The following is a 144,179-nucleotide window of genomic DNA, read 5'->3' on the forward strand; positions in this document are numbered from 1 at the left end:
TTGGGAGACTCTCTATGACTCTCCAGCAATGCCAGTTAAATCAAAGGCTAAATTTACTATTTGTATTTCCTGGTAACAAGACGGATGGCTTGTGTGAGGCTCTTATTCCCTCACGTGTTGCATTTGGCGTCCCACAATTTAGGGAAACCCAGGCTTCACAAAACATCTTGTACCTACTATGCCTCCCCCCATCCACCCCTGCCAAAAGAAGAGGACAAAAATGATTCACCTGTGCCTTTGTTCATACAGTCTCCTATGCCTCAAATATGCTCTTCCTGCCCCACCATCTTTGCCTGATGACCTCTTTCAAGGTCCAGCTCCCTAAATCAATACAGAAAGAAGTAACCTCTTTCTCCTCAAATCTCTCCTACCATCCTGAGTATGATTTCTTGTGCATTCCTAATATTCCATCTGTATTAGAATTGTATCCTCGAGAACATGATACAGCTTGGCACTGTGGAAAGTGTGCTTGATTTGACACTGGCCTATGTGGCCTCAAGTCCTAGGCCCTATAATTCATTACTTATGCCACCACCAGCAAATTACGTAACCTTAAGTCTCAAGTTCCTTATTAGTAAAATGGGGACGAGAATAATCATACCATTCTCTACACAGGGGTTGTTGTAAGCATCAAATGTGAATGCACCGAAGGTACTATTCCAGCGTAAGCTATCATCTTTATATTACACAGTACCTAGGACAGTGTCTTATACAGAAAATACTTCATATATGTTGAATTTAACCCACAGGTTCTTGACTTAAAAAAAAAAAGGCCAGAAATCTGCTCACAGTTAAATAAAATACAACTTCCCTTTCTTCTGCATTTCCTCCGACGTTGCACAGACAGTTCTCTGAATTTTGGTCAAGTCTGGATCCTCTGCCAAAAAAACAATCAAACTCAGCTACCCTAATGAAAGTATGTTGAGAGAGCATGAAGATGAGAATGTCAAGAATATTCTTCTTGACTTTATATTAATTTTTAAAATCACTTTTATTACCCTCTTGAGAAGGAACTTGTACAAATATCACACAGTGGTTTTAAATATCAGTTTATACACAGTAGGTTTATCATTGGTTAGAAACAAAGTCCCTAGCAGTTCAAGGCAGTTTCACTCCATCTGCCCTTCTGACGGTTGTCATTCACTTTTCTTTCAGTTTTCAACAATGATTACAATTGTGATGCTATGACTCGAACATTCTTTTTTAAAAGAGAAAAATAATGATATTATGGCCCTACATAGGACTGGGGATAACTGGACAACCTGAGCAAGTCACATCCTTCTGAGAAGAGAGACCCAAGGTTACTTTACTATTATATTAAATTTATTATTATATTAACATAGTAACTTTCAAAAATTAAAAGTACACTTGCCATTTGTTAATTACAAAGTTTTTACACAATTAAAGGTCAAGAATAGTGAACTGATAATAAATGGTGCACTTTTGTCAGGGAATTAGAAATAAGGCTGCAACCAGCCACATTTTCTATTTATTTCTTCTTGGAATATAATTTATCTTCAAAAGGAACAGGAATAATGCCTTCACACTCTTTCACTGGGAGGGTTTGTGGGTGTTTCACAATATTCGGTCTGACCACATCAACATCTCTGGATAAGTGGTCCATTATGCTCGTAACAGCTGTTGTCGGTGCATAAAAATCCACCAAGAAATACCTGCAATGACATAACCAAAGTTTCAATTCAGTCATTCATTCAACTAGTATTTATTTAATACTTACTATGTGCTAGGCTTTGGATATGAGAAGTTTAGCTCCAAAACTCTTTTGTTAGATTTTATTACTTTGGCAAATTCCTTCCCTTTAATCTCCAGAGACAAATGTCTTTACCATTCTTTTCCCCACAAAAGAAACTGATGACCCTAGAAATCATCAAAGGGTGTCCATAATCAGAGGATTTTTGCCTTAAAAAAAACCAAAACTCATAGGTTTTCAGACCCTGCATTCTATTATCTTTTTCCAACAAAAATTATATGGAAATGTTTCCAAGTGAACATTCACACATATGAACACTAGCACTGTGTAATAGAAATGGTTCTGGATTTAGAGTCAGGAGACTTATTCTACCTTCTTTACATGGCTATTGTGAGGAAAGCACTTTGCAAACCTTTTTTCTGTTTTTCTTCTCCTTGGCGTCTGTCATAGTATCTGATTTTGGGGACAACCCCCTCCTTGATATCCTTGATTCCTATTATCATTGCTGATTTGGAATTTAAGGGACCCTATAGGTCATCTTGTCCATATTCTTTGAAGCCCAGAGAGGTTAAATGGCTAGGATTATGTCAAAGTCAAAGAGGTACCAAGGTGCAGGGCTGTAACTCCCAACCAACTCCTCCAATTCCAAATTCAAAAACCATTACACCATGCTGCTGCCTCCCTTAGTTTCTATGATGCTTCCCTTTCATGGTTCTATCTCTGGGATTGCTGTTTGACTTTCTGGCTGGCTCTGCATTCTCTGTCCACTCCTTTCATGTAGGGGTGCCTTAAAAGTCTCTCTTTATTCCTCTTCCCTCTCTCCCCTTTCTCTTTTGTGGATTTTATCTACTCCCAGGGCTTCAAGAATCACCTGAATGAAAATGATTACCAAATCTCTAGTTCCAATCTCAGGCTTTCCCCAGAATAGTTATCTCCTCTTGAACACTCTGCCAGCACCTTAAATTCATGTCTAAAACTGAATATGTAATGGCATCAACCTTTCCCCTACAATTTTTTGGAGTCATTTTTTAAGGTATCCCACTCCCAGTATACAATCTCTTTCGAACCCTGCTCATCTCCACTCCCACTGCAAGTTCAAATGTTTAAGTTCTTATTTCTTCTTGTAGTTGTCTGTAGATCTTTTCAATTGCTTACAGCTAGCAGCAAAAAGCTGGCATTCCCAATATATGTAATTTATTCCTAAATTTTAAATATATACCTATATACACATGTGTGTATAAATCTATACATTCATATACTAATACATACATATATAGGCATGTATATGTGTATGTATAAATGTATCTACGCATGCTACCTAAGCAGAGAGTACAGGGAGATCCTGTCACCTACCACCAGGCTTCTCTCTCAGGCCCCATAGACTTCTTTGCACAGGTACTCCAAGGGACAATCCTGAAGAGTCTATTCACCTACATTCCCCAAAGGACCTCTTTCCAAACTCTGACACTCTGGCTAAATTCAGTCCTCAAGATGTAGTTTCCCCTTACCCTCCTTTATGTTCCCTAAGCCAATGATTCTGAATCTTCCACTGCCAAAGTACAAATCCAGATCTCCATCTCCTTTGCTCAGTCTTTTATTGCTATTCCTTCCTCAACCCAGTAAGGTTCTGCACTAGATCTATATGCCCTTCCACTTCTGGAATGCTTACTCCAAATTAACAAATTTCCTTTCATCTTAAACCTCTTCCTTTCTTACTCTTTCCATCTTCTGACACACTCTGAGACCTGGCTCCCTTTGGAAGACATGGTTTTCCTCACCACCCTTTCCAGGAATGGCTTGTACTTCCTCTCATCCCCCTGACTCACAAACTGTGGGAGAAGAATCAGAAAATGCTGTTTGCTCCAAACTCTCCCTCTATCACTAACACTCAGCAACCAATTCTTTTTTGAGACTCACACTATCCAAACATCACCCCATCCAGATCCTGGGGAATATCTATTGACCCTTAGGACATTTGCCTTCTTTCCTCAGTAACTTCAACATACACACTGACATCCCTTCAAATATCCTAACTTTTCAGTTTTTCAATCCACTCAACTCAACATATTCCTCCTCTACTTTAACTTACCACAAAGACAGTCACAACACTCTCGATCTTGCCATACTCTTCAGAAGTATTCTTCTTCCATGTTTGTGAATGCTGAAATTCTTTTATCTGATGTTTTACCAATCCATCTTTCCTTACACCTTACAACCCTTAAGCCTATTATACCTACTCACCATAACTTCCATTTCCTCCAGCCCTTCGTTCTTTCCTCACCCATACATTGGCTACACTATTTTCTCTTCCCTATGTTGATGTCTTGATGAACCAGTTCAACTCTACACTAACCTCTACTATCAAATGCCTCGCCAAATTGATTATATCACTGTTTGTCTCCTTGGTTGCTAAATGGAGTTGGTGAAAATCATAAAACTATGTTGACTGGGTTCACCACAAATTTATATCCTCTCCTTTGAATGGGCCTTTATTGCAGCAAAGTAATCAATGCACTTAATCAATGTGCTACCTTGCTCTTCACGGAAGTCTGTGGTGGATAAAGCTCTAATAGACCTTCCTCAAGCTCAAGACACTTACTAGCTAAGATCAATTCTTGGTGAAGGCACTAATTAGTAGCTATGTGATCCTGCGCAAGTCACTTAATCTCTATCTGCCTCAGTTTCCACATCTGCAAAACAGAGAAAAAGCACTTGCCTCACAGTATTGTGGGGAAGATTCAATGAGAGAAAAGATGTAAAGCACTCTGTAAACCTTAACATACTATATAAATGTTAGTTAGCTATTAATATTCTTCTAAATCTCTTCTCTCCTTAAGCCTCCCATAGCACCCCTCCTACCACCTTCTCTGCTGAGAAACTCACAGAAAAAAAAACAACCCGAAAACTATTGGCTTCTTTTTTTTCCTCAGTCACATTTTTTATGACATCATTCCCTACTAACTGCTTCACTCCAATCTTGCAGGAAGAGGTTATACTTCTTGCCAAGGGGACTGTAACTCCTTTATATATTTAAATTGATAGTTTCTCCAAGTTGGGCCAAAACAAAACAAAATAAAAACTCAAATCATCTTGCGGTCAAACTGATAAGAAGTCTAAAGGACTTAACTAGGCTGGGTCCTTGAATGTGAAGACTTACATCACTGGACCTATACAGAAGCCTCTTTAGCTTTTGCTCCACTCGTATAGCCTTCAAGAACACAGGATTACTTTCCCACAAGGAGGAGGTTTCAGGAGGCTTTCTAGGATTATTTCGTTGCCTTGAAAAAACAATTCATTTTCACATCTTGTTAAGTGTTGCTGGGGAAAAGGAGGTAGGTAGGCAGGGGGTGTTCTGATTCATGTACTCCAGGTGGTGATGGTAGAAAGGCTGAGAAAGCAGTTTAGAGTGGAGGGTTTGGTCTACAACCCTTGTCCATAAAAGGCCAGAAGCTCCCAATAGTTCTGGAATTAGCCCAATCTCTGGGCCCCCAAAGAACTTAAACATGGTTTGGGGCCAAGCTTCATGAAAAAGTTCCAGACCAAAGCAGACTCTCTCTTATAAGGGCCTGGAGTTGATCTCCAGGTCATCCATAAAGGCAGTGAGGTGGTTACAGTGTAGAGAGTGCGGAACTGGATTCAGGGAGAACCAGGTTCAAATTCAGTCTCAGACACTTACTAGCTATATGACCATGGGGGCAAATCACCTAACCTTTGTTTGCCTCAGTTTCCTCAACTGTGAAATAGGCATAATTAGCACCTACTTCACAAGGCTATGTGAGAATCAAATGAGATCATTTTTATAAAAGTGCTTAGCACACAGTAGGTGCTGTACAAATTCCCTCATCACAGGTAAGGACTGCAAATGACTTAGCATGTCTGTAACTAGAGTTCAGAATAGTGGCAAAATCCATGGCTGGAATATGTATAAGCTTGGTCCTATCTGCCATGGATAATAACAGTATTTCAGCCAGACTAAAATGTGGGTTCTCAGCAACCTAGACCATTGCCTAAAATAAGCCTGTGCCCACAACCAAAACTTATTAAAGTCATTCAGTGTTTATCATCCAGTTGATCTTAATCTGGGTCTCCTCTGGGCAAAAACTTCTTGATTCTTTTTTACAACTCTGTGGAAATTTCCAAAAGGAGTGGGGTTAGTGCCAAGAAAGAGATTGCATTGCACTCACCGCTCTGGCTAAAAGCAGAACCTCCCCTCATTGTGGGTAGAAGGGAACTGGGGAGAGAAGAGACAGTCAATAACAAGCTATGACTGGAGGAGGCCCAGGGAGGGGTTGGCATCATTCCAGCACATGATCGTGTTCAACAGTTACTAGACTTATTAATCAGGGTCCACAGAATCCAATCTATCCTATTTGGATAAAGTATTTAACAATCCACTATAGCATCTCCTTAGCTCTTTATTTCTTGGGGATAAACTTATCCATGAATGAATGAATCAATCAATCAATATTTATTCAGCCCTTACTGGTATACATGCAAACAATATGCAAGGCACCAAACCAGGTGCTTTTGTGAGGTCTAGGAACTATGAGATATAGAAAGGCATAAGAAATGGACTCTCATTTCAGTGAATTTATAAGCTTTTGGGAAACACATAAATTTTTTTTTAAAAATTAAAAATAGCAAGAAGAAGATAATCTTGGAAATTCTGAACATAATACTCTAGAATAGAAGTAAATGAACAGCTATCTACTTGTATCCCCCAAAGAATGCAAGTTCCTTGAGAGTAGGGATTGTTTCATGCTTTGATTTTGTATCGCTAAAGAATAACGTAGTGCCTGGTATATAGTAAATGCTTAATATCTGTGGACTGACTGATTAAAAATTATCTAACTGGAAAAAGAGAATGACAGTGAGAGCCAATAAATACTCATGAAGTGCCTACTATGTGCTAGGCACTGTACTAAGCATTGGGGACATAAAGAAAGGCATAAAACTTGTCTTAAATCTTTTCCTTGGCCTGCAAACCCTCTAGAATAAAATACAAACTCTTCCACTTCATGACTAGAGTCCTTCACAATCTGGTTTCATCCTACCTTTCCTGACTTAAACATAACTCCCTTCATGCACTCCCTTCTCATTACAGCTCTGCCATACTGTTGCCCACACACAACATCCCATCTCCTGTCTCTTGGCTTTGCCCCTCTCTTCCAGGTGGAATGCACTGCCTCCATCTGCTTTGGTAAACGTCTAGCATCCCTCAAAGTTCATTTCAAATCTCACGTGAGGTCTTTCCTCATGTCCTGGCTGCTAATATCTCTTCTCTGAAATTATACTGTGCTTACCTTATATTTATTTTATTTTTTATGTAAACAAGTTATTTTTAAACAGCATTTTATTTTTTCCAATTACATAAAGACAATTTTTAGCATTCATTTTTACTTTTCAGTTCCAAATTTTTCTCCCTCCCCTCCCCTCTTCCTAAAATGATAAGCAATTTGATATAGGTGATATATGTACAATTGTGTAAAACATATTTCTATATTAGTCATATCTGTGAAAGAAGAAACAAATCAAAAGTAAAAACAAACTAACAAAAAACCAAATAAATGAAACAAGTATGCTTCCATCCACATTCAGAGTCCATCAGTTTCCTATCTGGATGTGGATAGCATCATACATCATAAGACCTTTATCTTGGATCACTGTGTTGCTGAGAAGAGCTGAGTCATTCAGTTGATCAGCTTTTACTCTGTACAATGTTTTCCTGGTTCTGCTCACTTCACTTTGCATCAGTTTGTACAAGTCTTTCCAGTTTTCCTAAAATGTGCCTGCTCATCATTTCTTACTGCACAATAGTATCCCATTACATTCCTATACCACAGCTTATTCAATCATTCCCCACACTACATTTATTTTACATCTATGTATGTTCTTTCTAGAGAGATAATGGAACTTCCTTCAGGGAAGACTGCTTTATTTTTTTCTTTGTATTCCCTGCAAGAATAAAGTACCTGCTACAAAGCAGGTGCTGAATGAATGTTTTTTGATTGATTGATTGATTTGGAACAGGAAGAGGGCCTTAGAGGCCAACTAGTACAAATGAAGAAACTAAGCACCAGAGAAGTAAGTTGCCCCAGGTCACAATGAGATTAAGTGGCCGAAACAAAATTAGAAATCAGGCCCTCTAATTCCATTCTAGGGCTTTCTTCCACCCATCCACCAGTTGGAGATGCCAGAGTTGACATCCAATTAGAGACAAGTAGGCAAAAGCTGTTGATACAGAACTGGACTTCTAGAGAAAAATGAGAATCAGTGATATAATGGTGACAATCATCTGCTGTGTAGGCTAGGCTAGTTGTTGTTCCACCAACACCAAGGACAAGGAAGATGTCCCTGAAACTTGATTGGTCCAGGAGGTTAAGGGCATAAAAGAGACCCAGTCAGAAGTCAGTGCCCCTCAGATTTAGTAGATATCCCATACCTGTGCAGGTCATTACTTCCTACATGACAGGACTTGTTTCTATATGTAGAAATGGGAGGAGAGGCAATATCCTTGTTTAATATTCTTTCTATACTATAGCTAAATAAACTTCCTTTTGTTAGCTGGTCTTGAGTGCCTCATGTAATTCCAATCTCAAACCTGAATTACTTGAGAAGCTTGAGTCAGTCCTGGCATACAACATATGCAAAGAGCTGATAACTAAACCCTTGGGAATGGTAGAGAACATCAACTGAGAGAATATACAGAGGGAAGAAAAGGCACAGACCCTTGAGGTAGATGATGTTTCATGAAAGAATGTGAAGGATGTGGTCCCACAAATATGAGAACTCAAAAAAAGCAGTTTCAATCAAGCAGAGGGACAGGAGCATCCAAGAAGAAGGGGTAGTCAACAGTGTGGGAAATACTACAGAGATGTAAAGGAGAATAAGGCCTGAGAAGGCCATGAGATGTGACAATTAAAAGACCACTAATGATCTTTGAGAGTACAATTTCAGTAGAGTACTGAGGTCAGAAGTACGTGATGGGGAAGTGAAGGTTAGGAGTTACAGGACAATTCAAGGAGTCTGGCAATGAAAAAGAAGATACCTTAAAAGGGAGGCAGTCACAGCAAAGTTATCAAGGAGAGTAGGGAAATATGTATATTTGTCTACTGGATCAAAGAAAGATGCAATGGGCAGGGAGAGATGTAAGACTAAAGAGAATGATGGATGGGAAAGTTAAGAAGGGACAGGATTGTGGAGACAAGAAGAGGGGTTGGATTTAGCAACAAAATGGACCACATCTTCATTAGAGGCTAAAGAAAAAGATGGATGAAGGTATAAGGAAGTATTTTGAAGTATATATTTGAAGAAGAGGAAGCTTACAATGCATGGTCTCAATTTTCACAGTAGAGTAGGAGGCAGGCATATCCTATGCAATTTGAGAACACAGTATGGTAGGACATAGGGAGAATAAGGTGTGAAGAGAAAATCTAGAACAGATTCTGTTAGGGCAGGGTGAAGATAGAGGGTCAATTAGAGAAGAAAAAAGTAGTCATGTGGCCATGAGGGCACAGATTGAAATAAGACAACACAAATTTGTAGTGACCTCAATTGGTTGCATAACTATAAGAAGTGGAGGATAGTAGGTCAGACAGTTCTGTGGAAATGCTGAGAATGCTAGAATTAAGGCTTTGTTTAAAAAAAAACACAACCCAAATTCCTCCAATTAGTATTTTAATCAAATACTGTTTTAATGGATGTTTGGGGGTAGGGGGAGACTACTGATTTTGGAAAAAATTTAGTTTCAAAACTAAAATCCAAATATCTTTTTATACATTTTGAATTCTAAGAGTACCCTGAGAAATTACAACATGATTCTGACTTTGTAAGGCAAAATTAAATTGTCGATTTGGATAGTGATTATTAGCAGCAACCTCATCTTGGAACAGAATATGGAGAATCATTCAAAAGATTCAAATTATGAGTTTTCACTCATAACTCCCTAAAGCCAGGTAACAGTGAGATAAGTCATTTCATCTCTCTTGGGCTCAGTACCTTCATTTGCATAATGGAGGGTTTGGGTTCAAGGATCTTCAAGGTTCTTTCCAATTCTAAATTCTATGATTTTATACATACTTTGTAATGGTGTCTCAACAGGAGTGGTCATTAGCTACACATACTTAATTCTCTACAAAGATCTGCTTTCTTCTCTTTTGTTTAATTCACCATTTTGTAATCTATCAAGGTCCCCAAGCCAACTGAAATCTGTACGAAGACAGTGGGAGAGTGCCTTGTTCATGAATGTGGCCACTTGTATAACTCCTGGTCCTATTACATTAATATATTTTCTTTCACAAATCCCAGTATTCACAATAATTTTTTTTAAATCCCAATTTTCCAGTGACAAGGAGAGAGAAAATGAATTTCCAGGCAGAAACTCAGCATACAAATTTCTCAGGAAGAACAGTTATTTATATTTCTAAACACACAACCCCCTCTACAAGCCTTGTCACTAGAAAGACCACTGCATCATATGGCACTTGAAGTCACAGCATCCCAAGGATAAAGTCCCAGGTAAATAACAAAAATCTACACAGCAACCTAAATGTAGGAAAATCACAGCACCAAATAAAGTAAGCTCAGTTCTCAAGCCATGTTCCTCTGGTGAAGAGTGGGGGAGGAAATTTTCTTTAAAGCATTTTCTTTAAAAACAAGGAAAAAGGAATATTTGCTTTCTCTTCTACTCCTCTGGGGACATGATCAGCATATGCATAAACTTAATTAACACTATGCAATATCTATGCAAAAACACATAATTAACTCGTAGGAAAAACATGAAGGATATCAACAACATATAAACATATTTGTGTATGTATGTGTGTGCATGTAGATGTCATTTTACGTACACTTTTAATGGCTTCACTTCATACAAATTCTGTATTCACCATTCAGTGATACTATATGCAAAGCACTGTTGTAACAGCCAGTCCATGAGAAAGGGCCAGTCTGAATTTCCACGTTTCTGTCAGCCTCCCTAGCTCTGCCCTTGAGCAGACAGTGGAAATTTCCACTGATAACACTTAGTCATGGGGGAAGGGCTGCTGAGAAGGATGTACTGCGTTGGAGCACCTTCGAGCCCTTCCCTGGAACAGTATCTTTTTCTTACTTGTTACTAGAGAAACAGAATAGCTTGAACTCTACAATTCTTACACTGTATCAGTTGGCCTTTTCTTGTCATATATTTCAGAGACAGTGATTATCCTGATTTTCAAACTGGAGGAACAAATGGCACCAAAACATCCATATCCCAAGTGCTGCTTCAGTTGTTTTCAAAATGACTACAGATTTGTAATGAGGTTGTACCACTGATCATTACAGATAAATTTACTCATGTACAATTACCATGCATTGGGCAAAGGCTGGACTAATAATCGCTGGTATTTATACAGCATTTTAATGTTTGTAAAAGACATTATATATATATATATGAACATCCTAACATCTCTGTGAGGTAAGTACTACAGACATTACTATCCCCGTTTTGCAGACAAGGAAACGGACATGGTTAAGTGAGTCACCCACAGTAACACAATTAATGAAGTATCAGAGGCAGGCTGTGAAATCTACTTCTCTCCTGACCCTTTCCCTTACACTATGAAGCTCCCTTCACAATCTGAAAACAAAGCAATGGAGAAAGACCATGATACTGGTCCTTCTGCTGAGGAAATAATTGGAAATATTAACTAATTAGAAAAATAGAAATGAGAATCAATTTCCTTTGTTAAGTATAGCTAAAATCCTCTGTGCCAACTCTCCTAGAGCAAGCAGACCCATCAGGGGATGTAATGCAGTAAAATTCCACTTATTTCCTAGAGTATCATTTCTATTTGCATTTCTCCCTCACCATGAATAAAATAGCAATTTAAATACAAGATGGCAGGCCCTTTTTATGTCTACTTATCAAAACTGTTTTTAACAGAGGGAGAAGTAGAAGGCAGAAGACGTTTAAAGCCCTTTTGCAGAACATGTATGTATGCACGGGAACCATGGAAATACAGACTTAAATTACCATGGTCATCTGTACCTAAGCAAATTAAATGTCACCCTCTCAGTAAATCAACTGAATGAGAAAACAAATAGTGGGATCTTTTAACACAAGAACAGACATTGCTCTAATGGATTGTGGTGTTTCCACTGGAGTGTGGCAGGGAGCAATACGGTATGAAGCCTCACTTCGGTCCTATCAATCAACATTTATTAAGGACCTACTATGTTCCAGACACTGATAATACCAAGACAAAAGCAAAATATTCCCTATCCTTGAGGAGGTGACATTCCTATGGGGAAGACAATATGCAAGTATATCAATTTGTAGGTACACACACACATAGACACAAAATGACCTTGGTATTAGCAGGTGGAGGAGGAGACCATGAAAGATCTCCTGAAGGTGAGTACTAAAGGAAATAACGACGTCTAAGACTCAGAGAGGAGAGTGTGGAAGGCAGTCTGGGCTAAGGAGAGTCAGTGCAAAAGTACAGAGATGTGAGATGATGAGGAACAGCAACCAGACCAGTATAACTAGACAGCAGAGAACATCAGGTCATTTGAATGCCAGGAGTCTATTGAGATGACATGGTCAGAACTACATTTCAGGAAAAATCACTGGCATCTATATGAAGGATGGATTGCAGTAGGGAGACCTGATGCAGGCACGCCGAAACTGAAGTGCCAAGAGACTAAAGAATTTTCATTGATTGTATATATAGCTAATTAATCAAGCAAGTTCTAAGGGTAAGATTTTAATTTAGATCTCTTCTGATTCCATGTGCATTCCTTTCTTTTTGTCTATTATACTGCCTCTCAAAGAAATTAAGCTTGTTTACAAAACTTAGGCTTTTTATAAAGAAGGTCTAAATATTAGTACTGCTTGCATCACGATGCCCCTTTCTTGGTATACAATGCTTCACTTTAAATCAAGAAATTGTAAAAAAAAAAAAAAAAAACCAGCTCTCTTGGTTATTATACAAATAATCTTCAGTGGGTACCGCTAAGCAGACAGGTAGGCCAAGCAATGACAATACTTTGTGGGCAGAGACTCGAGAGTCCAAAACTGTGAAGTAAGATCACAGAAGCATAAATGGAGCGTTGGGCTTCTGACTCTCATCCTCTGGGGTTCTACTGCAAGAACTACAAAATAAATATGTGGACTACTGGTACTCACATTGCTCCAGGAAACTTGCAGCTGATCTCTCATAGTATATGGAGGCAGTTAGGTGGCAAAGTACAAAGAGTGCCGGGTCTGGAGTCAGGAAGACTTAACTTCCTGTGTTCAAATCCGGCCTTAAATACTTACTAGCTATGTGACCCAGGGCAAGTCACTTAACCCTGTTTTCCAGTTATCTGCAAAATGAGCTGTAAAAGGAAATGGCAAACTACTCTAGTATCTTTGCCAAAACAAACAAAACAGAACAAAACAAAAACACAAGTGGGGTCACAAAGATTCAGACACAACTGAAAAGGAATGAACAACAAAAACTCATGTTTGTATAGGAATCAGCAGGTAGCTGTGCCTGTCTATGGAGTCCTATCTCACACTATGGCAAACTGCCCTTAGTTTTCAGAATGCTTGAGGAGCTGCCTAGTTCTAAGTAAATAGGACAGATCCTTTCTTGTATGCAAGAGTAGAGTACTAACATGTTATTTAGACTTAAGAATATTTATCTTATCACTTCCTTGCTGAGGAAACTGCTTCTTCCATGGTCACACTGAAAGCTAGAGCGTAATGAAATCGGGTTCTTGATGTTAAAGCATAGAAACCTAATAAGCACTCATTTCCCCATAAAAGGAGGTTAGGAATTTTTTGAAATAGTACTATTTCATAGGCAAAAAGTAAGCTCCTTGAGGGCAAGGAATTTTTTTTATTCCCCAGATCCTAGCAGTTTTTTGATACATAGTAGGTGTTTAATAAAGTATCATTGTGGGTCTAAACTATGAATTAAATGGGATTCCCTCCACACCCCCATTACAGCCCAGAAAAGGAGGTATCCCAAGGGCCAGTGACCCTTCAACACCACTCCCATGGGGACTGTCTTGCATTTCATGTGCCAACCATTAACACTCCTCTTGTGTGCCAATCACGTAGGATAAGCACCAACTTTGATATTTCTTTCTGTGATAATAAAGGTCATGCATGTATGCTTCTACTGATACTATGTTTGATATCAAAATGTTTGATCTTAACCAGAAGAAAATGGATTGAATTGGTTTTCCCACCTTCAGTAAATTGTCAGCTGAGTATTGCTATTTCCCTTTTCTCCTGACTTTTTGAACTTTTACATTTCTTTTCCAACTGCCTTCTCACTCTTGAAGATATTTCAGCCTCTGTGATTCCTCTTCCAATTGAAGAATTCCTATCTAGAATTTCCACTGGAGAAAATGCCTAGGCAAACCATACTTATTTTTCTCTCATTTCTGCTCTTGACTCTCCTGACTCTCATATCTTAGAGTCACAAAGATCTCTCCTTCACCTCCACTCCCAATTTTGACTCTTTTTTTTTTTTTAATGTGTTGCCTCCCCTCACCTACCTTACTACTTGCACTTGTACTCTCAGAGCTTTAGCACCGTTCTTGGCTCAAAGAAAGCAAGAGCTTCTAACTTCACATGCTATTTCACCACTCTTTGGTTGCTCTGTTTAATGATTTTTAAGAATGGAGATGACTCCAAGGAAACATGTAAAAGTTGCAGCTCTTAAAAAGAACACTTCAGTTTATATGAACTGATGCAAAGTGAAGTGAGGAGAACTAGGAGAACAATGTATACAAGCAAGACCACAGTTGCCAAGCAACTGTGAATGTTTTCACTACTCTGATCCACACAATGATCCAGGACAATTCCAAAGAACTCAAGATGAAAAATGCTATCCACCTCCAGAGAGAGAACTAATGAACTCTAAATGCAAAGTGAAGCACATTTTTTCTCTACTTTTCTCAGAACATGGCTAATGTGGAAATATGTTGTGCATGCCTTCATACATATAATGAATATGATATGTAAGATATACATCACACATAAGAATGGGGAGGGGTAGAAGGACAGATAATTTGGAAATTATACCAAAAACGATCATTTTAAAAATTCTGTGTTTCAATATTACAGCAATTGATGATTGAGGAAGGCAAGAATTTGAAAAATCATTTTTTCTTCAATGAAAATGAATCCTGTAACAAAGTGCAACTGGAAATGAAAACTATCTCTAAGATATGACAAACTACTGCTGCAAAGCAGTTGAATTAATCCTCAGAAAATAAGAAAATACTTTCAGAGAAACCTGGCAGCTGGAAGAATTGTTAACAATTCCTCTACATTGTGACAAACGCTTCTTTAAATTGGAAAACCATTGCTATGAAGGAAAAAATGCTTGCTATGGATGGGACAATACAAAAACTGGAGCACTGAAGATTAGAAAAAGTTAATTTTCACTGATGAAACTTATTTCACTTAAGGTCATATATCAGAACTGTTGCCATAAGAGGTACAAGTGAACTAGTAATATCTGTATCTTCATTAATCTGTAAAAAAAAAAAAAAAAATCCATCAAACATGTTTCAGGGAGTTTATTTCCAGTGAGTCTCGAAGTCTTTTACCCATGATGGGATAATGAACTCTGATATGCATACTGACAGAACAAGAGGTAGAATTTAAACTACAAAGAAAACCTATAAGCTATAATCAAATCTAGACATGGAAAAAAAGAGCTATTTATCAATGATACCCTTAACATAGAATGTTTTTTTAAAAGTGTAATTTCATGATAAATTAAGGAATGTCTGTCAAAATAGTATAAAAAAATTAGTAAAATAAGAGATTGCAGCAAAAAAGAAAGCATAACATGTCAAAAATATTTTAAAGATGTAAACAATCATGAGGTTTGTTTTACATCCCAATTAATTAAGTTACTTTAGCCCAAGTAATTCACATACCCGTGCACAGGTCATGAAAGCAGCTAGCACTTATACAGTGCTTTGAAGTATAAATATTTTATAAATATTTGTTTTATCCTCACAACAGCACTGGAAGGTAGGTATTATTATTATCTCCATTTTATAGATGAGAAAACTGAGGCAGATGTTCAGTGATTTGCCCAGAATGACAAAGCTAGTAAATGCCTGAGACAGGCTAGAATTGGGTAGACCTTCCTGACACCAGGTCTAGCACTCTATTGATTACACCACTTAGCTAACTCCATATTTCTTTATTTACTTAATCACTGGCTGCTTAGGAGTAATCTGTCTCCAAATCTCAGTTCCACTTTCTTGCATCCTTACCCCACTCACATATCACTCCAATTCTGCCTCCTCCCCCTTCCCCCCCCCCACCCCTGCTGTGCCCTCTGAAATTCCTGTTTCATAATGAACAAACTTCTTTTCGTTTTGGATCTTGTACTCCAATATTCCTTGTATCTACTTGCATTGAAGACCCAACTACCCCTAGATGACACTGCCCTCCTGGTCATTCTCTCTGGCACTAACTGTACCTATTCTCCCACACCCCCATTCACTGGTTCTAGAGAAAAAATCAGACTACTCCTTTTTCACCCCCCCATGGACACTTTCAGAGTCTTCCTTTGCAGTCACTGCTCAGCAACCCCTCCTTCTTTGAGGTGCAGTCTTATTTTTCCTCTCTGGCATTCCTGTTCTTACACTAGGGAATTTCAACATTCATTTTGGTGACCAAACATCCTCACCACCCAGTTCTTCTACCTCTTCAAATGCTATGGAATTCAAGTCTCTCCTCTCCAATCAATCCTCTACAGCTGCTAAAATGATTTTTCCTGAACGCTGATCAGACCAGATCACTAAACTACGGTGTCTCCCTAGTTGATTTAAGATCAACTATAAACTCCTCTGTTTGGCATGTAAACTTCTTCACATCTGGTCTCAGCTTATCTTTCCAGCCTCAAAGTACATGACTCTCCTTCCTGCACTCTACAGTCCAGCCAAACTGACCATTCCTCGTCCCTGGCACGCACTCTCTCTTCAGCCCCATCTCACAGAATCCCTCTCTTCCTTCAATGATGCAGCGTAAACACAACCTTCCTCATAAAGTCTTTCCTGACTGCCCTAATTTTAGTGTCTCCCTTCAAAAAATACCTCATATTGAACTATACTGTCTGCATATACTTATAGAAGGACATCCCTTCACTCTATTCTACTGCGAAAGAATGAAAACAAGGCAATGTTAGCTTCTCCAAAATTAGGCTTGCTGCACTTCTGAATTCTCAGCACCTAACACAGTGCCTGTTATGCAGCAGGTGATTAACAAATGTTTGTTGACTGAATGGGCAAGCCTGACAACAAAATCATCATATACACATTTTTAATACGAAAAAGTGAATTTTGAGTTTCAGACAACTGGTTTATAAACACATTTCTGCTATAAAAAATTTATTTGTAATGTGGAAATCATCTGTAGTACTGTATAAAATGTGATGATGCCAACATGTTTATTTTAGACATAAATCAATCACTTATTACATTTAATAAACACCAGTGACCACCTGATTGAAGGCAGAGTAGATAGAAGAAGGAACTCAGTCAAGAAGACCAAGGTTGGAAGCCCAGCTCTGATACCGATTATCTGTGTGGCCCTAGGCAAGACACCTACCTTCCCTAAACCTTGGTGTTCTCAATCATAAAAAGGAGGGGGTGGATTAGATGGGATCTGATGTTCTTGATCTAACACTCTTCACAACTCTAAATCTATGATCCTATGATGTCTCATCCCAATACGTTCCAAAGGTCAAAGAATAAAAACCAAGAGTCTAACATTCTTCCGTAAGGAGAGTAATGTTTTTTACAAACAAGAATTGGAGATCCATTTAACAAAGACAAATCTCTGCCTCTCCTTCTTCCTCTCTGCCCCTATTTTTCTCTCTCTCCCTGCATCTGTCACACACACACACACACACACACACACACACTTACTTTATGCTACATTTGGTTTCTCATTTTGCAACTGTCTGGCCTCAGCAGGTAACACCATTTTATGGAAATAAAATGCTCGCTTAAGAATTCTTCTCCCTTATGAATGAGCCTTCTAAACCTAAATTATTTTGGAAAAGGAAATAAAGTTGCTGAATGTACCTTCTCTGGGTCTCTATGTAAAATGGAGGGTAATATCTTCCACTATGTAGTACAACACAGAGGAATGCTGTAAGAATAAAACGAGATGACAGTCAGAAAGGGCTTCAAAAAAAGGCATGAAGCCTTACAAATGTTAGTAATGAGATCTATTCTGAACCTCCTGGATTTGGAAGAAAGTTTTTAGTAAACAGATATCCCAGTAAAAAACCTTCCTCTTCTACCCCACTGCCTCCAGACCTAGAAAACACAGGCTTTCAAAGCAGTACTAAGTACAAGGCAATATACACAAAATGGGGGCCTATCTATCACCTCCATCTAGTTTTTCATCTCAGACCCTGGCAGGAATATGAAACGAGAATAATCTCTGAAGAAATTTGGTCCTTATAGTAATACGAGCCCACATTAACATGAAGATTTCCAAGTGTCTCAGATAGGACTTCTTTATGACAGAATGGATCCACCAGCAAGGGATGAAGCTAATTCTTATATGAGGTAAGTAAGCATCATGCCATGATATTTAACATGTGCGGCATCCATGAGGGCACTCAATCCGCATTATCTGAGAATGATGGAAATAAGGTTGTCCCTACTTTAAACACAACAGGGGTGGATTCAGGCAGAGATTGGTTAATGATTCTGTGATCCAACATTTGGGAATATTTGTCTTTGCTTTAAGATCAATGGTAAAAAAACAAACAAACAAAAAAAGATTTACATCCTTGCTATTAAAAACAATCCTGGTTTTTGGTTTTTTAACAGAAACAAAAAAAACCCCTTTATTGTTGTTTTGACTGTCACAAGATGGGACAGCCTCTGTGCATTACAAGTTGCCTAGCAACATCTCTCAGACCTTTCTAAGCACCAGCATTCATTTCAGAGTTGCTTGAGGAGCTGAACATTAGCTTTTTTACTGTTTAACAAGGTTAAACTACCAGAAGATGGAATTTACAGTACCTTCCTATGACTGAGGGTTTACACACAATACAAAAACTCAATGCAGTGCCTCATTCTGTATCATCAAGTCTCCAGCTTTCCTTTTGGAAAGGATCATCTTTTCCACACTTTGGCACATGAAAGAAGGAAAATATCTCATGCATTATACACAACCCCATTCCCACAGGAAGAACAGCATGGTATAACATGCCACAGGCAGTCCTAACATCTGACTTCTATATTATCTCCTATGTTTCCACTGCCCTACCCCCCACTCACAGAATATCCAGGTTTATCCTCAGATGACTAAGAACGGGGTGTATGAAAAAGGAGCAGAATTCTACCAGATGTGGCATAATTTACAGAAACATTAAGACAGTAATTTAGCCATAATGTATTCCTGCTAAGAGACTCAACACTGTAGCATCAAATCTTCAAGATTTGCTTCAGAAAAGTGCTAAATGAACTGATGCAGAGCAAAGTGGGCAGAATCATGAGAACTTATTTACAATTACTTTGCAAAAACAAACAGCTCTGAAAGACTTCAGAACTCTGATGCACGCAATGGGCACCCACAAAGACTGGCTGGTCTGATGATGAAGCGCAATACATCTCCTAATATAGAAGTGATGTACTCAGAGTGCAGAATGAGACATATATTCTCAGAAAGTGGTCAATATAGGAATCTGTTTTGCTCAACTAGACAGATAGATAATAGAGATATAAAGATATATTTATTACAGGAAATAGGAGAAAAAACAGACTTTTGTTCATTGAAAAAATGTAATTTTTAAAAAAAAGGAAGTTGGTATATGTTGCTGGGAGGCAAGTAGTAAACTGAATTAGGTGATGGCTATTTTCTATTATGTGGCTAAGCTCTACACATTATTCAGTTACTCTTAGACAGTACTTGCAGTAAATACTGCAGCCCATACATTTAGAAAGGATGCAGCCAGTATACTGACAACACATTGTTACTGGAAATGTTCAAAAGGCAAGAGAAAAGAGTGAAGTTCTTAGATTATTTTTTAAAAAAAAAAGGATTTTGCTGTTACTTTTCATTAAGAAAGAAGAACAGATCCCTGGATTGGGCAGCAGCATCTCAGAACTAGAAGGCACCTTGGAAATCATTTGGTACAAGCCACACCTAAGCAATAAACAACAAATATGTGACCTTGCCATGTCATCTCTCTAAGTCTCAGTTCCTTCATCTCTAAAATGAGAATTAGACTAAGTGACCTCAAAGGTTCCTGTCAGCTCTAAATCTTAAAAAGGGGGGAAGGGGAGAAGAAATTTAAATGATAACCTTAAAAGAAAAGGCAAGTTGGATGTAACAGATTTGCAGTTTAAGGTGCAATCTTTTTATTATTAATATCATTATACTGTGTTATAGAAACACAGTTTAAGGTATAACCCTTTTCTTCTAATTATACTATGTTATAGAAATGTATTTTATCCCATAAATTTAAAAATAAAATAAATTACAATTTAAAAAGCTCTAAATCCTATGGTTCTACATAATTTCAACCCCCAACACAACCTATTTTTGTACTTTGAGAGGCAATGTGACATGATGGACACGGAGACAGTGAAATATGGATTACTATAAATCCTCCTCCCTCTCTACCCTGCCCCTTTTGACACACACACAGACTACATGACCCTGGACTTCTACACTTCTCAGCGCTCCCATGCAACTTTTTAAGACTTTAAATTGCACAGCAGCACCTATCAGTGATAGTAAACGAACTTCCTCATCGGGAATTCCCTATATCAATGAAATTATTTGGCTGCAAAAAAAATAACAACATCCTCCTTGCAACACAATATTGCTACAGGAAGTAAATACACCTATACAGTCATGTGAAAACACACTCCAGACAGCAGCTGCATTGGAGCTCGTTATACCAATAAAATCACGTTATTATAATTAATTCATTATAATGCATACAATGACAGGAAGCTCTAGTTTGAACTTAACAGTACTATCTATTAATCTAGCTTATATTAAAGATGTTTTACAGGCGATAAAGGCAGAACCTACCCTCCTCTGTGATGGAGTTGGTTATGTATGGAGATCTTATATGGAAGTGCCCTTTCACCCAGGTTTTCCAAATTTCTCACTATTGCGCCTTTATCCATTAGGGCTTGTATGGTGCGCTTCAGGGCAGTGGCCGTCTCTTGCTGTTAAGTTTTAGAAGGAAAGAGAAACACGGTTTACTGATTCAATCAGAAGTAACACCAGAAACTACTTAAACACTGACATACTCATCCCAATAGATTCATATACCAATGCACATACCTCCCAATGTAACAACACAAGGCTTTGAGTTATGTTAAAATAAAATGACTCAGAATATGAAGAAACTGTTCTCAAATCTCCCTAATGCAATTCGTATATATATGTTATCAAAGAAAAATGATTCATCTGAACATTTGAAATCTTTCTTTCCACAAATCCTAATGAAAAACTGCTAATGTGTTCAGCAAATATGTTGAGTTCTGAGACGTGTAATAAGAACAAAAAGATTATTTTTTATTATATGTTTTAACAAACTGGCAACTTTTAAAAATGCCCACATAATGTATCATTTTTGATAGATCATGGTGTAATTCCAAATTTATTACTTTTATAACAGAAAACATGCATATTATATATATATGTATATTTGTGTATATATACATATGTTTATGTGTATGTATATATATATACATATATACACACACACATACATATACATATGTATATCAGGGATGATTAGATTAATAAGACAATAATTTTGGTTGACCATACCCCTTGGATTGGTAGCCATACCATACATTTTGGTTTTAGTTTTGTCTAACTATTTCTCTATGGCAATTCTAACTGAAGCATTTTTAGCCAGAAACTTGAATATTCTTTGTAAAATACTAGGATTTTAAAAAAAAACTTTCATTTTTATCTAGATCTATCTATAATCCTATGATCTCATATGAAAAAGGAGAAATAAGATACTAAATAGCACTAAGAATAAGGAAAAGATCAAAACATATTTTCTTGTTTTATTTGCTAAATATAAAGGTTAATTCAAGGATTACTGCACTTGCATGGCACAATTGGTATCTTGAGATTTCAGGTTACCCAAACAGTATAAACAGAAAACCCTTGTAAAGAGATTTTTAAAAATATATATATTAGGGCAACTCATTACGCTTAGACCAAAAAAAATGAAAAGAAAAAAACAGTGTAAGATTTATGACAACTTTGAAATGTTAAACAGGCACACCATATGGTCAACGCCAAGATGGTAGATAATGACCTGCCAATTAAAAGGGAAGAAAAAGAACTGATAAAAAGAATGTGTTGTTGAAAAACAAACACTCAAAATATGCTACAAGAGCAATGTCCTATGTACAGAGAGAAAACTCACATTTATGTAAGGCAATCCTATACAGTAGATAGCACAAGTACTATTACTTCCATTTTATAAAGGAACTGAGCCTTGAGAAGTGAAATGATCTAATAGAAAAGCCAGAAAATTGCTCGAGCCAATATTTGAGCCTATTAAAGTCTAGTGCAAAGTTCTACTATACCTCAATAACTTTCATTAAAATTATTTTGATTGAATCTGGAGAGCAATTTGGAGCTATACCCAAAGGGCTAGAAAACTGAGTATACCCTTTGATCCTGCAATACCATTACTAGGTCTATAGCCCAAAGAGATTTTTTTTAAAAAGGACAGGGGAAGGGCCTACTTGTACAAAAACATCTATAACAGCTCTTTTTGTAGTTGCTAAGAATTAGAAATAGAGGGGATGCCCATCAATTTAGAAGTGGCTGAACAAATTATAGTTGGTATATGGATTGATTGTGATGGAATACTACCATGCTCTCTTAACAAGCAGGATGATTTCAGAAAAACCTACAAAGACTTACAGGAACTGATGCAAAGTGAAGTGAACAGAAGGAGGAAAACATTGTACATGGTAACAGTAATACTGTATGATGAAGAACTATGAATGACTTAGCTATTCTCAGCAATACGATGATCCAAGACAATCCCAAAGAACTCATGATAAAACATGCTATCCACCTCCAGAGAAAGAACTGATATTATTTGAATACAGACTGAAGCATACTCTTGTTCTCTTTCTTTCTTTCATTCTTTTTTTTTTTGAGTCTTCTCGTACAAAATGAGAAATGTTTTACATGATTGAATATAACCTATACTGGATTACTTACTGTCTTAGGATGGCATGAGGGTGGGAGGGGAAGGAAGGAAGGAAGGATAGAATTTGGAGCTCAAAACTTAAAAAAAAAAAAAAACCCAAATGTTAAAAATTGTTTTTAACATGTAAGTGGGGGGAAAATAAAATATTATTAACACGTTTTAAAACTTATTTAGGTTGACAGTCTTGGGGCTAACAATTTCTTTGCAATCAAACCATAAGAGGATTGGTTGAAAGAACTGGCAATATTTAGCATAGAAGACTGGGGCAAGAGGGAATGAGGAATATGATAGCTAACTTTAAGAATGTGAGATGTAAGACTAAGAATAATAGATATAAATTGTACAGAGGCATTTTTAGGCTTGATTTAAGCTCACAATGAAAGCTAGCCAAAAACGGAATCAGATACTTCGGGTGGTAGTGGGGTCCCTGCACTGGAATTTTTCAATCAAAGGCTGACTAATCACTTGTCAGGCATGTCTTAAGAGGGGATTCTTGCTCAGATAGGGATCAAAATAAATGGTGCCTCAGATTCCATGACCATATTCTTCACTAGTTTATTGTTTTGGGAGTGCAATAGAGCATGTCGGCAACTAAGGAAAAATCCATTTACATGGTGGTACCTGACAAGATATATGAAAGGGGCAGGTTGTGTGGAAGAAATGAATTGGCATTTCCTCATTTCCCACCTGGCTGCACCTGTCTGGCCTTTCTCTGAACTTGCCCTCACTTTTGGCATTTCCCCACCCACCCCCTGCCCCTTTTCAGCCTCCTCACATGTGCTGTCTTCTTCCATTGCAATGTAAGGTCCCTGAGAGCAAAGGGCTTTCTTCTTTTCAATCTGTATCCATAGCACTTAGCACAGGGCCTGGCATACTGTAGGCACTTAATAAATGTTGACTGATTATAGACTACTGAATTGGACTGCGAATTCCTGACACCATGCCTCCATAAATACATAATTTTGTGCATCAACCCATTCTGGCTAATTCTTCAAAGTTTTAAATTGCCAAATTTGGCAACAATCTAGAACACACCACCAACCACCAGTCTCTTAAACATCTCATTGGCTATACATCTCCATGTAACAACACTACATAGGGTTTTGAGATCCAAAGAAGTTGCTTATGGAAGAAAAGGATTATGTAGTGAAAAAGAATTTCAGCTCCCATATTTAATTACTTATGAAAGCTTGGGCAAGTAAATAGACTTTACTTCTCTCATCTATGAAAATGAGGAATTGCAGTAGTTGACTTTTAAGATCCATTCAAGCTCTAAATCTATGATCTTACAATCCTAATACTTCTATTTGCCATTATCTAGGCCACAGTTCTTAACCTGGAGTCTGTTTTTTTTTCTTTAATAATAACTGTATTTCAGTTATTCAGTTACATATTTCACTTTATTAATTTAAAAGCATTGTTCTGAAAAGGGATTCACAGGCTTCACCAGAATGTCAAAGGGGTTCATGACACAAAAAAGATTAAACTCCCTGGTCTATACTTCTAGGGCTGTATCCTAAAGAGATCATAAAAATGGGAAAAGGACTCACATGTAGAAAAATATTTGTAGCAGCTCTTTTTGTGGCGGCCAAGAACTGGAAACCGAGGGAATGCCCATCAATTGGGGAATGACTGAACAAGGTGCTCTATTTTTGTGCTCTATGAAATGATGAGCAGGTAGACCAGGAAAACCTGGAAAAACTTATCTGAACTGATGCTGAGTGAAGTGAGTAGAACCAGGAGAACATTATACATAGTAACAGCCACAGATGACTGACTTAGACAGACATAGTTCTTCTCTGCAATGCAAGGACCTAAAACAACACCAAAAGATTCATGATGGAAAATGTCATCCACATCCAGAGAAAGAAACATGGATTCTGAGTGCAGGTCAAAGCATACTCTTTGCTCTCTTTTTAAAAATTTTTTTCGTTTTGTTTCTTCTTTCTCATGGTTCCTCCCACTTGTTCTAATTCTTCTATACAACACAACTAATGTGAAAATATGTTTTAAAAAACCCAATAATATCAAAAGTCAGAAAAGGTGTGGGTTTTGGAGAAAGGATAAATAATGAAATCTCTACTGAATATCACAACTCATTTATTTCTGCTCATCCTGTAAGATTCTAATAGGGTTCATCTTTTAACATTGATTGTTTTCCAGAAATAAGCAATAAATAACTTACGTAAGTTTAAAAAAAAAACAAACCCTGGTCTAGATATCACCCTAGAACGTTTACTCATATTTTCCTTAGCTGATATCTAATGAGGGTGCAAATTCCTGCCTCATAGTTTTCTGATTCCTGTGATTCAGAATCTTGCCACTGTTGTATATTCATATATTCCTCACTTATATCAAGGAAACTTCTAGCCTCACTCAACAGCCTTTCATATTTCCAGGCTCATTCCACCTGTCTAGATGCTTATAGTCACCCACTGGTTCCTAGCTTATTCCTCCTTTTTTCTCAGTAAGTTCAGTATCTGTTTCCCAGTGTTCTTTTCATCTCAACTCCCATCTCATAGGAGCTAAAATACTCATTGTAAAGATGAGAAAACTAAGGCCCATGAAGGTTAAGTGATTTGCCCAAGGTCACAGCTGGGATTCAGACCCTAGACTCAAATCCCCAAAGTTCTCACTCCAAATCAAACACTCCTTTCACTATGTCTTACTGCCTATCAGGGTGGTAAAATGCAACTTGGGATTTGAACCTGATCATCTCTAAGATCTCTGTGTAACAGAATTTCCCAGTTCTAAGGTCCTATCTATCTCTAAATCTATGCTCCTATACCTTATAAGGTACCCAAAAAAAGGAGAGGAGGGGGAAGGGATTTAACAACTGCTTTTCTTGGAATTTTTTTTAATGCCCACTTCGGCATCAGGCACTACTTAAGAATTTGGATGACAGATTAAAGAAAGCAGCCAATTAGAGTGTCAACTCACTTGAGAATTAAAGAATAGGGGAAAAAAAGATGCTTGCCCAATTGGAGAAGCAATAATTAGCCAAGGAGAATAAGCCTCAGTTGGGACGTGACAAAAAAAGTTTATGGAAGAAATAAAGATAAGCAATCATGTCTGAACATGTGTTTGAGTATCTGAAAAGGCATTATGCTCTCTGTCTTAAGTGCTGCTAAGTATCTAAGAAGGTACCCAACCTGCAGATCCTTTTTGAATGGCAGCAGCAGAGAGCTTTGTCTGAGCTGAACTTTCTATATGGGCATGGAATGCTGTATATTCACTCTACACGATTGCTTTGTCAAGTCAGTTTTGCTTAACTGTTTTTCTTTGTTATGAGGAATGGTTTCAAATAGGAGGAGTGTATTGGGAAATGACATAAAAAAAGGGAGCAATAAAACTTAAAAAAAAACACCGCAATGCTCTGCTATAGTTAGGGGATTATTTACCCCACAATGGAAATACCAACTAAACTGGTAGATATTATACACACACACACACACACACACACACACACACACACACAGAGTAATATGTACAATATATTGAGGAAAAGGTTAATACAGCAAAGAGGGTTTTTATTAGAGCCTTTTTATTGTATACTTTGAAAATCTAAGAAATCCTTTTTAAAAAAAAAATCACCTTTTTTAAAAAAAAAGAATAAAGACGGACTATACAGTTGATTGATAGGTCAGATTTCTGAAGTGGCCATTTCATTTTCTTAAACAGAGGCCAAAGTAATATTAACTGAAATAGGATAAATCATTTCTACAATCCTGAATAAAAATAATTTTGTAAAAACTCCTCTAAATACTTCCCCAGGAATCATTTTCTTCTTTTTGGCATAAAGAGTTGTAACTTTTAATATAGTTACCACTGAAGCAAAGAGAGAAGAATTATATAAACAACCTCTTCAATTATTATTTAAGCTCTGATACTGAGCATCTTCAGTGTTAAATCCTAAAACTAGAGATACCTCCCTTCTTACTTCATCTTATTTTCAAAACAAAGATTTTAGGTTTGAAATGGAAGAGATCTTACTTATCCTCTCATTTTATAAATGAAGAAATAGACTCATAAAGGTGAAAACTTGCCCAAGGTCGCACAGGGTAGTATATAGCAGAAAAGGGTTTCACACTCATGTCCTGACATCAAATCTAGTACTAAACTTCCCCGGTGCCACTGTTTTAAATAGTGTGTATGTGTGTGGGGAAGAGGAGACAACACATAGTATCGAACTATCAAATGCCCGATTTTCTTGACATTACTTCTAATGATAGTGCATGAAACAGAGGTAAAGATGGTGTACCCTTTCTCCAAGTTGGCAATGCTGCATACATTTGGAAAGAATCTGTAACTGCCTTCCAGCGAAAGTATCCATTACTGCCAGTGTTAGCACTGCTCCAAGCTAGGAATAATTTGCCCTATAATCTTAGCAAATACTCCAGATGTTCTCTTCTATTTCCTATTGATTTTACTGCTTCCACCCTTGGTTCTGATTTGTCTCCATTCTAATATCTCAATCCAATTTATGAATTACTGTATCTGCCCACTTTCAGATTATTTTGGACACAGACAAGCTCCTAGATCCCATCTCTCCCTCAATTATCTGTCAATAGGTACCTGTGTGCCATTGATACGATGCATCTGATACCTTAGAAAATTCAACATTGTCCCTGCCACTAGATAGGATGAAGTTGGATAAGACAACTTCCCCAACCCTTCCAATACTTCAAATGGCCAAAAGTAATGTCATGATGACATCTCTAATTTGTAAACACTTAAGAACAGGAACTATATCCTACATCTCATCTTTCCATCCCAAGCGACGTCATTGTATAACCAGGAAAGAAAGAATAAAGGAAAACCAATGAACAACCCACTGTGATGTTAGGTTTCCACAAGACGGTGCAGTTTCAAGGCAGTATAAGATAATAAGCACAACTGACCTATCAGTTTTCAGGGGAAGAAGCTAATCTAACCACAAAGTTCTTGATAAAGGGGGCCAGGCTCAAAACTAGCCTAAACTGGCTTTGGTCAGAGACCTGGAGAAAACTTTTCTTCACTGAGCTTGTTTAATGAGTTCACTGCATATGAACTCCACCCCATGGGTGGAGATGACTGCCATTTTTGAGCACAGATGCATGATGAGGGAGGGGGAACATATGGGAACATATCAAGGGGCAACATGGGATGGTTGGTTCAGGAAGACTGTAACCAGTCGGGGTTCGGACCAATCTGGGCTCTGGAAGGAAGTGATACAACAGACTCATGGTAAAAAGCTTGCTTTTGCTTCTGTATCAGTGCACTTCACTCATGGAAGGGGATGTGCCTGATTCTTGCAAGAACCATAATAAAATATTCTTCTTTCACTCTGGACTTTAGTTGTGTTATCAGGCCCAGGTATGAGCCTTGCTCTAGATGGGGAGGGGGGTCAGGGAGGACTCTATTTATATCACCATCTATTCAGCTAGTAGCCACACAACATAAAATAAGAAATAAGATATAAAGGTATGGATGGATTGTGATATGTACCGCTAGAGAGAATATCCACTTAGAAAAAATTCATGTATCCACTGAAGTATCAAAGTAGTAATCCTTCAATGTGCCTAGCACAAAGCCTTGTATAAAAATAAGGACTTCAAAAATGCTCACTGAATTACTGAAACAAATTGTTGAATTGCTTAATGCCTATAGGTTGGAGGACCTCATTTGGATAAGAGTTTAGAAAGGAATTTTGGCAACCACCATAAAAGCTTTATTCTCTTGTATTATCCCTCAGTATTAAATTACCTTAACAAAAATATATAAAAATTTATATCGTGATCCCAGCAGGTTACAAGCAGGTGATGTTACTGCACTCACTAGAAATAACAACAACGATCTAGGCACAGTACCATTCTAGGACCTTTCCAAATGCAGCAAATCCCTTTACTGGTAGATTTCCACTTATGTCCTCCCCCTCAAATATACATAAGACAGGGGAAGAAAAAAGGAAAGGAAAAGGAGAAGATTGGCAGGAGGCCTGGTTACTATGACAGCAAGTAAATTAAATGCCAGAGCAAGTGAAACTGATAGATGGAAGGAAAAAACAGGTAAATATCAAAAAAAATAAAAAATAAAAAGCCACCTTTCTGACTCATCTCTCTCATCTAATTTTGCTTCCTGTCTCTTTGCAGCCCTACCCCTCAAATTTCAACCCCCTCATCCCCACATCTTCCTATGGGAGAGGGGAAATATAAGGAATTGTTCTTCTTGGTAGAGATTAACCACAATAAGATTTTGATGACAGAATTGGCAATACAGACAAAAGGTTTAAAAGAAAATCGACCTTGGTGAATCTCAATGAAAATTCAAAATCTGACTACAAGCAGCAAAAGTAAGTTGTTGGAAGGACAGGAAAATGGGGTTGAAAGACATAGGTCGATGAGAGTAAAAGACCTACTTCAGTGAGATGTTTAGATTTGATTTTTTGTAGTAAAAAAGATCAAGGGGGCACACCTCTACCTCTCCTGGTAGTGACAAGATACAGACCAGAGAAGACTCTTGATATGTTGATTTCTACCCTGCAAAAGTCTACCTAAGGGATACTAGAAACTCTCAGAATTAAGAGATCTATATGGATAGAAGCAGAATAGAACTGTTGCAATGTTTTCATCTGATTGGAGCAGATCAAAGGCTCACACAGAAGGTACTAAACTTTCTAGATTTCCCTTCTCAGGGTTCATCTAATATTACTTTGTATATACTCATCTGCATCTGTATAGCATTTACCAGTAGAAGGCATGCAACTCTGCCTGGCAGTTTGTTGAACATAGTAAGCACTCAATGTCTGTTGAGTTGTTCTGAGCTCCTTAAATAGAAGGAGAGTATCTACACACATTCTATACTTGACATTACATTTCCATACATCTAGTGATCATTTCACATGTGCTGGTTGAATAAATAACAGAAACATAGATAAACTGAATGCCAACTTGGGTCTAATCTCCAACACTCAAAAGCCATCAGTTACCTCCATTAATAGAAAAAGAAAGGGCTGGGAGAAGTCATGGGTATAAATCGGTAATTGTATTCAATTAGAAAACTAGAACATAGCATACCCAAGACAACATTGGGTTTAGTCAAGGGACCTGGACACTAATCAATGTTAGACAAGTCATTGAATCTCTCGGGGCCCAGCTTCCTCATCTGGGAAGTGAGGGAGTTGGAGAAGCTCTTTCCACCTATACATGCTATGCTACAGAAAAAAACAGAATTTTGCTATGCAAAAAAAAAAAAAGAAAAAGAAGGGGTGGGACCAGTAATATATTGGGAATGAGAAGGCAAGAATGGAGGGAAGGGCACATTAAGAGGCTCACAGATTCAGCTTGGGTTATCTGAGCTCAAATAGAGCCATTCAATGTAGTGAAGGAATTTATGAATTTCTTAGTCTATACTACCATTAGCATCTATGACTTGAAATGAATTGGGAGTCAACCAGGATCATCTAATAGCAAGAAACGTGGGAGGAAAATTACAGAGGGATAAGGGAGCTCTGGGAATAAATGAACAGAAGAAAATACAGGTTGAGAATTATATTGCATTTATGTTACATAATCTCAAACAGGCTCTCACTGCAGCAAAATAATGTTCTCACAATTCCCTAAGCAATTCACTATCCCCCTCATCACAGAGGCTATTCCAAACCTTCATATCCCTCTTCAAGCTTCCCAAGTCACATCCTCTCAGCTGAAGATATTACCTCATATCTCATTGGAAGAAACAGACTATTCTCCAAGAAAATTAATCTTCTTCTAATCACGTCTTTAAGCATCTTACTTCATCATTCACTTTCACAAGAAGTACCTTAAGTTCTCTCAGTTATGCAGGAAGCCTATCCAAGTCCTTGTTAATCTCTGTGCCTTCCCTTATCTTCAACTGATCCTATACATTTGTTTGTACATAGTTCCTTGCATGTTGTGTTCCCTCCTAAACTAAGAGTTCCATGAGAATAGAGACTGTTTTATTTATTTATTTTTTTTTTACCTTTCTTTGGATCCTATGCACTTAGCACAGTGCCTGACTCAAACTAGGAACTTAAATGCTACTTGATTATATGCTCCTCCTTTCGAAGGCTAATACTTCTACAATACCCTTGATCTCATCCCAATCTGTCTTCTCCCATAGATTTTCTCTTCTATAATCCCTCCCTCTGTCAATTTCAATCCCTGGGTATTGGCTTCCCTGTAACCTACAGACCCATGTCACTTGACTGACCACCCCTATCTCTGCTGCCCTTTGTGACTAACCCATTTGAGAATGCCACCTGCACTTCTGCTCCTCTTTGCTAAACTCTCAGTCTGGCTTTTGGCTTAAAACTGCTCTCTCCAAAGTTACCAATCATTTCTCCATTGCCAAGTTTAATGCCCTTTTCTTAATCCTTGCACCTGACCTGTCCCTTGTGGGTATTTTTTCTCCACTCTCTCCTGGTTCTCATCCTGTCTATCTGACTGCTCCTTCTCCACTGTATCTTCATTAAGGTGGCACCCACATCTTTATCATCATCCTCTTTCCTCTTCCTCCCCCCTCTTGCTTCCATCACAAACACATCCATGTTTCCCTCATTCTTGAAAACTCTCACTTGATCTAACCATCCCCAATAATTATTGTGCTATATCTGTTTCCCTCTATATATATTAAACTCCAAGAGAAAGTCATCTACAACTCAGTGCCTCCACTCTGGCTCCTCTCTCTAAACCCTCTGGCAGCAGCCTGGCTTTTGGCCTCATCATTCCAGTAAAAGTTCTCTCTTCAGGGTTACCCAATGCCCAATCTGATGGTTTTTTTCAATCCTTATCCTTCTTGACCTCCCTATAGACTGCCACTTTCAGTCATCTTCCAGATAATCCACCTTCTACGTTTTATGACGCTGAGCTTAGCACAGTGACTGATACATAGCAGTCATTTAATAAATCTTCCTATGAAGCACTTTAAAAGTCATCTGGGTAAGCTGAGATGCAACTATAATTTCTACAGTAGACAATAACAAATGGAAAAGAAAAAGAGCTACTAATTAATACTCCTGAGTTATTTCGAATGGTTATCTAGATTATTTAACAAGAAAAAATTATCTCAAATTCTAAGTTTTACATGAAGGAACCAGGTTGACATCATCAGCATCAGTTCTCTGATTAATGATGAAGACACAGTCAGTGTCGAATATCTCAATACCTACACATAGATTACTATAGTATAGTACTATTACTATAGTAATATATTGACATTTCTAAAAGTAATCTAGCAGAGATGGGGAGCCTGCAGCCTTGAGGCCCCATGTGGCCTTCTAAGTCCTTGGGTGCAGCTTTTTGACTGAGCCCAAATTTTACAGAACAAATCCTTTTATTTAAGTTTGGATTCTGTCAAAGGGCTGCACTTGAGGACCTAGAGGGCCACATGTGGCCTTGAGGCTGCAGGTTCCCCACCCCTGAGAGATGTCTTACAAATGTGCTATTTTCCATAAACACAAAGGAACATTCATAGGTCATTTAGTCCATCCCTCTACTTCAGGATGCGCAAAATGTTCATGCTGGCTCATTAAGATTCTGCAACTTTGAAAATACTTTACTAGATGTTTCCAGACGTGCCACACCCTTTCCATCTCCCCTTTATGAATTGTCTTCCCCCATCATAATACAAGCTCTTTGAGAGCAAGGCCTCTCTTTCTTGCTTATATTTCTAACACTAACATGAAAGGCTTCATAAAGGTTTTTTTCTGGCTAGCTACTTAGCTAGCCCGCTACTGTCCATGGCAGCCAGCTATTACCACTACGGCAATATGCTTCCATCCTAAAAATATCTAAAAGTTTTATCTTGGGACTGCTCTAAATTCTGACTATGTTTATGTTCTTTGTAACCTTGTTTTAAAAATACGCACTGGGCTAGAAGAAGGCAGCTAGGTAGCATAGTGGACAGCACCTTGGCCCTTGAGTCAGGAGGACCTGAGTTCAGACACTTATTAGCTCTGTGACCCTAGACAAGTCACCCAACTCCAACTGCCTTCCCCACCTAACAACAAACAAAAAAGAATATGCCTATGGCACTGATCTTCACTGTTTGGTATTAGCATAGAAATCCAGGGTTGCAGAGCAGAAAAACATTACACTTGGGAGTCAGTCTTTTGTAAAGATCCAGAGTCAAATTTCAACTGAATAGGTTTGTGACTTGGCATGAATCACTTTTGTTGCTTCGGATCTCAGTTCTCTCAGCTGTCTTTTTTTAAGTGGGGGGGGAGGGTGGCAAGAGAGGGGAAGAAGAAAAGATATGTGTTCGGTGATTGAAAAAATAAATTTTAAGTATTACAAGTTATTAAAGACAACTTTTACTATATCACATAGGATCACAGATATGGAGCTGAAAGGGAATTTAAGTTATATAGCCCGAGACACTCATTTTACAGTTAAAGTTTCCAAGTCTGCTCCAAAGTATGCAGGTAAAAGAGTGGGGAACAGACTCTGGATTTGGGCCTAAGTTCTCTCACTGACATCTAGGGCTATTTCTACCCCACCATTCTGTCTCCTAAGTTTTGCAGACCTTTATGTATGTATATGTGTGTGCATACATAGATACACATGCATATATATGTATCTATGTATACACATACATATACATACATAATCTGCTACATGTATACATGCATACATATATATGTATATGTAGCAGGTTCCACAATGTGACTCTAGTATTGGGATCAATTAATCAATTGATCCCAGAGGCACTACTGGAGTCACTAGAGTTTAATGTACAGGGAGTCACATTGCTTGAGAAATCACTTTGGTAGCTTGCTGAGTGAAGGATGCATTGGTGTGGGGACAGATGATGCAGGGAAACCAAGCAGACGGCTATTGAAGCCTGTACCAAGGTCTGTGTGAGCAGACCACAGTGGATGTATACGAGATGCTGTGAAAACATGCCTTAGCCACTGACTAGATATGTGGGATGAGAGGGAGGAGACAAGACTATATTTGATGAGGAAGAGAGATTTGAGGCAGGGAGAAAAGTCTAGGAGAAAATTGGTGACAGCCTGAACTAAAGCTGTGGCTATCTAAGGCAAGAGAACATAAGAGGGATACTATGAAGGTAGAAATGGCAAAGGACTGGATGTGGGGTGAGTATCCATGTGGCAGAAATATGGTTGAGGTAAAGCAGCATAAGCTGAGAGTGGGAGATTAGAACTGAGGGAGGGAGTTTCCACCACGGCCCCACTCCCTGCTCACCCCAGGGTGAACAGTAAGTAGCCACTGAGGTCAAAAAGAATGAGGATTAAGCAAAGGTCATTGGATTTGGTAATTAAGACATCACTAGTAAGAGTAGTTTTACAGCAGAATAAGAGGGGGAGGAAAAGATGAAGCTCACCATCCAGTCAGGGAGAAAAGATATATGTAGATATATGCTTACAAATACACCCACACCCACACACACACAAACACACAACAGAAGGCAATTCAAGCTCACTGTGAAGTATGAAGGGCTTTGGGAAGGTGAAAGGGGAGATGGTGCTGTGGATAATGACGAAGATAGCATTTGATCTAGGCTTTAAAAATCTCACTGCGTAATGGTGTTGTTCAGATTTTTGGTTTGGTTTTGTTTTCTAATGCTTCCATATGGTGCCGCTCTTTAATAGCCATGATGTTTGTTCATTTGAAGAAATAAACCAGCAGGTTTCAGGGTCAAAAAAAAAAAAAAACCAAACCCAAAAAGCTTGTTGGACAAATAACACTACAAGTACTTGATGAAGGAAAGAATTGTTATTTTTAGCCTGGATAATGCTGACTGAATAAAGTATGGAAAAGATGTAGCTTATTGAAAAAAATATAACTGACTGCCTATTCATTTCTTTCAACTATTTATCAACTGGGGAATGGCTGTTATTCTGATAAAATGAGAATCAGTTTCATATCTGTCTATCTATCTATCAGTTTCATATCTATCTATCTACCTACCTACCTACCTATCTACCTACCTACCTACCTACCTACCTATCTACCCACCTATCTCTACAGGGAAGCGAGAAAGGGAAACAGGAGTCCCCCCCCCCTCTACAACATAATGTGACCTTTATCAGAGAAACTTGCTGCAAAGATTTTTCCCCAGTTAACTGTTTCCTTTCTAATGTTAGCTGTATTTGGTTTGTTTGTATAAAAATAGTTCAATTTTATGAAGTCAAAATTTTCCATGTTTTGCTGTTATCTCATGACATGTTTAGTCATGAACACTCCTCCCAAGTCATAGACATGTAAGGCAATTTCTTCCTATTTGCTATTTCTACCAATTTTTCCTTTTCTCTAATTTGATTTATATACAGGTCTTGTATCCATTTTGGAGCTTACCTTGGTAAAAGACACAAAGTGTTGGTAAACCTAATTTCTGCCAAACTGGTGTGCAGTCAAATACTGAGTCTTTACCTAAGTAACTGGAGCCCATGTGTTTACTGAACACTAGAATAATAGGTTCCTTTGTTTCTGTATGTTGTAGACTAATCTGTTCCCTTGATTGAATTTTTTTTAAACAATACTAAACTGTTTTGAGAATTACCACTTTGAAGTATAGTCTGAGAGCTGCCACTACTAGGTCCCTGTTCCATACCAATTATTTTTATCATTTCCCTTGAGATTCTTGACCTTTTGTTCTTCTAGATAAATTCTATTATTATTTTTCTAGTTTTAGAAAACAATTATTTGGCCATTTGGTTGTTGCAGCACCAAAATAAGTTAATTTAATTAGTATTTTAACTTTTGCTGGTTTGCATTAGCAATTAACATCACTCTAATTATTTAGATTTATTTTTATTACATAAAGAATATTTTATAATAATGTTCATATAGTTTTTGTATGTATGATGGTAGACTCCAAAGTATTACAAATATTCGGTAGCTACTTTAAATGGAATCTCTCTAACTCTTCCTTCTTTTATTTATATTATACAAAAAATGCTGATTTCAAAGAATTTATTTTATAACCTATAATTTTGCTGGTTAGTTTTAATTCACTTTTATTTGACTCTACAGGTCTCTAAATACACCATCACATTATCTGCAAAAAGCAACAATTTTGAGCAGCTTTGGAGCCCAGAGACAGTAAGAGGGTAGAACAATTAATAAGAAAGAGATTACAGAGGATCCTTTGCTGGTTCCGGGTGCAGCTGGCACTGACTGACAACCTATTGCCCGTACAAAGTTCTATGTCTCAGTTCCAGGGTGGAGAGGAGCACTAGCTCTTAGAGCTGTAGGAGATTGGGGGACCTGGTCACAGTACCAGCGCAAAAAGGAACAATAGTACTTGCAGCTTCAAGGGAACAGGGACCCATTCTGGGGAAAGACCAAAGCACAGACCAGAAAAACAATGTCAACACCTCTTCCTGGATCACATCATCTTGGAGGAACCCCAAGCTTGCAGACTCCCAGAATTAGCTCTGAAAACAGTAGCACAAGAAGGTCTTAAGCTTAGAAGAGTGCCCCCTTACCCCAAGGTGAAAAGAGCCCAACTTTAATATAAAGTTCAAAGTCAAGAAATAGGTTGGGAAAATGAGCAAACAACAAAAACATGGTAGGGAAGGACAAGACACAAACTTAGAAGAACACAACAATGTGAAAACAGCCACAAGCAAAGTTTCAAAGAAATATGCTAATTGGACCCAAGCTCAAAAAGAATTTCTGGGAGAACTAAAGAAAAAAAGATAAGAGTGGTAGAGGAACAATTGGGAAAAGAAATGAGAGTGATGCAACAAAAGTATGAAAAGAGAACAGTATGGTAAAGGAGGCAGAAAAAAATACAGAAGAAAATAATACCTTAAAAAACTAAATTGATCTAATGGTTTTTAAAAAAAGACACAAAAACTCACTGAAGAACTCCTTCAAAAGTAGACACAAAATTTCACTGAAGAAAAAATGCAGAATTGGCCAAATGGAGAAAGAGGTACAAAAGTTTACAGATGAAAATAATTACTTAAAAATTAAAATTGGGCAATTGACTCCATGAGATATCAAGAAACAATGAAAGTTAAAAAAAAAAAAACTAGGAGAAAATGTGAAATATCTCATCAGAAAAACAACTGACCTGGAAAATAGATCAAGAAAAGATAATTTAAGAATTTTTGGATTAGTTGAAAGTCATAATCAAAGAAAAAGCATATTTCAAGAGTTACCAAGGAAAACTGCCCAAATATCTTAGATCCAGAGAGTAAAACAGAAAAAGAATTCACTGATCACCTCCTAACAGAAATCTCAAAATGAAAACTCCCAGCAATATTTTAGCAAAATTGTAGAGCTCCCAGGTCAAGGAGAAAATACTGCAAGCAGATAGAAAGAAACTATTCAGTTATGATGAAGCCACAGTCAGAATCACATAAGATTTAGCAGCTTCCACAATAAAGAAGTGGAGGATTTAGAATCTCATACTCCGGAAGGCAAAGGAGCTAAGATTATAACCAAAAATTATCTACCCAGCAAAACTAGGCATAATCCTTCAGGAAGACAAATGGATATTTAATGAAACAGAGGACTTCACAGTCTTCCAGATGAAACAACCAGAGATGAATAGAAAATTTCACATTGTAACACAAGACTCAAGAGAGACATAAAAAGGGAAACATGACTGTGTAATCATAAGGGACATTGCTATGAGAGAAGATGATACATATAACTCCCAAGAACTTTATCATTATTAAGGCAGTTAGGAGTCTACATAGAGGGCATGAGTATGAGTCAATTATGTAGGGTCTGATCTCAAAAAGGGGTGGGAGAAGGTAAGAAAGAAGGATTCACTGGGAGAAGAGGGAAGGGAATGGTAGAATGGGGAAAATCTTCTCACATAAAAGGCACGCAAGGATGAGCTTTTATAATGGAGGAGAAAAGGAGGGGCTGGAAGGCAATGCTTGAACCTAATTCTTATAAGAATTGGTTCAAAGAGGGAAGGATAGATAGATAGATAGATAAGACAGACAGACAGACAGACAGAGACAGACAGATAAAAAGATAGATTTACATATACATATTTATATATATACATACACCTACACACACATATATATATGTATGTGTGTGTATATGTATAAACACTCAGTTATTGAAATCTATCTTATCCAATAAGAAAATAGAAGGGAAAGGGGTTAAGAGATATGGGAGGGGGAAAGGAATAATAAAACGAAGGGTGGATTAAGCAAGGTAGTGATCAGAAGCTAAACAGACTTTTGAGGAGGGACAGGATAAAAAGAGAGAAGGATAAACAGAAGAAACTAGGATAGAGGGAAATGGACAGTTTAATAGTAACTGTGAATGGAAATAGGATAAACTTATCCATTACATGGAAGTAGACTGCTGAATGGATTAGAAACCAGAATCCAATAATATGTTGTTTAGAAGACACACACTCGAAACTGAAAGACACACACACACACATGCACAACACACACACACAGAGTTAAAACAATACCACTACTAGATCTGTATCCCCAAGAAGTCAAAGGAAAAGGACCTATATGATAAAAAAAAAAAATTATAGTAGCTCTTTCTGTGGTGGCAAAGAATCAAAAATTTTGAGATACTCATCAGGTGGGGAAAGGCTGAACAAACTGTAGCATATGATTGCAATGGAATAATACTGTACTATAAGAAATGACAAGAGAAAGTGGTTTCAGAAAAAAATGGCAATATCTCTACGAAGTGATACAAAGTGAGAACAACTGGGAGATCAATGTACACAAAAACACTGAATATTGTAATGATGATCAACTGTGAAAGGCTTGGCTACTATGAGCAATATAACGATCTGAGACAATTTCAAAGAATTCATGATGAAAAATCCTATCTACTTCCAGAGAAATGATGAACTCCGAATGCAAACTAGAGTATAATTGTCTTGCTTTTTATTTTTTTTTTGCAATATGGCTAATATGGAAATATGCTTCACATGATTTCATCTATATAACATACAATTTTTGCTTGCCTTCTTAAAGGGTGGGGAGGAGGGAGAAAATTTGGAACTCAACTTAAAAAGAAAAGACTTTAAAATAAATAATTTTTTAAGTGCCAGCCAAAAAAAAAGGCAAAAATTTTGTTTATTCTTTGCCTCTGCTTATTGCCCTAACTTCTTTTTCTTGCTTTACTGCTACACCTAGCATTCCTAGTATCATGATGTCTAAAAATGGTGGCAATGGACATTTTTGCTCTGTGTTCCCATCCCATATAAGCTGGGCTCCTGACTTTGAATACATCTTGAACTGAACCGCAAGTTCAGTCATTTTCAGTTGTGTCTGACTCTTCATGACCCCTTTTGGGGTTTAGCTAACATAAGTGGAGGGGTTTGCCATTTCCTTCTCCAGCTCTTTTTTTTTTTTAACAAATGTGGAACTGAGGTAAACAAAGTTAAGTGACTTGCCTACCAGGATCACACACTGGATATTAACTCAGAAAGATGAATCTTTGTGACTTCAGGCCCGGTGATGTATCTACTGTATCACCTAGCTGCCCTATTACTTATCATTTTAAGGAAAGGAACATTTAGTGCTTATCTAATGTTTTTAACAGAAATGGGTCTTATATTTGTCAAAAGCTTTTTCTGCAAATTAACGTACGATTTGTTGTTCTTGTTATTAATAAGATCAATAACATTTATAGCTTTCCTAATATTAAACCAACCCTTCATTCCTGGCATAAATCCAATCCTATTATTATTATATCCAATTATTATTACATCCAATCCTGGATAATCTGACTTCTGGCACTTTGTATATCCAGACCACCAGGACAACCCTCTCCTTTCTACAGCTTATTCAGTGCCTGGTTCAGTCTTCTCGCCACCTCCTGCCCTCATACTAGAGGACTTGAGCAAATATACCAAGAATCCCTCAATCACTCTACCATCACAGTTCCTTAACTTACTCATTTTTCATGATCTGTTCCTCCACCTCATCTCAGCTACATGCAAAGACAGTCATCATAACCCTTGACTGTGCCATCACCCACAAATGAAACACTTGAATGTTCGTAAACTCTAAAACTCCCTTGTCTACTGTCATCCCACCTCTCTCCACCATGTAATTCCAAACCCTATTCTTCATTCCCACAAGGACTTTCAATCCTTTGACGATTCAGTTCCTTCCCAGTCCATCACTAGCTACATTCTCCTCTCTTCCTCATCTTGACCCTTTGTTTCAGTTCCAACTTTATACACTGTCCTCTTCTATTGAGTTCCTTGTCCCCTTAGAGTACTGCTCATCCCTGCCATGCAAAGTCTCAACTTTGGATAATACCATCCTCAACTTTGGATCACACTACCATCTGCTGCCTTCCCTCCTATGCACATGGTGCTGAATTTAGAGAAAATCATGAAACTCTGTCATTTGGGCTCACTACCAATTTAAGCCATAGAATCTTAACTGGTTCCTCACTGTTATAAGGTTAATTCTTTTCTTATCTAATTAACTCACTATACCATTCACCACCTCTGGCTCTTCTAAACCCTTTCATCCCTCCTCAAACCTTCCAAGGTTTTCTCCCTCCCTCATCCTCTCAGCTGTTTGCCTCATGTTTAGTCCTCCCCCCTCCCCCCCAAAAAATTGAGACCCATTCACCAAGAGCTTCCTTTTCTCCCTAACGCCTCATCTCACATCGCTAGGACAACTTCCGCTATCTCTTCCTTCACCTGTTTCATATATAAGATAAGGCTTCTCAACAAGATCCCAATATATTCTGTCTCCTCCAGCAAGATTGTCCCATCTATCGCCCCCATTCTCTCACTCATTTGCAATCTCTCCCTGTCTCCTGCCTGCTTTCCTACTGCCTACAAACATGCTCATATCTCTGTCACCCTCAAAAACCCTCAAGTGACCCATCCATTCCTGCTGTCCCATATCTCTCCTCTTCACTTTTGTGGCTAAACTCCTTGAGAAGGCCATCTACATGTGTTCTACTTCTTTTCCTCTTCCAGTCTGGCTTCTGACCTCATCACTCAACCAAAACAGCTGTTGCCAAAAATTACTAATGATTTCTTAATTGCCAGATCGAATGGTCTTTTCACCATCCCCCATTCTCCGTGACCTTTCTGAAGCCTCTGTCAATCACCCTCTTCTGTCCAGGTTTTCATGACAAGGTTCTACTCTCCTGCCTTTCTGACCAGTCCTTCTGAGTCGCTTTTACTGGATCCTCCAGGTCTGTGGGTACCACTGTGGGATCTGTGCTGGGACCTCTTCTCTCTCTATACTATCTGACCTGATGAAATCAGCTCCCATAAATTCAATATCATCTCTATGCAGATGATTGCCAAAACTACTCTCTAGCCCTAACCTCTCCTCTGACCACCAGTATCCCATTTCCAACTGACTACCGAATATGTTAAATTCAACATCTTATAGACATTAAAAACTCAATGTGTCCAAAACAGCACTTGTTATCTTTCTCCCTCAAACCTTCCCTTCTTCCTAATTTCCTGATTATTATCTAGAGTAGCACCATCCCCTGGTCAGCTTGCCATCTCCACATTAACTGTAGTTATCTGTCCTTTCCAGATGCAGGTTTGAAATCTCTCCTTTCACCTCTCATCTTTCAGATCCTAGGTCCTTTCTGCTAACAATTTCACTTTAGTTTAGGGTTACTAATCAAATTTTCTTTTGTTTATGGTCATATAAATTACATTTGTCCCCTAATCACAGAACACTTCTGGCATCCAGATTTCCCCAATTATTATCCTAAAAAGTTCTCTAATCACTTCATCTGTATATCACTGAAGCATGCCATATTTTCCATTCAGTCCTGTATTCAACTCAAAAGCTATGTTCATCAAGAAACTTTTTGGGGCAGTTCCTGAGACAGAATAAGGTCACTGAAGTCTACTATTTCAAAACTGTGATTACCCATGCACATAGGTTTTCCTCACTCACATAGCTCATTGGCATGTTTCTGTGTGTGCCCACTTTCCCTTACAAATATCACACACTCTGGTGAAAGAATGTGACCCGGTTTTATGTATGGACTGTATTTTATTATTCTGTGATCTGTCCCAGTGAGGGTTACTAGGGGCAACAAGTGAAAAATCAAATTATCAAAAAGCATTTATGGAACATCTACTGTGTTCCAAGTACTGAAAATACAACAAAAAGAAAAAAGAAAAAAAAGAAAAATGTTCTCAATGAGCTTATATTCGACATGGGGCAAGGAAAGGAGAGGGGAAGAAGGAAGAAGAAAGACAACTATGTGTGAGGCACTGGGTTAAGTACTTTACAAACATTATCTCATTTGATCCTCACAACCACCATGGGAGGTGGGTGCTACTATGACCACTCCTATCTTACAGACAAGAAAACTGAGGCAGAGGTTAAATGACTTGCCCAGAGTCACACTTTGTGTTGGAAGCTGAATTTGAACTCGGGTCTTCCTGACTCCAGGTTAAGAGTTCTATCCACTGCCCCACCTTCACTGAGGAGTAGGAGTAGTGATGCATAATAAGACTTAAAAGACAGAGCTAAACAGAATTTATATTTGATCCTTCAAGCACAAGGGAGCCAACCAGTGACATTTACTGAGGAGGGGAATGAGACTGTCAGATCTACACTTTAGGAAAATCACCACGGCAGTCATGTGGATGAATGGTATGATATGGGGAGATGAAAAGAAGTTAGAAAATAGTTGCAATAATCTAAGCATGAAAGAGGGCCCCCAGAAAGTTTGTGTCTGCGTGAGCAGAGAGGAATTGGGCATGAACTGTAGTGAGTAATCAATGTGGGTTATTGGAATAACAGTGCCTCTGACAGAGACATTTAGCAGTAGTTTTGTTTTAAATGTGTTGAGTTTGATTGAGATGTCTATGGAACATCCAATGTAAAAAGTCAAATGGGCAGTTGGTCAAGTGGACTAAAACTCAGAGACTTAGAACCACAGATAGGAGTCATCTGCACTTGGATGCTGAAAAGGTTCCCAGAGAACACGAAGCATTCATTTAGTGTAACTATGTAGATTAAACAATGTATGCAAACAGAAAGCAAGGAAGTCCCTGCTTTCAAGGAGACTACATTCTAAGATGGGAGATAATATATTTTCAGTCTCAAGGCAGTTTGTACATCAGTCATATAGAACTGATGTGGGACACTAAGGCATTATATGAATTACCTGTGAATGTAGGTCCTTTTGAATCTGAAGATAGTTACCAGGCTCTCAATACTGAAAATAATGCAGATATAGCAACATTTTAGGCTTAGTGTTGATGAAATTTACTTTTAGCTAACCACTTTTGCTCTTTAGGAACTGAAAGTCCAACTAAACAGTGCAATTTAACTTCAGCTATCTATTAAATACAACAATGGCAAGGAGTAAAGTAAACTATAAGTTTCCAAATGACACAAAGCTAACTTCAATCTGGAAAACTTCTACCTAGACTGGCACAGATAAAGGCTAATATCAGATTTCCTTCCACCTATCTTGAGACTTTTCCTGATGCTCTATTGTGCCCCAATCAGCTTCCACCCACTGAAAGCCACAGCTAATAAAATAATTTTAATTATCCATTCCAGTTTTTCTTCAATTCAGCTTATAGAAATTTCCTTAATTCTTACTGAGATGTACGCTTAAGAAAACAAAGAAGGTGGTCCATGATAAGGAACAGCCCTTTAAGTTTTCCCCTTAGCCTCCAACTCCCAGGACTACATTTTGATCTGTCAGAAAAGTTCAGCTGTCAAAGTTCTCTCAACATTCTGCTTGCAGGTTGGTTAAAAAAAAAAAAAATTCTACAATTGCGAAAATCTGAAATGAGCTCCAGGATCTAGGAAATAAAGAGGTGTTCCTAAAATCAGCTACATTTTCAGGGGCTACTACAACTAGCACAGCATACAAATGTACTCTCTCTATAGTATTTCACTAAATCAGCAACCATGGATTCAATGATCATCTCTATGCATATGATTCTCAGATCTATTAATCTAACACTAATCTCTGAGTACCTGTAATGGTCATTTAAATGGGAAGATCTTTCCTATTCATTAATAGGCCCATGTGACCTGCCTGGATCACATGAAAGCCTGAGTCCCATGAGTCTGTGGTAAGAGGAACTTGCTGAAGGTACGGAGCAGGAAGGGTGGAATAGGAAGGATGCAGAGCTAGAACAGAGCTGAGAGGAAATTGGTCAGAGAACAATCAGCAGTCAGAACTGAAGGAGAGAGAGAAAAGCAGGCAGCTGGCTAGTGTGAGTGAGAGAGCTGTTTATGAATGCTTTTAAGGGAGCTGGTTTCCTTTCCTCTAAGAACGGAAGGCTTAGGGACATAGCTTTCTGGTGTCTGAATAAATGTTTTGGTTGTTTTCCATGTGGAGAATCTATTGTATTTCATGATTCAGAACTGTACCAGCATATTCATGGCTGCCATAGGTGCTGTGAATATCGTGTTGCCACTGCATTGCCAGTGTCCATTTCCAACTGACTACTGAACACCTTGAATTCAATGCCTTATAGATGCCTTAAACTCAAAATGTCCAAAACTGAACTCATCTCTCCTGGCCTCAAGTCTCTGTCTACTGTATTCTATCCTCTATTATAAAGTTGCCAAAGCGATCTTGAAGCACAGATCTGATGGGCTCCTATTACTTTCAAGATTAAATATAAAATTCTCTGTTTGGATTTTAAAGCCCTTCAGAACCTTCCTCCCTTTTCAGTTTTCTTACATTTTACTCCCCAGAGAACTCTTACTACCTAGCAACACTAACTTTCTGGATGTTCCTCACACATAACACCCCACATCTTTTCACTGACTGTTTCCCAAACCTAGAATGCCCTTCCTCCTCACTTCTACCTCCTGGCTGCCTTCAAGACTCAGCTCAAATTCTAACTTCTGAAAGCTATTACCCCCACTTCCACCTCAAGTGCTTTCCCTTTGAGATTATCTTCTATTTTCTATCTTATATTTTTTTTTAGACACCGTCTTCCCCATTGGAACATTAGGTCCATGAGGGGAGAAATTGTTTTTATCTTTTTTTGTATCCCCACTGCTTGGTACAGTGTATTTAATAAATACTTGCTGACTGATTTAATCCAAAAAACATTTTTGGTAAGTGCTGATTAGAAGCCTGGCACTGTTTGGAGCTCTAGAGATAGAAAGAAAAAAATCACAGTCAAGCAGTTTACGTTGTGAGATGCCCAATGTACACAGTTATGTACAAGGCAGTATGAGAAGACATGAGGAAAAGTGAATGCAAATGATAACAGTAGAAAATTCCACACCCCCCATACACACACACAAACACCCCAAACTTTTATAAAAGTAAAACTTCCTAATAAGAACTGATCAGAAGTTGGTCAGGTTTCCCAGCGCAGAAATGAGATGCCCCTCACCAAGGTCAGAATATAGGAGTTGTGATTAGATAACACATTTATTAAGCACTAACTATGTACTGACTAAGTACTATGCTAAGCAAACTTTGGCTAACCATTTATCATATATGTGGTAAAAAGGGTATTATTTTTCAGGTATGGGCTGCATCTAATGGTCAATGAAGTCCCTTCCCAGTCAAAATTCTTTGAGGTCACGTGGAGGGAAGTATCAGTAACAGAGCAGGAATGGTCAGTTTCCCCAATGTGGGTCTGTCTAAAAATTACAATCTCCTCCCCACCCCCCCACTCTCATCATCTAAATTAGTCCAATAAGCAGACCTTGATTCTCAAAGACATCTCAATCCTAAATAAATTACTTTATATCTGGTTTTCTCCTTATGCATCCAATTCCAAGCTGCCATGGTCACTGCTCTTGATGCTTGCTATTTCTTCTTCACCAAACAGATGCTTTCCTTATTTATTGCCTGGAATCAGATCACTTCCTTTCTTCTGAAAGATGAAATTCTCAGTGAGAAAATTTAAACATTTTTGTTTTTACTTCTCTGCTTTTAGTAGAAGACAACTAGCCGAAATCTGAAGTGTTCAAGTTTGCCATCACATGTATACCCCTTTCCTGTACTCATCATCTCGCATCACTGCCTCCCTTTGATCTCTACCCAAATGTTCTCTATAGCTGTCTGCCTTTAACTACCTCATTCTTGTGAATTTCTACACAGGTGGGTTTTATGCTACTTTGCACCAATCCCCTCCTATCTCATTTGTACTTTCTGAACGGAGTGTTCCTTTTCATCACTATGTCTGTCCCAAGTTACATCCCACTAACTCTCATGGATACCAATGAAATCACAATGCCTCCAGATAATAAGATCCCTGTTAATTATTACCCATATTGGTGTATAGTCATCAAAGCCTCAGGATGTTTTCTGTCCCTTTTATCTATCATTGTTTTTGGTGAATTACAGAGCACCTCCAGTGCTAGTCTTCTTGGATCATACCTATTTCTTTCTACTAGCAGAGGTTTCATAAGGCCAGCATCTGCAGATACTTTTCTTCCCTCCTTCTCTCCCTCTAGAGCAGAGTTGACGATCTACAGCTAATAATAAATATATTGATTCTAGTTCACTTTAGATATATGCACGTTCCCTGGTCAAGAAATCATTATTTCATTATTTCAGTCATGTTTCAACATCAGTTGGTAAAAGCCTTTATTTCAGAGATTGTCAGGTACTATGCACAGGCAGTAGGAACAGAAAGACAGAAACAGCTTCTGCCCTCTACAAATATACATTAGAACGAGGGAAACAACATGCAAAAAAAAAAAAAACTGTACATGCAAAATATATGCAATCTAAGTGGGAGGCAATCTCAGAAGGAAAGCAGTAGCAGCAGGAAGATCCAAGAAAGTGCTCTGGCAAAAGATGGGTTTGAAACAAGCCAGAAGATATAGGTGAGAAAGAGTAGCATTCCAGACCTGAGAGATGTCACACAGGGGGGAGATAGGAGTGTAGTAATGGACAAGGTATCATGAGACAGTACAGTATGGAGGGGAGTAAAATGTAAGAAGACTGGAAAGATTAAAAAAAAAAAAAAGGCCAGATTTTGAAGGGCTTTCAATGAAAGAAGAAATTCTATTTATAGAGTTAACAGAAAGCCCCTACTGACTGAAAAAGGGGGGAATGAAGGAGAAGGATGTGGTCAGACTTGTACTTTTAGGAAAATCACTCTGATGACTTAGTGAAAGATAAAGGAGGGAAGAGACTTGAAACAGGAAGACCAACCAAAAGGCTATTACTCAAATAGTACAGGCATGAGGTGATGAAGGCCTGTAGGGTGGCAGCTATGAGTGGAGAGAAAGGAACTATATGAAATATGTTGTGAAGGTAGAAATCAGATGTCTGTTGGCCTAGGTGATATATCCAATCACTAAAGGCACAGATGTTCAAGACTGTAGAGAATCCCATTCACCTGATCACAAGACCAGTGTTGTTTTTTTCCAATTAAGATTAATGAGATATCACTTCTCTTACATACATTTAAACCACTTCTATTGCCATGTAGATTCAGTTCCAGAGTAGTGAAGTAAAGGCACATACTTAGGTATATACAGTAGAAGATTCATTTTCAAAGTATGTTAATACCTAGACCTTGACCACTCCCACTGGTAGAGGTGTAAATGCCTGAAGTTTCAAATGAATGTTATGATGGCAGGAACATCTGAAAATGTCTACCATTATCCATTTCTGAGGGGTGGGGAAAATAATTAAGAGAAAGGGTCATAATAAACAGGGGGAAAGAAAGGAGAGAATGAAAAAAAAGCATTTTTAAAGGTATACAGTGGGAGATTCAGAAGGAAACAAAAAAAAGCAAGGCAGCTTTGGAAATATGCTAAATTACATACTTTTTTTTAAAAAAATTGCATAATGAAGATCTGAAGTTTCATGCACAATCTTTGTTTTCAGTTCTTTGCATATGGAAATGCTCGGCTGTTGGTATTTGTCAAGATCAGAATGAAAAAAATCATTTAAAAAAATCTAGGCAAATTTTAAAAGCAAGTAAATAGGGATAGGCAAAGGAGCACAGGTCAAAAGAAATGATTGAAAGTCTGAAAAAACTCAATCACAACAAAGTGTCTAAATTTTTCATTTTTATTCAAAGTTGGTACAGAAGTGCTAACGTATCTGTAAAATAATTACTATACATCAGGTACAGGACAAAATACCACAGAAAGGAATGTTCTTTGCAAGAAATGTGGCTTAAAGTATCCAAATACTTTTGAAGGCTAATGTAGCTGGCAAAATCACACACACAAAGTACACAAAAAACATTATATTTTCATATTTTACACCAAGTCAGTAATGGAAACTGCCATTTCTTGAGCAGATTAATTTTAGTTTTTATAACACTTTTGAAAACACACCAAACTGGTATCACACAATATGTCTGTAAGTTTTAAAATCATATTTAATATACATTAGGTTAGAATAGTGAAATTAGATTAGTCATGACTAGTTAATTTTAAATCTATTCTTTCACTAAACCCCTTTCAACATTGGAATTAACCTGATTTACAAAATTCTACTGGGCATTAAACTAAATTGTACACAATGAGCTGAAACCAACTAAGCCCACTTTATTTTTCAAGAATTGAGGGGAAGGAAGAATCAATGAAAGGAAAACTGACCAACAATAAAAACATAAAATTAATTTTTCCACAAGTTCATTTACAATAATTTTTGGTCTTCGGTGCACATGGCCAACAAATTAAACAATACATATACACAAATACGTGGCCCCAGTATATTAAATGGTCTCTCATAGAAAAGCTGCACAAGATAGCGGAGTGGGCCAAGATGAAGAACATGTCATTTATTACAGACATCTTTTAAAAATGCATTAATACTTACATATCAAAGTTACTAGATAAAAGCAGCAGTACTCTGCTGACATTTGGCTTAAAAGTAAAGGAATGAATGAAGAGAGATTTCACAGGATATTAGAAAAAGAATTTATTTCTTCTTGAAGAAGACTACTAACATTTTGCACAGCAACTATTTTTGATATCCACCTTATTAAAAAATAAAAGTATTGAGACGCATAGCACATTTATATAGAATTGCCATATATGGTAGTCAGCACTGGTCTAAACAGTAGGGATTCCAAAGTGAGAATGGTGTCCTCTGCCCTTTTTCTAACTTTTGTTGACTAAAAAACTGAACTGGTATAAGAGAAGAAACACACACCACCAAAAATGTAGCATATGTCCATAATTAAAACTGTAAAGAGTGCTCATATTAAAAAAAAAAACTTTGAAACATTTTTTTAAATTATTACATATAACCATTTTAGTTTTAAAACAATAAAGGGTACATCAGGCATATAGTATTAACTGTAATTATTTTTTTGCTTTATCATACACTGCCAAAGTCAAGCCCTTTCCTTAGTTAAACTTCGGAGAACAATCACCATGTACTATCTTTCTCTGTATCCTTGATACCTTTCTCTGTCCTTTAAGGACTCTTCTTTATTGAAATAATTTTCAGCTTTTAAGATCACATCTTCTAATTTTTCTACTCTGTGATGCACTATCCTTCCCTAAGCATTAAAGGAAACAGTTCAAAAATATGGAATTTATATGGGTCCTTAATATCAGTAGTCTTGGGCAGTATTACTCAAGAATTCTCCACAGCTCCTCCTCCATGAAAATTATATGTAGATATATATATAGAACCCATAAATTCATTACTCCCACACAATTCTGAATGGATACTGGTTTGAAGGGGAAATAATCACAAGTAGAATATTAATTCTTTTAGCTATTAATATCACTAATATCATGGGTCAAGACAGTAGGTTGGGAAGAATGCACCAGTATAAATTTAAGATGGTACAATGCAGCTACTCTGAGATGAAAGGCAAGGTGACAGTCATTTAAGTTTCAAATCTACCGTTCACTATCTAGATTTGATTCAAGTTCGTTTAGGTTCCCCCCCATTAAGAAAAAAAGGTAGTCCAGGTCTCTCAAATGTTAGTGCATATAGGAGTTAACAATATAAAGCATTCAGACTATTAAAATGTGAATCATTTTTTTTTTTAAATCTAAGAACTATTTGTGGAATTGCTTGTAAAGGGCAATGTTTTCCAAAGTAACTTTACAATTAGGACAGACATGGCAGCCTAAAGAAGAGTGTTAATACACCACTGCTCCAGAAATAACAAGTTCCAATTTTAGTCCACTGCCCTAGGAGGTTGTGGGGGGGGGGGGGGGGGGGAGGCCAGGGAAACTACAAATCACCAGACCCCACCTCTACACTGACAGCGAATATATTGGCAGTAGGTTTTATAGTCTTACAGTTGGGCTTCCTCTGTTCCTTTTATGACATACAAATAGACATAAGATAACATACAGAATTTATAATAATTTAGGATCCCTGATGAAATGAGTAGATAACCTTTTATTTGGAATTTCCAATATCAGGTTCTTCATCTTTATGTGTAAGAAAATGGAAATGTTTTTGGTGGGGTTTAGAGTTGAAACTGGGGAAATGCTGGAAATACATCATTTATGTTGTGCTGTGTGTGTGTGTGTGTGTGTGTGTGTGTGTGTGTGTGTGTATACACATACATTTTATATACACATAAAAAGGATAAATCCTGGGCTTTCAATGCACTTGTAGCTCCCCGCCATAGAGCATAAAAAAATGTTCTTTTCACACACAAAAGATCTTATCAAACATCATATCATAAAGTTATATTAGGAAAAAATAATAATAAAAATTAAAAAATAAAAAAGCCTTACAGGAACAAAAAAATAAAAAAGCCTTACAGATTATGCTCCAGATAAGTGAATACATAAAATTTTGTAAGGTTGCAAAAAAATAAAAAAAAATAAAAAACTCCTCCCCCCATACACACATGAACACTAAAATAAATATAATTTTAAGCTAAAAAACAAACATCACATTATGGATTCTTTTAGTCTAATAAAAAGTTGGCTATATTGTGAGCTTACGTATATATTGATTTATTCTTCCTAGTTATTTTAAACTATAAAAGAAAATTGTAAGAATTAGTATTTATATTACTATAGTTAAAAGACCCAAAAAAGTCAGGACTGACCACTTGAAGGCACTATGTCAAATACAGATAATCTTAATTTTAAAAGCCTCAAAATAAGTAACCCAAGAGATGCTGTGTTTCTCTATATAATGAGGAAGTCAAACAAATTTTGATTTCCACATTACTAAAACAATTTAATCTTTCTATCACTAAAATACATGGAGCTATTTTCCTGAGGCATTACTACCAAATCCTCAACCCAGACCAGTACTTACAATAGAACAACTTATTTTTGAAACATGCTAATTAATTATATCTCTAGATGATGACTAAAAATTATTCAGACTGCCTGCCTAAAAGTAAAAGAAAGTGTGAAAGATAGCAATGCCTCATTGACCCAGATCTAGTAGTTAAGCGGGGTATGCCATAACTGGGTATCAGAACTGCTGTTAAGTGACAAGTTTTATTTTAAACATATTATGGAAGTATTCCTACCATGTATTAGAAATATCCCTATCATTTTAACAGTTGCAATACAATATTCTCAACAACTGTGTGTGATCTGTATGACCATCAATCACTCTACTGAGAGGTAATGCCATATGCCTAAGAGGGGAGCTACAGCTGTGTAGGAGATGTCCTATGCTAAGTAGTCCCTAATGGTTATGCAGCATTTACCTTGCATATTCTCCCTTATTATGTATTAGGTTACACGTTTCCAAAAGGCTTATTGCTACTATCACTGTGCCTGCTTTTTTTTTTTTTTTTTTTTACAGCCCCCAAAGATTCATACAATCAAGATTCTCGGTAAAGTAAGGATAATGGTTTAAGTCAATAGGCTCTAGGTAAGGGCTTCTTCTATGGAATAAAGTGCATGGGTATTTTTGATCATTCATTCATTTAAAAACACTAATTTATTAAGCACCTATTGTTAACAAGGCACTGTGCTAAGGGCTAAAACGGCAGAGATAAATAAGTAGGCACAGTCCCTGTCTTCAAGGGGCTTCAAGGTCTTTCCAAGGGATATTTCAAATACTTTTTTTTTTCTATTTGAAAGCCTTTTAGAGTCATGGCTGTGTCCCATTTGCTGCAACTGCTAGAAGTCTAACAACTATTGGGTACATCTGACATGAACACAATCTGAAAATCTCAAAGTGCTTCAAAATAACATAACAAATTTCATTTATCCTCACAGCATCTTTATTAGGTACATCAGTAGTTCAAGTCTTATGGGGGAATTAAAAGAAACTTAGATGACAAGGAGACAGTAGCAGCATTTGGGCACTCTCCTGAAGACTGAGCCTCCTGCTAAGCTCCTACACAAAGGCAATGACACCTTGATTAAAGTTGCCAAATATTCTGGCTTGCCACAAAGGTAGTATAGGGTAGCATATTACTGAATGAGTTTTTAACTGAGGTCCGTGGATAGACTTTAAGATGGAAGGGAAAAATGATCTTTATTTTCACTAAACTGTGACCGAAAGTTAGCATTTCTTCCATTATGATTTTTAAATTCAACTTTTTTTAGGAGCCTAGCAGCTTCAGAGAGTCCATGATACAGAAAAAAGTTAAGAATCTCTGCTTTAGAGTACTGTTTAAAAAAAAAGGAAAAGGGTTTTCCAAGTCTTGTGATTCAAGACAATCAAAGATTACTGCCTTCTGAATTTGGTTAAACCTCGTGCCTACCAACAACACCCCAACAGCTGGGAGATGGAAATTTCAGTTCGTCCAATATCTTATCTATCCCATATCATCACCTATCAGTTCCCAAATGCTCTTCCGGAAAATGTAATTTTTACAACTCCCTATAAATTCTTTTTTGGCAGCACAGCACTACTCTGTCTTATTGTATCAAGCCATTGCCATTATACGGAATTATTAATACAAATCCTTAACTGTAGCTTCCTCAAATTTTGTGTGGTTTTTGTTTTGTTTTTTTTTTTTAAACAGAACAAAACATCAGGGAATTAAGTAATAGTGGTGATTAAGCTAGGGTTCACATTATTAGCTAAGAAAAATATTGAATGAAGTTGGGGAAAAGTTCTCATTTTCTAATGAAAAGCAGCAAGAGTTAAATTTAAAATAAAATAAGTTTACTATATTGTTCTTGACTATTTTATATAACTGAACTTAGTGAGTCTTCTTTGGGATTAAAATCTGCAACACCAGAGTTAAGCAGGACTCTCATACAATGACAAGGAGTTTGAAATTACTTCAAGCTACCAAAACACTGATCCATTAAAATGTGAAAAGGAAAAGAGGAAAAGTAAGAGATGGAAGGAAAATGAAGTCAGAAAAAGAAAGGAGAGGAGTCACATCTCTGTAGACAATACTATGTCTAATATTCATTCTGGATAATCTCAGTATTAACCAGACATCACACCAAACAAATGTTAAAATTCTTGGAAGCAAAAATTGAAACATTGTCATTACTAAATTATGACCAATAAAGATCAACCACTGTCATCATTTCAAACAGTCTGTCCATCACAAAAATTTAAGGTCAAACCAGGCTTCCTTAATATGATTAAATGTCAACATCTACCACATTCACTTTTTTTCCAGTCTGTTTGGGAAGTCATCATTTTCTTTTATATCACTTAAATTTAAAGTTTTGCTCATGTTTATATTATCCAAGTAAAACACAGAATCCCCAGTTATTTGCCTAGTTCATTTTTCCAAATGAATGATTAGAAGAGTTTATGAGCTTTAGTTATCTCTGAGGTACCAAAAAATATCTGCACTCCTGTGTGTGTCCATAGTCCCTATGAAAGGTTATGTGGTCCCATACCTTACCTTTCCTATCCTTCTGTACCTGATAATCGGGTAAAGAGGCAAGATTTTAGAGGTGAACTAGCCTTGGTACAGCTAGTAAGGAAGAGGAAAATATTGTAAAAGCTGCCAATATACCCCAAAATGCAAAGGATCATGCTTGTCTCTAAGCAGCCATGGACACAGCTGTACCACAGAGACATTGGTAGAAAAAATGAGCTGCAAATAGCTGCTGATTCTTGGTAAAATGATTATAAGCAGTATGTCATAATAGAAAAGAAAACCTCACTGAAATGGCTCTAGCTTGTAAGGACATGGCATTAAATAAATCTCTCCCAGCCTCAACTACTTCAACCGAAGAATAAGAAGCAAGTAGAAATTTAAGCTAGATCATCGAGAATATCCATTCCAGTTCTAAAAAGTTACATTCTAAGAATGCTCTATGAAAAAGTGGGAACACCACTAGCTGCGGCAACTATGGGCCACCTTGACACTGTGTTGCAACATCCCCTTTCATTGGGAAACCACAGACTCTTTGCAACAGAGAGAATATATCATGGCAGCCAAATGTGAAAGGGGGTTTTGGCTACAAAAGGGAATGACCAAAGGACAAAAAAACTGTTGGCATTGCCAACAAGAGTCCTTCAGAACTCGAATTTCTCCTATCTAAAGTAGGAGACTGATGAGATGCCTGGGAGGGAAAAGGATGAGGTAGTCACTCCAGGGTAAAGGGTTATAAGCCCTGCCCATTTGGGAGTAAGGACACCTATGGAAACAAATACCTAAAAACATCAAAATAACTTGGACCATGGGACAGCTAATAGAGTTCTTTCCATCTTTGCAAAACAAATTCATTCATTTCCCTTATTTTGATTCTTAGTAGCTTTGATCACGGTTACCATAAACCAAATATGAACCTTAACCTAAAATAACAAACAATAACGTACACACTAATGTCTATAATCAAGACGTGCCTATTTGGCTTTATCATTAAAAGTATTTTATTAAAAATAGTCCACACCTCTTTCCAAGTAATCCTGTAGAATATGTTAAGAAATTTTTGTCTGCAAGTCATAAATAACTATGAAACTGAAAGTTATTATTTCTGGCTGAAAAAGTCATGGTAATAATCAGGGTTTTCAATTTAAACTAGCAGTTTTCAGTTAACCACAAATTTGACAGCTTTCCTGATTCATAAACATTAGCCCAGGTTTAAGATATATATATATATGTATGTATGTATACACACACAGATGCTATTATTTGTATAATAATCAATTAAGACAACTAGAAGGAGATGAGAGAACCAATGGTTCTAAATTTCATTCTTAATAAATAAAAAATTTTAAGTCTGTTTTTCAAAATTGCTTCTAAATCAGTGGGGTAAAATGACACCAATAGCATGCAAGCTGGCATACAGATGATTCACACTGCAATACAATAAGCTACCAAAGAAAATTAAACTAGGACAAATCTTTACATCACAACATTTCTTAAAAGTTATCAAAAAATTCCTAACTTTTTAATCATATCTTTCAACACAGAGAATTCCATCTTTAGAAAAGTATATCTTAATGGGCAAAACACAAGTTGGATGAGCTGGCCAACTTGGTATCTTGGATAAATAAGGCTGACCCCTTCTTATTTACCGCAGAAGTATAAACATGTAGAATGAATTCAATAATGTTCACAAGGCACTCCATAAAGACATGCTATTAATACAAGGAATAATTATAAACCACAGACATCCTCTACAAAGTCCCTATGGGGATGGGAAGACATTTTGCTACCAGATAACTTTTAAAATTAATCATGGTTGGATCAATTAGTAGTAGTCCAACATAGTAAAATTAGTCTAGAGACAAAAATCTTTTAAGTTAATGGTTCATAGTTGAAAGCCAGAAGTTGTAAGAATCTTGGTAACATTTAAATTATATGATTTTGATAAAATCCAAAAAGAGTAGAAGTGTTCCACTTTTTTTTTTTTATTTTGGCAAAGATGTGGTAACTAAAGACCAATATAACTATACAGGATTCAGTAAGAGAGGGTAACTATGGATTTGCTCTGTGTGCTTTTGTGCCAACCCTCAACCAAGGTAGTCAGCTTGCGATTTCCCTACTAATGGGTGTAAGACATGGAACTCTGATTTCAGTTACTGAAGCTAGACAGGAGCCAGGCCACGTCAACCAGCTCCTCCAAAGGGAGCACCTCCAATACCAGAAGAGGGTTCTCCTTACAGCATGCCATCACAGGAACGTTTTCCATCCTCTTCAGCGATGACAGTCAACCAACTTGTCAGCAGGACTTATTTTCTGAGTTGTCTCAGTAATAGCGCTCATGTAGAAACTGTACCATTCATGTTCTCTCATTTTCCCTTAAGGGAAAGGCATGATGACAATTTGCAAGGGCCCAGTATTTTTGTATGGAAGGAGAGAGGGAAATAAAGAAACTGGAACATGAAATTATTCTCAAAATCTTGTTATAGCAGTTGATGCAAGAACACCTATGGGAAAAATTTTGCTTTCTTTTCACAAAGACTCTTGGCTTACAAATTCTGGCAATAAAACTGGCTAACTCATTCTGATGGACTTATCACAAGTTCCAATAAACAGCTTTATAGCAAAATTTGATTGTGCAATAAGAATCTTTTTTTTCCTTAGAAAAAACTGAATGGGGGTGGGGGAAACAGGGTTAAGAAGATGCAAGAGAATTACATTTGAAAGCATCTTATACTCTGAGGTGTGAAAAATCCTACCCAGACTTGGCAGTGTATACTATACATCTGTTCAAAGTATTGTAAAATAAATATATTCTGCTTTAAAGGTCCCATTGGTAGATGGTCTAGGTTCTCTCATAGTATAACATTAAGATAAAATCATTTTCTTTACTTTGGTATTGAAGGAAAACTTTAATTTCATTTGTACAACTGAGGAGGCTAAAAAAAAGTTTTGCTTCATTTAAACTGAAGAATATTGTTTTTTTGTTCAACTCTGGGTAGATTAAAAAGTCTTGCAAATAGATGATTTTTTTTTTTTGCTAAGTAAAATTTGGCTAAAAACTCAGAACAAACAATGCCTGAGAGATGCAACAGTTACAGATACATTTTTTTTTCTCAAAGGAAGTATCCTCTCAAGCTAGTGTCTCACCATCCCCTTAAAAGTTCACAGAGAAAAATAAACAAACATGAAGATTCCAAGTGAACAGACAGCAAAGAGTCCAATGTTTAGTGTTAACTTAACTTTGGGAGTCTCTTCCAACATTTGTAAACAAAGAGCCTCCTCCTCCATCACATCTCTGAGGCTTCTTTTGTTTAGACTCTTACTTTTAAAACCACAAAACCAGTCTATGAATTTCCAGTACTGGTGTCTGCCCTCAACCTCTTTCTCTTGCTCTCTCTCACCCATGAGAGCTGCCTGCCCATTGGAGTAACAGTCTACTGGTGTCTCAGCTTCAGAATGACTTAGAGAAGATACTGGATTGCTTTCTTCTCTGCCTGGCATCAAGAGGTTGATATCCTCTGGCTGCATGGTCTTAAGGTTCTCCTCAGACTTTCCATTAGGAACAATGTGATTAGTACCCTCGAGGCTCTCACTGCATTTCAGGACGCTCTTCTCCTGCATTTTGTATGGGTCCTCCCGTGGGATGCTCTCTTTCCTGTCGGGGACTTTTACAGACCAGAAAGTGGTAGTATGGATCTGTTCCTTGGTCGGAGGTGGTGTGAGAAGGCTGACTATCACAGTAATGAGTCCTGTGATCCAAAATAAAGCTGTAGCCACATACATGTAGTGGATATTTTTTATGAAGGCCGGCCTCTCATCAGGTTGGTCACACTCTGGGGCACGGTAGGTAAACGCCAGGATCAAGCGAAGAGCCCCTAGAACAAAGCCAGCCATTCCACCATAAAATGCCCCTTGTTCATTGCAACGTTTCCAGAAAATGGCCAAAAGGAAAAGAGCCGCCACGGGGGGTGTCAGATAGTCAGCTACTTCCTGAATATAAAGGTACATCTGGCCTCCTTGCATCTCCACAATGATTGGCACCCAAGCGATGCTGATCACTACCATGAAGGCCACAAAGATTCTCCCCACAATCATCAGCTCTCTGGAGCTCGCTGTTTTGCGAATGAGCTTGTATACATCAAGCGTGAATATGGTACTGGCACTGTTAAATATGGAGTCGAGATCACTCATCAGTGCTGCGATCATTACTGCCATCATCAGCCCCCGCAGGCCCACAGGCACCAGTTTCATCACTAGGCGCGGATAAGCAATATTGGAACATCCAGCTCGGCTGCCACAGACTTGCATACAATGCTCTGGGTTGATACAAGCAATGTCATCCGCAAACAGTATCCTTGAAATCATCCCTGGGACCACTATAATAAACATAGGCAGAAGCTTTAAGAAGCCAGCCATCAGAGTCGAGCCTTTGGCATGTGCGATATTTTTGGCAGCTAAGACCCTCTGCACAATAACCTGGTCAGCACACCAATACCACACTGATGCCGGGGTCTGCCCAAGAATGAATCCAGGCCAAGGAACATCTTCATCTGTTGGCTCACGCAACATTTTCAGGGAATCTGGTTTTGGGTGGACATTACAAGAATTCGTGTTGGAAAGGTTGTAAGTCAACAAGATTGAGGTCACATTAGGTGTTGCCAACATGTATCTTTTTTTAACTTCCTCAAACCCACCAACCTCCATCATGCTGATAACCATAAGTGTAAGCGCCCCAATGATCATGAGCAAAGCTTGAAGCGTATCTGTATAGATGACTGCAACAAGGCCTCCAGTTACAGTCAGTAAAGCAGTCATTCCAATCAGCAGGATCACCGATAAGTAAAGGTTCCAACCCAAAGACTCCTGGATAAAGAGGGCACCTGAATACAGATCAACCGAAAGCTTGGTGAAAATATAGAGAAGTAAAGACAAGGCTGCAAAATAGACCTGAATCCTATGGCCACCAAAGCGCTTGGATAAATATTCAGGCATGGTGTACACCCCTGACCGGATGTAGACTGGTATGAAAACCCATCCCAGAAGTTGCAAGAGCAATAAGGCGTTGAACTCCCATGCACCTACAGCAAATCCACTTGCGGCTCCGGATCCTGCCAGCCCAATGAAGTGTTCACTCCCAATATTGCTTACAAATAAAGAGGCACCAATAGCTACCCAGGTCATAGAGCGCCCTGCCAGGAAGTATCCACTCACGGTGCTTCTATTGGATTTCCACATGGCAAAAAACCCAATGCACAAGACCAGCACAAAGTACAGAGCCACAATGGCAATGTCTGCTGTCTCCAGCACGGCCCTCATTTTGGTAACTTTCTTAAGTCAACAGCTTCCAATGACAGATGTGTTCAACTTTACTTTTTGGTCCCCCCAGCCAAGTCTTTATGCCATACGTGGACTGGACTAAATATAGTAATATAGCAGGTCAAAGTCTTTGTCCTTTGATTTGCTGTCTTGATGCTGTTGGTTGTGACAAACTTTGAAGGAGACAGTTTTTAAAATTTTTCTCCGCTTCTTAATTGGAATTTTGAGAACTTAGCCCGAACTTTTAATCCACATTCCACAAGACCATCAGCATTTACTCAGTTGTTGAAGGAGAAATTCTGAGTTGCAGCTAAGTCTAGTGAGGCCTACTGTACCAACCCTGCAAGGCAGCAAAGACAAAAGACAAAGATTGAATTAGAGAAGGATTTCACCAAACCACGAGGAAATTTTTTTTTAAAGTCTGGCAAACAAATGGAGCAAGAAGTAGGAATTAAAACAAGAAAAACTTTTCAAAATATAACTGGAGAATCACACAAAAATTCTAGTCAACAAGACACTTTAGTCAAGAATAAACTACCATCTCATATCTGACACAGAATACTTTTCATTTTGAAAAAACAAAATATGGGGCAGGTAGTTTGGCAGGGAACACAAAGTCAGCTTACAGTTAACACTAATCTACCAACAGTTCAGAATCATACACCATGAACAGTCTTATAGAAGGTTGTCTTATAAAGCAAACCTTTAGAACTCTTCAGAGAAATTAGTCAAAAACAAAATTTTAAATATCAATTTAAGGTAGGTAATAGCATACTGCCCAGATCCACTCACTCATGGCAACAAGAGGCATTTTTTGCTGGGCCCTTAAAATTTCACTTTGCCTTACACAAATGAAAAAGTCATTGCTCTATTTCTACTCCTAGACATGGTCCAACTTTGCTATAAAAACTAGCAGAAAACTAAGCAAAATATAAACCAAAAAAAAAAAAAGACTAAATACTGTACTATGTAGAAAGACAAAAGGTTTATAATTTTTTTAATTGATATTGCCTTTTTTAAAAGATAGCTTGACTTTCTTCTTATTCAATACACAGGGGGAGGAAGTCACTGGACCTGTGATTTCACCGGTAAAGGGAATTCAGTGAAGAGACTTCTAACTAAAGGTAGGTAACACCTGCTCTGCAACTTCCATTCTTAGAACTGCCTGAGGTACTAAGCACTTAAGCGACTTGCCCAAGAGGACATGTCAGAGGAGGAACTTGAACCCAGGTCTTCCTGACTCCTGGACCAGCTCTTCCCTCTCTATGTCAGAATATCATAAAAAGTTACTACAACCATCTAATAATATTGTATATCTGGTCAATGGATTCAGATGGCTCTGAAGAAGAAGTGAGGCTGATGATATGCACAGCCCTCCCTCACTCCAAACAAAGTCAAGTGCAAGTCAAGTCATTATTTCTCTGATGGCATTTTCTTCTTCAGCAATGAAGGACGAACACACACATACATTTGAACTAATTCATGCCATATTTAAATAGCTTGAAATCATATGTGAATTTGTTTGTTCTAGATACAAAAAACATTGTTTTTAAAATATCCAGTTTAAAATAATTATTTTTAGTTTCCTCCCTCTCCCCCCACATATTCATATACATTTTCCACAAAGTTATAAAAAAAAAAGGGAATTTACTGTGGATCCAAAATTAATTGGTCCTAATAAATTTCACAAGTTAACTAGAACTACCTCATTTAATTCCCATGCCTCCCTTTTCTAGCTAGTTACTCATGGGTACATACATTCATTTAAAACAAGCATTTATTCAACAACAGTTAAGAAATTGAATCAAAATCTTTTGGTGAAATGCTACTTTTCAGGAAGCAGGGTAAGGAGAGAGTGCTAATTTATCAATAACTCAAGATTTCTTTAACCATAATTACAAGAAAAGTATGACCCTGCTAGTCAAACTTTAATATTACTGCCATGATCCCCAAAGCCCCAGATCCCTGTAAGGAACACATCACAAATAGAGAGAAAGAAGAACAGGAATCAATCAACAAGTATTTGTTAAGTAGCTACTATGTGCCAGGCACTGTGCTGAGTACTGAGGATACAAGTAAAATAAATGAAAAAACCCTGTCTCAAAATCAGCTTACATTCTAATGGGGTTAACAATCCAAAATGAAGCAAACCAATGAACCAGTGACCAGTGTGCCAAACTACCAGAAACCCTGAAAGGAAAAACTGGTTTTAGGAGAAAAAAAAAAACATGTCAGAATTTTCTTTTACAAGGAAGTATTACAGATCATGAAAAAGTAGAGGAAAATCTGCCGGAAGAAAAAATATACTTAGACACAACACCAACAGAAGCACCAAAAACAAAACTAGCTTTTTCAAGATATAACAAAATAGACAAACTCTTTAAAGGAAATATATAATGAGCCCAAATTATCACAAAACAAAATAAAGCAACTAATAAGAAAACCTAGGTCAACACAACAATCAAACTAAATAGGTTAGAAATATCATGGAAAATGTAAGACAACAGATTCAGTAGCAATTGGCAAACAGAACTATGAATAAGGCAAAGAATGCAAGAAATATAAAGAGGAAACAGAAAAATATGCCCAGAAAATTAAATAGCTAGAAAAAGATTCAGAATCATTGTACACTAAAAGCAATCAGTCTTCAGGACGTATCAGTTTAAGAATCTGAGACTTAGAGTTAGAAAGGACCTCAGAAGCCTCTGAATTCAACTCCCTCCTTTTGCAGATGAGGAATTGTTTTTCAGTTCTGTCCTATTCTTTGTGATTCCATTTGAAGTTTTCTTGGCAAATATCCTTGAGTGGTTTTTCATTTCCTTCTCCAGCTCATTTTACAAATGAGGAGACTGTGGCAAACAGGGTAAAGTGATTTTCCCAGGGTCACAAAGCTAAGTGTCTGAGGCCAGATTTGAACTCAAGATGATGAATCTTCCTGTCTCCAAGCCCTGCTCTCCATCCACTTCGCCACCCATCTGCCACATATAGGTGAGGAAACTGAGGCCCAATTAGGTTAAGTGACTTGCCAACAAGGGTTGGACAGAAGGCAGGCTGGGAGAGAAAACTTCAGGGAAGATGTTAGGTTAATTATTGGGCTTTGTGAAAAGCAAGAACTCAATTCAACTCAACAAATGCTTAAATGTACACTATGCATAATGTGTGATATTAGCTAGGCCCTGGTAGAGTCAGATAGCCACAATATTATCTATTTGGAAGATGACTCCAACAACGCAGTTTACAACCCATCCATTCCTGCCCATGCCATATGGCTCATCCATGTCCTCCCATAAATTCGGCAGGGGCCATCCAACAAATGTGATAGAGGCTGCCTCACTTTCTCTTGACATCACAAAGGTAACCCATGGAGTACTCTGGCAGTTCACTTGTCATTTCTTGCACTACACACACAACCAGTCCATTTTCTTCCTAGCATATATTTCCTTGACCACAAATTTCATCAACAAAAATGAAAAAAAATCCCTGATTTTGTGGGAACCATAAGATCCTAGATCTATAGCTGAAAGGCATCTCAGAGTTTATTAGTATACCTCATTTATTTAATTGATGAGGAATCTGAGGCCTAGGGTCACAAAGATTGTAAGTATCTGGGGTGGGATTTGGACCCTGGGCATCTGATTCACAGTCAGGGCTCTTTCTGCTCCAATACTGCATCTTTATGTTCCATTGGGAGAATGCAACAAGTAACAAAAGTACATGATAATTTAGGATGAAAGCATTTTGTCCTTTACCTTACCTTCACCCCTCCCTCACCCCCACAGTTTCCCAGAAGGAAGAGTAAAATGGAGCTCACACTCTTTGGTCATGGCAGGAGTCACCAATTACAAACTTTCTGATGCAACAGAAAATGATGATGCCTTAGCATGTACCCTGCTGTCCTTATCTTCTAAGCCCCCTAGGCACTGCCAACAGACCTGCTGATGCACCATCATGGCCCCTAGGACCTTACCATTTGCCTTGCAGCTGAATTCACATTGTCTCTCCAATTACAGCAGGAGCTCCTAGACTGCTAAACTATTCCTACTTGTCTTCCCAGTCCATGGCACACAGGAAGCAATTAAGCTATTTCATTTATTCATGTTTCAGGAAATCATAAAGGAAAACTTCCCAGAAATGTTATCTGTCTCACTCTACCCAAAATCTTTTGCAAACTTTACTGCACTCACATCTTAGAGGGTATCTGTTCTAATAACTTTATTTTTTAGATAAGGAAACTAAAAAAGAAGACTAGGAAACAGAGGATTTGAACTCCTCATCTAACTCCAAATCCAGTCTCTTTTTTACTACACCATTATTGCTTACTATTTTATATTCCCAAACCTCCCATAATATTTCTTCCCATCACCCTCTCAGGTGAGGTCTTCCCCTCATCTTTAATTGACAAAAGAGGCCATTCACTGAGTTTGCCCTTGGTTCTGCAATCAGCAGTCATTCTCCAGCATAGTGACCACACTATTATACTCTCTCTAATCTTTAGTTTTTCTATTATCTATCCATTTCTTCTCTGATGTCAAAAGATCTGCCATGGTTCTACCCACTCCCACAATCCTCCCTGAAAAAGAATCCCCTTCTACTTTTAAAGATGTGACAATTCTTGCAATTATCCAGGTTCAGAACCTCAATGTCATCCTCCACTCTTCACTCAATCTGCATAATCCTATCAGTGCCAAGTCTTCCACTTTCTATCTTTACAGCATCTTTCACATATGCGCCTCCTCTCTGAGCCACTCACATCCTGGTTCAGGTCCTCATCATCTCCCATCTGACTAGTGCAATGGTCTCCCTGATCTGTGCCTCTCCTTATTCTAATTCATCCCTCACACAACTGCTAAAGTGATTTTCTTTAAGTTATCTGCCCAGTCACTCTCCTACTCCCTACTGTCTCTAGAATAAAGCATAAAGTCCTCTGCTTAGTTGTTAAAGCGCTTCACACTCTGTTCCAATGTGTCTTTGCAGCCTTATCATGCATTATTTTTGTCCTTGAACTCTGCAGTCTGGTTAACTTGGCCTTTCTTGTTGCCAGTTCTATCTCCCTTTTTCATACCTTTGCATTAACTATCATCCATGACTGATATGCACACCCTCCCCACATCCACTCAATACAGTCAATCACTTCTTCCTTAGGCTGTAGTGGTTAAGTGACTTGCCCAGGGTCTCACAGCTAGTAAGTGTCTGAGGCCAAATTTGAACTCAGGTCCTCCTGACTCCAGGGCCAGTGCTCTATCTATTGTACCAGCTACCTACCTGCACTCCAAATCCATTAATTCTAAAGACTTTTCTTGATCCCTCCAACTTTGAATTCTCTCCCTAACTACTTTGCATTTGTTTTATAGAATTCATATCCTTGTTTTGCACACTCCCTCCAACAGAATATAAGCTCCTTAAAAGTGGTAATTCTTTCTTTTTTTAAATTTTGTAGCCCTAGCATATAGTAGATGCGTAATGAATGTCTGCTGATTTCACTGAATATCACTGAGTGCCCTCTATCAAGTATACTTGGAATTTCCTAGCTTTCATCCCTTTATTTTATACATATACATACATATCTACTGTGATAGTAAAATGAATGGTAAAACATCCATTTTTCTTAAAATATATGGAAATAGACAATTTCTTCCTCAGTCAAAATTTGACTGTCACCAATTTATGCTTTTATATTTATTTTTACTGGGCTGGCTTTCAAGTTAACTCACTGAAAAATCATAGAATAAATCAGAGCTCTGAAAAGCAGGGGAGACTGGTTACTTCGCAGAGTTTTCTCTGAATCTCCATAATTAAGGAATAATTTTACATTCCCCAAAAAAGTGCAATTACAGCAATGACACTGAAATGTATATGGAAATGGCCCCCATTTTTAACAGCGCCTTCTTCACAAACAGCTGTGAAGTAGGTAATAGAAGTGATAAAGATATAGAGGTTCTGAGACAGTGGGGGCAGGTAAAATTAAGTCCACAACCACAATGCTAGCAACTATTAAATGGGATCTGAAATCAGGTCTTCTGGCTCCAAGTCTAGCTAGTCATAAAAAAATTTAGGATCATTTATTTAGAGCAAGAAGGAATCTTAAAGATTATCTAGTCTCTCATTTTATAGGTAAGGAAAATAAGGTCAAGAGAGGCATAAATCATTCAACTGAGGTCACACAGTTATTGACTAGCAAAAAGATTCATAAGCCTCTCTTCTCTAGTCAGAAAACTGAAAGAAATGCTGAGAAGCACTACTATGAGGTCATCATTCCAAATCATATACATATCCTATAGATGTGTCAGGAAGAAGGAGTTCTAAGAAGATGGGAAAGGCAGAGCAACAGTGAAGAAAAAAACCGCACAGAATATTCTTTGGCCAGATAAAAATCTTTTTTTCATCCATAATGCACACAATTAGTCTACTTGGAAACACCACTTACCCATCGTACCCACAGGAAAGAACCACTTATCTTCACCCAGCTTTTATCTTTTTCAGAGTTTGTTCCAAGAATTACTACATTCGTCACCTTTCATTTTAGTCTTTTTCCCTGCATTTCAATTCAAGCAGACTTCATTGATGACCTTTTATGTGCCAGGCACTGGGCTAGAAGCTGAGGATACAAAGTCAAAAACAAAACAGTCCCTCACCTCAAGGAGATTACATTCTACTGGATGGGAAATTGCATGTATTAAATTAAATACAAAATATAAATAAATTAGGGAGGGGCATTAATAGGCAGAGGGTAAGGAGCATTAGGAAAGGTTTCACGTACAAAATAGTGCGTGAGCTGAGCTCAAAGAGGGCTAGAGTTTCCAGAGGGCAGCGGTAAAGACAAGGGATTCAAGAAGAGGGAGGTAACAAAAGGAAATACTGTACAAAGGCAGGATACAGAATGACGTTTGGGTGGAATAGCAAATAGGCTAGTAAACAGTTTGGAAACCTAGAAGAGATGGTGAAAGGCTTTTCTACATCCAACAGGGAAGTTTCTATTTTTTCCTAAAGACAAGAAGAGGGAACAACTGAAGGTTTTTGAGTGGGAGACTAAGAGGGTCTGATCTGCTAAAGAGACATCTTTACAATATGAATGCCTTTGGGTTCTATCAAGTCCAGTTTCCACATTTGATGAAACTGAGGTACAGAGAAATGATTTTCCCAAGACCACAAAGGTAGTAACTAGCAGTGTGAATTTGAATCCAGGTCCATTAACTCTAAATTCAGTGTTCTTTCCACATCAACATGGTATTTCCTTTTTAAAAAAATGGAAAGGTCCCCTGAGTTTTTCTTAAGTCTTAAACTCAAAGACATTCATCTGCCTGTAAGTAAGTATGACTGCTCCCACAAAGAAGGAAACTAATAAATTAAGAACTCACTGAAGCACATGGGCAGCTTTTGTACCACTTCAAAAATTTCTCATCTCAAAAACTTAACATTTTTCACCACTTTTCAGGACAATGACATCAAAAATGCTTTAAGACTAATTGTGCACATGACTTATTTTTGTCTTAGTTTTCTGATTTGTAAAAATTCTTTGATTCACAGGGATGTGAAGATAAAACATGGCAGAAGAACAAATAGGTTTTGAAAAAAATCATACAAACACTACACTCCTTATTTTAATTAAATAGGATTAAGACTCTAGCAAAGCAGTCAACAAAAATTCAAACAAAGGACAGTCGAGCAACATCTATTGAAAGTCATCGGAAAAGGGAAAAAGACCTACACAAACAAAAATCTTTATAGCCATAACAATAATCTTTTCATGGTGGCAAAAAAGTGGAAATTGAGGGGATACCCACCAATTGGAGAATGGCGGAACAAGCTGTAGTATATGAATCTAACGAACACTATTGTACAATAAGAAATGATGAGCAGGCAGATTTCTGAAAAACCTAGAAAAACTTACATGAACTGATACAAAGTGAAATGAGAAGAACCAGGAAACTATTGTACACAATAACAGCAACATGGTATGATGATCAACCACAAATGACTGGGCTCTTCTCAGTAATATAATGATCCAAAGCAACTTATAAAGGATTAATGATGGAAAATGCTAGCCACATCCAGAGAAAGAACTGATGGAACGAAAGATGGAAGAAAAAACTCTGAATACAGAGGAAAGCATACCATTTTCACTTCATCTTTTTCATGTTTCCTTTCTTTTTGGTCTGTTTCTTCTTTCACAACTATGACTAATATGGAAATATGTTTTACATGATTTCATATATATATATATATAAAACCTACATCAAATTGTTTACCATTTTAGGAAGTGGGGAAGGAAAAGTTTTTGAAATCAAATTTTGTAAAAACAAATGCCAAAAATTGTCTTTATCTATAATTGGAAAAAATAAAATATTACCAGGCAAACAATGTGAGTAATGACTACAATCTAAATGGAAGGAACAAAAAATAAAAACAGTAACTGAATTAAAATTATATTATCATTATAAAATATATCTATAATGGCTAAGCTCATCTCTCAAGAAGAGATAAAAAATACTTCTTGCCCTTCATAGGGCACATTATGGGTAAGGAACATTGTATGGCTCTCTGAGTAGGGGAAGGGGAGGAATACATATGGAAATTAAAGTGATGTATAAGCAGTGGGTATGCTGGTAAATGTTTTAAAAACCAGCTTTCAAAAAAAAATTTGTACACATGAAGCATTTTTAAGTTTAATCTCCATAATTAACATTTTCTCCATCACTTTCTTAAGTCTAGACAATCAACAAAACAATAAATCAAGTCCTGATATGTAAGTTTTCTGATTTCCAAGGTGTAAATGCTCATACTTAAAGATTAATGAGGCATTTCAACTCCCTCCGGCATACCTTTGTTAAGGAAAGGATAAAATACTCTTTAAAACTTAAGAAATCAGTACACATCAAGGACCTGTGATTTCCTAAGGTCCTCTGCAAGAATTTCCTCTGCTAACAGACTGCAACTAACACTGGGCAAGTCACTTCTCTCCTAACAAAGTTGACAAAGGATTACTGAGGTTAAGTGACTTTCCCATAATCAAACAGCTAGGAAATATCAAGGGCAAGATTTGCACCTGTCTTCTCCAGAGATGGAGTCCAGCAGTCTCTCAAATCACACTACTTTTCACCTGTTAAAGCATACAAGCTAAATGAGCATTTTTTGTAAGTATCTATTTTCTTTCCATTACAGGGAGACAAATTTAAATAACTACCCCTCTATTTTACCAGAGAGCTAATGATCAAAGTCACCTAGATAAAGCAAGTTATTCAAGGACATCCACCAGGACAACCTTGGAGCTCACATTCCCGTGTTCTTTCTGTTCTACTCACACATATTTCCCACCAGGTTCTAACTTCACCTTCCCTGGAGGCACAACTGTACAAGGTTATCTTTCAGTTTTCCAACTGGAAGCATGCCAGAAAATAAAAAAGCACACTTCTGGTGGGCCAAAGTCTTTCAGCTCTCTCAACTAGACACTTTTTAGCAGGCAAGTAAGCCTTTGCTGAACATCCTCTAACTTGGGAGATGTTTCTTCACTGAAATTTATCAAGGTTAGAAAGGAAATGGATAACAATTTAGTTTCTTTCCAAGATTTTTGATGACAGAAATGCTTAATGCTGCAAATAAATGAGCAATATACTAAAATTACCTGTTTATCTCACAATACAACTAGAAGAATATTCTGTGGCAGAATGGAAATTTATCACCTAAATTAATGTACTTTGAAGGAACAAAAATAAAATGGGGATGGAGACTAAAAGACAATTCCATTTGGTATGCTCAAGTGTAATGTTAATGAGAGTTAAAGAATTTCCCCACACATTGATGGACCAGCCCATTAAGGAAAGCCTGATTAGGGGAGGCCCACACCTTTCCTTAATTTCTAATGAAGCACAGGTTCTCAAGGGTTATGATGTCCTCTGGCTCTGAAAAGTGTATAAACATTCTGAGGTGAGGTTTTGCTTTGGGGCTTACTCATTGGAAGTGTTTGTTTGGCAAGACTAGACTCTGGGCAGCCACTAAGGAGCCCCTTGTCTTTGAAAACCCAGATTTTGGTGCTTCTCTCTGACCTATGTATGTATGATCAGACAGTTGGATCTGTCTGTTGATCTGTGACATATGTACTGTTTACAGACAGAGAGTTGGAAACCCTGTCTGTTGGTTGATCTTTGATTTTCTCTTTGTATTTTCTCTGAAGAAAGTGCTTGATTAAAGTGATTGTTGACCCCTCAAAAGCTGCTTTCCTTTTAGAAAACAGATCTAAGAACCTTTACAGCAGGCCCTCCTATGTATGTGGGGATCCTGCAGTTGCATTAAGTCAACAAACACTTAGCTAATGCTTGCTTTGTTAACATGTTAAGCACTGGGGATGCAAAGAAAAAGGCGTGTCCCTGCTCTCAAGGGCTCACAATCTAATGAGGGAAGACAACAGACCACTAGCTGTGAAACCACAAGATAAAACTGGAGAAAATCAACAAAGGGAAGGCATCAGCATTAAGAGGGATTGGGAAAGGCTTCTTGCAGAAAGTAGGATTTTAGCTGGGACTTGAAGGAAGCCAAGCAAGCTAGGAGGGAGAGAATTCTAGGCATGGAGGATAGCCAATGAAAATGTACAGAGCTGGAAGACAGAGCAACGAAAGACAGTCAGTGCCACTGGATCACACAGTATATGCAAGGAATAAGGTTAAGAATGGGAAGGCAGAAGGAGGCAGTCAGCTGATGAAGGGCTTTGAATGCCAAACAAAGAATTTGATATGTGATCCTGGAGACAACAGGGATCTATACTGGAGTATGGGAAACTTCCAGGTGACGTACCTCTTTCTATTAAGAGAGTTTGTGAGGAAGTAGTAGTGATTTTAAGTAACTTGTCCCAAAAAGTGTCAGGGATGGAGTCATCTTGGTTCTGGAGTCAGAACAAAAGACAAGGATAATGCTGTAGAATATCAACCACATTTTGAGAATCCTGCTTCTAAATTGATTTAAAGCTAGTTTGCCTGAAGATTACAGAAAATTACAGAACTACATAATTGTTGGAAGAGACCTTAGCAACTTTGTAGTCCAACGTATGGATGAAGGAATCTCCACATATTCAACAAGCAGCTGCACAGTCTCTACTTCAGGAACTTCCAGGACAGGCAATCCATAAACTCCCAAGACAAGCTGTTCTACTTTGGGATATCTAAAACTATTGGGAAAATTTTCCAGACATCAAGCCTGCAACTGGCTCTTCCTAGTTTCCATTCTATCCTCTCAGGCCAAAGAGAACAATCTCTTCTCCACGTGACAAATCTTGAACATGCCGTCATGTCCCCAATGAGAAAGAATTCTAAAATTAGCATAACTGCTCAAGTTAAACTGTAGGACCATAAAACGGTAATCATACTTCACCTTCATACTTTACCCTCACACTGCTTACAGATTTCATTTAGAAAGGATTTCCACACTGAGGACAGTATTTCCTTTTGAATAGTATCACTGATATTAAGTTTAGGACTTAATTTGTTGCAAAGTGCAAAAGGAGGAGGTACTGGAGGTGACATGAATTTATATCCTTCCTCTGAGGCTCACAACTAGTGTGACCTTGGGCAAATCACTTAACCTCTCGGTCTAAATTTTCCATTGGTAAAACAATAGAGTTGGACTAGGAGATCTCTAGGGTGCCTCCTAGCCCTAAAATCAGTATCTCTAAGGTTCTCTCCCACCCCTACCCTGACTTCTCTCCAGTCTAATACCTTCATTTTACTAACAGCTATTGAGAGAATGTGACTTACCCAAGGTCACAGTGGCAGTCAGAATTTGAACTCATGTTCTTTAATGACAAATCCAGCATCCTTTCCATTATACCATGCAACTACTTTTTATGAAGAGGTTTTGCCTGCATTTATTGGATTTAAAGAAAAGATTAAAAACATCATGTATAAAATTATTTCAAGGCAGGTTTTACATCATCTCCAATCAGAAAATAAGACATTAACACGTCACAATAGGTAATTAGTTCTATAACATTAAGATCTGCAAAGAATTTGTGAACATTTTTCTGATATACAATTCTCCTCTATTCTGGCTTCCTCAACTACTTTGCTCTTTACTGTTTAAAAAACCATTTTATAAAGCATTTAAGACTGAAAAGAAATGCGCTACAATTAAATATCATTTGATCTGATCATACTTGAACAAAAATTTGTATTCTCTGTACACAAAACTGCTAGTCTTCAAAAAGTTGTTAGGGATTACCTATAACTAAGGTCTTATAATCACTCTAAGAATGTGCTGATCTGGAGAATCTAAAAAGGACTCTTCAGAACACAGAAAATTATGCCCTTGTTGAAGGAATAGGGAAAAATAAAAAAGCACTCAGGTCTTTCAGTCTTGATTGTCTGGTTTGGGGGAACGGGGAGTCATTTATGCATTTTCACCCAAATAAAATCATCATAACACTAATAAAATTTAAACTAAGAAGAAAACTATAGTAAGTTACTAGGCCAAAAAAAACGGCATCCTTAAAGGCCAAAAAAAAAAAGTGAAAATGTTAAAAACACAAATGATCATTATACAGTTTGTAAGGAATCACCCAATAAAGCATCATGTTTAACAGGTAATAAAAGATACTAGCAATGCCAATATTGACATACAATAATTAATGAACACACTTGGGGGAGGCATCATTTTCTAAAGAAACTATACCATGCCTAGAGATGGTATTCAAACTTCCAGTGTTTTGCACAAAGGTATACATTAACTTGTAATAATGGTTACTTGAAATAAGCAGTCATCTGGGCACACAGAAGAGAAGGAAAAATGGTCTATGAAAACTAGACAAGTTTTAGTCAAAAATATTTTATTCTAAGTTGCATTATGGCTCAAACTACTGCTTGTCCAATTCTCTATAGTCAGACTTCTCTCTGATGGAACTTTTGTAGAACAGAAGAAAACTCCTGTCTGAAAAAAAAAGTTATTTGTAATTTTAATTATAGTAAGTTAAATTATACTTTATTTAAGTTAACTAAGAAGGATAACACCCATCAGCATGCTTTTATTGTATATCCACTACGTGCTAGACACATATATAAGAAAGAAAAAAATAAATAAAACCAGTCTCTGCCCTGAAGGAGTTTACTACCACTACCTCAAAATACAACAATCTTAGGCTAAAAAGACTGGAATAAAAAAGTCACTTTCCACATAGGTACATACATATGCAAACACTAAGAATAACTTTCATATCCTTTGGGGGACATAGACTATTATTTACCATTTCCTTCAAAAGGCTCACAAAGATTGAAACTAATTAAAAACAAACCTGTACTCTTTGCTACTCATCCAATTCCTTACACTATGCCTAGGGGCCAGTGATTACCTGCAAAGTAATGATGTGCCCAGGAACCCATGTAACCAGAGTATTATTAACAGGCAAACTAACTACTAAATTTGCATACCTAACAGGTATTACTGGTAGACCAAAAATAAAACCAGAAAAGGTCATCAAAGACAAAAGATAACAGAAAAAAAATTAAGATTCACAAAACAAAAAGTGGCCAGCTTCTCCTACTCTGGCTCTTCAGAAGCGTGACAGATGTCCCTGAATAAGCCACATTTTATTCCCAGAGTTCATTCTGAAACATTCAAGAGGGCAGAGTAATTTCTTACCTGCTACCTGTGAACTATTTTTAAAAAAAATTTTGATAATTGCACTTCAGTATGATCAGTTTCCTTTGCAATCCTATTTTATACATTTAAAAACACTATTCTGATAAAGAGGCCATAAGCTTCACCATATTAACAAAAGTGTCCATGACATCAAAAAGATTAAACAATTCTTGCACTAGAGTAAAATTATTAAAAGGAACACATTTCCTTTGTACACTAGTCCTCTGCCTTTTTTTAAAACTATATCCCAATGACAATCTTCACTAAAAAGTTAATGTTGAGCAGTGTAAAGTACAAAACAGGTGTAGTATGTATACATACAGTAGGGTCAACAAAGTAGGAGACATGGGTATTCATAAGGCAATTTATTTACTCTTTAAGTGAATTTGTGACAATAAGATCTAAAAAGTCTTTTTACAAGAATTGAAAAGTTCTTTACAAGTTGGAAGGAACTTTAAATATTATTAATCACATTCATATACTAGACACTTAAATACCCTATAAATAAATGAATGTAATCAACACCACATATTTTCAGCTATAGGAAGGCGTGGGGGACACACCCTTCAGACTTTAGACCTGGATCAAACCAATTTGGGGACAAAGAAAACTTGAGTTGTCCATAAAATCCTGGAATAACACAAACCTCAACATCCCAAGAAAAGAGGTTCAGTTCAGCCCTTCCCTGAAGAAGTGTGCATAGCCTGGCCCTAACACCAAGTCCAAAGTCAGGAAGTCGGCTGGAAGAATAAGAAAACAAAATAGGAATACCACCATAAAAAGCTATTGTTGTGATGGGGCTATTCAAAACACAAACCCATAAAACTAAGGTATCTACAGGAGAAGCCTTAATGAAAAACACATGTTGGGTATAAATTCAACTAGAATTTATCAGAGACGAAACAAGAGGTTTTTTTCCTTTAATTTAAAATATTTTTATAAAATGAGAACAGTAAAGAAAAATAGGAAAATAAACAAAAGCTACAGAAGAATTAGAAGAAAAAAAAAACAGCTTGGCACAAGAAATATAAAACCCTACCAAGCAATAAACTCCCTGAAAATCAGAATGATCCAAACAGCAGATAATGACAAGAAACACTAAAATAAAGTGAAAAGACTTTAAAAAAGGGGGGGAGGGGGGAGAGAAGAAAATGTAAGGCATTTCATAGCCAAAATAAGTGACCTGGAAGATAATTTAAGAGTCACTGGACTACCTGAAAGCCATATCCAAATAAAAAAATTCAAGAAATCATAAAAGAAAACTGCCCAGATCTCTTAGAACCAGAGGGCAAAGTGGAAGTAGAAAGAACCCATCCATCACCTCCTAAAAGAAACCCCCAAAATGAAAACTCCCAGGAGTCAAAATTCAGATTTTCCAGGTCAAAGAAAAGAAATAATGCAAGAAGCCAGCAATAAAGAATTCAAGTAGCAAGGCCATAACCGCCATAAAAATTGCCAAAATTCTAAAGGAGCAAAGAGTTTGGAATAAAATATATTCAATATACATGGAAGGTAAAGAAATGCATGTGTGTATGTATGTATATGTATGTGTGGCATATGTACATGTGTGTGCGCACACATGTATTATGTGGAGAAGGGGGGAGAGAAACAGACATGGAGAGAGAAAGGAAAAGAAGAAGGGAGAAGGCAAGAGGCTTACAACTAAGAATAACTTAGGGGAGAAAAATGAACTTCTAAGTATTTCTTACAAAAAGACTTAAAGCTTCAGAGAAATCTTGAAACACAAACAATGATAAAGGGCAATATATCAATTAAAATAAAATTTTAAAGAAAAGGTACAGGTGTACTTTGATTTATGTAACAAATACCCAAGTATAAAGTAATATTTATCGGGCCTTATATAAGTGTATTTGTTATGAAATGAACAAAAGTATGGTACTAGATGAGAAGATATTATTTTGGTTTAGATCCAGAAGACGTAAACTCTACATCTACAGATAAACTAAGACTTAGGAAAGACTTTGGCTTAAACAGGCCAAGGTCTTTCATTGCATGGGGGCCATCTCCAGTCATCCTGATCTCTATCTTGCCAATGGAGCCAGATGGCTCAGGAGGAGAGAGTGAGGCTGGTGACTGCACAGACCTCCCTCACTTAAATCCAATTCACTTGCAAGTCATAACATCACCTTACTGTTGCCATGGTCCACTGGATGAAGGACAAATAGCAAGAACACAGACCAGTTAACAAAGGGGAAAATGTCAACACAAGGGTTTCAAAAAAATGAAAAGTCCAGACAACAAAAGAGGGGGGAGAGAGGATAACTTCACATAGAAGCAGCATGGCATAGTAGAAAGAGTAGTGAGCTCAGAGTAAGGAAGTCCTGGGTTCAAATACTGCCTCACACTAGCATGACAGGGGTGGGAAAATGACTTGTAATCTCTATTTATAGACAGCCCCTAAGTCAGGGACCTGTTGTGAGCTGCCTAAGAATTGTTACACTGAAAAAAATCACAGATCCTTTTCAAATTTATCTTTCCTTAAAAGTTAAGCCTATAATTATATATAATTACTATTTAAAATTAGATGTTTAATTGAAAGACAGCTTGATGGAATGGACAGAAGGCCAGTTTCACAATCAGAATAGCCTGGGTTCAAGTTCTACCTGACACAGATTTGGCTGGGTGATATCGACCAAGTCATAAAATGCAACTCTTACAGAGTATAAATTAGAGAAAAGGTGCCGGGTCCCTGTGCACTGGTCATGTCATTTCCTCACTATATCAACCAAAACAAATTATCAATAGCGCAGCATTTAGTAAATGCGCAGGAGAGGCAGCAAACAGTCAGTATGGGGAGGGGAAGAAAGAGCTCTTAAGAGAACTGTTCACTTTGGGCAATATTCAGAAACCATTTCCACAAAATGTATGTTTATAAGTCAACCTCATCATTTCACAAAGCTCTGAGAAGTAAAACCTTTCAATCACTTCATAGGGTTAAATAACCCTTTCTTTTTAAAGAATAAAGGCCTCACAGTGAAAGGTTGGAATCCTTCAAGCCCTTTAACAGCTGAATATCTAGTTTTAATTGTCTGATTTCAAGCATGAGGCTTAGAAGATTACTGATTAGAGACCTGGTAAATGATGCTAGTAGCCCAAGGGCAAAGACCTGATATACACCATTCACAAGGATTTAAAGTTCTAAACATTTATATCACAGTCAATTTCCTTCTACACCCTAAACAAAACCTCCTCCTTTCCAAAGTTCCCAGAGGCCCAGGGTACAGACAAATAGAGGAAAATGAAATTAACATGTACCATGGTCATGGGCCAACATGAGAATTATCTATGAGAAAAGTGGAACAGAAAGTTGATTGGTAACATAAAAACTGCTTGATTCCAAGAACCCCTCCTCAAAATTACATATACACAACTCTCTTCTTCCCCTTTAATCATGGCTTACCTATTGTACACATCTGCGCATCAGAGTTCTCTATTTCCCCAATAGTGCAATAAACAAATATTTATCTACTTTTGGAAGATCATAGGATCCCACAATAGTCTGTTTTAGAAAGGGAGAGGAACTTTCCTTCCACTGTGAAAAATAAAAAATATGGGGATCCTTACACACCAAATTAGAATTGAAACAGACCGACAAGGCAGTAAGACTGAGATATGGTCATAAATTGTCAAAGAAAACCAAAAGATCTCTAACAAAACAAAATAATTTTAACTAGTTGTTCCCTTAAACCCAGCCTAACAGATGGTACAACTTTTTAAAAGGGTAACACAAATGTTTATTATTTTTACATATTTCCACAGGGGCTATGAACTCACTTGCTCCTACACTGCTGAAGGATAATTTGGTGCTTGTATATACTAGCTTGCATTCATTCAATACCTAAGTTACATGAAGCTATTGTTTAAGCCATTAATTTTTCATTGCCAAGTTTAAAATACCTGGGTAGAGAGGCAAAGGCAAAAGGTAAAAAAGTTTTCCAATCCCTCTTCCCCTTCATCCTAGCCCAGAGCCTTCTCATAAACTATGATAATTTTCTGAGTAAACTAAATTATGCAATTATTCTTCATTAACACTAATTAGGACCTCATTGTATTCCTAAACCTAATAATGGTTTTTTGATCTGTAAAAATGCAATACATATATATGTATGCATGCATGCATAAATACAGCATACATATACAAATACATGTATATATTTAATTTTTTCTCCAAAATGTCTTATTTTATTCTTCTTGCCAACAAAATTTTTTTGAAAAATCTACTTTTTCATTTTAGGATTTCCCCTCTATCTCCTTACTAAACCTTATCTCTTCCAACCAAAATTTTGTTATGTTCTCACATTCTCCCAAAACATAGTGCTACTTTAATTTTATTTCTAAAGACTGTTTCAAATTAGGAATCATATCCTTATTTTTAATCGTCACGCCTAAAGGTTATCAAAATGTGATCTCTCATGCAACAAAGGAACCCTCTCTTCAATATCTCCAGCAAATGATCCATTCAGCCAATGTTTTTAACAATTCATTTCAAGAGATGGAAAACTCACTATTTCAGCTGTCGCCCCAGTGGGGTTACAATACTTACTGGCTCAGGAACCACAGACAAAATAAAGTACTTACCCTCTCTTAGAGCCTTGATTCCCTCCAGTAAAACAGAGAGGATAACTATCCGAACCTATCTTACAAATGAAATATAGCAAAGCAATTTGTGAACCTGAGAGCATTATGTAAATGTCAGTTATCAGAGTGCTCCTAGTGCTTAATGCTCTCCAATCAACACAAAATAAAAGTTATATTACCTTCTTATTCTAGACATCATAGTTTAAATCAATGTGGCCTAAGAATGCATTAGCAATCTAGAGGGGCCACATTGATCAATAACCAACAAGCACTTACTCTGTGGCAGGTACTGGTCTAAATAAATGCTGAGTACACAGAAAAAGGCAAAAATAGTCTGGGCCCTGTTCCAGTCAAGGAGACAATACATATATAAGTAGGTACCAAACAGATGACAAGCGTGGTGCAATGGAAAGAATACTGGACCTGGAGTCTCCCTGAATTCACATCTGGCTTCAAACACTTCCTAGCTGTGCGACCTTGGGGAAGTCACTTAGTCATGTCTACCTCTGCTCATCTGTAAAATGAGCTGGAGAAGGAAATGACATTGAGAGACATTCTTTAAAAAGTTTATTTTGGTAGAAGAGAAGATGGACTGCAGCGTGGAGATGTGAATAAGGAAGGTTCCTATAATAGTCTAGGGGACAGGTGATGAAGGTCAGCTCAAGGGTGGTGGTTGTGTGAGCAGAGAGAAGGGGGACACACCACAGATGTTGTGAAAGCAGACAGGATAAGATTTGGCAATGGACTGGATATTTGGACTGAGGGAGAAGTAGATGACCCCAAGGTTGCTAACCTGCATAAACCGAGAGGATGATGTCCACTACAATTCACTATTTTAAGCAACTGCATCGGAAAAAATGATATGACTTCCACTACTCTGTTATGCAATGCTTAACAACTGAGAATTAAAAACGTAATTAAGGCATTTTTAGCCAGAGAAGGACCCGAAGGAGCTAAAGGTCCTTGTCCTAAAAACATGTACACCTAAATTCAAACTAAATTTTACTTGCAAATTTTTCATTTATTTGTTTATTTTTGCAGAGGATTACTATTCCACAAGAGCCTGGCATCTATTAAAGACTCAGGTTTTTCCATTCCATTCCATCTCATTAAAATTTTCCCTAGCTCAAACATGAATTCACTAACATTAAATTGTGTTTCAAATATGTACTAAAATATATCCTGAAATGTATAGCAGGGATTTCCCCATGACTTGGCCACAGCCTAATGGTTTTCAGGTACCTTACAGGTGATGAAAGACGCAAACTATTGTGTTTTGAATATTTCACATTTAAGAAGGATTTCTGTCACTAGTACTGGGAGGAAGAAAGGAGTGGTGGAGGTAACCACCAAAGGAAACCAAACAATGGATGTCATAATTTCAGAAAGACTGAGAATCACCCACTCCCCTACAGAATATAATAGGCATGAAGGAACAGCTAGGTGGTGCAGTGGATAGAGCACCAGTGCAGGAGTCAGGAGGACCTGAGTTCAAATCTCACCTCAGACACTTGACACTCACTAGCTGTGTGACCTTGGGCAAGTCACTTAACCCCAATTGCCTCATCCTGGGTCATCTCCAGTCATCCTGATGAATATCTGGTCACTGGATTCAGATGGCCGGTGACCTGCACAGCCCTCCCTCACTCAAAACAAAGTCAAGTACAAGTCATGTCGTTATTTCTCTGATGGCATGGTCTTCTTTGGCAACAAAGGATGAACACACAATAGGCATGAAACAGATGGGAAAGAAACACTTTGAGGTATCCAATCCAATCCAACCTAAAGGCACTAATGATGCAATTATCCCTTAAGTCACAAATTATTTTTCATTATTTAAGTGGTCTCCATGTTTTTACACATTGTAGCAACATAAATATCAGTTGGTCAATTAAGCTTTTCCCCCCAGACAAGGAGTCGGCAGACATGAGTTCAAATCTCAAGTTTGTTACTTAGTACATTTGTGACCATGAGTAGATAATTTCTTGCTAGGTCTGTTTGCTCATCTGTAAAATTGTGGTGAGGAGTCCTCAGGAATGGCATCTAAAATTACAACTCTAAATGTATAATCCTATTAATCTGGGTTCTGTAAAACTAATATTTTATACATGGGATACAACATATACACTATAAAAGTTCAAGCTGATCTTTACAACTATTGATCTTAAGAATTTCAAATCCCAATTTTCTGAATAACTTAAGCACAACAAATTTTCTGAAACCAGGAAAACCTCAAATGTTCATTACACAAACATATCAGACATTTCAAAAAGGCAAGAGAAAAAGTATGAGCTGTATGTAATACCTTTTACTCCTAGCCCACTTTAAATCCAAGATAATTTCTTCAGCCTTTTCAACCATAACATCATTTTGGCAATGTTCCCTCTACAAACCCTGGTGACCAAGGAACATGAATACAAAACTCAACAAGAGTTTCCATACAATTCTCCTTCCTCCAAGCATACCCCACCCCCATCAGTGTTATTAACGACACAAGAGTGATTAAGTCAACATTATTTGATGTCTGGTGGTACCCACATTCATACCCCTAAACTTAGGTAGCCTTCCCACCTATCTGTGATCTCTTGACAACTAGCTGAGAAAAAGGAAAACTTAACTAATGTGCCTGCAGACACACTGTATGGATAAAGTGGCTGTGACTTAACTTAGCTCTTGGCTTCCAGACAAAATTCAAATATACACAGGCTGTGCCAATACTGATTAACAAGATTTTTATGCCCACCTTCCATTTACCTACATAAAAATAAACAGATTAACGAGAAAAAAGTAGCAAGGGGGAGGATGCCAATAGCCAATAAACCAATTTTTTAATACCTTCTATAATACATGGGTTGCTTGAGAATGGCACAATATTCTCCTTATTTCCAACCAAGGGTTTATCTCCAGTTCTTGCTTTCCCATCCACCCCACCCCATTCCTTTTTCTGTCCCCAATTAAATCTCATGTTTATGTGAATTGGGAAAATATGAAGGAGTACTATTTGGGGGTCTCATAAACTTCAAATTCTTGATTTATTTTCTCAAGTTCAAAGAAAAGGTGGGAGTGAGGGACACAATGTTATGCCTGGTCAAAGACTCCCAGGGCAGAACTCAAAATATCTAGTAACTTGGAAAATTAGCAAATTATTCAAATGCTTTCTTTTTGTGGGGCATTTATTAAATTCTTTAGATCTTGTGATAATTAGCATATTATATGCCATACTCAAAGGCTGAAGATGTTCAATCACTATTTGTTTCACATTCTAAAATTAACAAAGTTTCATAGGGAGCTATGATATGAAAATGTGTCTGCAAATAGTGATTATAATATCAAAGTACATATATGGCACTTTTTTCAGACTTCTTTTTTAAGTACCAAGGGAAGTTCCTGGGAAAAGCCCAAATTTCTAAGATATCAGACACAATAACACAAAACAAGGTAACTTTGTGTACTATGTAGCAGGTCATCAAAAGCTCCCTTGAGGCAGTCTCTGCCTCTACCTTTTGGTCTGATTCTCTGTCTCTATCATCCCCTCTCTCTCTCTTTCTGTCTGTCTGCTCTCTGCCCCTGGCTCTGTTTCTTTTTCTCACAGTAAAAATTTTTCAGAGAGAAGTAGAAAGAACCATCTTTGGATGAATAAAATAAAGATTAGGATAGCAACTGTATACAAAGAAGCAATATACACAGAAGATACATAGAAACTTTCAGGTTTACTAATTTTTTTTTATGAAGAACTACATTGAGGGTTTAGTGGAATTCCCCCCACCTTAAAGTTTCATTCTATGAATATTCATTCAAGTCAGAGACATAGCAAGTCAAAAGAGTAATACACATGAGGATTCAAAGATAATTTTATTGAGTGTGCTGAAGTTTCAAAACGCATACTTCATTCAAAACAAAAACAGGCTGAGGAGATTTGAGGCATCTAAAAATGTGAGTAAAAATTAGGAGCGCATTTCACTAGAACTTAGAATAATATAAAATTAACAATAAGCATACCATAGTTATGGAATTAGAAAGTTGGGTTTGGTTTTGTTTGTTTTGTAATAACATTGCAAGGTTTCCCAGCTCAAGGATGGGCAGAGAACATACAGTTTAATTCTCATTCTCTCTTTCTCTCTCTCTCTCTCTCTCTCTCTCTCTCTCTCTCTCTCTCTCTCTCTCTCTCTCTCTCTTCTGGCAAGAAGATTATGGTTTAAGTTCCACATTTATCGTAAGTGGGCATACCTGTGTCTACAGATGGTGCAGAGTTGGCACTCCGGGAGTGAGTGGAACCACCCTCCCTTTCGAGAAATGAACATAACCCACTCCCCCCTCTCTCCCGCACACACACACGCACACACACGAGATCACAGGCAGATAGGCAAGAATACACCGTATCGTACACATACACAGGAGGGCACACATCTACAGGCTGACAAACACGCGGCCAAGCTCTCACACACGGATCCACGTCGGAGGTGTGTGTAGGGTGGCGCAGTGGATCCCTCGCTGGAACTGGAGTCATTAAGACCTCGGCTCAGAATCCAGCGTCAGGCACGTAGTAGCCCTTGGACCAAGTCACGAAAGCTCTCGAAGCCTCAGTTTCCTTATCTGTCAAATGAGGCTAACAATAGCGCCTACCTCCCGGGTGGGGTGAGGAGATCCAAAGGGGTCACCGGGGGCGGAGCGCTATGGAAATACTGACCAAGGCCGCCCAGAGCACAAGCCCCCCCTCGGCCGCTCCGAGCTGCCCACGCCCCCACGCGCTTCCACTCATTTACTAGAGAAACACAAGCGCGAGCCCGGCTCCAGGCACGGGCAGACGCGCACCCGCGCCCCGGGACCTGCCAGGCGCGGGCAACATGTGCGCGCGCGTGTGTGTGCGTGTGTGAAATGGACGAGCGGGAAGCAATGAATGAACCCGGCTGCGTCCTCCCCGGGCACCCCCCGCCGCCCCGAAGCCCAAGGGCAGTGGGAAGCGCAGCAGCCCCTCTCCCGCGCCGGCTCGGGGGGCCGGAGCTGCGGAGGAGGCAGGCGGAGGCAGAGGCCGGGGAGGGGGCGCGGGGAGGGACCGAGGGCAGCGAGGCTGGGCCGGGGGCAGCGAGGCTAGGCCGGGTCACTTACCCGCTGCATGGCTTTCAGGATCAAAGCCAGCTCGTAGCGAGGCATCCCGGGGCTCCGGGGTCGCGCGGGCGGCGGGAGGTCCCGGGGCGGGGAAGGGGAGAGACAAGGACGAACGGCGGCTCCCGGGCTCCCAGCAGCAAAGGCAAGTTCCAGCCCCGGGTGTCCAGGCTTAAAGGCTCCCGCAGCTGCGCACAGAGGCTCTTTCATGCGCGGCGGGGCAGGCTCCTCCCCGGCCTTAAAGGGGCCGCGGCGGCTCCGCCGAACCAGCCGCCCCCGCCCCCGCCTCATCCACTCCCCGCCCCCGGCCTCGCACGTGGTCCCTCGTCCTGCGCGCCCCCACCCTGGGCCCGGGAAGCCGCCGTCAAGTCCGGCCCGGGTTCCTGGGGCGGCGACGAAGGCAGGGCACCTTCTCGCCTTGCCCCCGCCTACTACCCAGGCTTCTGGAAGCCTCCAGCCCTTAGCGAGTCCCTTCCATCCTGGGCTGGCAGCTGCCCGGCGGCCGCGCTCCCTCCCTGGGGCAGCTGCACTGACCCCCGGGGAAGGGGGCCGCCAGCCGCGCCGTCCGGGAGGCCCAGGCCGGTGTCGGGAGCTGCTGGAGACCGGTCCAAGGGTGAAGGAGGCGGGAGGGGGGACGTTAACATTTCCTGGGAGCAAAACGGTCAGTCCACGAGCCTTTATGAAGTGCCTGTTATGTACCACGCTCTGGAGCTAAGCTCCGAAATTACGAAAAATGAAACAACCCTGAGTCTTTCTAAAGAGTACACAAATGACTGTACGGGGGACGGATAGAGCTAAGCTCCGAAATTACAAAGAATGAAACAACCCTGAGTCATTCTAAAGAGTACACAAATGACTATAGGGAGAACGAATAGAAAGAAATGAACACAAGGTAGTTTGGGACGGAGGACACCAGCAGCTAGGGTCATCCAGAAAGGTTTCTTGGGATAAACGATGCTCCTGCGGCATCTTGGCTTAAAAGGGACGCTAGCTAGGAGGCAGGCAGTCAGCTAGCTTGTATTTATTACGCGCTTACTATGTGCCCAGCCCTGTGCTGCGCACTGGAGATACAAAGGCAAAAAGCAGTGTCTGCTCTCAAGGAGCTGACAGACTAAATGAAGGGCATTCCGCTCTCTGGGGTTGACCAGGCATAGAGAGAGAAGATGGGTGGTCTTGGAAGGAACAGAAAGGCCAGAGAAGTGAAAGATCCAGTGGATACTGAAGTCGTTAGCAACCCTGACAAGAAACTGTGATATAGATCTGAGATACAAAGAGAGGAGAAAAAAAGAAACCAGTCCCTGATTTCAAAGGGAGACAACGTGAACACAACTATGTACAACTAAGCTATGGACAAGGATAAATTAAGTCTCAGAGGAAAAGCATTAATTTTGAAGACTGTGGAAGTCTTATTGCAGAAAGTGGGACTGATAATTGAAGAAAATCAGGAGGCAAATTTGAGGAGGGAGAAAGTTCCAGGCATGGAGAGAACAGCCTGTGAAAATGCTCCTTCTGAGATGGTTGTTGTTGAGTTGTGTGGGAACCACACAATAACAGGAAGGCCAGTGTCACTGGATTCTAGAGTACATGTCTAGTATAAAGACTGAAAAGGTAGGAAGGGACTAGGTCTTAAAGGACTTTAAAAGTCAACCAGAGGATTTTATATTTGATGCTGAAAGTGATAGAGAGCCATTAATACTAAATAGGAGTGTGTCAGAAAAGGGAGTTTTATATACAAAAGCTAGAAAAATATGTTGGGATCAGGTTGTGTTCAGCTATAAAAGCAAAACAGAGGAATTGTATTGTATCCTAGAAGCAATAGGGAACTACTGAATAGGGGAGTGACAAAGATCTGTACTTAAGGAAAATCACTTTGGCAGCTATGTGGATGAATTGGAGTAGGAGAAAGTTGAAGCAAGACCAATTAAGAGTTGCTTGCAGTAATTTAGACAAGAGGTAATGAGGACTTAGAGCTATGGTGGGTAGCTAAGTGAATAAAGAGAAAGAGTTGAATAGGAAAAATGATCTGCAAGTGAAAATGCAAGATTTGGCAACCAATTGCATATGTAGGATGAGAAGTTTTGAACTAAGGAGACTGAAAGAATGGTGGTGCCTTTGACACAAATAGGAAATTTGGAATAGTGGTGGGTTTGAAGGGAAAGATAATAAATTTTATCTTATTACAACAATAACTAATATTTGTATAGTTCTTTAAGATTTGCAAAGGGCTCTATATAAATATCTCAACTGATCAAACCCTTGGGGGAGAAATATTACTTTTATTATGCTTATTTTACAGATAAGGAAATATAAGAAAATAGATTAAATATCTTGCCAGAATTATACAGCTAGTAAATGTCAGAGGTAAAATTTTAATCTCAGTCTTCCTGACTCTGGGCCTAGCACTCAATCATTTATTGCATGGTAATGCCACTTCTCATTGAGTTTGATATGATTCTAGAAATCCAGTTGTAAATGTTGGATGAGCCATTTGTGATGTAGGAGTGACGCTCAAAGGATAGACTGATGCTAGATGTATAGATCCAGGAGTCGTGTATTTTTTGTTATTCAGTTATTTACTTGTGTTTGACTCTTTGAGATCCCAAGGACCATAGCACACCAGGCCCTTTTATCCTCCGCTATCTTTCGAAATCTATCCAGGTTGTGTTCATTGTTTCCGCGACACTATTCATTTCATCTTCTGTTGTCCCCTTTCCCATTGCCTTCTGTTTTTCCCAATGTCTGTCTTTTCCAGCTTCCAGTGAATCCCATCTTCTCAATATGTGGCCAAAGTATTTAAGCTTCAGCTTCAGTATTTGACCTTCCAGTGAATACTCTGAATTGATTCCTTTAAGTATTGACTGATTTGACCACCTTGCTGTCCAAGGGATTCTCAAAAGTTTTCTCCAGCATCATGATTCGAAAGCATCGATTCTGCAGTGCTCAGCTTTCCTTATAGTCCTACTCTAACAACCTCACATTGCTACTGGAAAAACCATAGCGTTGACTATATGGTCCTTTATCAACAAGGTGATGTCTCTGCCTTTTAGTGTGCTATCCAGACTTGCCATAGCCTTCTCACCAAGGAGCAAGCATTCTTTAATTTCATGGCTACAGTCGTAGTCTTCAGTGATCTTTGAGGCCAAGAATATAAAATCTGACATATCCCTCTATTTACCAGAAAATCATGGGACCAATTGCCAAGATCTTAGTCTTTTCTTCAAGCCAACTTTTACTCTCTTCTCTTTTCTTAATTCCTCTTAGTTTTCTGCCATCAAGTACCTGAGATTGTTGATATATCTCCTGGGAATCTTAATTCCAGCTTTTGATTCTTTCAGCCTGTCATTGCAAATGATAATTCTGCATATAAGTTAAATAAATAAAGTGACAACATAGAGCCATATCATACTTCTTTTTCAATTTTAAACCAATCAGTTGTCCCATGTTTGGTTCTAACTGCTGCTTCCTGGTCTTAGCACAGGTTCCTCAAGAGACAAATAAGATGATCTAGTACTCTCATCTCTTTGTAGACTTGCCACATTTTGTTGGGATCCACATAGTCAAAGGTTTTAGTGAGATCAGTGAAGCAGAAGTAAGTGTTTTTCTGCTTTCTCTAACTTTTCCGTTTTTCTACCTTACTTTCTCCATAATCTAGTGCATGTTGACAATTTGGTCTCTTCAAAAACCAGCCTGCTCTTCCAGTAATTCTTGGCTGACATATTATTGAAGTCTAGCTTATAGAATCTTAAGCATAACTTTGTTGGCATGTGAAATGAGTGAAATTATTCAGTAATGTGAACATTTCTTGACGTTGCTCTTCTATCTTTAGAACTGGGATGTAAACTGATCTTTTCCAATCCAGTGGCTACTGTTGAGTTTTCCAAATCTGATGATTAAACTCATGGTCATTAAGAAAGTCACCAAGAGAGTGTATAGAAAATAGCCCCCCTCCCCCAACAGAACTGTGGGAGAACACATACATTCAGGTAATACAGTATGGATTATGAACCAACAAAAGAGACTGAAGAAGAATTAACTAGGTAGGAGAAGAGTGTCATGAAAAGGGAAGAAAGAGTAACCAGGTGGAAAGGGTGGTCAACAGTGTCAAATTGAACAGATAGGTCAAGAAGCACAAGGATTGAAAAGTAAAAAAGACCATAAGATTTAACAGTTAAGAGAAAGTTGACAATTTTGGAGAGAGCAATTTTAATTGAAGCCAGAAGCCAGACTGCAAAGGGTTGAGGAGTGCGTAACAAGAGAGGAAACGGCGGCAAGAAATATATACTGCTTTTACTAGGAGTTTGGCCAAGAAAAGGAAGAGTTATAGTATGATAGCTTGAGAGAGAGATAAGGTTTTGCAAAGTTGTTTTTTTGTGGTTGTTGTTTTTTTTGGGGGGGGTTTAAGATAAAGGAGGCAAATACGTTTAAAGGCAGTAGAACAGGAAGCAGTAAATAGGGAGAGGTTGAAGATTGGGGGGAGATCAGAAAGGGAGAATGATTGAAGTCACAATCTGCTGGAGAAGACAGGAGGATGAGAACAAGAGCACAGGCCTTGACAAGGAGAAGGCCCTCCTCATTATCAGAAACAGGGGAAAAGGAAAAGAAAGTGGGAGTGGTGTCAAAGTGTTTTGAGATTAAGAGAAGAAAAAAGGAAACTTCCATCAAGTGGCCTCAGTTTTTTTTAAAGTAAAGAGGCAAAGTCCTCAGCTGAGAGGAAGGAGGGAGATGGGAGTTGACAGACGTTTAGGGAGAGAAAAGAATGTTTGGAATAGCTTTTAAAGAGAATGAGATAGAAAAGCATTTAGAAAGGAATAAGCTGCCTTGCTCCAATGAGGGATCAGTTGAAGTTGATTAAGAGAGTTTATAATGTACTTAATCAACTTGGGTGGGTGTGACACTTCCTCTATCTCCATTGAGCAGGAAGTTGAGTAGGGGCAGAGAAGACAAAGAGTGATAATAATCCAGGGCTGAGGTTTGGCAAAGGAGAAGGGGTAGAAAGAGGGAAGGAATTCACAAGTAGAGGACAGTATAGAATTGAATTGGCCAACTCTAAGGCTGAGATTGGAAAGGAAGGAAAGTGAAATGAGCAGGGATAGCTCCCTAATAAAGTACTGAGGGTTAATTTTGTACTTGATACAAGTTCAAAGGATATATATGAACAGGCAGTTCTCAGGGGAAGAAATCCAAACTGTTCATAACTAAATGAAAAAAAAAGTTCCAAATCACTAATAATTAGGGAAATGATAATTAAATCAACTTAAAAGTTCTGCCTCCCACTATCAAATTGGCAAAGTTTTCAAAAAAGGAAAATTTAAAATATTAAAGGGGCTTTAGGAAAACAAGCTCATTAATGTACCATTAGTTGAGCTATGAATTGGTCTATTCATTCTGGAAAACAATTTGGAATTATGTTCAACAAGTTTCTAACGTGTACATACCCTTTGACCTAGCAATACCATTACTAAGTCCATACTCCAAAGAAAACAAAGAGAGAAAAGTGCTATATGTATAAAGAACCAGACACTAAGGGGATGCCCATCAATTAAAAAGTGACTGGACAAATTATAGCAAGTAGGTTTAATAAAGTACTGTTGTGCTATAAGAAATGATGAAGGAAATGGATTCAGATAAAACTGGGACATATGGAAGGATATAGAGTGAAGCAGAACCAAGAGAATAATTTATCCTATAACAACATTATAAAGACAGAACATTTTGAAAGATTTAAGAACTCTGATTAATGAAATGATCTACAATGGTTTCGGAGGACTGATGATGATAAAGGCTACCCACCTCCTTAAGAGAGAAGTGATAGACCAAACAAACAAAATGAGACACATTTTTGAACATGGTCAATATGGGAATTTCTTTTGCTTGACTGAATATTTGCTATGAGGTTTTCACTATCCCCTCCCCCAGGGCTATGGGATGCACTGGGAAAATGAATTCTTGATCACTTTTTAAAATTAAATCTTAGAGAGAAAGAAAGTTGTGCTGCCCTGAAGAAATAAAAATTGTGATGAGAGGGAAGGATAGATTTAGGAAGGGAAATGAACAAGAAAAGAGGAAATGTTATGAAGTTTTGGTAACATAGAGAAATACCAATTTTTTTTTAAGGAAGTAGAAAACGTAGGTAATGGTGAGATCCAAGGTGTGGTCATCCCTGTGTATAGCTGAGGTGGAATGAAGGAAAGAATAGGTCATGTGATTATAGTGAATGAATCTTGGAATCATGGATTTAGAGATTAACAGAACATTGGAAGATCATCTAGATCAACCCTCTCATTTTAGAAATGAAATAGAACCAGAATAGTACAATGCTTTATCCAGGGGCATAAGAATAAGGAATTGGTAGAGCCAGGATATAAACTCAAGTTCTCCCTCTAAATCTCTTATTCTTCCCACTGTACTGTATCTCTACACCACCACTTAAAACCAAGAGTAGACCTTCCCTACTCCCTTTGTGCCCAGAGGCTTCCATTTGGACCCTTCCTCTAATTATCTACAAAAGCTAACCAAGAATGCTGCAAGTGGAAGGTGGGAGATTTCTTTATCATTTGGTCTTTGTAATATGAGGATTCAGAAATTAAATTTGGAATTGTAAATAGCCTAGGTAAGAGAAGTGGTAGCAAATGCTATGCCATATTGTTATGGTTGTTTAGCCATATTTCACTCATGTCCAATTCTTTGTGACCCCATTTGGGATTTTCTTAGTAAAGATACTGAAGTGCTTTGCCACTTCCTTCTCCAACTCATTTTACAAATGAGGAAACTGAGGCAAACAGGGTTTAGTGACTTGCCTAGGGTCAAACAGCTAGTAAGTGTTTGAAGCCAGATTGAAACTTGGGAAGATGAGTCTTTCTGATTCCAGGTCCGGTTGTCTATACACAATGTAGCTGTCCACAGATACCCTACATTGATACCCTAGAGCTATGGTCTCCAAATTTGAGTGCAGGAAGAAAATATTAAAACTCCAATTTATATTTATTTTTATATAAAAAGAAAAATTAAATAAAACTAATATTTAATATCCAGAGTGACTTGGCACTCAGTCATAGGTCAAAGCCCCACTTCACATATAGTACATGAGGTGTTCTGAGGGAGGAATGGGAATCTACAACAGGTAGATTGACAATGGTGCTCTCCTTCATGCATTCACTTTCAGAATATTGTGGCATATGTGCTATGTTACATGGATTTAAGTTATCTAACCCCTTCAAAATGGACAAGTTGCTTAAAAAGGGCTATACATGAAGATGGAAGATAATACAAGTATTGTTTTTGCCTTTCTTGATGTCCCCAGTTCTTAACCCAGTGTCTGGCATTTAATAAATGCTGATAGATTAGATAGATAGATAGATAGATAGATAGATAGATAGATAGATAGATAGATAGATAGATAGATAGATAGATAGACAGACAGACAGACAGATAGATAGACAGACAGACAGACAGATAGATAGATAATACTCATAATGGGAGCACAAGCAAAGAAAAAATGGCAAAATTGATATTTTTGATAGTTCAAACTCTTCAGCTACTATATTATGAGGTAAAGGAAAGACAATCTAATTAGATTTCACAAGAAGTAAGCCCTCAAAAATAAAAATTATCAAGATTATTTGAATTATCAATTTACATCCACTGTAATTAATGATGTTAACCTCGATATATACTGTACCTTTAAATTTTTTCTAATGAGAATCTGAAGCTATCACAGTTAGCAAGACATTAAAAAAAACAAACAATTTTTTGTTGCTGAAAACAGTATGTATGTTACCTGTAAACTCTCATAGCTGTATGTTTAAGAATGATTCTAAACTGTCTTTAACAAAAGCCTCAATGAAAAACATACTTGGGAATAAATTCAACTAAAATTACTCAAAGAGCCGAGGCAAGCGTTTAAATAAAATTTAAATATTTTTGTAAATTAAATGAGAACACTAGCAAGAAACTGGAAAAGAAATGAGAGAAAAGGGGGGAAAACAGATTTGGCACAATAAATAATAAAACCTTGCCCAACCAACAAACTCCTTGAAAATCAGAATAGACCAAATAGAAGCTAATGACTCCAAAAGATAACAAGAAATATTAAAGTCACATGACTGAAAAACTTGGACAATATGTAAAGTATCTCATAATGAGAACAACTGACCTAGAAAACAGAGGAGGAAAGATAATTTAAGAGTCATGAACTACCCGAAAGCAATGACCAAAAGAATTTAGACATTTTATTTCAAGAAGTCATAAAAAAAATTCTGCACAGATCTCTTAGAACTAGAGGGCAAAATGGAAACAAAAAAGAATTCACTCATAACCTCTTGAAATAAACCTCCAAAATGAAAACTCCCAGAAATATTATAGTGAAAATCCAGAGCTTCCCAGTCAAACAAAAAATACTTGAAGAAGCTGAAACAAAGTGTTGAACTGAGGAGCCAGTCAAGATCAGACACAATGTAGCAGTCATCTCTATAAACGAGTGAAGAGTTTGGAATACCATATTTCAGAAGGCCATAAAGATGTAAGTTTTAAAAAATGGTGGACCTTTGAGAGGTCCTAGTCTAGAAAAAGAGATGAAGAAGCTAGAATCCACCAAAAGTCAAATTAACCAAGAAAGAATCAAGTTAAGGTTATGATAGTGCTTCCCAGGAGCCAGTCATTGATCCCTTCACTGAGGGTAAAGCATATCTGTGCCAAGATAGTGAAAAATGACCTAAAAATCAATGACAGAAATCTTTGAGCAAACAGAAAAATCTTTTTCTTCAGCAAGCTAAAGATAAAGATAGAATTTCAAAAGGACTGTTGTGTTTTTGTTTACAGAGGTTCCTATAGTATCTGGCATGAGATAGGGACAATATGAGTGCTTGTTGAATTTAATTGAAAAACATTTGAAATCATCAGTGCCTTCAGTAAGCATGAAAGAGTAGGCTAAAAAATCCAAACAACACAGACTGAAGCTCGTAGGAATCTTTGAGGATTTGATGATATAGAGCCCTTTTATATCCAAAATTCCACACCTGGAGATTAGATTGGGAAATAAAAATACTAGGGCGGAGTGCCTGGCCAAAACAAATCTACCTTGGGCTATGTGTCAAGGATCTTGGATAAGCATTGAGCTTGGAACAATACTGAAATCTCATAGTGCCAGAGAGAGAAGAATTTTAAAAAGAGACGAGGGTATGGATATGAGAGAGAGTCATTTGGTCAGTGGAGGAAGGTAAGAAAGTTTGAAGTATAGCTTTGCGTAGAAAACCAAGGTTAGTTTATAAAACTTCTGTCTAATTGTAATTTTTCTTTTTGGTTTGTGCCTTGCAGAAAGTCAGTGCTTAATAAATATTCTATCCTCTATCTATATGTCATCTTCCCTATATTTATCTAAATCCAAGATCCACATTTTCATCAGAATAAATATACCCTCACTTATGCAAGTCACAACCCTTCCTTATTTTAATAGATGCAAACTGTAATTCATTAGTTCCTGTGACCCTCCAAGAACTCTGTTATCCAGGCTTTCTTTAGTAAGGAATGTCCCCAAACTTGACAAGGATGGTATGCAGACTACAGATATATGGTCCGTCCCATACCTGAAGCTGCTCCATCATGGTAAGACCTGCTAGAGCCTGTACACTCCTGGCTTAACAGTTGAGAACAAAAGGCCTCCTCCTTGACACAGAATGGCATGGGGAACTCTCTGTAATGACTAGCAGGAAAAATCTTTAAAGAAAACCCAAAGAGCAGTGATGTGCCAATTTCTTTATCTCTTCTCTTCAAAAGTGGGGGAAGGAATCTCATCATAAAATAGATGAGGGTGGTAAAGACTTAAGAGCAGCCAACAAGTGGACTCAGGTAGAAGAAACCTGGACTAATAGGAACTGCTCTAGGCTAAGAACAACAACATTACTAAAAATATCAAGATTATGAACCACTTCAACCTCCTTTCCATCTCAGAGCAATTTCAATATTTATATTCTCTTCCTACCTTCCTATCTGAGAGGATGAGATCTTCTTTTTGGAGGCAGGTGGATGGAGGAAGGGATCACACACTGGACCATAGAGTCAAGAAGACCTGGATTCAATTCTTGCCTTAGAATATTACTAATTATACGACCCTGGGCAATTCATTTAGCTTCTTTCAATCTGTTTCCTCTACTATACATAGATCTTATATTTTCTTTCAACCCAAACCCTTCCTTCTTTCAAACTTTGTTATTACTCTTGTAAGCACTGTCATTTTTATCCCTCACTCCACAATCCAGTCATTTGCTAAGTCTTATCATTTCAACCTTCATGTATTCCCTTCTTTCTACTCATAGAGCCATCACCCCCCTCGTTCTGACCCTCATCGCCTCTTACTCATATCTTCACAATCACCTTTTTAATTGGTCTCCCTACATTGGTTCTCATCTCTCCAATCCATTCTCTACACTGCTGTCAAGGTGATTTTTCTAAAACTCAGGTCTGACCATATTGCTTCCTTCCTCCCTATTGATACTAGGATCAAATATTATTTTATCTTTTTCTTGTTCTTTTTCAGATTTCCATTTTCGAGTAAGGCTTAGAATGCAGTACATTAGTCTTAGTACAGTAGAATATGCATGTGTTTTATAAATAAGTATATCAAAGAAAATCAATTTTTCTCCCCCCTTCCCAAGCTCAACTGATATACTGATAGGAAATAATCACAGAGTAATGCTCATATTTCATAAAGGAACATATTTATATCTGTTTGATTTTTGTTTGTTTACTGTATCCTTTATGATTATGGACACTGATCATAGTTGTTGTATCCCTAGAATGCTGGTGCCTAGCAACTTGCCGAAAGCACACTTTTGGAGTTCAACCAATGATCATTTTTTCTTTAACTTTCAACCAGATCCCCACCTGTTGCTTCATTGTGACGTACGCCCAGACAACTTGCCTGAGGATATTTATGGATTACAGATCTATAGGATAAGGTTTACCTAACTTGCCTAGAAATTCCAAGAAATCACCTCCAATTATTCAGTCCCTTTTTTGGAGCTCAATACTTCTTTGGGGCTACCCTGACTTTGTTTTCTTTTAAGTGAACCTACTTGTCCTAAGTGAAGTGTGAGTTTGGATTTGGATTGCCCCCATTTGCCTTATGTGCTGCAGGAGTCCCTGGAGAAATTTTGGGATACCCTATGTGGTAAAAAGATGTTTTTACGCTTCCAAGCTAAATCCAATCTATGTCAATAGCAGAGAACAGAGAGGGCAAACATTTTCTCCTGGATCTAGAAAATCTCTGTGGTCCATAAACACCAGGACAAAGCTCAGTGGTTTTTCACCTGCAAAGTGAGGGAGTGGCTTCTAGGTGACCTCAGGTCCCTGATTCCTTTGGGAAGAACTTCACATATTCTGGGAACTTCTATATGGACCAGACTTTCCCTCTGAGGATGGAGGCTTGATTTTCTTTTTCCCTTTTCTTTATGTTCTTTGAATTTTGGAATGCCTTTGCAAACACCAAAATAAGCAGTAACCTATGGGAATTTTTTTAAAATTCTATTTCTTAAAATTGTATAATCTTATATTTGGAAATGATCCCTCTAGTACAGATACTCCTGTGTCCTTATTGAAGAATATTAATTTCTGGATCTTTTGTGAGCTGTGCCAAGTGGACTTTTCCAAAAAAGTACCCCTATTGATTTTTGGAGGATAACAAATATTTAACTGGAGGAACAAGTGAAAGGGAGAAAGATTTGATTTCTTCTCTCCCCTTATTCCAAGCTCTGTAGATGTAGTCACAGGATATAATCACAGATGATGTTTTAATGGATTAAATAGATACCCCATTAGGCAGCTAGTTGGCGCTGTGGATACAGTGCTACATTTGAGATCAGATCTGGCCCCAGATATTTATTGGCAGTCATTTAACCCTGTTTGTCTCAGTCTCATCTATAAAATGAGTTGGAAGAGGAAATGACTAACTACTCCTGTATCTTTGCCAAGAAAAGCACAAACGGAATCATGAAAAATAGGATATAACAGAAAAATGCCTAAAATAAATACACAGACAGTTTTTAGTGAAAGGTAACCTAGTCTAGCTGGCTTCACAATTAGTAAGATGTGAGTTCAAGTCCTAACTTTGGCGGTGTGACTCTGGATAAGCTGATTAACCTCTCAGTGCCACCAGGAACTCTCAAAGACTATGAATGAAGAGCAACTGATAATCCATGGTTGAAGAAGAAATTTATCTATCAGGAGTTCCTACACCAAAGATATCATAGAACTAGGGAAGGAAGGGAGGAAGGAAGGAAGGAAGGAAGGAAGGAAGGAAGGAAGGAAGGAAGAAAGGAAGGAAGGAAGGAAGGAAGGAAGGAAGGAAGGAAGGAAGATGACATATTTGTTTAATCATATATGCTTTCCAGTCATCTTAGATCCTAATATTGAATAGATTTGCTTTGTTAAAAAGTCACCATGTTGCCAACCACCTGCCGCAAGAAGGGAATTCAAGGGGCAGATTAAGATGCTGGTTTTCGGACCCGGTCAATGTGAGGCTGTGCTTATTTGTTCTAAGGGAGGGATTTTTGTTGTTGTTGTTAGGGGGAGGTACAGATTTCGGAGGGAGAAGGCAAGCTACAGGGATGCCAAAAGGAAAAGAAGAATACACAGAAAAGAACAGAAGGAAGTTCAGAAGTAGGTGTAAACAAACGGAACAGCTTTGAAACTAACATGTTGAATTTATTATATCATTTTAAAATTAAAGGGTGAGATTTTCAAATGAAATGATTTTTTTCCTACTGCCTCATTCACTTGAAGAGTTCTTGCTAACTGGGACTCACAATTCAACAAATATTGAATTAATATCAACAGACATTTCTCAAGTGCCTAATATCTACGAGTCTCCTACTGGGGGGATAAAAAATTAAATAAGACTTTGTCCTTGCCATCAAAAGCTCACAATCAAGTAGGAGGAGGAGGATATATGAGCACAAATAATGATTCAAATGAAAAAATTACCAAGTTATTGGAAGATGTCAAATAGACTGAAATAGTAAAGGAGGGAAGAGGTGCTGAGTTGACAGCATAGGAAGTCATTAAGCAGCTTATTTTTCCATGATAGCAAAAGATGCATTAGGTACTCTCCCCACCTCAGTCAACATGAACTTCTATTCTCTCCCTGTTGTGTTTATTCTTTCCTACCTTTGGTGAAGAGATATTGGAGACAACGTATTCAAACTCATGAACTTTGAAAGGCTGGAAGGGTATCAGTGATCCAACCTAGAGTCCAAACCAGAGTTTGCTGGTGACTGAGCAAGGTGAGTCACTAACACAGCCCCGAGGAACGACCTGCAGGATTCAGGCCAGCAGTGGGTGGGTTGATTCAGTAGTTGAGACTATGTCCTGAAGGAAGGGAAATAATTGTTCAGTGGCAATACCAAAGCCAAAAGTGAACTTGATATGGTAAATATTTTGTAGGAACTGCTTGAAGGTTGAGCCTGCTCTCCTAGGGGACAAAGGTGGTTCAGTGTTTCTTTGCTTTGGTTTTTGCTATGTCTATTCAGCAAATAACCCTTGATAAAAGTGAATTGATGTTAAAGGTTAAATGATATTGCATAACTAATAAATGAGCCAATTAATGACTTTAGAGAGATACTAATTGTAACTGGCAATATATATTTGTGCAACACACCAGATAAAAGCTCCAACAAATAATGCTAGAAAGATGGTCCAAACACCTTAGGAATACCCCTAGAACCAGAGATGGATCTGCCTCCTGGGGAATCTGACTTAATAGTAAAAATGGGAGTTGGAGTAAGGATACCACCCTGAATATATAAATATGCAATACAGAAGTATATCAATATTTAAATATAAAATAAAATGAAACATTTCTCTGAAATGGTCAAATTTATATTTTGTAGCTTAATATTTTCTGTTGCTTTCGTATACCACAATTTGTTTAGCCATTTCCCTATCGATGGATAACTGTTTTGCTTCTAGTTCTTTGCTACAGGTAAAAGGGTTAAATTTTATGTATAGGTCCTTTCCCTCTGGCTTTGATCTCTTTGGATTAGACATCTTATAATAATATCTCTGGGTCAAAGGGTATATATAGTATAGCAGTTTTTTAGAGTATATTTTAAAAATTGGTATACAATGAACTGGAATGATTTAGCAGCTCTACTAACTGTGCATTCGTTCATTTGTCCTTCCACAGACAACCAGACAATTGCTAGTTTCCTTCTTTGTTATCATTCCTACTTTGATAGATGTGATGTGGATATGGAATCTCAGAATTAATTCAAATTTCTCTTATTTATCACTGGGAGCATTCTTTTTATATGGTTGTTGAAAACTTGCATGAATTATTAAAGATTTGACTACCATATCCTTTGAACAATTATCTATTGAGAATGGCTTTTGTAGTGAACCTTTATCGGAACTTCTGGGAGCCAAGATGGTGGAATAAAGCAGTGAACTGCTCTCACTCTTCCTTATTGACCTCTAAAATTCCAGAAAATATCACCATAGGACTAATCCTGGAACAGCAGAGCTAGCAGAAAAAAAGGGTGGGGCATTCTATTAGCCCAGGAGGCTTTGGGGATCAGCAGGAAAGGTCCCTCTCATTCTTGTGGAAGGGGAACACAATCCAGGACCAGAGGCATCCCAGGAAGTCAGTGGCAAGCCCCACCTCAGCAAACCAGTGGGAGATTTTGAGACCCAGGGTGGTAGAACAGGCAAAGGTCAACACCACTTCCCCCATATACCTTGGCACAATCAGGGGAAGAACCAGCAGCCTCCAGATCAGAGAATCACCATCTGTGGTGGTAGGCAGGCATCCTCCAGTAGCTGACCTCCAAGTGTTTCAGTGCAGATACAGGTGGGCAGGAATCCTGCAGCAGCCAAACCCCTATGTGTTCAGCACAGCCCTAGGTGAGCAGGTGTCCTCCAGTGGCCAGACCCTCACCCCACCCTGTAAGATTCAGTGAAGCTTTAGGGAAAAGTAGAAAAACCCTATGGGGCTTCACCACATGCCAGATACCACCACTAGGACCCCAGATGAGCACCAGGTAAGCTGTCAGTCCCCTACAGCCTCCAGCTGCCAGTGCCTGAGGTCCCAGCACACAATGCCAGACACCAGGCCCCTGGCTCCTAGCACAAGAGGCTTGGGACAGTCAGTGTCTCCTGTGTTCCAGCAGGAGAGCTCAGCTTTAAAAGCCACAAATTAGGCAAATATCATGAGCAAAAAGCAGAAAGAGACGCTGACTATAGATTTTTTCTGTGGGGACAGGGAACAGCAAAATATAAATTCAGAAGAGGACAATATTGTCAGTATGCCTATATCCAGAACCTCAAAGGGGAATATGAACTGATCTCAAGCACCAAAAGCCTACTTGGAAGAGGTAAAGAAAGATTTTAAAAGGGATAAGGAATGAAACTACATCCTGCTAAAAGGTACCGTGGACAATGAAGTAATATCAATACTAAACATATATGTACCAAGTGGTATAGCATCCAAACTCTTAGAGGAAAGGTTACAGGTTAAAGTGAGTTACAGGAAGAAATACACAACAAAACTATACTAGTGGGGGACCTCAACCTCCCTGTCTCAGAACTAGATAAATCTAAATGCAAAATGAATAAGAAAGAAATTAAGGAGGTGATCAGAATCTTAGGAAAGTTAAACATGGTAGACCTCTGGAGAAAATTAGATGGATATAGAAATGAATATACCTTTTCTCAGTCGTATGTGGCGCATACCAAAACTAGGGCATAAAACCTCATAATCCCATGCTGAAAAGCAAAACATTAAATGTATCCTTTCAGACTATAATGCCATAAAAATTACATGTAATAAATGGCCATGGAAAGATAGAATAAAACTTAATTGGAAACTAAATAATCTAATCCTAAAGAATAAATCAGTCAAACATCATGGAATTAATTTCATCCATGAGAATGACAACAATGAGACAACATAACAAAATTTATAGGATGCAGACAAAGCAGTTCTTAGGGGAAATTTTATATCTCTCAATGCTTACATGAGTAAAATAAAGAGGAGATCAGTGAATTGTGCATGCAACTAAAAAAGCTAAAAAAAGAACAAATTCAGAAATCCCAATTAAATACCAAATTAGAAATTCTGAAAACCAAAAGAGAGATTAATAAAATTGAAATTAGTAAAACTATTTATTATAGATAATAAAATAATAAATAATACAATTAAGCTGGTTTTATGAAAAAAACAATAAAATAGATAAACCTTTAGTTAATCTGGTTTTAAAAAGAAAGAAGAAAACCAAATTACCAGCTTCAAAAATGAGAAGGGTGAATTCACCACCACTGAAGAGAAAATTAAAACAATAATTAGGAGTCATTTTGCCCTACTGTGTGCCAATAAATTTGACCATTTTAGTGAAATGGATGACTATTTATAAAAATATAAATTGTCTAGATTAACTAAAGAGGAAATAAAATTCTCAAACAACCCTATTTCAGAAAAAGAAATTGAACAAGCCATCAATGAAGTCCCTAAGAAAAAATCTCCAAGGTCAAGTGGATTTACAAGTGAATTCTATCAAACGTTTAAGGCACAATTAATTCCAATACTATATAAACTATTTGGGAGAATAGGCAAAGAAAGAATCCTACCAAATTTTTTTGTACAAAAATGGTGCTGATACCTAAGCTGGGAAGAGCCAAAACAGAGACTGAAAGTTATAAATCAATTTCCCTAATGAGTACAGATGCAAAAATTTTAAATAAAATATTACTGAGGGGTTAAAGCAGTTTATCATGAAGATAATACACAATGACCAGGTAGGATTTATACCAGGAATGCAGACCTGGTTCAGTATCAGGAAAATTATCAGCATAATTGGCCATATCAGCAAAAAAACTACCAAAAATCATATGATTATCTCAATAGATGCAGAAAAAGTTTTTGACAAAATACAACACCCATTCCTATTAAAAACACTAAAGAGCCTAGGAATAAATGGAATCTTCCTTAAAATAATAAGTAGCATCTACTTAAAACCAGCAGTGAGCATTATATGTAATGGGGATAAGTGAGAAGCATTTCCAATAAGATTGGGGGTGAAATAAGTATCTCCATTATTACCACTATTATTAAATATGGTACTAGAAATGTTAGTGTTAGTAATAAGAGAAGAAAAGAAAAAAAATCAAAGGAATTAGAATAGGCAAGGAAGAAACAAAATTATCAATTTTTGGAAATGATTTGATGGTATAATATTAATATGTATACTATATAGAATTTTACTTTGGTGTTAAAGAAGATCAAAATATACAACCAGAAGAAGAAAACAAAGTCAGAACTCCTACATCAAAAGCCTCCAAGAAAAAAATACGAATTGGTCTCAGACCACAGAAGAGCTCAAAAACGATTTTGAAAATCAAATAAGAGAAGAAGAGGAAAAACTGGAAAGAGAAATGAGAGTGATGCAAGAAAATCATGAAAAACAAGGTAATAGCTTGTTAAAGAAGACCCCAAAAATGCTGAAGAACACCTTAAAAAATAAACTAACCCAAATGGTAAAAGAGATCCAAAAAGCCAATGAGGAGAATGCCTTAAAAAGCAGAATAGCCCAAATGGAAAAGGAAGTCCAAAAGCTCACTGAAGAAAATAATTCCTTAAAAATTAGAACAGCAAAAATGGAAGCTAATGAATGTGAGAAATAAATAAATTATAAAACAGAACCAAAAGAATGAAAAAGTAGAAGACAATGTGAAATATCTCATTGGAAAAACAACTGCCATGGAAAATAGATCCAGGAAAGATCATTTAAAAAAATATTGGATTACCTGAGGGCCATGATTACAAGAAGAGCCTATACATCATCTTTCAAGAAATTATCAAGGACAATTATCCTGATACTCTAGAACCAGAGGATAAAATAGATTTTAAAGAATCCACTGATCACCTCCTGAAAGAGATCCCAAAAGGAAAACTCCTAGGAATACTGTAGCCAAACTCCAGAGCTCCCAGGTCAAGGAGAAAATATTGCAAACAGTCAGAAAGAAATAGTTCGAGTATTGTGGAAATACAATCAGGATAATACAAAATCTAGCAGCTTCTACATTAAGGGATCAAAGGGCTTGGAATATATTTCAGAAGTCAAAGGAGCTAGGATTAAAACCAAGAATTACCTACCTAGCAAAACTGAGTATAATATTTCGGAGAGGGGGAAATGGTCATTCAATGAAATAGAGGACTTTCAAGCATCCTTGATGAAAAGACCAGAGCTGAATAGAAAATTTGACTTTCAAATATAAGAAACAAGAGAAGCATGAAAAAGTAAACAGGAAAGAGAAATTATAAAGGACTGTCTACATTCCTACATGGAAAGATAATATTTGTAACTCAAGACTTTTCTCAGTATTAAGGTAGTTGGAGGGAATTTATATTTATATATATATGTGTGTGTGTGTGTTTGTGTGTGTGTGTGTGTGTGTGTGTGTGTGTGTGTGGAGAGAGAGAGAGAGAAAGAGAGAGAGAGAGAGAGAGAGAGAGAGAGGACAAAAGGTGGATTGAATATGAAGGAATGATATCTAAAAAAATAAAATTAAGGGGTAAGAAAGGAATATATTGGGAAAAGGAAAAAGGGAGAAATAGAATTGGGTAAATTATCTCCTACATAAAAGAGACAAGAAAAAGGTTTTTCCATGGAGGGGAAGGGGAGGGAAGAGAGAAGGAAAGAGTGAACCTTACTCTCATCAGACTTGGCATAAGAAGGTAATAACACGCACACTCAATTTGGTATGAAAAATTTATCTAACACTACAGAAAAGTAGGGGAAAAGGGGATAACTGGGGGTGGTGGAGAATGATAGAAGAGAGGGCAAATGAGAGAGGGATAATTAGAAGTAAATACTTTTGAGGAGAGACAGGGTCGAAAGAGAAAATAGAATAAATGGGGGTCAGGATAGAATGGAGGGAAATATAGTTAGTCTTTCACAACATGACAGTTATGGAAATGTTTTGCATGACTACACATGTATAACTTATATGAAATTGCTTGCATTCTCAATGGTAGTGGATGGGGAGGGAGGAAGGGAAAGAAGTTGGAACTCATAGTTTTAAAAACGAATGTTAAAAATTGTTTTTACATGCAATTGGGAAATAATACATACAGGTAATGTGGTATAGAAATCTATCTTGCCCTACAAGAAAATAGAGGGGAAGAGGATAAGAGAAGGGAGGGGTATAATAGAAGGGAGGGCAGATTAGGGAAAAGGGTAATCAAAATGTACACTTTCTTGAGGTGGACAAAGGGGAGAGATGGGGAGAAAACTTGGAACTCACAATCTAGTGGAAGTGAGGGTTGAAAACTAAATAGAAGTAAATTAATAATATTAAAAAAGAAACAGTGTGGTAGATCAGTGGAATAGATTAGGTACACAGGACACAGTAGTCAATGACTATAGTAATCTATTGTTTGATAAACCCTAAGACTACATTGGCTGGAATAAGAACTCACTATTTAACAAAAACTGTTGGGAAAACTGGAAAATAATACGACAGAAACAGGTATAGACCAACATCTTACACTGTATACCAAAAATAAGTCAAAATGTGTACATGATTTGTATGTAAAGGCTGATGCTATAAGCAAATTAGGAAAGCAAGGAATAGTTTACCTGCCAGATTTATGAAAAATGAAAGAATTTATGACCAAATGAGATAGAGAACTTTTTGAAATGCAAAGTGGATAATCAACTGAAAGGTGTGTGTACAAACAAAGCCAATGCAATCAAGGTTAGAAGAGAAGCAGAAAGTTAGGAAACAATTTTTTCATCCAATGTTTCTGATAAAGGTCTCATTTCTAAAGGAGAACTGAGACAAATTTATAAGAATACAAGTCATTCCCCAATTTATAAATGGTCAAAGGATATGAATAAGCAGTTTTCAGATGAAGAAATTAAAACTATCTATAGTCACATAAAAAATCAATCACTATTCATTAGACAAATGCAGATCCAAACAACTCTCAGGTACCACCTCACACCTATCAGATTGGCTAACATGACCAAAAAAGGGAAATGATAAATGTTGGAAAAGATGTGGGAAAGTTAGAACATTAATGCATTGTGGGTGCAGTTGTAAACTGATCCAACCATTCTCGAGAGCAATTTGGAACTATATCCAAAAGGTTATAAAACTGTGCATACCCTTTGAACCAATAATACCAATTGTAAATCTGTATCACAAAGAGATCATTAAAATGGGAAAAAGACCCACATGTATAAAAATACTTATAGCAGCTCTTTTTTATGGTGGCCAAGAATTAGAAACTGAGGGAACACCCATCAATTGGGGAGTGGCTAAACAAATTGTGGTATATGAATGGAATAGAATACTATTGTTCCATAATAAATGATGAGCAGGTGGACTTCAAAAAAACCTGGAAAGACTTACATGAACTGATGCTGAGTGAAGTGAGCAGAACCTGAAGAACACTGTACACAGTAACAGCAACATTGTGCAATGACTAACTTTGATAGACTTTGCTCTTCTCAGCAATGCATGGATCCAAGACAACGCCAAAAGACTCATGATAGAAAATGCTATACATATCCAAAAAAAGAACTATAGAGTCTGAATACAGATGGAAGCATACTATTTTTTCTCTCTTTTTTTGTTTCTTCTTTCTCATGGTTTCTTCCAATGGTTCTAATTATTCTTTACAATATGATAAATGTAAAAATATGTTTCATATGAGTGTATATGTATGGCCTATATCATATGGGGAGGGAAAGTTTAGAACTCAAAATCTTATGGAAGTGAATGTTGAAAACTAAAAAATTAATTAATTTTTAAAAAAGAGAATATCTTTTGTTCACATATATTCATATCTAATCTTCAGAGATCTTGGATATTAAAACTTTTTTACCAGAGAAATTTGCTGATTTTTTTTTCTCCAGTTGTTTTTCTTCGAATTCTAACTGTTGATTTTGTTTGTGAACAGCTTTTTATTTTTTGAAATTTCCTATTTTATCTTTTATTATTACCTCTATTTATTATTTGTAAAAATTCATCCTCTAGTCAGAGTGATAAAAGGCCTCTTCTCACACCTTATTATGATAAGATCATATTTAGGTTATGTATACATTTGGAGCTTATTGTGGTAAATAGTAGAAGATGCTAATCCATAATGTCTGCTAAACTGCTCTCTGGTTTTTCTCAGATAGGGAAATCTTACCCCATAGTTAGTATCCATAGATTTATTAATCAACTTTTCTAATTCTCTACTCATAACAAATAATAATTACTTGTTTGTAATATAGTTTGAGATCTGGAGCTAGTAGATCCTCTTCATTCATTCTTGCATTTTTCCACTATTTCCCTTTGCATTCTTGATCTTTTGATGCTCCATATGAATTTTGTGGCATTTTTACATATTTATACAAAATAACCTGTTAGTAGTTGAATCTAGTTAAATCTAAATTGATTTAGGAGTATCATCACTTTTATTGGCACAATCAGGCCACAAACAATTAATATTTCTCTCTTTTATCTTTCCCATATTTATGTATTAGGGCCATATTTGTTTCACAGAGTGAGGTTGGCAGGATACCATCTTTCTTTATTTTTGTAAATAATTTGTATTACTGAAATACATTTTTCTTTTAACATTGGATAGAATTCATTTACAAATCCTTCGGGCCTTGGGTTTGGTTTTTTTTTTATTGAAACTTACTTATGGCTTGTTAAATTTTTTTTTTCTAAGATCAGAGGACTTAAATTTTCTTTCCTGTTCCCTTAATCTCAGTATTTATTTCCTTTAAGTTATCAGGGTATGAGGGGCATATTGCTAGGCAAAAGAATTTCCTTTAGTTCCTCTTTTTGCACTGTGATTTTTCTTTCAACATTTTTATTTTGGTAATTTGGTTTTCTTCTTTTAAAAAATCAAATTAGCTGATGTTCTGTTTTATTAGTCTTTTCAGAAAGTCAACTCTTAGTTGTATTTATTAATTCAGTGGTAGATTTCTTTATTTCTTCTTTGGTTTTCAGAATTACTGTTTTTTTTTTTTATTTTTTGAGGGTTAGAATTGATTTGTTTCTTCTTTTAGTGCATTTTAGCTCCAAGTCTAGTTCACTGAACTCTTGTTTTTTACTTTGTTTATAGAAATGTTTAGAGATACAAATTTCCTCCATGAATGTTTGAGTAGTATCCTAAAAGTCTGGGTATGTTGACTCATTATAGTCATTTTTTGGACAAAAAATTATCTGTCGTATCTTGATTTGTTCTTCTATCAACCTATACACTTTTGGAATTATATTATCTAGTTATCATGTAAGTCTGAACCCCTTCCTCAAATTCTCAGTATTATACTTTTTATTGTTCTGAGATTAGTTTAAAATGTGTTTAATGTTTCTGCTTTTCTGCATTTTCTGAGGTTTTTATGCCCTAGTATATGGTTAGTTTTTGTAAAGATGCCAGACAAAATGAAAAAAATCCATATATTCCTTATGGCTTCCATTCAGTTGTCACCAGACATCTATTCTCATCTAATTTTCTGAAATTCTATTAGAATCCTTGTTTTTTTCTCATTTTGTTGTTGTTCTTGGCTAGAGCTCAAAATGCTATAATGAGCTCCTCAACAATAATAGTGTTACTGTTTACTTCTTCCTGTAGTTGGATTTGGATGCTATGCCATTTGGTGAAAATATATTTAGATGAATATTATTAATCTCTTATGCCTTAATGCACATCTGTTTCCCTGATAGTCTCCTTTAACCATATTTATTTTTTTCTGTTGCCTTGTCTAAAATCAGAATTGGAACTCCTGGGTTTTGTTTTAATTTGCCTGAGGAATACTAGATTCTACTTAAGCTCCTCATTTTTTAAATTAATTAATTTTTAGTTTTCAACATTCACTTTTATAAGATTTTGAGTTCCAAATTTTTCCCCTTCCTCCCTTCACTCTTTCCCATGACAGAATGTAATGTGATATAGGCTATACATGTCTAATTATATTACACATTTCTACATTAATCTTGTTGTGAAAGAAAAATCAGCACAAAAGGGAAAACCATGAGAAAGAAAAAACAAAAAAGAGAGAAAATAGTCTGCTTCAATCTGCATTCAGACTCCATAGTTTTTTCTCTGGATGTGAATAGCATTTTCTGTCATGAGTCATTTGGAATTGTCTAGATCATGGTGTTACTGAGAAGAGTTAAGTCTATCAAAGCTGAGCATCACATAATGTTGCTGTTACTATATACAAGAAAAGTTGGCTCTAATTCTTATTTACAACATGATCAATGTGAAAATGTATTTAATATGAATGCATATATCGAACCTATATAAGATTGCATGCCACTTTAGCATGGGGGAAGAGGAGGGAAGGGGAGAAAACTTGGAACTCAAAATCTTAGGGAAATGCATGTTGAAAACTAAAAATCAATTAATTTTTAAAATATGAAAATTTAAAATTTAAAGAATAAAATGCATATTAAAAAAAAGTTAAGCTCCTCATTTTAGTTCTGTTTAGTACAGGCTCTGGGGATACTATCTCAAACCTCCTTCATATTGGAAGGCTGCTGTCTTATTCCCATAGGATTCTACAGGTAACTAGAACTTCTAATGCTATTGCTCACAAGCCCTCACCAATGTGTACCACCCTCTCACTGATTACAACTTTATCTCATTTAGCCATAGAATCAATTAGCTTTTATTTTCTTTTTTAAAATTATAAACTTTTATTGTATTGCACTAAGGAATAGAAGGGTAGTTACACAATGTTCTCTCTCATTTTCTTTTCTGAACATCTAAGGTATAACTTGCAAGTCCTTAAGAATATATTTTATTATTAGATTGTAACAATAATTAGAATATCAAATTTCTTATTAAGTGCTACAGATGAAAACATTTAAAATAACTTTAAATGCATTACAAGATAATTCAGTATATAGTTTTAATAAGTTCACTTATGCTTAAGAGTTAAAGTAGATGTACCACATCACACCTATCAGATTGACTAACATGACAAAACAAGAAAATGAAAAATGTTAGAGAGGATGTAGGAAAATTGGAACACTGATTTATTGTTGGTGGAGTTGTGAGCTGATCAGAACAATTTGGAACTATGCCCAAAGGGTTATAAAAACATGCATACCCTTTGACCCAGCAATACTACTTCTAGGGTTGTATCCCAAAGAGATCATAAAAATGGGAAAAGGACCTTCATGTACAAAAATATTTATAGCAGCTCTTTTGGTGGTGGCCAAGAACTGGAAGTCAAGGGAATGCCCTTCAATTGGGGAATGGCTGAGCAAGTTGTGGTATATGAATACTATTGTACTATAAGAAATGATGAGCAGATGGACTTCAGAAATACCTGTATAGATTTATATGAACTGATGCTGAGTGAAGTGAGCAGAACCAGGAGACCATTATACACAGTAATTTAGCCACAATGTGTGAGGACTGTTTTTAATTGACTTAGTCCTTCATAGTAATGCAAGGACCTAAAACATTTCCAAAGGACTCATGGTGCAAAATGCCATCCACATCCAGAAAAAGAACTATGGAGTCAGAACACAGAATGAAGCAGACTATTTTCTCTTTTGTTATGTTTGGTTTTGTTAAGTTTTATTCCTGCTTTCTCCCATTCATTTTAATTCTTCTATGCAACATAACTAATGTGAAAATATGTTTGATAAGAATGTATGTGTAGAGCCCCTATAAGATTGCAGGCCATCTTGGGGAGGGAAGTATGAAGGAGGGGACAGAAAATTTAAAACTTATAGAAGTGGTTGTTAAAAATTGAAAACAAATAAATAAATAAATTTGGAGGAAAAAAAGAATTAAAGTATATGAATTTTAAGGGACTATTATGGGAAATTCCTAGGTCATGAAATATATAGGGCTAAAATTAAAATGTTAAGAAAAATACATATCCATGTAATCTTCTACATGACATATGAAGAAACCCATAAGACTTTCCACAGTCACATATACAGAATTTTCAATCCTTCAAATGTGCTTGATCTCTACAGCCTAGTTTGTAATAAGTCAATATTTCAGTAAAACCAGAATAAATGACTACAAACTCCTGTGAACAAAACTTCCAACAGACTAAGGACAATCTGTAATTGATACAATTACTCAGAAAATTGTGACTGTTCCTAGGGATGACCCTTTTATATTCATAATATGTAATTCCATTTAATTTCTTTGTCTAAGCATAATGATAAAAACAGTCTTTCCTTAAACCAAAAATGTGGATGCACTTCAAAAATAAAGTCTTTTTTTTAAAGTAACTGATCATATTGCATAAGCTAATATTTGAAAGAGGTTCTCATTGGATAGAATCCTTTCACTTTGTGGCTTTTATTTGCACTTAGCAGCTAGGTGCTGCAGTGGATAGAGCACCAGTGCAGGAGTCAGGAGGATCTGAGTTCAAATCTCACCTCAGATACTTGACACTCACTAGCTGTGTGACCTTGGGCAAGTCACTTAACCCCAATTGCCTCATCCTGGGTCATCTCCAGTCATCCTGATGAATATCTGGTCACTGGATTCAGATGGCTCTGGAGGAAAAGTGAGACTGGTGACCTGCACGGTCCTCCCTCACTCAAAACAAAGTCACATGCAAGTCATGTCATTATTTCTCTGATGGCATGGTCTTCTTTGGCAACGAAGGATGAATACATATCACATATTTGTTTGCACTTAACTGTACTGAGTCTGTCTCCTTAAGAGCTCACCAAAAACATAAATCATGCCATATAGGTTGTAAAAAAAATTATAGGTAAAAAGTTAATTTGCACCATCCTTCTTTCTGACAGTATGCTAGAATATCAGCATTCATGATGGTTGTAGGATCATAGAGTCCTGGTCTACTCATCACTGGTCAACTCATGGACCACCAAATAGAATATGGCCAGAATGGCATATATTAAGACCCAGTGTGAACCGCTCTACTGAATAGAGAAACATGACACAGGAGAAAACATGGATGAGATATTTGGGAAGTACAAGAAGACTGAGTCTATTACAGTGGTCTACACTGCAGGGATTCTTAAACTTTTTCCACTCACTAACACTTTTCAGTTTGGGCAGTGTTCCTTGGCATTGCATGTCCTGAGGGCATGTGCAACACAAAGCTTATTCTTTGCATTCAGAACCACAGTGAAATTGTGGCACTGCCAGAAACATCTCAGATTCATTACACATTTGATTTTTAATTAACTTTTAGTCATCGTACATTCAGAAACCTTTTACTGTTGCCAAAGTTTTCATGACCCTTCATGGGGTCCAAATCCAAGGTTTAAGAAGCACTGGTCTGTAAGATTCTTGTAATCAATCTTCTGTTCATCAAATACTATAAAGTGCCAGATGGAGAAGAAGATGAGCAGCAGCACCAACATGTAGCAGAAGGAAGCAAACGTGAATGCCATGACCCAAAGAAAAGAGGTAAACAGTGGTGGCTGATTTGATTCAGGGAAGAGCCAATGTGGAGACTCCCTAATAAAATCATTCACTTCCCACAGATCACCACCACCACAGATGAGGTCCTCAAAGCCCTGCTGCCTCAATTAGCTTCAAAAAGCAGGTATTTGCTAAATTGGTATAAACATTCTCCCAAACCAGTCTAGGGAAAAGTGAATTCAAGTTATGAGAGAACATCTGGTAAAGAAAGGGGCAGCTCACCATTCCTATTTGCTGAAAATCCTTTCAGCCTCTTCATGGAGTCCTCATGAATTTCCCTTTGAGCATGGTCTAGTCTTCCACTGGACTCCTTGTAGAATCATGAAGCTAATTTTCCTCAGTTTCTGCTTGGCTCTCAATTCCTACCATGAGTCTCCTGGGGACACTTCTAAGAAGGCTATGGGAAGTCCAAAATCTTCTAACCTTTCAAAATTCAGAGGTCATCCTCTGCTCAAAGTTGGGACCAGGCTTTCTCCACCTGCCCACCCCACAAGTGATTCCCTTTCAGGGGATTAGCTAAAGCTACTCTCTCCAGGCTGGTCTACCACTGGAATTACTGGTTGTAAATATGCTTGCAGTTTTATCCAAGCCCCACACACATAACCATCTCAACTAATCTCAATATATTTCCTTCGTAAAATTATTTCATTTCATTCAGTGACTTGCTCTCCTTCCAAACTGATTAAAAACTTCTCAATACCTAGTTTAGTGACTTTCAGTAGAGGTATTCTCCTCTAATAAAGTTATCAGGGTATAGAACATCTTGTTATTTACATACAGTATTTATTATGCACCAGGTACTGTGCTAGGTGCTTAGGATACAAATATTTTTAAAACTTCAATTTTACTTTCTGAATATATTATTTATAATTTATTTATATCTGAAATCCCTCCTTCCCATTTCCCCCTCCCTCACCCATTGAGATGACAAAAAAAAATGTTGCAAATATTTATGACAAGTAAAACAAATTTCTTCATCAGGGATCCCCCTACCTGTCTGCCCTGCTACAAGAAAGAAATATATTTCAATCTGTACTCAAGTTCTGTATCTGGAAAGGGATAGAATGTTTCATAATGAGACCTTCAGATTTGTGGTTTTTCATTATATTGGTCAGAGTCTTTCAAAGTCATCTTTACAATATTGTTTTTATGTAAATTGTTCAAGGAGTTTACATTCTAATGGGAAAAGACTATATCTAGTGAGGTAAGGCAAAAGCCCCTCTATTGAGTCAGGTATCCAAAGGGTACTCAAGGAGCTCAACGTTCTTATGGAGATGAAGATGAGACGGAAGATGATAGAGTAGGGTAGGTATGATCCTTAAGACAGAGGAGTTATTCTAAGTGGGTAGGATGATTTGTTGATTCAATCTCCCCCACCTTTACACTTTCTGAATCTTTATGGTTCATGTGTATTTCTTACAGACAACATTTTTATTTCTTTGCATTCTGCTTTCTAATCCATTCTGATACCCTCTTCTATTTTATGAATAGTTTATTTCATTCACATTCTTGGTTTTGATTCTTAAGTGTTTTCCTTTCATCATAACCTATAAAAAAGTTTACTCTCTTTGACACCCTCCCTTTACAAAGGAAAAAAGGTGACAAAAGAAACAGAGTGGAAGCATTGCTAGCAGACCATAATTGGAATGATCTGATTCTGCCTTCTTTGCCTTTCCTTTCCTTTTCCAACCCATCTTAGTCAACCAAATCTAATCCTTCCATCTTCTCCTTTTATACCCTGCCTCACAATTTATTCTTCATAATTGAAGTTTGTTTTACTTGTAACTATTCCTTTCCCAACTCTATCCTTTCTCTTAAATCCTGCCTCTTGCCTTTTCCTATCTCCACCCATCATCATGTTCATTTTAATGTGGTGGGGGAGAGGGGGAGAGTCAGACTTTCCTTTCTTGGTTCAAGTAAGAGTGATGTACAAGTAAGTTATCCATTGAAGTAATCACAGCTATCTATAGCCATCTGAAACAATGCTCTAAATCAATATTGATTGGAAAAACATGAATTAAAACAATTCTGAAGTACTACTCACATCTACTAGATTGGCTAATGGGACCAAAGAGGAAAATGACAAAGTTGGAGGGGATGTGGGAAAAATTGAGACACTGATGCACCATTGGTGAAGTTGTGAACAAATTCAACCATTAGATAGAGCAATTTGGAGGTATTTCCAAATATTTATAGCAGCTCTTTTCTGGTGGCAAAGAATTGGAAATTGAGAGGATGCCTATCAATTGGAGAATGGCTAAACAATTTGTGGTATAAGAATGTGATGGATTACTAGTGTGCTATAAGAAATGTTGAGCTAGATGCTCTCAGAAAAATATGGAAAGATTTACATGAATTGATATAAAATGAAATGAGTAGAATCAGGAGAACATTGTATACAGTAACAATGATGGGGGATGATCAACTGTGAATAATTTAGCTATTCTCAGCAATAAAATGATCCAAGACAGCTCTGAAGGACTTATGATAAAAAAAATGCTGTCCATCTCCAGAAAGAGAAATGGTGTAGTCTGAGTACAGATCAAAAGATACTTTTTAAAAATTTCTTAATATTTCTTGGGTTTTTATTTTGGTCTGTTTTCTTTTACAACATGATTAATATGGAAGTATGTTTTGTATGACAACACATGTATAACCTATATCAAATTGCTTGCCTTCTCAATGAGGGGATGGATAGGGAGGGAGAGAATTTGAAACAATTTTTAAAATGAATGTTGGAAATTATTTTTACATGTTATTGGAGGAAAATAAAATACTAACCCTTTAAAAATGTTTTTAAAAAGTGATATTCATGAGATGACTGCTCTCCCCATCCCTGCCTTCATGTTTATCTATTTTTCTAATGAAATTTTAATTATGAAAAATAGTAAATTACTCCTTCTTCTTCCTTCTTTCTTCCTGCATATATTTCTTTTCCCACTGATATTCTTTATTCTCAGATCCAAACAAAACAGCACAAACTGAATTTGTCTTTCTTGAGTCATTCTTTGTTAAAAAACAGTGAGATTTTAGAAGGTACAATAATAGTCTTTTTCCTCACTATTTGGTTGTAAGCATTCAATCATCATTTAGCCTTTTCAAGTTGCACAATATATTTGCCCAAGTTCTTCCTGACTCCTATGTTTGCATTTCAAAGATTGAAGATTCTACCCAGCTCTGATTTTCTCAATATGAATGTTTTTTAAACTTCTTTATTCTATTAAAGGACCATTTTCTCCTTTATAGAATTAGATGCTTTTGCAGATTGTTATTTTTTTATTGCAAATTGTTTTTTTTTTCTTTCCAAGATGTTCTTTGTTTTGCATTTGATGCTGTATACTCTTATGTGGTCCTGAATGTAGTTCGTTGGTACTTAATCTCTTTTTTTCTGACTAGCTACAATATTTTTTTTTTTTGACCTGGGAACTTTGACTTAGGTCTGTAACATTTTTTCATGTGTTTTATTTGGAATTTCTTTCAGTAGACAATCAATTTCAATTGATTCTTTCTATTTTCACTTTGTCCTCTGGCTCTAATAGATCTGGGAAGTTTTGATTTTACAATTTAAAAAAAATATATATCTCCATTTTTTTTGGTGATGGGTACCATGGAGTATACTGGAGAGGAAGGAAAGAAATAAGCATCTACTTGTGCCAGACACTGTGCCAAGTGCTCTACAAATAGCATCTTCTTTGATTCTCACACCAAGTCTGGGAGGTAAACACTATTATTATCCCCATTTTATAGTTGAGAAAACTGAGGCAAAAGTTAAGTGACTTGCCCAGGCTCATGTAAGTGACTGAGGGTAGTTTTGAACTCAGGTCTTTTTGACTCGAGGCCTACCCTTGCCAAGACCCTCACTAGCTCTAAATTATCTCTTATTGTACTGTCTTCTATGGAAGTTTTCTATAATAGATATCTCATTTTTCAGTCTTTTAACAAAATTCCAATATTTCTTCTTGCTTTACTGAATCATTTCTTCCATTTTCAGTATGTCCATTATTTGAATGATTGATCATCTTCTGCTCTAAGATGTTTATTCTCATTCCAAGTATTCTAATTTTATTTCTTTACATTTATTTCAGCGCTTCCTTCTTTTCTTACATACACTCAAGAAGTCCATGTGGCCAATGCACTCTTTTTTCCTGTGGTTCTACTTATGACTATTTCAGAGTGAATTCTTTTGTCACAGATTTTTATGTTTATATTAACTCATAATGTTTCTTTTTAAGAATTCTCTTCCTTTTGCTCATGTCTTCATCTTCAGTTCCTGATTTAGAACTTTGTGCCAAAGTCAAGATCTGTCTCTTCTTGAACTTCTGGGTAGAGTGGGTAGAATGACCCAGGTCTGGAATCGGATGATATTGTACTAGAGTTAATTAAGTCTTGTCTCCACTGTAGTCTGAAAGCTGTTGTACTGAGTGGGAAGAGAGGGAGGAAAAAAGCACACAGAAGAAAACAAAAGAAAACTTAGAAGAACATATAGAAAAGCAGGGCAGCTTTAAAAGCAATGTGTAGTATTTATTGCATAGTTTTAAAAAAAGTAAATAATCTGAAATGGAAATTTATGGTTTTATACTAAATCCTCTGTGTTCTGCTATGTAAATAGAAATGTTCTTTTTTTCTCTCTTTTTGTATTTAAGTTCAAACTGAATTTTTTAAAAAAATTTTAAACAATGAGGAATTTAAAAAGGAAAGAAAAAGAAAGCTGTTGTACTGCCACAGTATTGGATGGTGTGGTTAGGTTTCAGTCCTGCCCCTTTCACTATATTTCTAGGATGGGAAACTGCCTGCGGACAGGTCTTTCTTCCACAGTACTGGTCTGGGACTCAGAATAGGCTGCTTTTTGGGGATCAAGGCCTACCCACAGGTATCATTTGCAGCTATCTCTTGGGGAGTCCCCCCAACCTTGATTTCAGCTGACTTTGTCATTGCTATATGGTGTCACCTACTGGAGGTCCAGGGTTCCAGCACTTGGCTGACCCAAGATCAAGTTGGCTTTAGTCTGGTCTCCTGAGACTTCTTTTCCACTGACCTTGGCCTAGTTTTCTTATACCATCACCTGCTAAGAGATCTGGACCCATGGAGTGGTCTTTGCTTCAGGCCCTGTCTAGGATAGAGGAACTCCATTCCACGGACAGGGGTGTTTTTCTTTAGTTCTTCCTTGCTGTTTCACATTGTTAATTGGAGTTTTTTCTAAGGACCTGGGCTCAATTGCTACTTTTCACAACATGGAAGTTGGTTTATTATTTCTTCTAAAGGTATTTGCACTTACCTGCTTGGCTTAAACTAAAGGAATGAAGTTCTAATTTTGGAAATTAAGACAGTAGTGAGCCAAATGGAGAAAATATTTTTAGACTAGGGAACTTTCTCAATATTTCTGAAATCCTAGTACATAAGTAGCCATATATGCCACCTACTCACAAGGCCTGCCCTGACAGGAACTTCAGGATACCAGTATTATGTTTGGCTACTCACTAAGGATTCAGTAGTCAAAGGGAAAGAAAAGAATGGGGTGTCTGTAGCAGTCTGCCTGCTCCAGGCCATTTGTTATATCTGACAGAATAATCTTCCTCAATGGTCCCTCACCTGCTTAGAACCTTGTGGCGCTCCTTATTAGAATTTTTAATCAAGTCTAAACCACACCATTAACTGGGTGCCTTAATTATGTGTCCCCCTCCTTTTCTCATTTTTCCTAGTCTTCCAAAGGGTCTTCTCCTGTTCCTCAGGATTTCTTAGCTCTAACCAGGCCCATCTTCTTACTACCCCCACACAAACTTCCATATCCCTTTCCACCCCTGTCTCCTTTCGCTTCTGTGCCTAGAATGTCCTCCCACTGTGAGGTAGGATGATCAAGGCTGCTTATGTATCTAACACAGCCCTGTTTGTTCTGGAATGATCTATGATGGTAAAATGTTTGTATGTGGCTGTTTAAAGGAGGTGTCAGTTTATTTCAGTGGGAGTAGAAAAAGGTGGAAGCTGTCTTGACTACATAGACTACTTCACATACTACCTGCTTGTGTTCTATACTCAACTTGACACTAGGATGGCTGGTGTATCCCTAGAGCAGAAAGGGGGTCTTGGAAAGTAACTGAACCCAAAGAACAATATCATTCTAGTCCTTTGGGCTCTGGTCATGCTTTCCTCTCTGCACATGCTTTCTGTTTACTGATGAGTATTGAAAATGGATTTGCAGTTGACAATGTACCACATATAACTCTTTTCTTTGTCGGAGAAAACCTCTAGCATCTATTGCACTCCTCCATATCTATCACTCTATTTAAATTATCAAGTCAAGTCAACAAGCATTTGTTAAGTGGCATGGACTGTGCTAAATGCTGGCACTACAAAGACAGACAGAAAAAAGTAGCAGTCCCTGTCCTCAAGGAACTTGCATACTCAAGGACAATAAAAGCAATCTGAGAAAAGGGTTGAAGGGCAGAGATGAAGGTACCCAGACGGTGAGATTTTACCAAGAGTTGGGTATACCTAGAGAGAAATATAGACATGGCTGGTGTGGGCTTTCTTAAAATGGAGTTCTGGGAAGAACCAGTCAATTAAAGGGAGAAGCCTTAAGGTGGGGTACTCACAATGTGTAGAGCTCAGGGCTAGAGTGAGCTTCTAGGGTGAAGAGGTTTCTAGAGTCCAAGAGACTCAGAAGGGCAGAGAGAAAAATGAAGATCCCCTTAAGACACACCTCCTCCAAGAAGTCTTTTCTGACTTAATCCCACTTCATTTCTTTATTTTCTCCTTCTGCTCTTATATATAGATTTGTATTATATGATTGTGTATTTGCTTTGATTCTCTAATGACTGTTTATATAAGTCTTTGTTCCCTCATTAAGAGTATAAGTTCCTAAAGGGCAGATTCTGTAACCTCTCTTTTGGCTTTTTTTTTCACATTTCCCAATATCTAGAGGTATGACTAAGAGTAGAAAGGAAATGGGGTTGAAACAATCAGTTGGTCAATAAACATTTATTTAGCATCTACTGTGTTCCAGGCATTGTACAAAGTTCTGGGGACACAAAAAAGAAAAGACTTTCTTGTCTTTAAGGAGCACACAGACTAATGGGAGAGACAACACAACGTTTCAAACAATGATGGATAAACAAACTGTATTCAAGATAAATTGAGAATTATAAACAGAGAGAAGGCATGAAAACTAAGGGGGATTGAGAAAGGCTGCCTGTAGAAAATGGGATTCTAGATAGGACTTGAAGAAAGCCAGAAGTCAGAGATGAGGAGGATGAGTGTTCCAGGAATGAAGAGCAGCCGTGAAAACTGCCAGTCAGAAGATAAGAGTATTTTTCTCCATCTACTTAGTGACTAAGAAGTCACATCTCAGGGTATGGGGAATTTGGAAAAAAACCCCACAAAATAGAAGATATAGCACCTGCCTTAGATGACCTTCTACTCTCATTGAGGTGTCAAGTCTCATATGAACAAATTATTAGAGAACAGTCATGATCATGTAGTATAAATTTTATCATATCCGTCTTCCTGCTGTTTTATCACTAGGATTGACACTTTCTGGAGAGCCAGAAAGGACTAATTCTTGAGTGTCATGACCCAAACTATCAACACTTTTTAATGCGAAGACAAGGGCTATAGTCCTTTCCTAAGTCATCAGGAGGGTTCAGACATATCCTTTCTCTGCCCTCTCATGCTGGGGCTTCATTAAATTGAACTCTGACCTTTACTTGAAGTTCTCTGGGACTTTCCAGCCCCAGTAATAAGATGACAGACAGCTAATAGTGTTGGAAGTACCAAGATGTTCCACAGAAGATCTGGTGAGAGATAGAAAAGTAGGCAAAACTATTCTCCTTAGAAAGATAAAGAACCAAGGGAATGGAGGTCATGATATTCCCATGCATAAACATCACCATCAGAATTCTGATGTGAAAGCACAACTGTGGTATGCTGTACCTATAACCTGAAAGGACACATGATTGGTACCAGCACTCAAGAAAATTCTGAGTTCCTCAATACTGAGCATGAGGAAATAAGTTTAGGGTCAGAAAAGGGGAGTTACCTTGGATCCGAAGAATGATAAACATATAACAGTGCCTGGCATATAATGAATACACACTTGTTGACTGACTGACTGACTGACTGACAGTAAAAGTACTTCATTTTGCCTTCTTTATGGGTCTGTTGAATCTGGAATCATGGGATTCCATAATAGAGGTAATGGTGAAAATTGAGAATGTGGACTGCTTTGCTGTCTTGGATAGCAGGTCTCAACTGACTATCTTTTTCCAGTTATTTTATGAAAGATATATATGGAAAGTATCTTTATAGCTTTTGAAAGGGCTTTGACTTGGAAGACTAAGTGACAGGAACTATAATTTACTGAAATACATTTGACTGAGCTTTAAGTTTTTCTAGTAAGTTACTTATGCTAACAGGAAAGTGGATAGCATCTCCGGTGCATCCATGTCTACCATCAATCACTGGAATCAGCTCTGATCAGAACCAGTTCCAGCCAGTACAGGTAGGATATTACAGAAAACAAGCTGAGACGCAATATTTGGGTTCTATACCACAAAGGGAGACTGCACAAAGGCCAAAAGGCAAGTGTTGGCAGGGAACGTTGTGAGGGTGCTAGTTTTTCATATTCAAATCTAAGTACTGAGAACTTTAAATTTTGTGACTCTCCAGTACCACAAAAAAATGGAAGAAATGAGTGAGATAAAAGCTCAGTAAGAAGATGTGTTCTCTAAGTCTGAGTGTGACATAGGAAAATCCAGATCACCAATTCCTGGTTTTTAAGGGAACTATTTAGGAAGATTTATTTATCTCTGATAGAAGTCCTCAGAAACCACATTAAAGAACTTCTGGTCACTAGTATCATCACAGAATCCAGCAGGATCTATGTATCATCCATAAGGAATGACTTCCACAAGAATAGATTATGTCTACATGACCAAATGTTTTAACAAAAGAACTGTCATAGACCAACGTATTATGTCAAGGGTTCAAGCTGCCCTGAGCTACTTTCTAAGTAGCTAGTGGTTCTCAGGCTTGCATTTATATGGTGGGCACTATCAGATTCCTTTGACAGAAAAAAAGGAGACAATCACTTTCATCTGGTTCTCAAGATTTTACCAGTTTGCACAGATGCCCATCACAGGGTTTCTAGGAGGCATAATGGATAGGGTGCCAGGCCTGGAGTCAGAAAGATTCTTCACCTTGAGTTCAAATCTGGCCTCAGACATTCACTAGCTGTGTGCCATTGGGCAATTCTGCTTGCCTCAGTCCTTATCTGTAAAATGAGCTGGAGAAGGAAATAGAAAACCACTCCAAGTGAGGAAACTAACATTATAATCACTGCATCTTATTTGGAAATCTTATGGATTTCCCAAAGAGCATGGAACCACAGGGGGATATCCCTGAATGGTTTAACAGAGAAATAAAAACTGTGAAAGTAGAATATATGTCCTACGTAGCAAAAATAATTAGCAGCATAAAAAACTTGAGCTTATGGTAGCAAACTTCACCAAATAACCAAAAGAGAGAACAACTAATTGAGAATTCAGTTACACAGAAGTGTAGGATTATCTGGAAGAGATGCAAAAAGCAATAACATTGACAGGAAATGTGATCTCCATACAAGCAAAACATATTGATCTTGAAAACAGGATTCACAGAAAAACCTTTAGGGTTAGACATCTCCCAGAAGAACACAACAAGGTAAAATAAACTGAACACCATAATGAAAAAAAAAATAAGAATAGGAAACTGCCTAGAACTTGTGATCATAAAAAATAAGGTGCCAGTTAAAAGAATCCCTAGATTGCTTCCAAAAAAAATCCCCAAAGGCCAAGATACATAGTGATTAAATTTAACAATTCCAATGATAAACAACAAATTCTACATGATGAGGGAAAAAAGGAAAGGAAATTTCACAGAAGATATCTGCATGCTTGCCTGCACACACACACACACACACACACACACACACACACACACACACATTGGAAACTTCAGGAAGGAATGTAATAATGTGTTCTGAAGAGCAAAGGAGTTCAGTATGCAATTAAAGGTGATATTCTGCAATCCTGAACTTATGATGGCATCCTGTCCAAGATGGCAGACTAACAAGAAGAAGTATAACTGAGCTTTAACCACTCCTCCCTTAACAAACACATAAAACTGCACACAGATCTAGAAAATGCACCAAACTGCGTGGGAAATCCAATTTTTAAAAAATTCATACTGAGTCCACACAAAGGAATCTGACCTTGTGCAGGCAAGATGCAAAACAGGTGTCAATTGGTAGCTCTATTACTGAGTACCCAGTACCAGGTCACAGATCCAGGGTGGACTGGACAGCAGACCTGCACCTAGACATGTTGTTCCAGGGTGGTTATGTTGCAGGACATAAATGGTGTGCTGAGCAAGGATCATTTCTAAACAATCACTAATTATGTGGTTCTGACCACAGGGGCAGTAAAGGGTCTCAGTTCTGAAGCTCTAGAACAGTATGAAGTCTGTAGTGGAATAATGGAGACAAGTATTATAGAACAAAGGGAACCTACAGTTTTTTCACCCTGAACTAGCAAAGCTTTCCCTCAGGTTGATAATGGCCGAGTCTAATAGTAGTCTGTTGACATTTCAAACCAGCATCAGACACTCAGATTTATTGATCAGTTTCAAACCCAGGTTAGGCACTTGGAGTGCTTATACCAGGAGGTCACCCATCAGATTTATCCCTGGATAAGACCACTTTGGGAACACTGAAACTCACAGATTTCCAGCTTGACCTGTTCCTGAACCCTGGAATAACACAACACCCAAATAACCTAAGAGAGCAGGAGAAGGACTCAGGGGGATCCAAGCTTAGTTCAGACATTCCCTCCAGAAGAATGAGGGTCTGGCTGAAACGTAAAAATCCGAAGTCAGGAAGTGGACTGGAAGAATAGGCAACCAAAAGAGAGTGCCACTTTCAAAAGGTATTATGGAAACAGAAATGCTCAAGACAAAGAAGAGATTCACTCCAAAATATCTACAAGCAATGACTCAAAGGCAAACAAAGCATCAATATAAATCCAACAAAAATCCCTGGGAGAGATAAAAGAGTTTAAAAATAATTTTTAAATGTTTTTGTCAATAAAATAAGAACACAAGAAAGAAAAGGGAAAAAAATGAGAGCTATTGAAGAAGTTGGAAAGGGAATTAATGACTTGGCACAAGAAATACAAAACCTTGCCCAAGCAACAAACCCCTGAAAATTAGAATGGCCCAAACAGCATATAATAACTTCATGAGACAACAAAAAATATTAGAAAAAAGTCAAAGGATGGAAAAAGTAGAAGAATATGTAAGGTATCTCATAGTCAAAACAATTGACCTGGAAAACAATTTAGATAATTTAATATAATTAATTTATTAATATAATCAATTAATTAAGTGTATGATGATTTAAGACTCTCTAGGAGAACAAGGTACTCAAAGAAATATTAACTTTGGTAAGTATTACAAAGTTTAGAACTACAGTTTAACCATTTACAGGATGTGATAGGACAAATATCTACCAGAATTTCCAAATATGGATTAGGCCCATACCTCCTTCCTTTCCTGGGAACATAGGTTAGGCCCCCCCCCTCCCATACCTCCTCCTTATTTCTCAAGACACAAATTTGGTCTCCCTAAAGGTAGATAAAATTGACCTTGGAATCTAATTAGCCCCTGCTTCCCTTAATGCAGCTTCCTGGTCACCAAAGGGCATAAAAGCCCCACCTAGGTGAGCTCAGGGCCTCTCAGACTTAGTGGGTGCCAAAGACCATGGAAATCACCACACCCAGTCTTGATGACCTGCTGACCAAATGCATTTTCATAAGGAGATAAGGGAAGCTACATTTACCAAATCTGAAGATGTATCACTGTATCCTTGGTGCACATCTTTTCTGTTTTAGGGGAAAGTAAACTTCCTTTTCATTATCTGTTTAGTGACTTATGAGTCTTTCATTTTGTCCCCAAATTGAACCTGAACTAAGAGAGTGCTGGTGTTATGTCTACCTCTAAAAAAAAAGAGACCAGCAACCTAATCATTTTAATCACACACCTTTGAATATGTTAGGGCTAGTAGGTGTCTCAGTGGATAGAGTACTGGGCCTGGAGTCAAGAAGACTTGAGTTCAAATCCAACCTCAGATATTTAGCTGTGTAACCTTGGCCAAGTCACTTAACTTCTGTTTGCCTTAATCCACTGAAGGAACAAATGGCAAATCACTCCAGTATCCTTACCAAGAAAAACCCATCGGCATGATTGACATGCTATGCAGGCTCCTCAGGGTCAGGAAGAATTGGACATGACTGAATAACAAATTGAATATGTTAAGAGCTCTTAGATCAGAAAAAGATCCTAGTGGACTTGGCACATGACATTTCTAGTCCACGAATTTAACCTATCAACAGGTGACAAAACAAGTAGATCTATTCAACCTGTGACCAGACTACCTTGTAATGTTACAGGAGAATCAGAATCAAGAGATGTAAACAGACAAAAATGGCAAAATTTGGAATCTGTCTATGCACATCTGTTAGTTCTTCACACCTTCTTTTTTATGTTTGGGTCAGAGTAATACCTCACCAGTAACTTGTGCTATGGAGTTTCAGAAGACAGAGGTGATGCAAATACTCCCAACCAATCCCTAAGTTGGCAAAGAAGTTGAAAGAAGGCTCCATATGATTAGGAAGCACTTTGATAGAAACAAATAACCATATGATGCCCAAGTTTATTGAGAAGACCTCCAACAAGGAGTTTTACTGAGAAACTGAGGCATTCATGATACCCAAAAATCAACAGAATAATGAAATAATAGTTTGATGCCAAGTTATTGAGAGACTACAACTTACCTGTTTACAAGTCAAGTTGTCAAGTATTTATTAAGCATCTGCTTTGTACCAAGCACTGTGTTAAGCATTGGGGATACAAAGAAAGGCAAAAACAGTCCTTACCCTCAAGGAGCTCATAATCTAATGGGGGAAACAAATGAAAACAACTATGTACAAACAAAATATGTAAAGGATGAATTGGAAATAATCTTAGAGAGAACAAGAAATGCAGAAGGAAAAGATTTCTTGAAGGAGGGGGAATTTTACTTGAGATTTGATGGAAGTTAGTGAAACCAAGACGTTGAGATGAGGAGGGAGAACATTCCAGGCATGGAGGTGAGGGTGAGGGATGAGTGCAGCCAAATGAAAGGAGCTGGGAAACAGAATGTCTTGTTCAAGTGTAACAGCAAGGACCCCAGCATACACAGGAGGGCCTGCTGTACAGGGTCTTAGATCTGATTTTCTAAAAGGAAAGCAACTTTTGAGGTGTCAACAATCTACTTTAGTCAAGCATATAAATCATTCACTTAGTTCAAGGGAAAAAGTCAGCACCCTGAACTTCAGAGAAAATACAAATAAAAACCAACAGACATGGCTTCCGACTATGATGATAAGCAATAGATACATCACAGATCAATAGACAGATCCAACTATCTGACCATTCCATACATACATAGTTACCAGAGAGAGAAGCACCAATATCTGGGTTTTCGAAGTTGGGGGACTCCTTAGGGATTGCCCAGAGTCTCATCTAGAACACAAACTTTCTTCCAAAAACTAAACCCCAAAGTAAAACTTCACCTCAGAGTATTTATACACTTTTCAGAGACAGAGAGCTGACCCAGTTACTCTGACCCAGTAACTCAATAAAATTAACAAAAGGTATTGAGGCCTATGAATGGGCAGGGAAGATCTTTAACTCTTTCCCCCACCCACCATTAACCTTAAATTACCATTACATCAAGGAAAACCAAGGAAGTCATAGAGGACACTAAGGTATAAGAAAACTGGAAAGGCAGAAAGGAGCCAGGTTATAAAGAGCTTTCTAAGGCCAAACAGAGAATTTTGTTCTCTATCTTAGATGTAATAGGGAGATCTGCATTTTAGGAAGATCACTTTGATAGTGGAGTCAGAAGATGGACTGGATTGGGTAGATACTTGAGACAGAGGAACCAGCCAGAAGGTTTTTCTTTCCAATAATCCAAATAATTGCCATATAATTTATAAAAAAACAACTACAAAGAATACCAATAACCCTATAAAAAAATTCATCACAACCACCTATTGCTTATGACAGCTAGTTGGGCTCTGATGATAGAGAGGGCAGAAATAGTGGATACTTACCAAAAAGGACTCTGAGCAAAAACCAAAAAACTATGTGCACAAAGGCTATCTGCCTAAGACACAGGCTCTGAAAATAGTCATTGCAAGGAAGGAGACATTGTGCTTTATTATGCAACAACCTTGCCTTGAACTGAGGGACACAGTGTTCAGAGAACATCTGCCCCTCCTGGGCTGCCGGAAAAAGTTCATACTTTTGTTAGTTAGCCTATAACTCTACCAAATCAAATGCTATTTCCATTTTTGGATATAAGAAAAAATAAAACATTAAGTAAAGACATTTACTATATTTGAAGCATTATGAGATCAATTCGTTAATTAATTAATCAATTAGTTGCATTGGGGATGCAACTAGAAGAAGACAGTTCCTGTTCTATAGGCACTAAATGCTTGTTGATTGACCATTTTCAAAGAACTTACATTCTAATTGGAGGAAAAAAATACATCCTTATTTGTGTAGTTAATAATGGCAGCCATTAAGTAGGAGAAGGAACTCCTTTTGGCTTTAAGAAACAAAGACATGACTTCCCTTTCTCAAATACTAGTAGCTGGTGTCAGAGGAGAGGAGTATACCCCATTTGATTTCCACAAGAAAGGGACAACATATGATTCCACAGAACCAGGACTTAGTCTAGTAAGGGAAACCATTGAAATTGTATAACATTTATAATTGTAAAGGGGGACTGGGACATGCTCAGAGGCTCTCTGATGCTTTCCCCACTCGTGGAAGAGATTAGAAAGCCTGCTTTTGGGAGAGTTGTGATGATATATAATGGAAGTGCATTGGAGATACTTGAGAGCATGTGCAGACGTTCTGCAACAGCTTCTGGTCATGCCAATCATGTGGTAAATGGCAGCCTCCTAGATTGTATAGGAAGAACTAGAGGTGCCTTCAAAAGATACTAACTGAACAAAGCTTCAGCCATTCTCTTTAGCTGCTCTGTCTCAGAGGATATCAGCTCTTATTTTAAACCCTTCACCATTGGCATCCAGTGAGTGACAGATGCTTTAAGAATTAAGGCATTACACCTTATCCCTCTATCCCTGACATATGACTTCTCAAATATTCACTGCCTGCCTCAGCATTTCATTCTTTTGTTTTAAATTAAGGGACTGGAGATTGTCACCTTCTGGACCTCAAAATGTCAAGAGAGTAAGGTATTTGGGAGCTACTGAGGTCTGAAATTCAGGAGAAAGGATTCCATTCCAGATTTTATAGCCAGCCCAGTATCAATGTCCAAAAGAGTAAAGACTGACCTTTCAGACCCAGTCCAGTGGTAGCTGAGATGGGTACTCATTCTCAGTAAATATATTTGGACATGAACTTGGTGAGACTAATGCTATTTAGAAAATGCGCTTAGTTCAGGCGTTCTATAACAAGAGACCAAATGATATAAAGGAAAGGTGTAACTTCAAGGTGTGGGAAGGAGGAGGGATGTTTGTACTTGCTATATCTCTGAAGTAAATATCCTTTGGTAAAAATTAATTGATGTTAAATGATTAGATGTAACTGTGACTCTATTTAGTCATTGGAAAGAAACACAATTGGTATTCTAATGTCAGATACATTAGAGAAGGGATACCCCAAACTCCTCAGAGGTATCCCTAAAATGGAGGAGTGTAGCAAACCTGACTTTAGGATAGAAATATCAGAGCATCAGGATTATATTACCCTGGGGCCAGTATGAGCCCTGGGTATACATGAGCACTCTTTCTGCAAGTGGAAGCTGAGAACTATTCACTTTACATGTGTAGGTTTGTCCCTCATGGTAATTATACTTTGTGACCTTATCCCAGATCTGAGAAGCTGATTCCAATAAGTTCTATGTCTGCTGCCCCACACTGACAGTGTATTTACTGGAGAAATCAAGGATAGATTATTCTATGTGCTGAAGAGATCCAATGGAAGAATTTCCACCCATGATAATTTGATAGTAACCCTAGTGAACTCCAGGTTGCTTGCTCTTATTGGAAGATCCCTATATGTTCTGGAAGTTTACTTGGAACTAAAGTTTCTCTCTAAGAAACTAATTTTTCACTTCTTTATTTCTTTCTTTTGATAGTTCTTTTTTCTGTTTTAAATTTTTACTCTTTCTTAGCTAGGTGATGAGGTGAATAGAGTACTAGGCATCAAGTCAGGAAGACTCATGTTCCTGAGTTCAAATCCAGCCTCAGACACTTACTAATTGTGCAACCCTGGGCAAATCATTTAACTCTGTTTGCCTCAGTTTCCTCATTTGTAAAATAATCTAGAGAAGGAAATGACAAGACCCTTCAGTATCCTTGACAAGAAAACCCCAAATGGGGTCACAGAGTTAGGAACAATTGAACAACAAGTTGTTTTGAAATGAAAGAGTCCTTTAAAAGGAGGTAGTAATATCTGAGGAATATATAATATCTTGTTTGTTCCATTTGTGCAACTTTGCTATTGAAGGGTGAGTGTAATCTCTAGGCCCATCAGTTGTGGAAGTCTAGCCCTTCCAAAAAAAGACTTAATTCTGAGAATATCTAAGAGTTGTGCTAAATGGATTCCTAGGAGTCTTTAGAAGACCATTGTAGGAGGCCATTAAGAACTGTGCCACATGGATTTGGTGGGACTCTTAAGTTCCAAGCATTGATGAAACCACTTGAAAAGACAATGTTTGAGCCTCCCTAAGATCCCAGGGAACTTTCTAGATGCACAAATATGCCAAATGCACCCCATGTTGATTTGCTAACAATAGCAAACATATAGCTGGAGGGATGGTTGAGCCCAGGGAGCATGCCCTGTGGCTCCATGGAAATGGCTGCATGTTTTGATTTCTTGTCACATACCAGGGGTGAAGAACCTGCACATAGACAATGAAAAATGTCTAGAGCTTGCTGGTTGGTCCCTTGGTCCCTGTGATAGAGAGGGGACCACTGAACCAAGAGAAGCCTTCCACTGAGTAGACTTCCCAAGACTTTTCAGGCTTTTCTAGGCAAGCAGATGTGCTTGCTGCCATATCTGTGAAACTGCCATTGCCATTGGGGGAAAGGGAGAGATCCCTTCCTCACTTTCAATGGAATTCCAAAGGAGAACCTGCCTGAGTCTCAAGTGACACATTCTGAAGAAAGGGGTAGGGGGAGAGGGAGACAGAGAGAATGACACCCACAGAAACAATGAGAGGAAGAGAGAGAGAGAGAGAGAGAGAGAGAGAGAGAGAGAGAGAGAGAGAGAGAGAGAGAGAGAGAGAGAGAGAGAGAGAGAGAGAAGAGTCACTCCTCCAAAAACTCACTGAATAGGCAGCTCTTCCTATCTAAATGGCTAATCCTCTCTAACATAGGACTCATCAATTCCCATAATGGAGAACAAGAATACCTTTAAGCAAGAAACCAGAAATGTATCTATTCCCATCAAGCCTCAGCACATGTTTAATGAGTTTACCCAAATTAATTTTTAAAAAATAAGTAATGGTGATAACAAGATGGCTATTCTTTAGAAAAATTCCAGAAAAAAAGCAAGATAATTGGGAACAATAAATGATCTTTCTAATGTTATCTGCACAATAATCAGCTTGGATTTAGAGACATTTACCTTTTATAAGGACTAAAAGATACAAGCAGTATTTTGAGATTTTATCTTTCTCTTTTAAAAACAAAGTCCATGTAATGCCAAATAATTAAGTAGATAACCATCCCAAAGGTTAAAATTACCCCCTCAACTAACCAAATATTAAGTATTTCGCATAATATTCTTATTAAATCCTTCCTTCAAAGGGAAATTACATTCAAAATTACCTTCTAAAATTACCAAAAGTTTGTAGATTATATGTTTCTCCTTTAGGTCACAGCAGTCAGAATCTAAATGAAGATGGCTGTCAGGGTTTAGAATCATGTTCATCTCTTCAATCAAGCTTTTCCTTGGCTGGTGTACATGATCAGTCACATAAGGAGTCTCTTCCTGTTGTTACCATCTTAGTGATTAAGAAATTATGAGAAATTAAGAAATTACATGTGTCAGCAAAATCAATGTGTATTTAACAAAATAGCAAGGCATCAGGGAAGCATTGATGGACAGATTCAACTTGAGGTCTGAAAAGAAGTGGTGGAGAACTGTGGAAGCTTCATAATCTGCAACTATCTTTAGTGTTGTACATATATTCTAGATGAGTTCGATATGCAATATCAATGGGGAACCTGGAAAACTCTGATTTCTCCTTACAACGGAAATTGCTATGGCCCCCAGTTTGTCAGAGAAGACTAATCTCATTCCCTATTTGCATGTGTTTGATGTACCATGATTCCTTCCAAGAGTTAAAAATTAGTACATCTGAAGATTGTGGAGAGAAGGCAGGGAAGAACTCACCTGGGCTATAACCCAAACTCCTGCAAAGACCTTTAAATAATGCTCTAAAACAAATCCTGGAGTGGCAGAATCCATAAAAGGAGAGGTGAAACATCTTTCTAGTCCAAAACAACTTAAAAATTTGGCAGGAAAAGTCTGTCACACCAGGGTGAGAGAGGAGCAGAGTCCAGGGCAGGCCCCATGCCAGCACAGACCAGACCCCAAAAAAACAGTAACAGGCCTTGGGAGTGAATGAATCAGCAGTGGCAGCAGCTGCTTCCAGAACTCTCAGCCCATGGATAGTGAGGGGGCCAAACAATTAGTCAGAAGGAGATTACAGAGGTCTCTTTGCTGGCACTGGGGGCAGGGCTCTGTTGTTTTGCCCATACTCAGGTTCAGGTCACAGTCCTGGATGATAGTCCCAGAGTAAGGAGAAGCAATAGCAGACACACTTGTGACCACAGTGGAGTAGGGACATTCATCACAGTTCCAAGGCAGAAAAGAGTATTTATGGTTGTTCATGGACCAGTGCATAGTCTAGGGGAGTAGTAAATACACATCTCCTTAGATCATACAACGTTGGAAGAACTGAAAACTTACAGATCCCTAGAAGTACCTCTGCATAAAATTCCTGCAGCTTGGGACAATGCACCCTCCACCCTGGAAGCAGAGCTCTACTCTAGCAAAGAGTTAAAAGTTAAGAGGTAGGCTGGGAAAATGAGCAAACAACAGGAAAAATTCTGACCATAGAAACTTACAAGAGATACTTCTAGGGAAATCCAAAGCCTCCAAGAAAAATATAAATTGGTCTCAAGCCATGGAAGAACTCAAAAAGGATTTTAAAAGTCCAAGTAAGAGAGACAGAGGAAAAATTGGGAAAAGAAATGAAAGTGAAGCAAAAAAATAATCAAAAACAAGTCAATAGCTTAGTAAAGGAGGCACAAAAAATACTGAAGAAAATAACACCTTAATAAAACAGAACAGACTAAATGGATAAAAGAGGTATAAAAATTCACTGAAGAACAGAACGCCCTAAAAACTAGAATTGAGCAAATAGAAGCTAATAACTCTATTAGTCATTAAGAAACAATAAAACAAAACCAAAATAATGGAAAAAATAGAAGACAATGTGAGATATCTTATTGGAGAAACAACTGGCCGAGAAAACAGATCCAGGAGAGATCATTGTTCCCTCCCTCACTCCTCACTTAATAATATTGTTTTTTTCCAACTACCTGTAAAGATAGTTTTCAATATATATTTTTATAAGGCTTTGAGTTCCAAATTTTTTTCTTCCTCCCTCTACTCCCTCCTCCCCAAGATGGCAAGCAATCTGATAAACGTTGTACATATACAACCATATTAAACATATTTCCACATTAATCATGTTGTGAAAGAAGAATCAGAACAAAAGGGAAAAACCGTGAGAAAGAAAAAAAATTTAAGTGAAAATAGAACACTTTGATCTACATTCAGATTCCATAGTTCTTTCTCTGGACGTGGATACCATTTCCATCATGAGTCTTTTGGAATTTTCTTGGATCACTGTATTGCCGAGAAGAACCAAGTCTATCAGAGCTGATTATTGCACAATGTTGCTGTTACTGAATAAAATGTTCTCTTTGGTTCTGCTCACTTCACTCAGCATTAGTTCATGTAAGTCTTTCCAGGTTTTCCTGAAATCTGCCTGCTCATCATTTCTTATAGCACAATAATATACCATTATATTCATATCCTACTATTTGTTCATCAATTCCCCAACTGATGGGCATCCCCACCTCCAAAAGACTTGCTATAAATATTTTCGTATATGTGGGTCCTTTTCCATTTTTTATGATCTCTTTGGGATTCAGATCTATTAGTGATATAGCTAGATTAATGGGTGTACTTTTGTAATCCTTTGGGCATAGTTCCAAATTGCTCCCCAGAAGAGTTGGATTAGTTCGGAACTCCACCAACAATGCATTAGTATTCCAATTTCAGGAGAGATAATTTTAAAATTATTGGACTTCCTAAAAGTTATGATCAAAAAAAGAACCTAGACATCATCTTTCAAGAAATTATCAAAGAAAACTGCTCTAATATGTTAGAATCAGAGGGTAAAATGGATATTTAAAGAATCCACCTGAATGTTGAAAACTTAAAAATAAATAAATAAATTTAAAATTAAAAAAAAAATAAAAGAACAACTAATCATCTCCTGAAAGAGATCCCAAAAGAAAAACTCCTAGGAATATTGTAGCCAAATTTCAGAGTGCCCAGGTCAAGGAGAAAATATTGCAAGCAACCAGAAAGAAGCAATTTGAGTATTGTGGAAATAATCAGGATAATACAAAATCTAGCAGCTTCTACATTAAGGGATCAAAGGGCTTGGAATATGATATTCCAGAGGTCAAAATAGCTAGGATTAAAACCAAGAATCACCTACCCAGCAAAATTGAATATAATACTTAAGGGGAAAAAATGGTCAATCAATGAAATAAAGAACTTTCAAGCATTCTTGATTGTGCACTCAATGCACCCTCTAAGACTGAGATGTAACAGAGTATGGATTGATTTTCTACAACTTGTGTAGTTTTGACATGAAAACACCAAGAAAACAGTTTCTCCACCAACCCGCACTGCACTATCCATATAGAAAACCACTGGTTACAGCAAATGGAGAGATTTCAAATGCTGTGGATAAGTTCACTTCCTTTACAGTAGACTTTCCAAGGACATACATATAGATGATGGAGGTGATGCACACATATTGCCAGAGCTAGCTCATTCTTTGGTAGACTCTAAAGAAAAGTGTGTGAGAGAAGAGGTATTAGGCTGCCAACCAAACTGAACAGAGTCCTTGTGCTGACCTCATTATTGTATACCTGTGAAATCTGGACAGTCTACCAGCACCATGCCAGGAAACTGAATCGCTTCCATTTGAATTGTCTTAGGAAGATTCTAAAGATCACCCAGGAAAGGAAAGTACTGGACATTGAGTCCTTTTCTTGAGATGAACTGCCAAGCATTCAATCTCTACTGTAGAAAGTGCAACTTTGAGGGGCTGGCCAAATAAATGCCAAACATATTTGCCTAAAAGACTGTTTCACGGAGAACTCATACAAGGCAAATACTCATACAGAGGGCAGAAGAAGCAATACAAGGACACTCTCAAGGTCCTTCTGAAGAACTTTGGAATCCATTGTGAGACATGGGAGACACTGACACAGGACCACCCAGCCTCATGTGCCTGTATTAAAGAAGTCATTATGCTCTATGAGCAAAGCAGAATTGTAATAGTTCACAAGAAATGTGAGCTGTGCAAATTTAGAGACATCTCCATCCCACATGTTCATATGGACTATTTGTGCTCAACCTGTGGTAGAGCATTCTCCTCATATTGCTCTGATCAGCCACAGTTTGACACATTGTACCTTGACCCCAATATAGTGATGTCATTTTGGTCATCTTCAAGCATGAAGGACAACAACCAGCCAACCAGCTGTATGGTGCATTTTAGTTGGCTGCTGAGTTGGAACTAAAGAGGCTTGGACAAATGACCTCTCTCTTCCCTGATGACTTTTGAGGAGGAAGACCTGCTTCAAGTTGACAGGCAGGGGCGTCTCTTCCTAAACCAATCACTATGTGGCTGTAATTACATGGTGCCTAAGTTCCTTCCATTGGTAGACTATTATCTAGGACCCTGAGAGAATTCCAGTGTAATTACATGTAATGGTAATCTAAATGGGAAGATCTTTCCCATCCATTAATGGACCCATGAGCTGCTTAAATCACATGGAAGCCTAAGTCACTTTTGGTGGGAGGAGCTTGCTGAATGGGTAGAACAGGAAGGGTGGAGCAGAACTAGGAGGAAGTTGGTGAGAGCAGTTAGGGGTAGAGGACAGAAGACACAGGCAGGCACAGCTAATCTTCCTTGTTTGTAGAAAGGCCCCAGCAATGGGGAAAGGCTTGGGAATGGCTTTATCCCCTACAGTGCTAATGTGTGCTGACTTCTTGGTTACCATGACAGATTTGGCTTTCTGGTGTTAGGATTTGGTTTTCTGTTCTCTGATTAAATGTTTTTCTTCTGCCTTCTAGATAGAGAGTCTGCTATACTTTGCGATTCAGAACTACACCAGCATATTCATAGTCACCATCGGTGTTGTGAATATTGCCTTGGTGATACACTACATAGTGGTAATCTTCTTTGGGAACCAAGATCTGCCAACACAAGGACAGGTTGGAGAAAGTCAGCCTAGGGAGTAAGTAGATAGCCAAATGCCCAGTACAAAAAGTATGAGGTGCTACAATGTATGTGGCCATTCCATACACCTGTTACCAGTATGAATTGATAATGAAATAGAGTGACCTGAAAAGAAGAAAAACAATTTAAACAATACCTCATACATTTACAAAAGAAAACATAATTCAGGAGTAAGAAAGAAAGAGTCTATAGGAAAGGTTTGTAGATATACTGAAACTTTGTGTTTATATACCAATCAATAAACATTTATTAAGCACCTTACTAGGTGCCAGACACTGTGCTTGGTTCTGGAAATACAAAGACTTTATAAAGTGAAATAGCTCCTGCCTTTGACAAGCTCACAGGCATTTGTTGGATGCCTTCTGTGTTCCAGTTACCATGCTAGACTCTATGCTTATAAATACAAAAGTGAGTCAGGGGGAATGCCATGTTTACAAATAAGAAAGTGCAGGTTATATGCAAAATATTCTAAGTTCAGTAATTAGGTTAAGGGCACTAAAAGTTCCACAAAAGTCTTTTGAAGAAGGTATCGCTTAAAGCTGAACCTCAAAAGGAGCAAGGGGTTTCAGAGGTAAATTAATAATGTCTAAATTTGTGAACTCTGTGGTCTGCATATTCAATAATATTATCTCTCCCCTGATGTAAATTCCTACAATGAGCATCTACTGAACATTCTGCCTGCATGTCCTTTAAGCATCTCAAACTTAGCATGTCTAAAACAGAATATGTTATCTTTTTCCCCAAACTTACCACTTTTCCAGACTTCTTTATTTCTCTCTATATGTCTTTATTAACCTAGTAGAGCTCCAATCTTGAAGGATTGTGACCTTGGTGTTATGGTCAGCAATTTGCTCTCTCTCAAATCTCTCACATCTGCCCCCTTCTCCATATTCACATAACTACTACCCAACCTCAGTCCATGATTGGCTCTTGCTCGGACTAATGTGATAGCCTCCTAATTGGTCTCCTTACCTCAAGCATTTCCACTCCAGTTCATTCTCCAATCACTGGTAAAATTATTTTCTTAAAACATAAATCTAACCAGGCTACCCCCCTACTTAATAAACTCCAGTAGTTCTTTGTTACCTGTAGCGTTTTTTTAAAGCATTTAAACCCCCTTATAATATGATTTCACCTTCTCTTTCTGGGTTTATTCCAATTTCTTTGTTTCAGTGTCCACTACGGTCTAATCAAACTGTCCTTCTCTATTCCTCATGCTCCATTTCCCAACCTTTGCCTTTGCACTGTCTCCTATGTTTAGAATTCACTCTCTCCTCAATTATACCTCTTAGAATCTCTGAGCTGATCCTCTCTCTCCAAACTGCACTTACACTTGTTGGCTCTAGGATCCCAGAAAAGGATTACCACCATGTGGTTACACTTAAGTTTTCTTTGGATCCTAGGGATAACCCTTTTGTGGGGAAACATATTCCCCTCTTTCATCCCTGTAGCCCTTGAGTCGTCATTGGTATGCTTCCATTTACACAGACCAGCCACTTATAATCATGACCCATCTTAGATACATTTAGTTAGCAATAAAACAAATATAAGTAATACCAGCAAAGGTCATCATGTATTTAAGCAAATTCAGGAATAATGAATACATCACAATTCACACATAAACTTGAGCCATGCTTGGACACCAATGTACTCAGTATCTTTAGGGGAGAATGGATACATACTTCCATATACCTGGCAGGAAAACACATGAGTAAGGAAACAATGTGCCCAGGACAACTCATCTCTTGACAGCAGGGAGGTTTTTAAATATCATTTTAAATATCATTCAGGAACTTTTTCATAAGAATCTACTTCTTTGATGACGTCCCTGATTCTCACAACTGTTCAGTGTGGTATATCTTCTTTTCCTCTACTCTCTGACAAGCATTTTTACAAGCTTGTTCAACCTATGAAGAAAGGGGAGCATTGAGAAAATGTTAACACTATTGAAAGAACTAGCAGTTCCCTTTAAACCAAATAGTTTCAAAGCTCATAAGGCTGGGCTTGTCTGGACAAGGCATCATCAATCACTAGGATTCTGCATCATTCATTTAGATCTCACCATAATTTCCTTTAAAGCAATACAGCCATAGAATCTATCCTTTCCTTTTCAGATTTTTCCTCTTAAACCAGTTAGGGTGGGAAAGAACAAGCCACTTCTGGGAGGCTTCAAAGCTCTCAAACTCTAGGTGGTAATGAAGCTGGAACAAAAGCTCTTCCAATGAGTTCCTAGCTCTATTTAGCTAATCAGACTCTAGCAGCCAAAGCCTTTTTGTCAATTGATTGCTCCTGCTGCTAATTTCTTGACAAATGAAGGGCTGAGCTGGCTTTTCTAGCCTTCCTTCAAGCCTTTCCTCTCTTGTCCTTGATCATTCCAGACAGGCTTCTTCAACCTCTTCACTATTTTCAAAGGCTTAAATCACAGCTTCCTGTTACTCAGACTCACTTTTCACTTGGGAGTTAGAAATTTACCAAGTCTTTCCTATGAAATCCGTAGCCTTTAATCATCAGAGCCTCCATGGATTTCTGGAACTTCAGACTTACTTCTTCATTTATGAGGTAAAAACTTAGCAAATCTTGCCCATGAAATCAACAGTCCTTTTTAAAATTATTCCATAATGTCCAAATAATTGCATGCAAATGAGCTGAGAGACCACAATGATCTGTAGTCATTTTTCAATTCTCAAGGATACTGTCTTTGAAACTTATTTCTTTATACTCACTTTTTATTGGCTTCTATTAAATATAAGTTTTTCTCTGTACCTTTAAGGCATCAAACTGTTCATATGAAAAAAGGAATCATTCTATATCCTTTGTATTGAGCCTTTTTAGTTGTGCCACAGTTAATTTTCTGCCCAAAAGTACTTATATCCCATATGTAATCTTTGTTTATTTACATAGAGATTTTAGCAGGTTTCTTAAAAGCTAAAGTCCTTTTCCCACTCCTTTGAGGCATCAGTCTGTTCTCCTGTGAAAGTAGTGTGCCATCTTCTACCAGTTGAATTGATTTCTTTCCTTTATAGAAAAGTGAATTTTCTGATCCTTTCAGCACCAAACTGACTCATGTTTTTGCTTTTCAGTCATTTCCAACTCTTCATGACCTCATTTAAGATTTTCTTGGCAAAGATACTGGAGTAGTTTGCCATTTCCTTCTCCAGCTGATTTTGAAGGTGAAGAAACTGAGGCAAATAGGGTTAAGTGACTTGCCCAGGGTCACACATCTAGTTGAACTCAGGTCTTCCTGACTCCATGCTCAGTACTCTATCCACTGTACCACTTAGCTGCCCAACTGTTCCATACCAAAGGGCAATAACTTAAAGGAAGAATAAGTTAGACAAGTCCATACCAGGATTCTCTGAATCTACTCCTTTCATTATTTTTTAATAGTTCAATAATATTCTAGTACATCCATGTGCCATAATTTGTCCAATTATTTTCTGTTATTTACATACACACACACACACACACACACACACACAGAGTTTCCAAATCATTGCTACATTTTTTTTTTTACAGTATATAGGACTTTTCCCTCTGTCTTTGATCTTTTTCAGAGTATAAGTCTAGTAGTAACATTGCTAGATCAGAGTCCACTCACAGGTTAGTGACTTTTTGAGGATAGGTAAAACTGCCTTCCATAACAATTAAATCACTTCATAATTGTGCCATATAGGCATGACTGTGCCTTTCTTCCCAAAACCCTTCCAATGATTATCATATTTTTCGTCATCTTAGTCAATCTCATTAAGCGTACACTGTGCTTGGTTCTGGGAATACAAAGACTAACGTGAAATAGCCCCTGCCTTTGACAAGAGGTAAAGTTGTTTCAATTAATTGATTATTATTATTATTATTGTTTTTGTTTATAGTATTTTTATGAATGGTTATTGATAGCATGTATTTCCTCATTGAGAACTACCCATTCATATGCTTTGATCATTTACTTTTGAGGAAATGACTCATTTCCCTATACGGTCATTTCCCTATATATCTTAGATATCAAACCTTTATCAGAGAAACTTGTTCTAAAGATTTTTTCCACAGTTACCCTTAAAATAATCAGTTCAGTACCTGAAGTAGAGTAGATATTACATTAACATTTATTCTCTACCTCACCCTTCCAAATAATATATTCTTTTAAGCTTATTGTGGTATATATTATGAATGTTGGATTAAACCCAATTTCTTATAGATAGCTTTCCAGTTTTCCCAGCATTTATCAGCAATTGGAGTCTTTGGATACATCAAACACTAGGTAAATGTTGAATTGCCTCTGTCTTGAGTAATCTAATCCATTATATTAATTGACTTTCTTATTTTTTAACTAGGACTAAAATGTATTGAAGATTACTGGTTTGTAATGTAGTCTGAGATCTGATACTACTAGGTCCCTTTTCTTTTTAAAAAATAATTTAATTTTTAAAAATTTATTTTAATCAACAATAAGCTACCCTCTCTCTTTTTCACCTCAATGTCCTCTCCCCCACTGAGAAAGAAAGAAGACAAAGTGTTACAAACATATTTTCTGTCTTGACCATGTTCAAAAAATTATGTCTTAGTCTGCACTCTGAGCTCATAACCTCTCTATCAGGAGATGATTAGCATGTTTCACCATGAGTTCTCTGGAAACATGGTTAGTCATTGTATTGACTGAAGTTCTTGAGTCTTTCAAAATTATCTTTACAATGTTGTTGTCATCATATAAATTGCTGTCCTGTCTGCTCACTTCACTCAGCATCTGTTCATACAAGCCTTTATAGGTTTTTCTGAAACCATCCCCTTCATTAATTCTTAAGAGCACATTAGAGTTCCATCACATTTATATAGCATAATTCATTTAGCCATCCTCCAGCTAATGTACACCCTTTCAGTTTCCAATCCTTTGCCACAGTAAACAGAGCTACTATAAATATTTTTTTACATTCTAGCATTGGAGATACTGCTCTACTGTCTTCACTCTCTTGCTTCAGTTTCAATGTTGGGCATCACAAGTAATTGAACATTTAACACAAGATGGTTTACTACTTTACCTTACTAAGGAAAGGATACAGTAGTATTTAGCTTCTCTGGATGTGACTCCACTCATCTCCTTTTGTACATCTAGCTAGCTAGCAGGATCGGGTAAGGTGACTAGAATGGACTTCAGAAATCCACATCAAAGTTTCTACATAACTTCTGGTCTTTTCATCTGGAATGTTTAGAAGTCCTCTATTTCATTAAAAGTCATTTGCCCTGCTGTAGAATTAAATCAGTTTTTCTGGATAAGTTAATCTTGGACATAACCTTATATTCTTTGTCTTCTAAAATATTGTATTCCAAGTTCTTTGTTCCTTTTACCCAGTGGTTGTTAAATCTTATGTGAACCTGATGATGGCTTCTTGGTACTTGAATTCTTTCATTCTGGACACTTACAATAATTTTTCTTTGACCTGGATTGGTTATAACATTCCTGGAATTTTGTTTTACTTGGGAGATTTATTTCAGAAGGTAATAGGGAGATTTTTACTATTTCCATTTTATCCTCTTTAGGCAGTATTCTTTTTATGATATCTTGACATATGATATGTAAGGTATTTTTTGGTCATGGCTTTCAGGCTATCTAATAACTGGTAAATTCTCTCTCCTCCAACTATTTCTGAAGTTGTTTGTTTTAGCTTTGGGATAACTTTTATTTTCTTCAATCTTTTTCTCTTTTGAATATATTTTAATATTTTTCTTAGTTTGTGGATTCACTATTTCTATTTGGTTCATTCTAATTTTCAGGGAGTTTGTTACTGAGCCAAGGTTTTGTATCTCTTGTGCTAAGCTATTAAATCTCTTTCTGATTCTTTCTTCCATAGCTCTTATTTATTTTCTATATTTTTCCTCTACTGCTTTTATTTAATTTATAGAAAGCATTTTTAAACTCTCTTTTTTTAAAGAAAGAAAATCCTAGCTTTATTTCTCCTAGAAATTCTAGTTGGACTTGTGTCCAAGGTACATTTTTGTATAAGGCTTTGCATCTAGATGTTTTGAAGTCATTCCTTGTTCTGGATCTGTGTCTTGGGCATCCCCTCACCACAGTAACCTATTATAGTGGGATTTTTTTCTTATTCTTCTTTTATTTTTTCTTACAACTTACTTTTGGCATCAGATTTTAAGTTTGGGTCAAGTTCTGTGCAATTCTAAAAGGAATGTCTGTACTGGCTTTATATCATCTAGGTTCTTACTGCTGCTTTCTTGGGGTCCTGAGTGCTGTGTTATTCTAGGATTTTAAGGACAAGTCAAGCTGGGGACTTGCAAGCTTTCAGTACTAAGTGGTTTGATCCAGGAAAAGTCTGATAGATGACCTCTGATCCAAAACCTGCAGGTTCCTGACCTTGGTCTGACCAATATTTCTGTGGGCTTGCTTCTGGTGGGAGTTTTGTTAAAATGTTGCTGAATTCAGTCACAATTAGCCATCTGGAAAGCACTGTTCAAAGTGAGAGAACTGCCAGCCCCCTTTGTTTTAGAAGTCCTGCCCTATTTATTCCATTTCAGGCTTCAGTCTGGGCTGGAAGCTGGAATTGAAACCATGATCAGCTCCTGGATTCAGTCAGAGCCATTCAACTGCTCCTTTCTTTCTGAACTAGCTTCCTGCTCAGTACAGAACCTAGGGACTTTGACCACACTTCAACCTAAAATATAATCCATAGGCACAGAGCCTTGTTCCAGTCAGCCCTGGATTTGTGACCCAGAATTGTGCAGTGAGCAATTAAGCTTCCAGTTGTCACCTGTTTCTACATCTTACACAAGTTTAGGTTCCTCTATACTTGTTTTTGACCTCTCCTTGCCCTCCTGCACAGATATTTGTTGCTCTGGGATGCTCTGGATGACTTTTCCTGGTTAAATCTCATCTCCTCTGTCCAAAGACCTCTCTGTCTCTTGTGCTGATCTGGGCTGGAAAATTAATTTCTGTGACTATATTTTTCTTGGATTAACTGATCAGGACTTGGTCAGGTGGTTTTTCTAGATCATTTTGGAGGAGTTGTAGAATAGAACTCAGTTCTGTTCCTTTTTGCTGCTCCACCATTTTATATCCTTTTTCTCCCAATATTTGTCTTAAGATTCTTAACCTTTCATTCCTCTAAGAGGGGAACATTAGTATACTGAATTATTATGGTTTTGTTGTCAATTTCTCCCTATAATTTAGCTAACTTTTCCTTTAGGTACTTTAGGTGCTACTTGGTTCAAAGGAAGAATAATTCATATGGAAACACTGACTGAGAAAAAGAAAAGGCTTGTTATTACATCTGTTTAAAAAGTTGAATGGCATGAAGGTGGTTATAGTCGATCTAAAATAGGACAATATGTTGGAATTTATGAATTTATGGCATGGGATGCTTTAAAACAAGTATATTAAGTAAAAGTAAAAGGTAAAAATATATGAGAACCTTTATTTAAGGAAAGTGATCAAGGTACCCATCTCATTTCCTCCAGACTTCTCTACTATTTACCAGCAGGATAGTTCATCCACCTCTAAGAAGGCAACATTTAATTCCATCAAAAGCAAAGTACAAGCAAAGCTTAGAGAGATGCAAGATTCCTGGCTCAGTGAGAAGGCAGATCAAATTCAGTTTTATGCTTATAGTAACAATCCAAAGTGCTTTTATGATTCCCTGAAAGCTACTTATGGACCAAAAACCTATGGTACATCACAACTACTCAGTGCTGATGGAGCCACATTGATTAGTGATAAGGACATGATCCTAGAGAGATGTACTGAACACTTCCATAGTGTTCTCAACAGACCATCATCAATCAATGCTGAGGCCATTACCATTTACCTCAGGTTGAAGTTAATCCCTCCTTAGCTGAACTTCCAACTGAAGAAGAGGTTTTGAGGACCATTAGGCTCCTTTCATGTGGCAAAGCACCTGGCACTGATTCTATTCCATCTGAGATTTACAAGGTAGGGGGACCATTGCTCATACAAAAGCTGACTGAAATTTTCCAGGTTATATGGCAAGAGGAGGTTATCCTCCAGGAGTTCAAGGATGCCTCCATTCTCCATCTCTATAAGGGTAAAGAGAATAGATTGTCCCGTGACAATCACAGGGGGATCTGTCTCTTAGTCATTGCTGGCAAAATTCTTGCTAGAGTCCTCCTTAATAGGCTGATGCTTCATCTAGAATATGGTCATATACCTGAGAGCCAGTGTGCCCTTCAGGAAGGGCCAAGGAACAGTCAATCTGGTGTTTGCTGCCTGACAACTCCAGAAGAAATGCCAGGGGCAGAACACAACGTTTGTAGATCTGACCAAGGCCTTTGACACTGTTAGTCATGAGGGCTTATGGAAAATTATGTCAAAATTTGGTTGCCCAGAGAAGTTCATCAATATTGTATATCAATTTCATGATGGCATGTTTGCCCAGGTTCTGGATAATGGATAATGCTCTTGTGTCTTCCCAGTCACTAGTGTAATTAAACAGGACTGTGTGCTTGCTCCTGTGCTTTTTAGCAAGATGTTTTCAGCCATGTTGACAAATACTGTCAATGAAGATGAACACAGCATCAAGGTCAACTACTGTACTGATAGCAAGTTCCTCAATTTGAAAAGGCTGCAAGCCAAGGCCAAAGTGGAAGGAGTGTTGGTGCATGATTTTCTGTTTGCAGATGATTGTGCACTCAATGCAGCCTCTGAAGCTGAGATGCAATAAAGTATGGATCAATTCTCTGCTGCTTGTGCTAATTTTGGCCTAATAATTAACACCAAGAAAACACAAGTGCTCCATCAGCCACGACCACACCATCCATACATGGAACCATCTGTTACAACAAATGGAGAAGTTTTGAATGCTGTGGATAAGTTCCCTTACCTTGGTAGTGTACTCTCCAGGGATGTACACATTGATAATGAGGTTGATGCACGCATTGCCAGAGCTAGCTCAGTGTTTGTAAGGCTCCAAAGAAAAGCTTGGGAGAGAAGAGGTATTAGACTGACTACCAAATTGAAGGTCTACAGAGCCATTGTGCTGACCTCATTGTTGTATGCTTGTGAAACATGGACAGTCTACCAGTATCATGCCAGGAAACTGAATGGCTTCCATTTGAACTGTCTTAGGAAGATTCTGAGGATCACCTGGCAGGTTAACGTACCAAACACTGAAGTCCTTGCTCGAGCTAAACTGCCAAGCATTCAAACGATGCTTCAGAGAGTGCAGCTCTGATGGGCTGGCCATGTTGTTTGAATGCCAAAAAATACACTTGCCCAAAAGACTATTTTATGGAGAACTCACATGGGGCAGGCAATCACATGGTGGCCAGAAGAAACGATACAAGGACACTCTTAAAGTCTCTCTCAAGAACTTTGGATTTGACTTGCAACATGGGAGACACTGGCACAGGACTGCTCAGCATGGCATGCCCACATCAGAAAGGGTGCTGTGCTCTTTGAGCAAAGCAGAATTGAGACAGCACAAAATAAATGCAGGATGTGCAAATTTGGGATATCCACCCTAAATATTCACATGGACTCTCTGTGCCCAACCTGTGATAGAGCATTATGAGCTCATATTGGCCTGATCAGCCACAGTCAGACACAATGAAATTTCACTTTATCATGGTGATGTCATTTTGGTCCTCTTTGAGAACAAAGAACAATAACCAACTAACCAACCAACTATGCCTCCAGAAACCTCTTTGTTCTGAAAGACTGCTTTGTTTCTAAATTAACATCTCAGAAGTATCTTCTATCCTGGTACCTTTACTTCTGATTGGATAGCTCCTCCCAGAACCTCTATTTAAGGAGACTGCCCAGAGCAGCCATCTTTTCTCACCTAACTGCACTCCTACATTATGTACCCCAGACCTTCGAACACTACCTTCTTACCTTTCCCTCTCCCCTTTTCAGTTTGAGGGCAGAGACTATTTTTTTCTTTATATTTGCATATTTGTATTCCTAGAGCTTAGTATAGAACCTGGGCACATAGTAAACATTTGATAAATGCTTGTTGTCTGACTGACATGAGCTTTTTGTGGTTTACAAAAAAACTGTAATAGAAGAATTACAGTGATAGAATTGGAATGCTCTTCAGCTGGAAAGATTGAAGATTGAAATCAAAAAGCATCCCTCTTAGAAGAACAACCATTCTAACAAAAACTTCAGGTTTATTTAAGGCAATAAAAGAAAATGGAAATGAAGTAGATAGTGAAGAAACTTTGACTGCTAGTATTAGTTGATTCAATTTCTTTAAAAATTGAGTTCAATTGCTTAATGATAAAATTACTGCAAATAATAAAACAAAAAAAGAATGAAAAAAAGAAGAGAATATGAGAATCTCTCATAAGAAAAACAACTGATCTGGAGAACATATCAAGAAGGGAAAACATAAGCAGAATCAGACTACTTGAAAGCAAATTAAAAAAAGAATCTTCATACAATAGTTCAAGAAACAATAAAAGAAAATTGTCTTGAAGTGTTGGAACAAGAGGGGAAAGTAGAAACAGAAAAGAATCCACCAATCACCACCTGAAAGGGATCCTATGAGGAAAACCTATAGGAACATCATAGCTAAATTCTGAAGCACCCAGCTCAAGTAGAAATTATGAGAAATAAGAAAAAAATTCAAATATGTTGGGGCCACAATTAGAACCACACAAGACCTAGCATGCTAAAAGACTAGAGGTCTTGGAACACTATATATTGAAGAGCAAAAGAACTAGGCTTGTAGCTGAAAATATTATAGCCAGCAAAGTTAACCATAATCCTGAATGGGAAAGAAAATGGACATTCAATGGATTGCCAGACTTTCAGGATTTTATTACAAAAAGACCTGAACTCAATTGAAAATACAACATGCAAGATCCAAGAGAAATATATGGTAAACATCAAAGACTAGTTAAAAAAGGAGTCAATAAGGATAGACTGTTTATTTTTTATATGACGAAATGTAAACTGTATGCATGTAAAATTGTAATTAGTAATTGAATAGTTTGAAAGTAAGATTGGGGGAAAACTGAGTATGATGTAATTCTAAAAAGTAATACTATCTAGCAAAAAGTTAAAAGAGTAATTATCTTATACAATTGAAGTGCAAGAGGAGGGGGAGGGAGGCTGATAGCTCTGAAACTTTTCTCTCAAAAGGAATGGGTTAAAGAGGGAACTCTATGCATATATACATACATACACACACACATGTATGTGTGTGTGCATGTATGTATAAAAGTCTCCTAAATTCAGAAAGAAATAAAAGGCTAAGGAGAAAAGGAGCAGGGAGAAGATAAGGGAGGGATTTTTAAAGGGAACCCTACTCACATCAGATCTGGGTTAAAGAGAGAACAATATATAAATTTAGAAGGGAATAAAAGTCTTTTAAATTTATAAAGACATAAGAGTGTGAGAGAATAAGATAAGGGGTTGTATGAGAGGGTGGGAATAGAATAAGGTGGAATATAGAAGGGTGTCTAGATTAATGATAATGGAATAAAGAAGGAACTATATATATATGGAAAGCTATAAAAAGTCTTCAAAATTCAGAGAGAAAGAAGAGGGCAAGGTGAAAAAGGATGAGGGGGAAAGGATAAGTGAGGAATCTTTGGAAGAGGAGTAGATTAAGTAATAGGAAGGCAAGGTACCTGGTAGAAGTAGAGAAGTCAGGAAGGGTTGTATGATTTGTCCTTTGTACTTGAAGAGGACCATGACATCAAGAAGATGATGCCATGACTTGCGAGTAAATTGAATTTAAGTGAGGGAGGGCTGTGCAAAGTCACCAGCCTCAATTTCTCCTCTGGAGCCATCTGCGTCCAGTGGCCAGATATAGATCAGGACAACTAGAAATGGCCCAGAATGCAGTGGGAGACCTTGGCCTTTTTAAGCTAAGGTCTTTCTGAGTTCTCGCTTTGACTGAGGCAAAACCCATTCAGTGATAAGGGTTGTTTAAAAAGTGAGCCAAAAGATGACCCCTTTACTTTTATACATACATACATACATACATACATACATACATACATGTATCGCCAAGGCAATATTGACAGCACTGGTGGTGACTATGAATATGCCAGCGTAGTTCTCAATCACAAAATATAAAAGATTCTCCATATAGGAGGCAGAAGAAAAACATTTATTTAAGCACCATAAAACCAAATCCCAGAACCAGAAAGCAAAATCCATCATGGTGACCAAGAAGTTAATAACCATAATCACAGCAGGGGGCAAAGCCATTCTCAAACCTCCCCTCCCTCAGCCAGGGCCTTCTCACTATCAGCTGTCACAATGTGTCAGTTGGCCTGTGTTCTTTCCTCTCTGATCTGATCCCACTCACTCACTTCCTCCTGGTTCTGCTCCACTCTTCCTGTTCTGCCTCTTCAGCAAGCTCCTCCCACCACATGTGAACCAGGCTTTCAGGTGATCCAAGCAGATCACATGAGCCTATTAATTAATGAGAAGGATCTTTCCATTTTAAATTACTATTACAGTACATATATGCATATCTATGTATGTGTGTGTGTGTATGTGTGTGTGTGTGTGTGTGTGTGTGTGTGTGTATTAAATCAAAGTGGGAGAGGAAGACCCTTGGGATTTCTGGCCAAAAGAGAAACCACTACTATTTACATTCATTCTGAGCCATCAGGGCCCAAACGGTAACCATTAAGTGATAGTTGGGGAGGGATGTATTATTGGCCAATCAATGAGAACCAGAATGAATTGGATTTAAGGCATGGTCTTCAATAAATAAATCGAGCCAGTAAACCCCAAGATATCTAGGTAGATTTCAGCCTTCAAAATTTTTACCTTCCTTTGGGCAGAGCAACTTCAGGTAAGGAGAGGAGAGGAGAGGAGAAAAGAGGAGGATCTGA

General features: G+C 37.7%; 2 protein-coding genes and 1 pseudogene across 2 annotated transcripts; all 3 read right to left on the reverse strand.

Moving 5' to 3' along the window:
- Nucleotides 1-1,301: 1,301 nt before the first annotated feature.
- Nucleotides 1,302-91,802, reverse strand: MRPS6 (mitochondrial ribosomal protein S6). Its single transcript, XM_072615774.1, has 4 exons — nt 91,788-91,802; nt 82,210-82,917; nt 20,778-20,917; nt 1,302-1,673 (listed from the first exon to the last, which is right to left on the reverse strand). Exons 1-4 carry the CDS (start codon nt 91,800-91,802, stop codon nt 1,490-1,492), a joined length of 1,047 nt encoding a protein of 348 aa, XP_072471875.1. The 3' UTR covers nt 1,302-1,489.
- SLC5A3 (solute carrier family 5 member 3) lies at nt 56,041-82,345 on the reverse strand. Its single transcript, XM_072616860.1, has 2 exons — nt 82,210-82,345; nt 56,041-59,227 (listed from the first exon to the last, which is right to left on the reverse strand). The coding sequence occupies exon 2, from the start codon at nt 58,885-58,887 to the stop codon at nt 56,734-56,736; it is 2,154 nt and encodes a 717-aa protein (XP_072472961.1). The 5' UTR covers nt 58,888-59,227; nt 82,210-82,345; the 3' UTR covers nt 56,041-56,733.
- Nucleotides 91,803-107,872: 16,070 nt separating the features above from the next.
- On the reverse strand, nt 107,873-108,600 carry LOC140508017 (protein cornichon homolog 1 pseudogene; annotated as a pseudogene).
- Between the last annotated feature and the right edge of the window lie 35,579 nt (nt 108,601-144,179).

This window comes from Notamacropus eugenii, chromosome 5 (assembly GCF_028372415.1).
Source record: "Notamacropus eugenii isolate mMacEug1 chromosome 5, mMacEug1.pri_v2, whole genome shotgun sequence".
In the NCBI taxonomy this organism is placed as follows: domain Eukaryota; kingdom Metazoa; phylum Chordata; class Mammalia; order Diprotodontia; family Macropodidae; genus Notamacropus; species Notamacropus eugenii.

What these genes read in the sequence shown, in the direction of transcription:
- SLC5A3 (XM_072616860.1), bottom strand. Translation starts at nt 58,887, where the DNA reads ATGAGGGCCGTGCTGGAGACAGCAGACATTGCCATTGTGGCTCTGTAC.
- MRPS6 (XM_072615774.1), bottom strand. An exon ending in TCCTGAAAGCCATGCAGCGG is followed by an intron (nt 20,918 to 82,209) that starts GTAAGTGACCCG and finishes AAAACTTAACAG; the next exon opens with CAAGAGACGGCCACTGCCCT. An exon ending in CAACTCCATCACAGAGGAGG is followed by an intron (nt 1,674 to 20,777) that starts GTAGGTTCTGCC and finishes ATGTCATTGCAG; the next exon opens with GTATTTCTTGGTGGATTTTT.